Source organism: Mchenga conophoros, linkage group LG18, assembly GCF_057382185.1.
Source record: "Mchenga conophoros isolate Kocher_MC1m ecotype Shallow Benthic linkage group LG18, M_conophoros_male_GT1.1, whole genome shotgun sequence".
NCBI lineage: Eukaryota > Metazoa > Chordata > Actinopteri > Cichliformes > Cichlidae > Mchenga > Mchenga conophoros.
In genome coordinates, this window is record NC_140543.1 from 324,604 (window position 1) to 468,782 (window position 144,179).

The window sequence follows — 144,179 nt, forward strand, 5'->3', positions numbered from 1 at the left end:
CCTGGAGATCGATCAAGTGCATGATGGGAACCAGGAAGTCAGACCAGGCAGAGCACATGGAGCACAGGGAGCAGGTGGCAGACAGACCAGGGAGGAAACCTCATTCGAAGGACAAGGTGCAGGTATGTGAGAATACATGATAACAAATATAGGAAACGACTGAAGGAGAAGCATTTATGAGATGATATTAATACTCTAAACTTGCAGAAGCTAAAAGTCAATAATTATTAGTACTTTAAACCTGCAGAAGCTAAAAGCTAATAATTGTGAGTTGAGCAGGACATATGGATCATGCAATCAATCGGAGACCTCCGCGTCTCCGTGGCTGGGGTAGTCGCAGGCGGCCTTCGGGCACTGCCTTCGTCCCCCCAAGTGCAGACATGCAATCAATCGGAGACCTCCACGTCTCCGCGGCTGGGGCATTCGCAGGCGACCTTTGGACACTGCCTTCGTCCCCCCAAGCGCAGACCGCCCGGGGTGGCTCTTGAGTGAAATTCTCAAAGTCACGGACATACGTTAGATTGCCATGAACCCAAATAGGGCCTAATTAACTCTCTAAAAGGCGATTGAACCTGACAGGGCCCGATTGGCCTCTTGGAAACTTTAAAAATTAAAGCCCAGAAAGGCATTACTTAATTACTATTAGGAAACTTTAAAAATTAAAGCCCAGAAAGGCATTAATTAATGACTATTGTCTTATTTAATTGATGACACACTCCAAGGCGTGATCAACCTTGGCAGGGCCTTCCTTGGAGGAGGATGTCTAGTGATAATGGCCGAAACATCCAATGATTCCAGGGTCCACTACTGATGATGTGTCCTAAATATTACTTTAAAATCAAATTAATGAGACTATAAAAAGATAATACAATAAAAAGCCGTGGGGGACCTTGCCGCCTGGGACGGGAGCAGGCATGGCCAGTGCATTGGAGCCCGGCCCCCTTCGGGGACCGGACTCCCAACTTATTTCTCCCCTATCCAGCCCGTGCCGCCTGTCCACCCACCTGGGTAGCGTGAGGTTCCCTGGGGGCTTTCTTCACTGGGCTGGGGGTGTCCCGACCCCCTCCCAATCCTAAACCTAACCACTTACAAAGAAAACCAAAAAAGGAATGTGAGATGGGGGTGCCATTAAAACAATAAAAACAAAGAAAGCTAGAGTGCTAAGCCAGTGCTAACAAGAAAGCCAAGGTGCTTAGCTGATGCTGGAAAGGAAATATGATGAGGGGGTGCCATTGAAACAATAAAAACAAAGAAAGCTAGAGTGCTAAGCCAGTGCTAACAAGAAAGCCAAGGTGCTTAGCTGATGCTGGAAAGGAAATATGATGAGGGGGTGCCATTAAAACAATAAAAACAAAGAAAACCAAAAAAGGAATGTGAGAAGGGGGTGCCATTAAAACAATAAAAACAAAGAAAACTAAAATGCTAAACTAATGCTAACAAGAAAGCCAAGGTGCTAAGCTAATGCTAACAATTGTATGACAGTGACACATGATAAAGTACAATTTGTACATGGGACTAGTCATCTTTATATTGAGTTTCATGGATGCTAATATGGAAGCTAACATTATGCTATGGCTAAAGCTAATGATGACAGTTCAAGGACACAACAGTGGTTGCCCTGGAGATCGATCAAGTGCATGATGGGAACCAGGAAGTCAGACCAGGCAGAGCACATGGAGCACAGGGAGCAGGTGGCAGACAGACCAGGGAGGAAACCTCATTCGAAGGACAAGGTGCAGGTATGTGAGAATACATGATAACAAATATAGGAAACGACTGAAGGAGAAGCATTTATGAGATGATATTAATACTCTAAACTTGCAGAAGCTAAAAGTCAATAATTATTAGTACTTTAAACCTGCAGAAGCTAAAAGCTAATAATTGTGAGTTGAGCAGGACATATGGATCATGCAATCAATCGGAGACCTCCGCGTCTCCGTGGCTGGGGTAGTCGCAGGCGGCCTTCGGGCACTGCCTTCGTCCCCCCAAGTGCAGACATGCAATCAATCGGAGACCTCCACGTCTCCGCGGCTGGGGCATTCGCAGGCGACCTTTGGACACTGCCTTCGTCCCCCCAAGCGCAGACCGCCCGGGGTGGCTCTTGAGTGAAATTCTCAAAGTCACGGACATACGTTAGATTGCCATGAACCCAAATAGGGCCTAATTAACTCTCTAAAAGGCGATTGAACCTGACAGGGCCCGATTGGCCTCTTGGAAACTTTAAAAATTAAAGCCCAGAAAGGCATTACTTAATTACTATTAGGAAACTTTAAAAATTAAAGCCCAGAAAGGCATTAATTAATGACTATTGTCTTATTTAATTGATGACACACTCCAAGGCGTGATCAACCTTGGCAGGGCCTTCCTTGGAGGAGGATGTCTAGTGATAATGGCCGAAACATCCAATGATTCCAGGGTCCACTACTGATGATGTGTCCTAAATATTACTTTAAAATCAAATTAATGAGACTATAAAAAGATAATACAATAAAAAGCCGTGGGGGACCTTGCCGCCTGGGACGGGAGCAGGCATGGCCAGTGCATTGGAGCCCGGCCCCCTTCGGGGACCGGACTCCCAACTTATTTCTCCCCTATCCAGCCCGTGCCGCCTGTCCACCCACCTGGGTAGCGTGAGGTTCCCTGGGGGCTTTCTTCACTGGGCTGGGGGTGTCCCGACCCCCTCCCAATCCTAAACCTAACCACTTACAAAGAAAACCAAAAAAGGAATGTGAGATGGGGGTGCCATTAAAACAATAAAAACAAAGAAAGCTAGAGTGCTAAGCCAGTGCTAACAAGAAAGCCAAGGTGCTTAGCTGATGCTGGAAAGGAAATATGATGAGGGGGTGCCATTGAAACAATAAAAACAAAGAAAGCTAGAGTGCTAAGCCAGTGCTAACAAGAAAGCCAAGGTGCTTAGCTGATGCTGGAAAGGAAATATGATGAGGGGGTGCCATTAAAACAATAAAAACAAAGAAAACCAAAAAAGGAATGTGAGAAGGGGGTGCCATTAAAACAATAAAAACAAAGAAAACTAAAATGCTAAACTAATGCTAACAAGAAAGCCAAGGTGCTAAGCTAATGCTAACAATTGTATGACAGTGACACATGATAAAGTACAATTTGTACATGGGACTAGTCATCTTTATATTGAGTTTCATGGATGCTAATATGGAAGCTAACATTATGCTATGGCTAAAGCTAATGATGACAGTTCAAGGACACAACAGTGGTTGCCCTGGAGATCGATCAAGTGCATGATGGGAACCAGGAAGTCAGACCAGGCAGAGCACATGGAGCACAGGGAGCAGGTGGCAGACAGACCAGGGAGGAAACCTCATTCGAAGGACAAGGTGCAGGTATGTGAGAATACATGATAACAAATATAGGAAACGACTGAAGGAGAAGCATTTATGAGATGATATTAATACTCTAAACTTGCAGAAGCTAAAAGTCAATAATTATTAGTACTTTAAACCTGCAGAAGCTAAAAGCTAATAATTGTGAGTTGAGCAGGACATATGGATCATGCAATCAATCGGAGACCTCCGCGTCTCCGTGGCTGGGGTAGTCGCAGGCGGCCTTCGGGCACTGCCTTCGTCCCCCCAAGTGCAGACATGCAATCAATCGGAGACCTCCACGTCTCCGCGGCTGGGGCATTCGCAGGCGACCTTTGGACACTGCCTTCGTCCCCCCAAGCGCAGACCGCCCGGGGTGGCTCTTGAGTGAAATTCTCAAAGTCACGGACATACGTTAGATTGCCATGAACCCAAATAGGGCCTAATTAACTCTCTAAAAGGCGATTGAACCTGACAGGGCCCGATTGGCCTCTTGGAAACTTTAAAAATTAAAGCCCAGAAAGGCATTACTTAATTACTATTAGGAAACTTTAAAAATTAAAGCCCAGAAAGGCATTAATTAATGACTATTGTCTTATTTAATTGATGACACACTCCAAGGCGTGATCAACCTTGGCAGGGCCTTCCTTGGAGGAGGATGTCTAGTGATAATGGCCGAAACATCCAATGATTCCAGGGTCCACTACTGATGATGTGTCCTAAATATTACTTTAAAATCAAATTAATGAGACTATAAAAAGATAATACAATAAAAAGCCGTGGGGGACCTTGCCGCCTGGGACGGGAGCAGGCATGGCCAGTGCATTGGAGCCCGGCCCCCTTCGGGGACCGGACTCCCAACTTATTTCTCCCCTATCCAGCCCGTGCCGCCTGTCCACCCACCTGGGTAGCGTGAGGTTCCCTGGGGGCTTTCTTCACTGGGCTGGGGGTGTCCCGACCCCCTCCCAATCCTAAACCTAACCACTTACAAAGAAAACCAAAAAAGGAATGTGAGATGGGGGTGCCATTAAAACAATAAAAACAAAGAAAGCTAGAGTGCTAAGCCAGTGCTAACAAGAAAGCCAAGGTGCTTAGCTGATGCTGGAAAGGAAATATGATGAGGGGGTGCCATTGAAACAATAAAAACAAAGAAAGCTAGAGTGCTAAGCCAGTGCTAACAAGAAAGCCAAGGTGCTTAGCTGATGCTGGAAAGGAAATATGATGAGGGGGTGCCATTAAAACAATAAAAACAAAGAAAACCAAAAAAGGAATGTGAGAAGGGGGTGCCATTAAAACAATAAAAACAAAGAAAACTAAAATGCTAAACTAATGCTAACAAGAAAGCCAAGGTGCTAAGCTAATGCTAACAATTGTATGACAGTGACACATGATAAAGTACAATTTGTACATGGGACTAGTCATCTTTATATTGAGTTTCATGGATGCTAATATGGAAGCTAACATTATGCTATGGCTAAAGCTAATGATGACAGTTCAAGGACACAACAGTGGTTGCCCTGGAGATCGATCAAGTGCATGATGGGAACCAGGAAGTCAGACCAGGCAGAGCACATGGAGCACAGGGAGCAGGTGGCAGACAGACCAGGGAGGAAACCTCATTCGAAGGACAAGGTGCAGGTATGTGAGAATACATGATAACAAATATAGGAAACGACTGAAGGAGAAGCATTTATGAGATGATATTAATACTCTAAACTTGCAGAAGCTAAAAGTCAATAATTATTAGTACTTTAAACCTGCAGAAGCTAAAAGCTAATAATTGTGAGTTGAGCAGGACATATGGATCATGCAATCAATCGGAGACCTCCGCGTCTCCGTGGCTGGGGTAGTCGCAGGCGGCCTTCGGGCACTGCCTTCGTCCCCCCAAGTGCAGACATGCAATCAATCGGAGACCTCCACGTCTCCGCGGCTGGGGCATTCGCAGGCGACCTTTGGACACTGCCTTCGTCCCCCCAAGCGCAGACCGCCCGGGGTGGCTCTTGAGTGAAATTCTCAAAGTCACGGACATACGTTAGATTGCCATGAACCCAAATAGGGCCTAATTAACTCTCTAAAAGGCGATTGAACCTGACAGGGCCCGATTGGCCTCTTGGAAACTTTAAAAATTAAAGCCCAGAAAGGCATTACTTAATTACTATTAGGAAACTTTAAAAATTAAAGCCCAGAAAGGCATTAATTAATGACTATTGTCTTATTTAATTGATGACACACTCCAAGGCGTGATCAACCTTGGCAGGGCCTTCCTTGGAGGAGGATGTCTAGTGATAATGGCCGAAACATCCAATGATTCCAGGGTCCACTACTGATGATGTGTCCTAAATATTACTTTAAAATCAAATTAATGAGACTATAAAAAGATAATACAATAAAAAGCCGTGGGGGACCTTGCCGCCTGGGACGGGAGCAGGCATGGCCAGTGCATTGGAGCCCGGCCCCCTTCGGGGACCGGACTCCCAACTTATTTCTCCCCTATCCAGCCCGTGCCGCCTGTCCACCCACCTGGGTAGCGTGAGGTTCCCTGGGGGCTTTCTTCACTGGGCTGGGGGTGTCCCGACCCCCTCCCAATCCTAAACCTAACCACTTACAAAGAAAACCAAAAAAGGAATGTGAGATGGGGGTGCCATTAAAACAATAAAAACAAAGAAAGCTAGAGTGCTAAGCCAGTGCTAACAAGAAAGCCAAGGTGCTTAGCTGATGCTGGAAAGGAAATATGATGAGGGGGTGCCATTGAAACAATAAAAACAAAGAAAGCTAGAGTGCTAAGCCAGTGCTAACAAGAAAGCCAAGGTGCTTAGCTGATGCTGGAAAGGAAATATGATGAGGGGGTGCCATTAAAACAATAAAAACAAAGAAAACCAAAAAAGGAATGTGAGAAGGGGGTGCCATTAAAACAATAAAAACAAAGAAAACTAAAATGCTAAACTAATGCTAACAAGAAAGCCAAGGTGCTAAGCTAATGCTAACAATTGTATGACAGTGACACATGATAAAGTACAATTTGTACATGGGACTAGTCATCTTTATATTGAGTTTCATGGATGCTAATATGGAAGCTAACATTATGCTATGGCTAAAGCTAATGATGACAGTTCAAGGACACAACAGTGGTTGCCCTGGAGATCGATCAAGTGCATGATGGGAACCAGGAAGTCAGACCAGGCAGAGCACATGGAGCACAGGGAGCAGGTGGCAGACAGACCAGGGAGGAAACCTCATTCGAAGGACAAGGTGCAGGTATGTGAGAATACATGATAACAAATATAGGAAACGACTGAAGGAGAAGCATTTATGAGATGATATTAATACTCTAAACTTGCAGAAGCTAAAAGTCAATAATTATTAGTACTTTAAACCTGCAGAAGCTAAAAGCTAATAATTGTGAGTTGAGCAGGACATATGGATCATGCAATCAATCGGAGACCTCCGCGTCTCCGTGGCTGGGGTAGTCGCAGGCGGCCTTCGGGCACTGCCTTCGTCCCCCCAAGTGCAGACATGCAATCAATCGGAGACCTCCACGTCTCCGCGGCTGGGGCATTCGCAGGCGACCTTTGGACACTGCCTTCGTCCCCCCAAGCGCAGACCGCCCGGGGTGGCTCTTGAGTGAAATTCTCAAAGTCACGGACATACGTTAGATTGCCATGAACCCAAATAGGGCCTAATTAACTCTCTAAAAGGCGATTGAACCTGACAGGGCCCGATTGGCCTCTTGGAAACTTTAAAAATTAAAGCCCAGAAAGGCATTACTTAATTACTATTAGGAAACTTTAAAAATTAAAGCCCAGAAAGGCATTAATTAATGACTATTGTCTTATTTAATTGATGACACACTCCAAGGCGTGATCAACCTTGGCAGGGCCTTCCTTGGAGGAGGATGTCTAGTGATAATGGCCGAAACATCCAATGATTCCAGGGTCCACTACTGATGATGTGTCCTAAATATTACTTTAAAATCAAATTAATGAGACTATAAAAAGATAATACAATAAAAAGCCGTGGGGGACCTTGCCGCCTGGGACGGGAGCAGGCATGGCCAGTGCATTGGAGCCCGGCCCCCTTCGGGGACCGGACTCCCAACTTATTTCTCCCCTATCCAGCCCGTGCCGCCTGTCCACCCACCTGGGTAGCGTGAGGTTCCCTGGGGGCTTTCTTCACTGGGCTGGGGGTGTCCCGACCCCCTCCCAATCCTAAACCTAACCACTTACAAAGAAAACCAAAAAAGGAATGTGAGATGGGGGTGCCATTAAAACAATAAAAACAAAGAAAGCTAGAGTGCTAAGCCAGTGCTAACAAGAAAGCCAAGGTGCTTAGCTGATGCTGGAAAGGAAATATGATGAGGGGGTGCCATTGAAACAATAAAAACAAAGAAAGCTAGAGTGCTAAGCCAGTGCTAACAAGAAAGCCAAGGTGCTTAGCTGATGCTGGAAAGGAAATATGATGAGGGGGTGCCATTAAAACAATAAAAACAAAGAAAACCAAAAAAGGAATGTGAGAAGGGGGTGCCATTAAAACAATAAAAACAAAGAAAACTAAAATGCTAAACTAATGCTAACAAGAAAGCCAAGGTGCTAAGCTAATGCTAACAATTGTATGACAGTGACACATGATAAAGTACAATTTGTACATGGGACTAGTCATCTTTATATTGAGTTTCATGGATGCTAATATGGAAGCTAACATTATGCTATGGCTAAAGCTAATGATGACAGTTCAAGGACACAACAGTGGTTGCCCTGGAGATCGATCAAGTGCATGATGGGAACCAGGAAGTCAGACCAGGCAGAGCACATGGAGCACAGGGAGCAGGTGGCAGACAGACCAGGGAGGAAACCTCATTCGAAGGACAAGGTGCAGGTATGTGAGAATACATGATAACAAATATAGGAAACGACTGAAGGAGAAGCATTTATGAGATGATATTAATACTCTAAACTTGCAGAAGCTAAAAGTCAATAATTATTAGTACTTTAAACCTGCAGAAGCTAAAAGCTAATAATTGTGAGTTGAGCAGGACATATGGATCATGCAATCAATCGGAGACCTCCGCGTCTCCGTGGCTGGGGTAGTCGCAGGCGGCCTTCGGGCACTGCCTTCGTCCCCCCAAGTGCAGACATGCAATCAATCGGAGACCTCCACGTCTCCGCGGCTGGGGCATTCGCAGGCGACCTTTGGACACTGCCTTCGTCCCCCCAAGCGCAGACCGCCCGGGGTGGCTCTTGAGTGAAATTCTCAAAGTCACGGACATACGTTAGATTGCCATGAACCCAAATAGGGCCTAATTAACTCTCTAAAAGGCGATTGAACCTGACAGGGCCCGATTGGCCTCTTGGAAACTTTAAAAATTAAAGCCCAGAAAGGCATTACTTAATTACTATTAGGAAACTTTAAAAATTAAAGCCCAGAAAGGCATTAATTAATGACTATTGTCTTATTTAATTGATGACACACTCCAAGGCGTGATCAACCTTGGCAGGGCCTTCCTTGGAGGAGGATGTCTAGTGATAATGGCCGAAACATCCAATGATTCCAGGGTCCACTACTGATGATGTGTCCTAAATATTACTTTAAAATCAAATTAATGAGACTATAAAAAGATAATACAATAAAAAGCCGTGGGGGACCTTGCCGCCTGGGACGGGAGCAGGCATGGCCAGTGCATTGGAGCCCGGCCCCCTTCGGGGACCGGACTCCCAACTTATTTCTCCCCTATCCAGCCCGTGCCGCCTGTCCACCCACCTGGGTAGCGTGAGGTTCCCTGGGGGCTTTCTTCACTGGGCTGGGGGTGTCCCGACCCCCTCCCAATCCTAAACCTAACCACTTACAAAGAAAACCAAAAAAGGAATGTGAGATGGGGGTGCCATTAAAACAATAAAAACAAAGAAAGCTAGAGTGCTAAGCCAGTGCTAACAAGAAAGCCAAGGTGCTTAGCTGATGCTGGAAAGGAAATATGATGAGGGGGTGCCATTGAAACAATAAAAACAAAGAAAGCTAGAGTGCTAAGCCAGTGCTAACAAGAAAGCCAAGGTGCTTAGCTGATGCTGGAAAGGAAATATGATGAGGGGGTGCCATTAAAACAATAAAAACAAAGAAAACCAAAAAAGGAATGTGAGAAGGGGGTGCCATTAAAACAATAAAAACAAAGAAAACTAAAATGCTAAACTAATGCTAACAAGAAAGCCAAGGTGCTAAGCTAATGCTAACAATTGTATGACAGTGACACATGATAAAGTACAATTTGTACATGGGACTAGTCATCTTTATATTGAGTTTCATGGATGCTAATATGGAAGCTAACATTATGCTATGGCTAAAGCTAATGATGACAGTTCAAGGACACAACAGTGGTTGCCCTGGAGATCGATCAAGTGCATGATGGGAACCAGGAAGTCAGACCAGGCAGAGCACATGGAGCACAGGGAGCAGGTGGCAGACAGACCAGGGAGGAAACCTCATTCGAAGGACAAGGTGCAGGTATGTGAGAATACATGATAACAAATATAGGAAACGACTGAAGGAGAAGCATTTATGAGATGATATTAATACTCTAAACTTGCAGAAGCTAAAAGTCAATAATTATTAGTACTTTAAACCTGCAGAAGCTAAAAGCTAATAATTGTGAGTTGAGCAGGACATATGGATCATGCAATCAATCGGAGACCTCCGCGTCTCCGTGGCTGGGGTAGTCGCAGGCGGCCTTCGGGCACTGCCTTCGTCCCCCCAAGTGCAGACATGCAATCAATCGGAGACCTCCACGTCTCCGCGGCTGGGGCATTCGCAGGCGACCTTTGGACACTGCCTTCGTCCCCCCAAGCGCAGACCGCCCGGGGTGGCTCTTGAGTGAAATTCTCAAAGTCACGGACATACGTTAGATTGCCATGAACCCAAATAGGGCCTAATTAACTCTCTAAAAGGCGATTGAACCTGACAGGGCCCGATTGGCCTCTTGGAAACTTTAAAAATTAAAGCCCAGAAAGGCATTACTTAATTACTATTAGGAAACTTTAAAAATTAAAGCCCAGAAAGGCATTAATTAATGACTATTGTCTTATTTAATTGATGACACACTCCAAGGCGTGATCAACCTTGGCAGGGCCTTCCTTGGAGGAGGATGTCTAGTGATAATGGCCGAAACATCCAATGATTCCAGGGTCCACTACTGATGATGTGTCCTAAATATTACTTTAAAATCAAATTAATGAGACTATAAAAAGATAATACAATAAAAAGCCGTGGGGGACCTTGCCGCCTGGGACGGGAGCAGGCATGGCCAGTGCATTGGAGCCCGGCCCCCTTCGGGGACCGGACTCCCAACTTATTTCTCCCCTATCCAGCCCGTGCCGCCTGTCCACCCACCTGGGTAGCGTGAGGTTCCCTGGGGGCTTTCTTCACTGGGCTGGGGGTGTCCCGACCCCCTCCCAATCCTAAACCTAACCACTTACAAAGAAAACCAAAAAAGGAATGTGAGATGGGGGTGCCATTAAAACAATAAAAACAAAGAAAGCTAGAGTGCTAAGCCAGTGCTAACAAGAAAGCCAAGGTGCTTAGCTGATGCTGGAAAGGAAATATGATGAGGGGGTGCCATTGAAACAATAAAAACAAAGAAAGCTAGAGTGCTAAGCCAGTGCTAACAAGAAAGCCAAGGTGCTTAGCTGATGCTGGAAAGGAAATATGATGAGGGGGTGCCATTAAAACAATAAAAACAAAGAAAACCAAAAAAGGAATGTGAGAAGGGGGTGCCATTAAAACAATAAAAACAAAGAAAACTAAAATGCTAAACTAATGCTAACAAGAAAGCCAAGGTGCTAAGCTAATGCTAACAATTGTATGACAGTGACACATGATAAAGTACAATTTGTACATGGGACTAGTCATCTTTATATTGAGTTTCATGGATGCTAATATGGAAGCTAACATTATGCTATGGCTAAAGCTAATGATGACAGTTCAAGGACACAACAGTGGTTGCCCTGGAGATCGATCAAGTGCATGATGGGAACCAGGAAGTCAGACCAGGCAGAGCACATGGAGCACAGGGAGCAGGTGGCAGACAGACCAGGGAGGAAACCTCATTCGAAGGACAAGGTGCAGGTATGTGAGAATACATGATAACAAATATAGGAAACGACTGAAGGAGAAGCATTTATGAGATGATATTAATACTCTAAACTTGCAGAAGCTAAAAGTCAATAATTATTAGTACTTTAAACCTGCAGAAGCTAAAAGCTAATAATTGTGAGTTGAGCAGGACATATGGATCATGCAATCAATCGGAGACCTCCGCGTCTCCGTGGCTGGGGTAGTCGCAGGCGGCCTTCGGGCACTGCCTTCGTCCCCCCAAGTGCAGACATGCAATCAATCGGAGACCTCCACGTCTCCGCGGCTGGGGCATTCGCAGGCGACCTTTGGACACTGCCTTCGTCCCCCCAAGCGCAGACCGCCCGGGGTGGCTCTTGAGTGAAATTCTCAAAGTCACGGACATACGTTAGATTGCCATGAACCCAAATAGGGCCTAATTAACTCTCTAAAAGGCGATTGAACCTGACAGGGCCCGATTGGCCTCTTGGAAACTTTAAAAATTAAAGCCCAGAAAGGCATTACTTAATTACTATTAGGAAACTTTAAAAATTAAAGCCCAGAAAGGCATTAATTAATGACTATTGTCTTATTTAATTGATGACACACTCCAAGGCGTGATCAACCTTGGCAGGGCCTTCCTTGGAGGAGGATGTCTAGTGATAATGGCCGAAACATCCAATGATTCCAGGGTCCACTACTGATGATGTGTCCTAAATATTACTTTAAAATCAAATTAATGAGACTATAAAAAGATAATACAATAAAAAGCCGTGGGGGACCTTGCCGCCTGGGACGGGAGCAGGCATGGCCAGTGCATTGGAGCCCGGCCCCCTTCGGGGACCGGACTCCCAACTTATTTCTCCCCTATCCAGCCCGTGCCGCCTGTCCACCCACCTGGGTAGCGTGAGGTTCCCTGGGGGCTTTCTTCACTGGGCTGGGGGTGTCCCGACCCCCTCCCAATCCTAAACCTAACCACTTACAAAGAAAACCAAAAAAGGAATGTGAGATGGGGGTGCCATTAAAACAATAAAAACAAAGAAAGCTAGAGTGCTAAGCCAGTGCTAACAAGAAAGCCAAGGTGCTTAGCTGATGCTGGAAAGGAAATATGATGAGGGGGTGCCATTGAAACAATAAAAACAAAGAAAGCTAGAGTGCTAAGCCAGTGCTAACAAGAAAGCCAAGGTGCTTAGCTGATGCTGGAAAGGAAATATGATGAGGGGGTGCCATTAAAACAATAAAAACAAAGAAAACCAAAAAAGGAATGTGAGAAGGGGGTGCCATTAAAACAATAAAAACAAAGAAAACTAAAATGCTAAACTAATGCTAACAAGAAAGCCAAGGTGCTAAGCTAATGCTAACAATTGTATGACAGTGACACATGATAAAGTACAATTTGTACATGGGACTAGTCATCTTTATATTGAGTTTCATGGATGCTAATATGGAAGCTAACATTATGCTATGGCTAAAGCTAATGATGACAGTTCAAGGACACAACAGTGGTTGCCCTGGAGATCGATCAAGTGCATGATGGGAACCAGGAAGTCAGACCAGGCAGAGCACATGGAGCACAGGGAGCAGGTGGCAGACAGACCAGGGAGGAAACCTCATTCGAAGGACAAGGTGCAGGTATGTGAGAATACATGATAACAAATATAGGAAACGACTGAAGGAGAAGCATTTATGAGATGATATTAATACTCTAAACTTGCAGAAGCTAAAAGTCAATAATTATTAGTACTTTAAACCTGCAGAAGCTAAAAGCTAATAATTGTGAGTTGAGCAGGACATATGGATCATGCAATCAATCGGAGACCTCCGCGTCTCCGTGGCTGGGGTAGTCGCAGGCGGCCTTCGGGCACTGCCTTCGTCCCCCCAAGTGCAGACATGCAATCAATCGGAGACCTCCACGTCTCCGCGGCTGGGGCATTCGCAGGCGACCTTTGGACACTGCCTTCGTCCCCCCAAGCGCAGACCGCCCGGGGTGGCTCTTGAGTGAAATTCTCAAAGTCACGGACATACGTTAGATTGCCATGAACCCAAATAGGGCCTAATTAACTCTCTAAAAGGCGATTGAACCTGACAGGGCCCGATTGGCCTCTTGGAAACTTTAAAAATTAAAGCCCAGAAAGGCATTACTTAATTACTATTAGGAAACTTTAAAAATTAAAGCCCAGAAAGGCATTAATTAATGACTATTGTCTTATTTAATTGATGACACACTCCAAGGCGTGATCAACCTTGGCAGGGCCTTCCTTGGAGGAGGATGTCTAGTGATAATGGCCGAAACATCCAATGATTCCAGGGTCCACTACTGATGATGTGTCCTAAATATTACTTTAAAATCAAATTAATGAGACTATAAAAAGATAATACAATAAAAAGCCGTGGGGGACCTTGCCGCCTGGGACGGGAGCAGGCATGGCCAGTGCATTGGAGCCCGGCCCCCTTCGGGGACCGGACTCCCAACTTATTTCCCCCCTAACCCTAACCCCCCCTAACCCTAACCCCCTAACCCTAACCCCTAACCCTAACCCCTAACCCTAACCCCTAACCCTAACCCTAACCCCTAACCCCCTAACCCTAACCCTAACCCTAACCCTAACCCCTAACCCTAACCCCTACTGCCCAGCGGAACCTCCTGAATAGGGGTCTTAATTTCATTCCTGCAATAGGTCCTGACAAAAATTTCAAATTACAATGTAAGCATGATATTCAACAATATCACAGGAGAATCAAATTGGCTATTCATTATGGGGAGAAGTCTGATGCAGAACCCCAGCCTTTCACTCTTAAATCTGAGTGGTCTCCTCCATTAGGTCAGCTTCCACAGGAAGTGTCCACTTTAATGAAAGCTGACTATGAATATTTTAATAACCATTTCCACATCAGCCACGTTAAACCAAATTTAACGGAGGAGGAGCTCAAAGCCCTTAAAGAACTGAAAGAAAATAAATCAATAATCTTAAAACCAGCAGATAAAGGCAGCGCTGTAGTAATCTTGGACAGGGATCAATACCTACAAGAGGGCTACAGACAATTACATGATAAAACCTATTATTCTAAATTAAAGAAACCTATCTATTTGGACACATTACCTATTGTGGAGAAAATTGTTAATAATCTACACCTAAAAAAATTCATTAATTTGAAACAAAAAACCTATTTACTGGGCTCCGCTGAGCCAAGGGGAAGGCTCTTTTATTTATTACCTAAAATTCACAAAGACCCAGCAAAGTGGTCTGTGCCATTTCAGGTGCCTCCCGGGCGTCCCATTGTGTCTGATTGCGGTAGTGAAACTTATCACACTGCAGAATATCTGGACTTCTTCCTTAATCCCTTATCCATAAGACATGACAGTTACATTAAGGATACGTATGACTTTGTGGAAAAGGTTAAGCAGACAGAAGTCCCCATTGAATCATTTCTCTTTTCAATTGACATTGACAGCCTCTATACTAATATTGACATTAAGGAGGGAATAAACTCCATCAGGAATATTTTCCAAAAATACCCAGACAAAAAAAGACCTGAAAAGGAATTATTACAATTATTAGAAATCAACTTAACGAGAAATGACTTTGAATTCAATGGGGACTTCTTCTTGCAGATAAAAGGTACAGCCATGGGCAAAAAATTCGCACCGGCATATGCCAACATTTTCATGGCAGAATGGGAAACTGCAGCCCTGGCAAAATGTGTCAAGAAACCACTGTACTACTATCGGTTTCTTGACGACATCTGGGGCATATGGCCACACTCTGAACAAGATTTTGAAACCTTTCTAAGCACTCTGAACGGCCATAATGATTCGATCAAATTAAAATCTACAATTAATAGAACCACAATTGATTTCTTGGATACAACCACTTTCAAAGGCCCAAATTTTCCACAGACACACAAATTGGATATTAAAGTATTCTTCAAGCCCACAGACACACATGCCCTTTTATTCAAAACAAGTTTCCACCCAAAACACACCTTTGCTGGTTTAATAAAGTCACAACTGTTGAGATTTCACAGAATTTGCACACAACCTACTGACTTCAGAGCAGCGACCAAAATTTTATTCTCAGCTCTCACCAGTAGGGGGTACTGTCGCTCTTTCCTCAGGAAATGCTTCAATTCATTCCTGCAGACAAAACCCATTGATTTGACACCTGTCCTGCCTGTCGTTTTGACCTATGCCCCATCAACGTGCAAACTAATCAGAGTGATTAGAAACAATTTTCAGGATCTTGTCCAGAAAACCCGATTGCTGGGGGATCATAAGGTAATAGCTGCCTTTAGGAGGAATAAAAACCTAAGGGATTTCCTCATTAAGGCAAAAATCTCACCTCTCTCTGAGCCCAAACTCAGAGACCAGGGGCAATTTTTTAAGCACCAGAAATGGTTGCGCAGTTTTTCTAATGGGACTGTATTCTGCTCACAAGCTAATGGGACTCCACGCTCCAAGAACTGTGTATATATGATCACTTGCAGCAAATGTGGAATTCAGTATGTGGGTGAGACAAGTAACACAATTCTGACAAGATTCACCCAGCACAGGTACAATGTGTTAAGGAAGAAGAACACACACACACAACTAGTGAAACACTTCCTGTCACATAGCTGGGAATCTGTCAGAGCCACAGTAATACAGGCAAATCCCAGATGGACTACTCAGCAGAGGAGGAAGGCTGAAAGACTCTGGATTGCAAAACTGGACACTGTACACCCTAAGGGGTTAAATGAAAAAAGTTTTTAAAGGACATAAAGTCCACATAATGTACATACTTGTCTATTATTTATGTCTATTATTACTGTTTTGTTATTACTGTGATTACTATGTTCCTTATCATCATCGTTGTTACCAGTACTCCGCCTGTCTGTATATGTTTACTGGAGCATCCTGACCATGAGACTTATCCTGACCCTAACCAGTCCTAACCCTGTGCTGAGTTTAATTTCATCCTTGAAGCCCAACCCTGATTTCAATTCTAAACCTAACCACATTTAACCCTATATTGGGATAACCCTCAACTCCAAACTCCACCCTCCCTCCCCCTCTCTCTCTCTCTCTCTCTCTCTCTCTCTCTCTCTCTCCCTCTCACACTCTTTCTCTTTCTTACCCCTTTCTCCTGCCGCCCCCCCCTTATCTCGGGTTCATCACAATGGAAGTCTCATGCCCAGGATGCCAACACAATCCTTTTTAGGACACCACATTGGAGACATGGTTCCTTGAGCCGGGAGCAGGGATGGCCAGTGCATTGGTGCTCGATCGCCTGCGGCGACCGAGCCCCCATCTTATGTTTCCCTAACCGGCGAGTGCCCCCTGTCGACCCACTCCTGGGACCCTCTGCCCTTACACGGAATTACTGTGTGTATATATATGTATGGATACTTTCAATTATTGTATATACCATCAACATAATTTTAATTGTGATAATGCCCTTTTAACTCTCATATGGAGAAGGACTTTTGTAAATACTGTATATTTCTATCCACACGTTACTGTCGTCCGGTGTGTATATGTATATATGTTTTTTACTGTATATAATTTTAACTGCATACTTCATCAACACTATTTTGTTCGTGATCTTGTTCTTTTGACTCTCATATGGAGAGTAACAAGTATTGAAAAGTGTATTGTTCATGTGTTTCTGTGATCCAGGATGCTCCTGAATGCAGCAAACGGCCAGCAGCCAATCGTTTTAATTCTTTCGAGAGGGTCCCCTGACTCACGGAGCAGGAGCTCCTCTCATTGGCTGTCTAGGCCCGCAAAGTTTGAATGTTGACATGCGCAGTATACACACCTGTGACACGGATTGTAACGGTATTCTGTTGTACTATTTCTCACTCTTTGAGTAAGCCAGCCTGAAGAAGGTTAATGTTGACCGAAACGTCGCGACTTTGGCTTATTTCTTTGTAAATTTTGTAAATTTGTTTGCTTTTATTTTTTGCATTAAGCGAAAATAAAGCTCTTTTTCATTTTCTGAACAAACGTGAGGACTATTTTTATTATTTTTGGGACACACAGCAATTATTACACTGCTAGCACGGTCCCCAGCGACCATTTGTTTAAGCTGAGACCGCAAGTGTGCCTGCAAACATGCCCACGTTTTATCCAGAAGACGACTGGACCGTCGTCCGCCATCGCAGAGGCCGGAGAGGCGACCGCGGCTTCAGAGACGACCGGAGGTCTCCCAGACGGACCAGCTACCCGTCCCGCGCCGTGCGCCGTACCTACGCATCGGTGGTGAGGGGACATGACCGCCGTGAGGGGAGAGAAATTCCCCACAACGCTCACCCGGCATGGCGTCAACACCGGAGGGCAGAACAGCCAGCTCCAGTCCGCTATGCAGCCCGCTACCGTGATCGGCCGGAACAAGGGCACCGTTTTGAACAGGAGCGAGCCCGGGATCGTAGCTACCCATCCCACACTGAGCACCGGACCTACGCTTCAGTGGTGAGTGGATGGCACCACCGGAGAGAGGAGAGAGAAATCCCCCACACATGGCGGCAGCGCCGGAGCAGAGAGCGACCAACTACGACCCGCTATGCTGCCCGTCACGGGGATCAACACGAGCAGAGGCGCCTGGCTGACCGAGGACAAGCATGGGACAGACGGTATGTGAAGCGTGCCAGATTTTCACGACCTGATCCTCCCAGACACGCCGTGCCATCTGATGACGCAGACTTTTCAGCTAAAGTGCGGATTATTCACAGACTGATCAAATCTGTTCATCACCTTAAAAACGTTTCAAGGGACAAATATCCGCCCTCCCTGAACAAAATTTTACAGACTTTAATGACTGTCATTAAGCCAGCTGCACCGAGCGAACAAACACAGACTCGAATCGAGGGTAATGCGAAGAATTGGGCATACACAACAGCCCTAATTCTCCGCGATCATTATTCTATGGCTATGGAGGTGGAGCTAAAACGCCTCTTTGAGTTTCCTAAACAGGACTGGGAAGGACCCTTTGAGGTGGCGTCATCCTGGGCCAAGCGCAACCTGGGCCGCCGTCTCCGACCGGAGTCACTGGACCAAACCCAGGCGGCCATCATAGCCAGACTGGCAGACCTGAGAGCGGACACCGAATCGAGAGAACAGAGCCGCGGGACCAGCGAGCCGACACGACAACCAGAGGTGAGAGATGATCTCATAACACTCGACTCGACCGAACCTCTGACAGAAGTGTTGCAGCCAGCTCCAACTGCACAGCCTGCCACGCCACAGCCCAGAGCCGGCCGAACCATAACGGTGACTGCACAGGTGCATGCTCCACCCACAGCGCACCCTGTCACCACGGCGACGGCGACCACCATGACCGACACCATCAGCGGTGACTGGTCACCTTTCATAGAGCGCGACGGTGAGGAGGACGACGATCCAAAACCCATCACCCCCACCCCCCATGAAGACCCTCCTGAACCCACACCAATGTCACCAAAAGACCGGAGAGTGGAGAGGGTATTCGCCGCGCTTCGCACGACCTCTGCTGAGGAGGAGCCACCCCCGCCCACTCAGTCCCCGCAACCGGAAGATGACATAATGATCGAGGTAATGGACCTCACTCAGGGGGACGACACCATCCCCACGAGACCCATAAAAGACATTGAAACAGCGCCTGGACCGTCCACGTCCGCACATCTCGGCCTGCCACGCACCACACAGGACAGACTGAAATCCTGCGTGCAGACCCGCCTCCAGACGAGGAGAATGGAGGAATCCTCCCAGTCTCCTCCCCTTGCACCTGCTTCACCTGCTGAACAACCCGTCCTCCCCACGAGACACCCAAACACGCAGAGGAAGCTGCAGGATTGGAGCCTCCACATCAGGAAATCAGCACTCATCATCGGTGACTCAAATGTAAGCACACTCCCATCTTTTTCAGCGGAGAACGTGCAAATTGACAGCTTCCCCGGTGCAAAGTGGTGCCATGCACAGGCCCTGCTGGAAAAAGCCACTTCCAGCGTAGAGGTGGAAACAATAGTTTTATCTTTTGGCCTAAATAACAGATCACAGAGGGACAAGAACACACCAATCACAGAACTGAAAAAGGCACTACTGACGGCCCAGAATGAATTTCCTGAAGCTGACATCTACGTCCCAGTGGTGAACTACTCCTCCGCTCTGCCCCAGAATGAGCAGGACACACTCCTGCACTTAAACACTTTCATTACAGGTCTGGTGAACCACATACCGGCTCTTCCTGATGACAGTTTTGAGACAGGAAGGGACAACATCCACTGGACTGACGTGACGGCTTTGCATATGTTGGAGCACTGGAATGCTTTTGTGGAGTCCCCTTGAGCCCATCTGATAAAAGGGAGGGGGTAAGTTCTGGTGTTATTAACTTGTCTAAGCATTTTAAGCCTTCCACTGCCCAGCGGAACCTCCTGAATAGGGGTCTTAATTTCATTCCTGCAATAGGTCCTGACAAAAATTTCAAATTACAATGTAAGCATGATATTCAACAATATCACAGGAGAATCAAATTGGCTATTCATTATGGGGAGAAGTCTGATGCAGAACCCCAGCCTTTCACTCTTAAATCTGAGTGGTCTCCTCCATTAGGTCAGCTTCCACAGGAAGTGTCCACTTTAATGAAAGCTGACTATGAATATTTTAATAACCATTTCCACATCAGCCACGTTAAACCAAATTTAACGGAGGAGGAGCTCAAAGCCCTTAAAGAACTGAAAGAAAATAAATCAATAATCTTAAAACCAGCAGATAAAGGCAGCGCTGTAGTAATCTTGGACAGGGATCAATACCTACAAGAGGGCTACAGACAATTACATGATAAAACCTATTATTCTAAATTAAAGAAACCTATCTATTTGGACACATTACCTATTGTGGAGAAAATTGTTAATAATCTACACCTAAAAAAATTCATTAATTTGAAACAAAAAACCTATTTACTGGGCTCCGCTGAGCCAAGGGGAAGGCTCTTTTATTTATTACCTAAAATTCACAAAGACCCAGCAAAGTGGTCTGTGCCATTTCAGGTGCCTCCCGGGCGTCCCATTGTGTCTGATTGCGGTAGTGAAACTTATCACACTGCAGAATATCTGGACTTCTTCCTTAATCCCTTATCCATAAGACATGACAGTTACATTAAGGATACGTATGACTTTGTGGAAAAGGTTAAGCAGACAGAAGTCCCCATTGAATCATTTCTCTTTTCAATTGACATTGACAGCCTCTATACTAATATTGACATTAAGGAGGGAATAAACTCCATCAGGAATATTTTCCAAAAATACCCAGACAAAAAAAGACCTGAAAAGGAATTATTACAATTATTAGAAATCAACTTAACGAGAAATGACTTTGAATTCAATGGGGACTTCTTCTTGCAGATAAAAGGTACAGCCATGGGCAAAAAATTCGCACCGGCATATGCCAACATTTTCATGGCAGAATGGGAAACTGCAGCCCTGGCAAAATGTGTCAAGAAACCACTGTACTACTATCGGTTTCTTGACGACATCTGGGGCATATGGCCACACTCTGAACAAGATTTTGAAACCTTTCTAAGCACTCTGAACGGCCATAATGATTCGATCAAATTAAAATCTACAATTAATAGAACCACAATTGATTTCTTGGATACAACCACTTTCAAAGGCCCAAATTTTCCACAGACACACAAATTGGATATTAAAGTATTCTTCAAGCCCACAGACACACATGCCCTTTTATTCAAAACAAGTTTCCACCCAAAACACACCTTTGCTGGTTTAATAAAGTCACAACTGTTGAGATTTCACAGAATTTGCACACAACCTACTGACTTCAGAGCAGCGACCAAAATTTTATTCTCAGCTCTCACCAGTAGGGGGTACTGTCGCTCTTTCCTCAGGAAATGCTTCAATTCATTCCTGCAGACAAAACCCATTGATTTGACACCTGTCCTGCCTGTCGTTTTGACCTATGCCCCATCAACGTGCAAACTAATCAGAGTGATTAGAAACAATTTTCAGGATCTTGTCCAGAAAACCCGATTGCTGGGGGATCATAAGGTAATAGCTGCCTTTAGGAGGAATAAAAACCTAAGGGATTTCCTCATTAAGGCAAAAATCTCACCTCTCTCTGAGCCCAAACTCAGAGACCAGGGGCAATTTTTTAAGCACCAGAAATGGTTGCGCAGTTTTTCTAATGGGACTGTATTCTGCTCACAAGCTAATGGGACTCCACGCTCCAAGAACTGTGTATATATGATCACTTGCAGCAAATGTGGAATTCAGTATGTGGGTGAGACAAGTAACACAATTCTGACAAGATTCACCCAGCACAGGTACAATGTGTTAAGGAAGAAGAACACACACACACAACTAGTGAAACACTTCCTGTCACATAGCTGGGAATCTGTCAGAGCCACAGTAATACAGGCAAATCCCAGATGGACTACTCAGCAGAGGAGGAAGGCTGAAAGACTCTGGATTGCAAAACTGGACACTGTACACCCTAAGGGGTTAAATGAAAAAAGTTTTTAAAGGACATAAAGTCCACATAATGTACATACTTGTCTATTATTTATGTCTATTATTACTGTTTTGTTATTACTGTGATTACTATGTTCCTTATCATCATCGTTGTTACCAGTACTCCGCCTGTCTGTATATGTTTACTGGAGCATCCTGACCATGAGACTTATCCTGACCCTAACCAGTCCTAACCCTGTGCTGAGTTTAATTTCATCCTTGAAGCCCAACCCTGATTTCAATTCTAAACCTAACCACATTTAACCCTATATTGGGATAACCCTCAACTCCAAACTCCACCCTCCCTCCCCCTCTCTCTCTCTCTCTCTCTCTCTCTCTCTCTCTCTCTCCCTCTCACACTCTTTCTCTTTCTTACCCCTTTCTCCTGCCGCCCCCCCCTTATCTCGGGTTCATCACAATGGAAGTCTCATGCCCAGGATGCCAACACAATCCTTTTTAGGACACCACATTGGAGACATGGTTCCTTGAGCCGGGAGCAGGGATGGCCAGTGCATTGGTGCTCGATCGCCTGCGGCGACCGAGCCCCCATCTTATGTTTCCCTAACCGGCGAGTGCCCCCTGTCGACCCACTCCTGGGACCCTCTGCCCTTACACGGAATTACTGTGTGTATATATATGTATGGATACTTTCAATTATTGTATATACCATCAACATAATTTTAATTGTGATAATGCCCTTTTAACTCTCATATGGAGAAGGACTTTTGTAAATACTGTATATTTCTATCCACACGTTACTGTCGTCCGGTGTGTATATGTATATATGTTTTTTACTGTATATAATTTTAACTGCATACTTCATCAACACTATTTTGTTCGTGATCTTGTTCTTTTGACTCTCATATGGAGAGTAACAAGTATTGAAAAGTGTATTGTTCATGTGTTTCTGTGATCCAGGATGCTCCTGAATGCAGCAAACGGCCAGCAGCCAATCGTTTTAATTCTTTCGAGAGGGTCCCCTGACTCACGGAGCAGGAGCTCCTCTCATTGGCTGTCTAGGCCCGCAAAGTTTGAATGTTGACATGCGCAGTATACACACCTGTGACACGGATTGTAACGGTATTCTGTTGTACTATTTCTCACTCTTTGAGTAAGCCAGCCTGAAGAAGGTTAATGTTGACCGAAACGTCGCGACTTTGGCTTATTTCTTTGTAAATTTTGTAAATTTGTTTGCTTTTATTTTTTGCATTAAGCGAAAATAAAGCTCTTTTTCATTTTCTGAACAAACGTGAGGACTATTTTTATTATTTTTGGGACACACAGCAATTATTACACTGCTAGCACGGTCCCCAGCGACCATTTGTTTAAGCTGAGACCGCAAGTGTGCCTGCAAACATGCCCACGTTTTATCCAGAAGACGACTGGACCGTCGTCCGCCATCGCAGAGGCCGGAGAGGCGACCGCGGCTTCAGAGACGACCGGAGGTCTCCCAGACGGACCAGCTACCCGTCCCGCGCCGTGCGCCGTACCTACGCATCGGTGGTGAGGGGACATGACCGCCGTGAGGGGAGAGAAATTCCCCACAACGCTCACCCGGCATGGCGTCAACACCGGAGGGCAGAACAGCCAGCTCCAGTCCGCTATGCAGCCCGCTACCGTGATCGGCCGGAACAAGGGCACCGTTTTGAACAGGAGCGAGCCCGGGATCGTAGCTACCCATCCCACACTGAGCACCGGACCTACGCTTCAGTGGTGAGTGGATGGCACCACCGGAGAGAGGAGAGAGAAATCCCCCACACATGGCGGCAGCGCCGGAGCAGAGAGCGACCAACTACGACCCGCTATGCTGCCCGTCACGGGGATCAACACGAGCAGAGGCGCCTGGCTGACCGAGGACAAGCATGGGACAGACGGTATGTGAAGCGTGCCAGATTTTCACGACCTGATCCTCCCAGACACGCCGTGCCATCTGATGACGCAGACTTTTCAGCTAAAGTGCGGATTATTCACAGACTGATCAAATCTGTTCATCACCTTAAAAACGTTTCAAGGGACAAATATCCGCCCTCCCTGAACAAAATTTTACAGACTTTAATGACTGTCATTAAGCCAGCTGCACCGAGCGAACAAACACAGACTCGAATCGAGGGTAATGCGAAGAATTGGGCATACACAACAGCCCTAATTCTCCGCGATCATTATTCTATGGCTATGGAGGTGGAGCTAAAACGCCTCTTTGAGTTTCCTAAACAGGACTGGGAAGGACCCTTTGAGGTGGCGTCATCCTGGGCCAAGCGCAACCTGGGCCGCCGTCTCCGACCGGAGTCACTGGACCAAACCCAGGCGGCCATCATAGCCAGACTGGCAGACCTGAGAGCGGACACCGAATCGAGAGAACAGAGCCGCGGGACCAGCGAGCCGACACGACAACCAGAGGTGAGAGATGATCTCATAACACTCGACTCGACCGAACCTCTGACAGAAGTGTTGCAGCCAGCTCCAACTGCACAGCCTGCCACGCCACAGCCCAGAGCCGGCCGAACCATAACGGTGACTGCACAGGTGCATGCTCCACCCACAGCGCACCCTGTCACCACGGCGACGGCGACCACCATGACCGACACCATCAGCGGTGACTGGTCACCTTTCATAGAGCGCGACGGTGAGGAGGACGACGATCCAAAACCCATCACCCCCACCCCCCATGAAGACCCTCCTGAACCCACACCAATGTCACCAAAAGACCGGAGAGTGGAGAGGGTATTCGCCGCGCTTCGCACGACCTCTGCTGAGGAGGAGCCACCCCCGCCCACTCAGTCCCCGCAACCGGAAGATGACATAATGATCGAGGTAATGGACCTCACTCAGGGGGACGACACCATCCCCACGAGACCCATAAAAGACATTGAAACAGCGCCTGGACCGTCCACGTCCGCACATCTCGGCCTGCCACGCACCACACAGGACAGACTGAAATCCTGCGTGCAGACCCGCCTCCAGACGAGGAGAATGGAGGAATCCTCCCAGTCTCCTCCCCTTGCACCTGCTTCACCTGCTGAACAACCCGTCCTCCCCACGAGACACCCAAACACGCAGAGGAAGCTGCAGGATTGGAGCCTCCACATCAGGAAATCAGCACTCATCATCGGTGACTCAAATGTAAGCACACTCCCATCTTTTTCAGCGGAGAACGTGCAAATTGACAGCTTCCCCGGTGCAAAGTGGTGCCATGCACAGGCCCTGCTGGAAAAAGCCACTTCCAGCGTAGAGGTGGAAACAATAGTTTTATCTTTTGGCCTAAATAACAGATCACAGAGGGACAAGAACACACCAATCACAGAACTGAAAAAGGCACTACTGACGGCCCAGAATGAATTTCCTGAAGCTGACATCTACGTCCCAGTGGTGAACTACTCCTCCGCTCTGCCCCAGAATGAGCAGGACACACTCCTGCACTTAAACACTTTCATTACAGGTCTGGTGAACCACATACCGGCTCTTCCTGATGACAGTTTTGAGACAGGAAGGGACAACATCCACTGGACTGACGTGACGGCTTTGCATATGTTGGAGCACTGGAATGCTTTTGTGGAGTCCCCTTGAGCCCATCTGATAAAAGGGAGGGGGTAAGTTCTGGTGTTATTAACTTGTCTAAGCATTTTAAGCCTTCCACTGCCCAGCGGAACCTCCTGAATAGGGGTCTTAATTTCATTCCTGCAATAGGTCCTGACAAAAATTTCAAATTACAATGTAAGCATGATATTCAACAATATCACAGGAGAATCAAATTGGCTATTCATTATGGGGAGAAGTCTGATGCAGAACCCCAGCCTTTCACTCTTAAATCTGAGTGGTCTCCTCCATTAGGTCAGCTTCCACAGGAAGTGTCCACTTTAATGAAAGCTGACTATGAATATTTTAATAACCATTTCCACATCAGCCACGTTAAACCAAATTTAACGGAGGAGGAGCTCAAAGCCCTTAAAGAACTGAAAGAAAATAAATCAATAATCTTAAAACCAGCAGATAAAGGCAGCGCTGTAGTAATCTTGGACAGGGATCAATACCTACAAGAGGGCTACAGACAATTACATGATAAAACCTATTATTCTAAATTAAAGAAACCTATCTATTTGGACACATTACCTATTGTGGAGAAAATTGTTAATAATCTACACCTAAAAAAATTCATTAATTTGAAACAAAAAACCTATTTACTGGGCTCCGCTGAGCCAAGGGGAAGGCTCTTTTATTTATTACCTAAAATTCACAAAGACCCAGCAAAGTGGTCTGTGCCATTTCAGGTGCCTCCCGGGCGTCCCATTGTGTCTGATTGCGGTAGTGAAACTTATCACACTGCAGAATATCTGGACTTCTTCCTTAATCCCTTATCCATAAGACATGACAGTTACATTAAGGATACGTATGACTTTGTGGAAAAGGTTAAGCAGACAGAAGTCCCCATTGAATCATTTCTCTTTTCAATTGACATTGACAGCCTCTATACTAATATTGACATTAAGGAGGGAATAAACTCCATCAGGAATATTTTCCAAAAATACCCAGACAAAAAAAGACCTGAAAAGGAATTATTACAATTATTAGAAATCAACTTAACGAGAAATGACTTTGAATTCAATGGGGACTTCTTCTTGCAGATAAAAGGTACAGCCATGGGCAAAAAATTCGCACCGGCATATGCCAACATTTTCATGGCAGAATGGGAAACTGCAGCCCTGGCAAAATGTGTCAAGAAACCACTGTACTACTATCGGTTTCTTGACGACATCTGGGGCATATGGCCACACTCTGAACAAGATTTTGAAACCTTTCTAAGCACTCTGAACGGCCATAATGATTCGATCAAATTAAAATCTACAATTAATAGAACCACAATTGATTTCTTGGATACAACCACTTTCAAAGGCCCAAATTTTCCACAGACACACAAATTGGATATTAAAGTATTCTTCAAGCCCACAGACACACATGCCCTTTTATTCAAAACAAGTTTCCACCCAAAACACACCTTTGCTGGTTTAATAAAGTCACAACTGTTGAGATTTCACAGAATTTGCACACAACCTACTGACTTCAGAGCAGCGACCAAAATTTTATTCTCAGCTCTCACCAGTAGGGGGTACTGTCGCTCTTTCCTCAGGAAATGCTTCAATTCATTCCTGCAGACAAAACCCATTGATTTGACACCTGTCCTGCCTGTCGTTTTGACCTATGCCCCATCAACGTGCAAACTAATCAGAGTGATTAGAAACAATTTTCAGGATCTTGTCCAGAAAACCCGATTGCTGGGGGATCATAAGGTAATAGCTGCCTTTAGGAGGAATAAAAACCTAAGGGATTTCCTCATTAAGGCAAAAATCTCACCTCTCTCTGAGCCCAAACTCAGAGACCAGGGGCAATTTTTTAAGCACCAGAAATGGTTGCGCAGTTTTTCTAATGGGACTGTATTCTGCTCACAAGCTAATGGGACTCCACGCTCCAAGAACTGTGTATATATGATCACTTGCAGCAAATGTGGAATTCAGTATGTGGGTGAGACAAGTAACACAATTCTGACAAGATTCACCCAGCACAGGTACAATGTGTTAAGGAAGAAGAACACACACACACAACTAGTGAAACACTTCCTGTCACATAGCTGGGAATCTGTCAGAGCCACAGTAATACAGGCAAATCCCAGATGGACTACTCAGCAGAGGAGGAAGGCTGAAAGACTCTGGATTGCAAAACTGGACACTGTACACCCTAAGGGGTTAAATGAAAAAAGTTTTTAAAGGACATAAAGTCCACATAATGTACATACTTGTCTATTATTTATGTCTATTATTACTGTTTTGTTATTACTGTGATTACTATGTTCCTTATCATCATCGTTGTTACCAGTACTCCGCCTGTCTGTATATGTTTACTGGAGCATCCTGACCATGAGACTTATCCTGACCCTAACCAGTCCTAACCCTGTGCTGAGTTTAATTTCATCCTTGAAGCCCAACCCTGATTTCAATTCTAAACCTAACCACATTTAACCCTATATTGGGATAACCCTCAACTCCAAACTCCACCCTCCCTCCCCCTCTCTCTCTCTCTCTCTCTCTCTCTCTCTCTCTCTCTCCCTCTCACACTCTTTCTCTTTCTTACCCCTTTCTCCTGCCGCCCCCCCCTTATCTCGGGTTCATCACAATGGAAGTCTCATGCCCAGGATGCCAACACAATCCTTTTTAGGACACCACATTGGAGACATGGTTCCTTGAGCCGGGAGCAGGGATGGCCAGTGCATTGGTGCTCGATCGCCTGCGGCGACCGAGCCCCCATCTTATGTTTCCCTAACCGGCGAGTGCCCCCTGTCGACCCACTCCTGGGACCCTCTGCCCTTACACGGAATTACTGTGTGTATATATATGTATGGATACTTTCAATTATTGTATATACCATCAACATAATTTTAATTGTGATAATGCCCTTTTAACTCTCATATGGAGAAGGACTTTTGTAAATACTGTATATTTCTATCCACACGTTACTGTCGTCCGGTGTGTATATGTATATATGTTTTTTACTGTATATAATTTTAACTGCATACTTCATCAACACTATTTTGTTCGTGATCTTGTTCTTTTGACTCTCATATGGAGAGTAACAAGTATTGAAAAGTGTATTGTTCATGTGTTTCTGTGATCCAGGATGCTCCTGAATGCAGCAAACGGCCAGCAGCCAATCGTTTTAATTCTTTCGAGAGGGTCCCCTGACTCACGGAGCAGGAGCTCCTCTCATTGGCTGTCTAGGCCCGCAAAGTTTGAATGTTGACATGCGCAGTATACACACCTGTGACACGGATTGTAACGGTATTCTGTTGTACTATTTCTCACTCTTTGAGTAAGCCAGCCTGAAGAAGGTTAATGTTGACCGAAACGTCGCGACTTTGGCTTATTTCTTTGTAAATTTTGTAAATTTGTTTGCTTTTATTTTTTGCATTAAGCGAAAATAAAGCTCTTTTTCATTTTCTGAACAAACGTGAGGACTATTTTTATTATTTTTGGGACACACAGCAATTATTACACTGCTAGCACGGTCCCCAGCGACCATTTGTTTAAGCTGAGACCGCAAGTGTGCCTGCAAACATGCCCACGTTTTATCCAGAAGACGACTGGACCGTCGTCCGCCATCGCAGAGGCCGGAGAGGCGACCGCGGCTTCAGAGACGACCGGAGGTCTCCCAGACGGACCAGCTACCCGTCCCGCGCCGTGCGCCGTACCTACGCATCGGTGGTGAGGGGACATGACCGCCGTGAGGGGAGAGAAATTCCCCACAACGCTCACCCGGCATGGCGTCAACACCGGAGGGCAGAACAGCCAGCTCCAGTCCGCTATGCAGCCCGCTACCGTGATCGGCCGGAACAAGGGCACCGTTTTGAACAGGAGCGAGCCCGGGATCGTAGCTACCCATCCCACACTGAGCACCGGACCTACGCTTCAGTGGTGAGTGGATGGCACCACCGGAGAGAGGAGAGAGAAATCCCCCACACATGGCGGCAGCGCCGGAGCAGAGAGCGACCAACTACGACCCGCTATGCTGCCCGTCACGGGGATCAACACGAGCAGAGGCGCCTGGCTGACCGAGGACAAGCATGGGACAGACGGTATGTGAAGCGTGCCAGATTTTCACGACCTGATCCTCCCAGACACGCCGTGCCATCTGATGACGCAGACTTTTCAGCTAAAGTGCGGATTATTCACAGACTGATCAAATCTGTTCATCACCTTAAAAACGTTTCAAGGGACAAATATCCGCCCTCCCTGAACAAAATTTTACAGACTTTAATGACTGTCATTAAGCCAGCTGCACCGAGCGAACAAACACAGACTCGAATCGAGGGTAATGCGAAGAATTGGGCATACACAACAGCCCTAATTCTCCGCGATCATTATTCTATGGCTATGGAGGTGGAGCTAAAACGCCTCTTTGAGTTTCCTAAACAGGACTGGGAAGGACCCTTTGAGGTGGCGTCATCCTGGGCCAAGCGCAACCTGGGCCGCCGTCTCCGACCGGAGTCACTGGACCAAACCCAGGCGGCCATCATAGCCAGACTGGCAGACCTGAGAGCGGACACCGAATCGAGAGAACAGAGCCGCGGGACCAGCGAGCCGACACGACAACCAGAGGTGAGAGATGATCTCATAACACTCGACTCGACCGAACCTCTGACAGAAGTGTTGCAGCCAGCTCCAACTGCACAGCCTGCCACGCCACAGCCCAGAGCCGGCCGAACCATAACGGTGACTGCACAGGTGCATGCTCCACCCACAGCGCACCCTGTCACCACGGCGACGGCGACCACCATGACCGACACCATCAGCGGTGACTGGTCACCTTTCATAGAGCGCGACGGTGAGGAGGACGACGATCCAAAACCCATCACCCCCACCCCCCATGAAGACCCTCCTGAACCCACACCAATGTCACCAAAAGACCGGAGAGTGGAGAGGGTATTCGCCGCGCTTCGCACGACCTCTGCTGAGGAGGAGCCACCCCCGCCCACTCAGTCCCCGCAACCGGAAGATGACATAATGATCGAGGTAATGGACCTCACTCAGGGGGACGACACCATCCCCACGAGACCCATAAAAGACATTGAAACAGCGCCTGGACCGTCCACGTCCGCACATCTCGGCCTGCCACGCACCACACAGGACAGACTGAAATCCTGCGTGCAGACCCGCCTCCAGACGAGGAGAATGGAGGAATCCTCCCAGTCTCCTCCCCTTGCACCTGCTTCACCTGCTGAACAACCCGTCCTCCCCACGAGACACCCAAACACGCAGAGGAAGCTGCAGGATTGGAGCCTCCACATCAGGAAATCAGCACTCATCATCGGTGACTCAAATGTAAGCACACTCCCATCTTTTTCAGCGGAGAACGTGCAAATTGACAGCTTCCCCGGTGCAAAGTGGTGCCATGCACAGGCCCTGCTGGAAAAAGCCACTTCCAGCGTAGAGGTGGAAACAATAGTTTTATCTTTTGGCCTAAATAACAGATCACAGAGGGACAAGAACACACCAATCACAGAACTGAAAAAGGCACTACTGACGGCCCAGAATGAATTTCCTGAAGCTGACATCTACGTCCCAGTGGTGAACTACTCCTCCGCTCTGCCCCAGAATGAGCAGGACACACTCCTGCACTTAAACACTTTCATTACAGGTCTGGTGAACCACATACCGGCTCTTCCTGATGACAGTTTTGAGACAGGAAGGGACAACATCCACTGGACTGACGTGACGGCTTTGCATATGTTGGAGCACTGGAATGCTTTTGTGGAGTCCCCTTGAGCCCATCTGATAAAAGGGAGGGGGTAAGTTCTGGTGTTATTAACTTGTCTAAGCATTTTAAGCCTTCCACTGCCCAGCGGAACCTCCTGAATAGGGGTCTTAATTTCATTCCTGCAATAGGTCCTGACAAAAATTTCAAATTACAATGTAAGCATGATATTCAACAATATCACAGGAGAATCAAATTGGCTATTCATTATGGGGAGAAGTCTGATGCAGAACCCCAGCCTTTCACTCTTAAATCTGAGTGGTCTCCTCCATTAGGTCAGCTTCCACAGGAAGTGTCCACTTTAATGAAAGCTGACTATGAATATTTTAATAACCATTTCCACATCAGCCACGTTAAACCAAATTTAACGGAGGAGGAGCTCAAAGCCCTTAAAGAACTGAAAGAAAATAAATCAATAATCTTAAAACCAGCAGATAAAGGCAGCGCTGTAGTAATCTTGGACAGGGATCAATACCTACAAGAGGGCTACAGACAATTACATGATAAAACCTATTATTCTAAATTAAAGAAACCTATCTATTTGGACACATTACCTATTGTGGAGAAAATTGTTAATAATCTACACCTAAAAAAATTCATTAATTTGAAACAAAAAACCTATTTACTGGGCTCCGCTGAGCCAAGGGGAAGGCTCTTTTATTTATTACCTAAAATTCACAAAGACCCAGCAAAGTGGTCTGTGCCATTTCAGGTGCCTCCCGGGCGTCCCATTGTGTCTGATTGCGGTAGTGAAACTTATCACACTGCAGAATATCTGGACTTCTTCCTTAATCCCTTATCCATAAGACATGACAGTTACATTAAGGATACGTATGACTTTGTGGAAAAGGTTAAGCAGACAGAAGTCCCCATTGAATCATTTCTCTTTTCAATTGACATTGACAGCCTCTATACTAATATTGACATTAAGGAGGGAATAAACTCCATCAGGAATATTTTCCAAAAATACCCAGACAAAAAAAGACCTGAAAAGGAATTATTACAATTATTAGAAATCAACTTAACGAGAAATGACTTTGAATTCAATGGGGACTTCTTCTTGCAGATAAAAGGTACAGCCATGGGCAAAAAATTCGCACCGGCATATGCCAACATTTTCATGGCAGAATGGGAAACTGCAGCCCTGGCAAAATGTGTCAAGAAACCACTGTACTACTATCGGTTTCTTGACGACATCTGGGGCATATGGCCACACTCTGAACAAGATTTTGAAACCTTTCTAAGCACTCTGAACGGCCATAATGATTCGATCAAATTAAAATCTACAATTAATAGAACCACAATTGATTTCTTGGATACAACCACTTTCAAAGGCCCAAATTTTCCACAGACACACAAATTGGATATTAAAGTATTCTTCAAGCCCACAGACACACATGCCCTTTTATTCAAAACAAGTTTCCACCCAAAACACACCTTTGCTGGTTTAATAAAGTCACAACTGTTGAGATTTCACAGAATTTGCACACAACCTACTGACTTCAGAGCAGCGACCAAAATTTTATTCTCAGCTCTCACCAGTAGGGGGTACTGTCGCTCTTTCCTCAGGAAATGCTTCAATTCATTCCTGCAGACAAAACCCATTGATTTGACACCTGTCCTGCCTGTCGTTTTGACCTATGCCCCATCAACGTGCAAACTAATCAGAGTGATTAGAAACAATTTTCAGGATCTTGTCCAGAAAACCCGATTGCTGGGGGATCATAAGGTAATAGCTGCCTTTAGGAGGAATAAAAACCTAAGGGATTTCCTCATTAAGGCAAAAATCTCACCTCTCTCTGAGCCCAAACTCAGAGACCAGGGGCAATTTTTTAAGCACCAGAAATGGTTGCGCAGTTTTTCTAATGGGACTGTATTCTGCTCACAAGCTAATGGGACTCCACGCTCCAAGAACTGTGTATATATGATCACTTGCAGCAAATGTGGAATTCAGTATGTGGGTGAGACAAGTAACACAATTCTGACAAGATTCACCCAGCACAGGTACAATGTGTTAAGGAAGAAGAACACACACACACAACTAGTGAAACACTTCCTGTCACATAGCTGGGAATCTGTCAGAGCCACAGTAATACAGGCAAATCCCAGATGGACTACTCAGCAGAGGAGGAAGGCTGAAAGACTCTGGATTGCAAAACTGGACACTGTACACCCTAAGGGGTTAAATGAAAAAAGTTTTTAAAGGACATAAAGTCCACATAATGTACATACTTGTCTATTATTTATGTCTATTATTACTGTTTTGTTATTACTGTGATTACTATGTTCCTTATCATCATCGTTGTTACCAGTACTCCGCCTGTCTGTATATGTTTACTGGAGCATCCTGACCATGAGACTTATCCTGACCCTAACCAGTCCTAACCCTGTGCTGAGTTTAATTTCATCCTTGAAGCCCAACCCTGATTTCAATTCTAAACCTAACCACATTTAACCCTATATTGGGATAACCCTCAACTCCAAACTCCACCCTCCCTCCCCCTCTCTCTCTCTCTCTCTCTCTCTCTCTCTCTCTCTCTCCCTCTCACACTCTTTCTCTTTCTTACCCCTTTCTCCTGCCGCCCCCCCCTTATCTCGGGTTCATCACAATGGAAGTCTCATGCCCAGGATGCCAACACAATCCTTTTTAGGACACCACATTGGAGACATGGTTCCTTGAGCCGGGAGCAGGGATGGCCAGTGCATTGGTGCTCGATCGCCTGCGGCGACCGAGCCCCCATCTTATGTTTCCCTAACCCTAACCCTAACCCCTAACCCTAACCCCCCCCCCCTAACCCCTAACCCTAACCCTAACCCCCTAACCCTAACCCCTAACCCCCCCCCTAACCCTAACCCTAACCCGAACAGAAAAAGTTTGAAAAAGGGAGAGCTAAAGCAGAAAAAACTGAGAGTAAAGAAAAAACTAAGAAACAGAAAAAGTTAAGAAAAACAGAAAGGAAAAAGAAAAGTATAAAAGGCCAAGAGTGGCGAAACAGAACACAAAAGCGGGTGGGCCAGCCTGAGGAAGGCTCAAGAGAAGCCGAAACGTCGCGAATGGCCCACCACAGTGCACTACACCCGCTTAGGGTAATTTTTTGATCAGGGGGCACCAATACCAGTCCCATGGATGGACCGTGCACCTAGGTTCCGGCATAGCCGGGCCTATTCTTTCCCCACACCCTAACCAGCCTGTGCCTCCTGGGATTGGTGGTGCCCCTGCCCATTGCCTCTCTCCCTCATTGTGGGGAGCCCCCCACCCACTACCCTGTCCTTACCCTAACCCCATTGCCCCCCTCCCCCCTCCCCTTCTAGCCCTAACCCTAAGGGACACTTAAAAGCCTAAATAGAGAGAACAAAAGACAAGAAAGTCGGAAAAAACAGAATACACAAGGAAAGGATTTACAGGAAGGGGGTGCCATAACAGAAAAATACAGAACACAGGACGGGATGTCTAAAAGGAAGGGGGTGCCATTTAAAGAAGTAAGAATAAAGAAAAGAACATCAGAAAAATAAAGAGAAAGAATAAAGAGCAAGAAAAAGAATAAAGAACAAGAGAAAAACTAAAGAACAACAGAAATACAAAGAGAAAGATAAAGAAAAACAGAAAGAATAAAGAACAAAAGAAAGAATAAAGCACAAACAGAAATACAAAGAGAAAGATAAAGAAAAACAGAAAGAACAAAGAAATACAAAGAGAAAGATAAAGAAAAACAGAAAGAACAAAGAACAGAAAAAGTTTGAAAAAGGGAGAGCTAAAGCAGAAAAAACTGAGAGTAAAGAAAAAACTAAGAAACAGAAAAAGTTAAGAAAAACAGAAAGGAAAAAGAAAAGTATAAAAGGCCAAGAGTGGCGAAACAGAACACAAAAGCGGGTGGGCCAGCCTGAGGAAGGCTCAAGAGAAGCCGAAACGTCGCGAATGGCCCACCACAGTGCACTACACCCGCTTAGGGTAATTTTTTGATCAGGGGGCACCAATACCAGTCCCATGGATGGACCGTGCACCTAGGTTCCGGCATAGCCGGGCCTATTCTTTCCCCACACCCTAACCCCCCTTCCCTGGGGGCTTTCTTCACTGGGCTGGGGGTGTCCCGACCCCCTCCCAATCCTAAACCTAACCACTTATAAAGAAAACCAAAAAAGGAATGTGAGATGGGGGTGCCATTAAAACAATAAAAACAAAGAAAGCTAGAGTGCTAAGCCAGTGCTAACAAGAAAGCCAAGGTGCTTAGCTGATGCTGGAAAGGAAATATGATGAGGGGGTGCCATTGAAACAAGAAAAACAAAGAAAGCTAGAGTGCTAAGCCAGTGCTAACAAGAAAGCCAAGGTGCTTAGCTGATGCTGGAAAGGAAATATGATGAGGGGGTGCCATTAAAACAATAAAAACAAAGAAAACCAAAAAAGGAATGTGAGACGGGGGTGCCATTAAAACAATAAAAACAAAGAAAACTAAAGTGCTAAACTAATGCTAACAAGAAAGCCAAGGTGCTAAGCTAATGCTAACAATTGTATGACAGTGACACATGATAAAGTACAATTTGTACATGGGACTAGTCATCTTTATATTGAGTTTCATGGATGCTAATATGGAAGCTAACATTATGCTATGGCTAAAGCTAATGATGACAGTTCAAGGACACAACAGTGGTTGCCCTGGAGATCGATCAAGTGCATGATGGGAACCAGGAAGTCAGACCAGGCAGAGCACATGGAGCACAGGGAGCAGGTGGCAGACAGACCAGGGAGGAAACCTCATTCGAAGGACAAGGTGCAGGTATGTGAGAATACATGATAACAAATATAGGAAACGACTGAAGGAGAAGCATTTATGAGATGATATTAATACTCTAAACTTGCAGAAGCTAAAAGTCAATAATTGTGAGTTAATGAGTGAAATTTTCAAAGTCACGGACATACGTTAAATTTCCATAAACCCAAATAGGGCCTCATTAGCTCTCTAAAATGCGATTGAATCTGATGATATTAGTACTTTAAACTTGCAGAAGCTAAAAGCTAATAATTGTGAGTTAAGCAGGATATATGGATCATGCAATCAATCGGAGACCTCCGCGTCTCCGTGGCTGGGGTAGTCGCAGGCGGCCTTCGGGCACTGCCTTCGTCCCCCCAAGTGCAGACATGCAATCAATCGGAGACCTCCACGTCTCCGCGGCTGGGGCATTCGCAGGCGACCTTTGGACACTGCCTTCGTCCCCCCAAGCGCAGACCGCCCGGGGTGGCTCTTGAGTGAAATTCTCAAAGTCACGGACATACGTTGGATTGCCATGAACCCAAATAGGGCCTAAAACTTTAAAAATTAAAGCCCAGAAAGGCATTAATTAATTACCATTATCTTATTTAATTGATGACACACTCCAAGGCGTGATCAACCTTGGGAGGGCCTTCCTTGGATGAGGATGTCTAGTGATAATGGCCGAAACATCCAATGATTCCAGGGTCCACTACTGATGATGTGTCCTAAATATTACTTTAAAATCAAATTAATAAGACTATAAAAAGATAATACAATAAAAAGCCGTGGGGGACCTTGCCGCCTGGGACGGGAGCAGGCATGGCCAGTGCATTGGAGCCCGGCCCCCTTCGGGGACCGGACTCCCAACTTATTTCTCCCCTATCCAGCCCGTGCCGCCTGTCCACCCACCTGGGTAGCGTGAGGTTCCCTGGGGGCTTTCTTCACTGGGCTGGGGGTGTCCCGACCCCCTCCCAATCCTAAACCTAACCACTTATAAAGAAAACCAAAAAAGGAATGTGAGATGGGGGTGCCATTAAAACAATAAAAACAAAGAAAGCTAGAGTGCTAAGCCAGTGCTAACAAGAAAGCCAAGGTGCTTAGCTGATGCTGGAAAGGAAATATGATGAGGGGGTGCCATTGAAACAAGAAAAACAACCCTAACCCCTTCGGGGACCGGACTCCCAACTTATTTCTCCCCTAACCCTAACCCTAACCCCTAACCCTACGTCGCGAAGAGCTCAGTAGATGCGCATAAACCCAAGATGGGCAATTTTTTGAACTGGGGCAGGGGTACCACTATCCTGTCCCGCGGCGGAGAGTGCATCTCAGGGAACCGGCGATTGCTGGTTCCCTGATCTTTTTTCAACACCCTATCCAGCCAGGTCCTCGTGGGATGGGAGGTGCCCCTGCCCTATCCAACTATCCTAACCCTAACCAGGGGGGAACCTTTAAAAGCCAAAGAAGTGTAAAACAAAAGACAAGAAAGTCACGTAGAAAGAAACAAAGCCAGAAAATAAGAGAAAAACAAAGAATATAACGGAAAGGATTTAAAGGAAGGGGGTGCCATAAACACAAATAGAGTGAACAAAGGACGGGATGTCAAAAAAGACAGGGGGTGCCATTAAGAGAAAAATAGAAAGAAAGCAAAGTGAAAAGACAAGTGAGTCACGTAAAAAGAAAAAGAGAAAACCCAAGAAAGGGAAAACAAATAGAGAAAAAGACCAGTAAGTCACGTAAAAAGAAAAAGAGAGAACCCAAGAAAGGGAAAACAAATAGAGAAAAAGACAAGTAAGTCACGTAAAAAGAAAAAGAGAGAACCCAAGAAAGGGAAAACAATAAAGCAAAGTGAAAAGACAAGTAAGTCACGTAAAAAGAGGAAACCCAAGAAAGGGAAAACAAAGAGAAAAAGAAGTAAAGATAAAGAGAAACAAAGAAAAGAAAGCAAAGTGAAAAGACAAGTAAAGTCATGAAAAAAGAAAAAGAGAAAACCCAAGAAGTGGGAGGAGCAAAGCAACAGTATAAAAGCCAAGACGGCACACAACACAGATACACTGAGCTCAGCCTGAGGAAGGCGAATATACGCCGAAACGTCGCGAAGAGCTCAGTAGATGCGCATAAACCCAAGATGGGCAATTTTTTGAACTGGGGCAGGGGTACCACTATCCTGTCCCGCGGCGGAGAGTGCATCTCAGGGAACCGGCGATTGCTGGTTCCCTGATCTTTTTTCAACACCCTATCCAGCCAGGTCCTCGTGGGATGGGAGGTGCCCCTGCCCTATCCAACTATCCTAACCCTAACCAGGGGGGAACCTTTAAAAGCCAAAGAAGTGTAAAACAAAAGACAAGAAAGTCACGTAGAAAGAAACAAAGCCAGAAAATAAGAGAAAAACAAAGAATATAACGGAAAGGATTTAAAGGAAGGGGGTGCCATAAACACAAATAGAGTGAACAAAGGACGGGATGTCAAAAAAGACAGGGGGTGCCATTAAGAGAAAAATAGAAAGAAAGCAAAGTGAAAAGACAAGTGAGTCACGTAAAAAGAAAAAGAGAAAACCCAAGAAAGGGAAAACAAATAGAGAAAAAGACCAGTAAGTCACGTAAAAAGAAAAAGAGAGAACCCAAGAAAGGGAAAACAAATAGAGAAAAAGACAAGTAAGTCACGTAAAAAGAAAAAGAGAGAACCCAAGAAAGGGAAAACAATAAAGCAAAGTGAAAAGACAAGTAAGTCACGTAAAAAGAGGAAACCCAAGAAAGGGAAAACAAAGAGAAAAAGAAGTAAAGATAAAGAGAAACAAAGAAAAGAAAGCAAAGTGAAAAGACAAGTAAAGTCATGAAAAAAGAAAAAGAGAAAACCCAAGAAGTGGGAGGAGCAAAGCAACAGTATAAAAGCCAAGACGGCACACAACACAGATACACTGAGCTCAGCCTGAGGAAGGCGAATATACGCCGAAACGTCGCGAAGAGCTCAGTAGATGCGCATAAACCCAAGATGGGCAATTTTTTGAACTGGGGCAGGGGTACCACTATCCTGTCCCGCGGCGGAGAGTGCATCTCAGGGAACCGGCGATTGCTGGTTCCCTGATCTTTTTTCAACACCCTATCCAGCCAGGTCCTCGTGGGATGGGAGGTGCCCCTGCCCTATCCAACTATCCTAACCCTAACCAGGGGGGAACCTTTAAAAGCCAAAGAAGTGTAAAACAAAAGACAAGAAAGTCACGTAGAAAGAAACAAAGCCAGAAAATAAGAGAAAAACAAAGAATATAACGGAAAGGATTTAAAGGAAGGGGGTGCCATAAACACAAATAGAGTGAACAAAGGACGGGATGTCAAAAAAGACAGGGGGTGCCATTAAGAGAAAAATAGAAAGAAAGCAAAGTGAAAAGACAAGTGAGTCACGTAAAAAGAAAAAGAGAAAACCCAAGAAAGGGAAAACAAATAGAGAAAAAGACCAGTAAGTCACGTAAAAAGAAAAAGAGAGAACCCAAGAAAGGGAAAACAAATAGAGAAAAAGACAAGTAAGTCACGTAAAAAGAAAAAGAGAGAACCCAAGAAAGGGAAAACAATAAAGCAAAGTGAAAAGACAAGTAAGTCACGTAAAAAGAGGAAACCCAAGAAAGGGAAAACAAAGAGAAAAAGAAGTAAAGATAAAGAGAAACAAAGAAAAGAAAGCAAAGTGAAAAGACAAGTAAAGTCATGAAAAAAGAAAAAGAGAAAACCCAAGAAGTGGGAGGAGCAAAGCAACAGTATAAAAGCCAAGACGGCACACAACACAGATACACTGAGCTCAGCCTGAGGAAGGCGAATATACGCCGAAACGTCGCGAAGAGCTCAGTAGATGCGCATAAACCCAAGATGGGCAATTTTTTGAACTGGGGCAGGGGTACCACTATCCTGTCCCGCGGCGGAGAGTGCATCTCAGGGAACCGGCGATTGCTGGTTCCCTGATCTTTTTTCAACACCCTATCCAGCCAGGTCCTCGTGGGATGGGAGGTGCCCCTGCCCTATCCAACTATCCTAACCCTAACCAGGGGGGAACCTTTAAAAGCCAAAGAAGTGTAAAACAAAAGACAAGAAAGTCACGTAGAAAGAAACAAAGCCAGAAAATAAGAGAAAAACAAAGAATATAACGGAAAGGATTTAAAGGAAGGGGGTGCCATAAACACAAATAGAGTGAACAAAGGACGGGATGTCAAAAAAGACAGGGGGTGCCATTAAGAGAAAAATAGAAAGAAAGCAAAGTGAAAAGACAAGTGAGTCACGTAAAAAGAAAAAGAGAAAACCCAAGAAAGGGAAAACAAATAGAGAAAAAGACCAGTAAGTCACGTAAAAAGAAAAAGAGAGAACCCAAGAAAGGGAAAACAAATAGAGAAAAAGACAAGTAAGTCACGTAAAAAGAAAAAGAGAGAACCCAAGAAAGGGAAAACAATAAAGCAAAGTGAAAAGACAAGTAAGTCACGTAAAAAGAGGAAACCCAAGAAAGGGAAAACAAAGAGAAAAAGAAGTAAAGATAAAGAGAAACAAAGAAAAGAAAGCAAAGTGAAAAGACAAGTAAAGTCATGAAAAAAGAAAAAGAGAAAACCCAAGAAGTGGGAGGAGCAAAGCAACAGTATAAAAGCCAAGACGGCACACAACACAGATACACTGAGCTCAGCCTGAGGAAGGCGAATATACGCCGAAACGTCGCGAAGAGCTCAGTAGATGCGCATAAACCCAAGATGGGCAATTTTTTGAACTGGGGCAGGGGTACCACTATCCTGTCCCGCGGCGGAGAGTGCATCTCAGGGAACCGGCGATTGCTGGTTCCCTGATCTTTTTTCAACACCCTAACCCCCTAACCCTAATTTTTCCAACATCATAGGTTGGTGCGAAGCCACTCCAATGGTCAGGTTTTTCTGTCATTGTGTAAAGGGACCCCGAGGTCCAAAAACTGTATATATTTGATTGCATGCAAGAGATGTGGGATCCAGTATGTGGGAGAAACTGGTAACACACTGCTCACCAGATTCACTCAACACAGGTACAACATCACACGGAAAAAGAACACTCACACTCACCTTGTCAAACACTTTTTATTGCATGGCTGGGATTCTGTCACAGCTACAGCCATTCAAATCAACTCAAGGTGGACAACACAACAGAGATGGAGAGCTGAGAGGATTTGGATAGCTAAACTAAATACAGTTTATCCAAATGGCCTCAACGAAAAGGGTTATAGGAGGTATTAATACAACAACGTGTATATAGTTAACATTCCATTACTTTCATGTGTGTACTTATGGACATTTTGTCACTGCACTGGGGACCTCGCCTTTTTCAGGTCTCACAAGGGAGCATCCTGGCCTTGAAATTGGCCCTAACCCTAACCTCAGTGACCCCCAGAATAATTGGCCTCCTGCCCTAAGCCTAACCATTTGCCAATCTGATTGGACACGAGTTTGAAACCCCACTGGTGGGGTCCTGGACGCCTGAGAAGGGAGCAGGTATGGTCTGTGCATTGGAGCACGGCCCCCTTCGGGGACCATGCTCCCAACTTTGATTTCCCCTAACCCTGCCTTCGGCAATCGAGTCCTCATCTTACCTTCTCCTAACCAGGGGGGGTTAATTAAAAATTAAAAAACCTTAAAAAAAGAGAAAAGAGCGGAGGAAAAACCCTAAAAAAACTTACCTGTTTAAAAAAAAGCCTGTATAAAGGAAAGAAACAAGAGGGGAAAATACTTACCAGAGAAAAAAACCTAAAGAAAGGAAAATACTTACCTGTAAAGAAAAAGCCTGTATAAAGGAAATAAAGAAAAAAATACTTACCTGTAAAAGAAAGCCTGTATAAAGGAAGACCTCATATTTAACTGGGCTCGCCTGAGGAAGGCACTTCTATGCCGAAACGTCGCGACAGCCCACTAGCTCTTACACCCTAGACATGGGTAATTTTTGGAACCGCCGGGCAGAGGCTCCTCGGCCCCCATTGATGGACAGTGCAGTCAGGCCCCTGGTGGCCTGTTATCACCTGAACCCTAGACATGACAATACTTAACCCCTAAAAACTCACATTTTGGCCCAAACTTGGCAGGCAGGTGCATGCTGCTACCAGGATGCCACAGAATTTGTGGATTCTAGGCGTTAGGGTTATTCAGTCATTTCCAGTGAACCCCGTTTTAGAGCTGGCTATAGCCTAATGTAAACCATTTAAATCTTTAAAGAATAATTAAAACATAATTCTAATAGCATACCCTTTTTTATCTTTTGACTGATTTCTAAACATTAAAGATACCATTTGGTCCAATTACTTGATTGAAACATTAATATTTTATTATTTATTTTATTAGCATAGAACCATATACAATATCAAACATGGAATTTACTATTTAATTCATTACACCAATATTATCTCAAGGCTGTGTGCATCACATAAAGGTCTACTGGGAGGCTTCACCTGGCTATCAAAACCAGTTTGATGAAGGTTTACATTTTCTAGAGTATAAGAGTAATTTTTCTGAAGCCTAAAAAAATAATTGCAGACTGGTTTGTTAATACCTTCTATTTGATGAAACACTTAAACCGCTGACAAAAAATTTCCTTATTTGCTTTTTTTTTTTCTTGTAACCAAATTTTCAGATGATATGCCATACACAAATCTATGCGTAACACACAAGAAATTCTTTATTTGTCATCTTTAGTATATGTACTTTGAATATTTAGGATTTTCATGCAGCATTTGCACTACTTTGTGTGCCAAAACCCAGACAATAAACATCAGTATCCCCTTAGCAGAACCAAAGCAACACGGGTCAGTGAGTTAGTTCATCATCACATATTACAAATGAAAGATCAATCACCACACACCCAATAATGATAACACAGAAAACATCAACAGTGATTCAAGAGTTACAGTTACAACGTGTCAGAAAAAAGAAACCCAAGTTTCATGTTGCACTCACAAACAAATCACAGCATTAAAGTTTCTGTAGTCTTTCATAGCAAAACAAAATGATTACCACACAGTGCAAAGACAGTTTTATCTTTTTCCTTTGTTTTCACCTGGTCACTTCAAGCTTTTTGTTGTTGAGTTATTATTGTTTTATATATAATTTCTATTTAAACAAAAGGCATATCTTACTTCCACAGGAGGGTGGAACATACTACCACACCATGCTTAAATCATCAGGGGAACTCGGAAGAGTACTACTCTCTCTCTTCTTTTTTTCCTTTTTTTTTTAACAATAACATTTCATTTTAGTACAGTTTCACCTGCCAGAGAAACTTTATTGTTTGTCCAGCAGACAGCTGCAGCAGGTACAACGTACAAGAAAAGGAATGGCTACATGCTGATTCAATGGCTGGGACACAGATTACTCATGTTTCTACTTATCATTTTGCCATGTCAGGGAACATCTTACTCCAAATGTTGAGTAAAGTTTTCTGGGAAAAGTCCTTTTTGAGCACCAGCTCCAAATGTTAACCAGTCGCTTTCCTTGATCCCTGTGAGCCAGCCAGCATCCTGCAGCAAACACACAAAAACATCAGAACAATCCTGTTAAGATGTTGTTTGTCATGTTGGTGAAGAACTTTTATTTATTACATTTCTGTGTGACCAGCTATTATCACCTGATCTTCCACTGAGGCAGTGGGAACCACCAAAACCACATCGCCTCTCTTCAGGTCAAGTTCATCTGAATTTGCAGCCTCAAAGTCGTGTATGGTCTCCACCTGCAGGTATCCATCATAGTTTACAGACATTAGACTCCACATTTTAACAGTTCATTAGAAAAGTCTTTTTCCTCCTCAATTGATAGCATAAAATATTTGCTTTTACTAAGAAGCCTCACCTTGTAAAGGAAATCATCAGGAAGTCCAGACGCTCCCCCAGAAGGACTGATATGCTTGATGTTCTGGTTTTCAGTTGTCACCCCATTGTCACTGATTGCAGTGGGAGAGATGATGTCAGCATCTCGGTCATCATCACCTTCGTTACTTGAGGCAGGCTCAATCACAACAGAAGGGATTGGCATATTTTCCTGCAGAGGACATTGAGCATTTAGTGATCACATCTAAAAACTTTCATTTCATATTTACAGCATCACAGCAGGTTACTGCTGCAGAGCATCTTGCAAAATGAAATGTCTCACTTAATTTCGCAATATTTTTCTATGGCTGAAAGACTTAGCTGATCTCAGCCCAGCAGGGCACTTTTACAGTTAATAAATTCAAAACAGAAGGCAGAGAGCCACAAACAAGCAGCAGCTGATTGTGCTGCAGTAAAGACCCGCAGAGCATCTCAAAAAGCAAACAACATTCTAGTGTAATGATTCTACAGGCCGTTACCAACTGCAAATGATTTGCTTTCAAGTATTAAAAACAATTCTTATATCTGAAATTATGTCAGTTTTTCAGTTTTGAGCCTTGGTTTAGACCAGGGGTCTGCAACCTTTAACACCCAAAGAGCCACTTGGACCCGGTTTCCAAGCAAAAGAAAACACTGGGAGCTGGGAATACTTTTTGAAATCTAAAGTGAAGATAACACTGTATATGTTGTTATTTTTACCTTTATGCTTTGTGTGAACAACTAAAGTAAGTAAGTAAAGTTTATTCATTAAGCGCTTTTCACAGACAGGCAGTCACAAAGCGCTGCACACAAATATTAAAATAAACAATACAATCAATAGACATTATACACAATGTAAAAGATCAAATGTAAATAATGTAAAGAATATAAAATACGTACAACAAAAGGCTTGTTTGAAAAGAAAAGTTTTTAACTGCTTTTTAAAAGAATCCACGGAGCAACTAAGGTGTGTTGCTTATGAAATCCACGAAGTGCTACAGAGAAAATTACCTTTTATTTATGTAATTAACACATTTTGAACTCTTAAAGAAATATAACCAAAGGAAAGACGCTGAACTAAAATGATCCAGCAGACAAAAGCTGCTGTGAGCCACCCTCATATCGCCTTTGTGCTTTTGGAGCCTTGACCTGACTTTTAAAAAATAACTGGAAAAAAGTACTATGCTGCTAAAAATGAAAAATGGATATTTGCAAAATTCTACCTAAATATGTATTTTACCTGGTTAATGTGTGTGGCGGGGCGTGGTCTGCAGTGCCGCTGCATGGAAGTCGGACGCACCTGAGCGGCACCCGCAATCACGCCTCGCCGCCTTAAAGTCTGTGCTCTCTCTGCTGTTGTGTTGGTGTGTGTCGGGCTGTGAGCTGCAAAGCTACAGCCGGCTGTATGTGTACAGCAACCGTGTGTGAAAAGCGGTCAATAAAGAGATGCTGAAAAGCTTGTTCATGCAAGCATCGTCGGGTCTGCTGTGATATGTTTACAATGAGACTTGTGGTCCTGAACCTCTGCGCACAGCGTCTGCAAAACGAGGCTTTCATCTTCACGCAGGACTGTAAGCTGTCATCTGTGAGGCGTGAGCGGTGTTTGTTTTTAACGTAGTTCACGGTGGAGAACAGCTGCTGACATAATGTGGATCCGAAGATCCATAACTGGCCCACCTGGGGTTGAAAGTCTCGATAAATGCACAGCGTTTCGGCGGCTACACCGGCTTCCGCGAGTGTGACGCTTATTTTGAGCGATGAAAAAATAATACGATATAATTTTATTTTTATATTTCAAAATCACAGTAATCTTCCAATTTAGAACTACAAGTTAAAAAGAACTAAACACAAATAAAATACACTTCAGCTAAATACTTCTAATTTATTTTCCCAAACCACCCGGAGCCGCAAAATAAGGACTAAAGAGCCGCGGGTTGCCGACCCCTGGTTTAGACAAATTCCTCCAGTGAAAATGGGAAGTTGTGTAACAGTTAATGCATTACTTTTGTTAAACCCCTTGAATGAAAGCTGAAAGTCTGCACTTCAATCAGATCTTATTGTCCAATCTAAATTAAGGAACAATTTGTATGTTTGTAGAGCACGCTGATACGACAATTTCAGCCACTCTCTCTCACACACACACACGGGCATTGAGTTAAGTTTCATGATTTCTTCTGAATCTAAAGTGATGATGCTAGACTCACCGATGAAGCTGCTTCACTGGGAGAAGTTTTGGCCTGTTCAGCAGGAGGAATCTGTTTACAGACAGAAATCATTTCCATTTGAGAACATTTGTGTGGCCATTGAATGTTTGAACAAACATTTAATAATAACTTTTGCTCTTGTAAAATTAGAACTTTGACCTCCCTGTTCACATGTGAGAAAAGAGATATGAAACAGTGACCACCACCCTGAATTCAGCATGTGTAAAATCACAGAAAAAAAAGAATTTTGTTTCAAAAAACGACCAACGTAGGGGTCAAACCATTATTCTTCAAGGTCTCTTTCAGAGAGCTGCATTCATTCTCATCATTTCATTTCAACACTTCATCCATCCTCTTCAGGGTCATGGGGGGGCTGGAGCCTATTCCAGCTGTCTTCAAGTGAGAGGCAGGGTACACCCTGCACAGGTCGCCAGTCTGTCCCAGGGCTAACACACAGATGCAGACAAGCATTCGCACTCACATTCACACCTATGTTGTTCAATAATTGTTGCCGATAAACAGTAAAAATGACAGTGAAAGCAAACAAACAGAAGAAGTGGAGTATCCTACCTCACTGACCTCTGCCTGTTCTGAGCCTGGAGATACCACTGTTGACTTTGGGAAAATAAAATAGATTTTGCGTTGATACCTGCTCAATCATCCAGGTAAGAAAATCCAAAAAGTTGATTCTGTTCATCTGGACGTTTTCAGTGGGAGAAACATTTTATTGTCATCCCACTGGAAACGCTATGGACATAGTCAACTTTTTGGGAAAACAGTAGAATATAACGATTTAAACTCAGTGATGCTAATTGAAAAGGCTTTTGTTTTTGTTTTGTTTCAAAAAGCAGCAGTGTTTTATGAGATTGAGTTCATTTTGTGTCATAAAGTGGATGGGGTAGGGTAAAGATTGGGGTATGGGTTTGTTGGCATGAAATGAGAAGGGCAAAGGGTTAAAATCCTTACACAAAAAGACATTTCATGCGCACTGGATACAGGCTGAAAACAGAAGAATGATTTCCACACTGACACATCTCCAGTGTGGAGTTCAATGATTTTCTCATTCAGTGATGATGATGATACGATGAGATGGAGGTCACAGTGATGATATTGATGAGATGATGATTAGGTTATCACAAAAGGCAGCATTTTTACAAGGTTATCCACTCACAGCAGGCTTTTCCTCCTTCAGGCTGTCTGAATGTGTGTCTGTATCGTCCTGACCAGCTGGAGCAGCTCCAGATTCTTCCACCTCACCAGCAGGGGGAGCTGGAGGTTCCTCCATCTCTGCTCCTGCAGTTGAAGATACAGGTTCCTCTCCAGCAAAAAGAGGTGGGCACTCATCTTGCTCTCCTCCAGTAGTGAGAGATGGAGGTTTGTCTTCTGCTGCAGGCTCTCTTGAGCCTGCAGCTTGGGCCTCTGCAGCTTCCAGAGCGTCATTTGATTCACTGTTTCCTTCATTCTTTTTCAGAGAAAGATGGCATTTAACTTTAAATGTCCCACTTCATTTCACAATATTTAGTATGATGTTCATTAAACGCCACAGAATTCATAATATGAGCTCCCAGCATTTAAACAGTTATATGATTACAAGTTAGGCTTTAGGTCAGTCTAACACTTTTCACTGGCAGAAATAAATACATCTCAGGACTGATATCATATATTTACATGATGTAAAAAAAAAAGTATGTAGTTACCTATGTAGGTGATAAGTACATACATATGCAGCTCTGTGAAAAACTAAGTACACCCTTAATTAAGGAATTAGGAGGTTCCATAGCAGCCAGATGCTGAAGAAAATGCACCAGTTATGGTTGCTTATCAAGTGTGAGCACCTCTGTAAGAGCAGATCTTCTGGAAATTTGCTGGTTTGCACCATTCTGGTGTATGTTAACACAATGACACAATCTTCCCTGGCGTGGACATCACAGCAAATTTACCCCACCCCAACGTTAGATCATAGGATGGCTGTGGTTCAGTGGGTTGTCTAGCAGTCTGGAGGTCAATGGACGATTCCACAGCTATTTCAGCCTTAATGTCAAAGTATCCCTGGCCAAGATACTGAATTTTCCTCCAATGCATGCATTACAGTGTTTAACAAGGGATTTTGGCTTTTAAAACAAACAAACAAACAAACAAAAAACCCACTTTAATGAATGTGTGTGTGAGTGGGTGGATAACAGGGCTGGACTGGGACAAAAAAATCAGCCCGAGCATTTTGACTAGAGACCGGCCCACCGGGTATTAAAGCCATAAAGCCTTTGAATGAAAACAAACACTGCTGTGACAGTGATGTACAGTCTTGTTGGTATATGTATGATTTCTATACATTTTAGATCAGATAAAAACTTTGGTCTTTAAGATTCTGATCATTATATATTAAAGTGAGACATTTTAAATGAGAATAAGAAAGTGCTTCTTTGTGTCCTCCTCTCCCTGTTAATGCCCTACCTGGCCCCCTGGCAAAGCTTTGCTAGATCCGCCCCTGCACAGTTACCAGCTGTCAGCTACTTAGAAAAGGATCCTGGTGTTATTTGTCTCTCAGAAACAGCTCATAACTTCCCTTCAACTCATTCATGTCACCTAAAAGGTAAACCTGTTTCTCCATCACCTGTTCATCTCCTGGTTTCATCTTCATGTTTCCCTCTCACCACATATCGAAACCGACATCATGACCAGCAGCTTTACAGCTGTGGCTCCAGCAAACATCAGCTGATACTAGAAACTAATATTAAATAAATTCTAACAACAGCTGATCAAGCTTAAACGTGCTGCTGTTGTTTAGCACGACATCCGCTGGTTTCCTCTTTCTGGCGCAAAGTGGGCGATAAACAAAAAAAGAGACGATCAGCTGATCATTGATCAGTTTCATGATTGAAGTAGCAACAGGAGAGGGAGGGCGAGAGAATGAGAGAAGAAACAGCTGACAGCGTGAAGACACAGAATAACTCCAGCTTTGTGTCATTTTTCCATTCTAGCTGAAGTCCGGGACAAACTGTTCCTTTTCAGCTCAACACGAAACACGTAATATTTTCTCTGAATACGAGATGATTCCGTTTTTACGGGATGGTTGGCAACTCTACTAACTAACCTTATGAGTAAAATACAATTCCTTATCAGTAACATCATAGCACCCACCCAGCTGTATATAAACTCCGTCATGCTAGCTAGTACGCAGTACGAGTTATTGTAACTGACTGTAAAAAGTCAGCACAGCGCAAAAAAACTCCACCTAAACTTGGTTTATATCTGACCCAGATACACTGCAGTGATAACTTCTTACCTGAAGTTCAGTTCACCTGACACTCGGACCGGCAGCCGCCTCGGGTCTCTCCTCCTCCTGCCTCCCCTTTCTCTCATCCACCTGCTGACTCTGTGGAAGCTCCGCCATAGCCACCACCAAACAACCGACTTATTTTTACACATCGGCCAGCATAAAAAAAAACTTTAAAAAAAAACATCGGCCCACCAGGCAAATGCCCGGTATGCCCGATGGCCAGTCCAGCTATGGTGAATACGGCTTGTAAGCAAAAAGCCTGCAGTGGTCAGCTAAAGCACAAAAGCAGTATGCAACTACAAGTCCATTTATCATTTACTGTGGGAAACTCCAAAAAAATACAAGAGCTCCATCTCAGACTCTTCAGTTTGCAGGTTTAAACTTAAACTTCATGACAGTATGACTAAAAAAAAGCCTGAGCATGCAGGACTGCCGGGGAAGGCTTCTTCTGTCTAAAAAGAAAGCCTCCTGGAGCAGTATCCTTCAGACAGACAAGACCAAAGTGGAGATGTTTGTCCATAACGCACAAAATCAAACCCAGCATATCAGCAAAAACACCTGAGAGCAGCTGTCAGCACGGTGGAGGAGGGACGATGATCTTAGTGCACCGTGAACTCTTGTCTAAGTGTTCTAGAGTCAGTGTGAGGCCGTCTGTCCCACAGCTGAAGCTCGGACCATCAGCAGCAGCACAAACATCCAACAGAACGGCTGAAACAGGAACGAATGGAGCAACTACGATGGTTTGGTCAGAGTCCAGAGCTCAACCTGAGTGAGATGCTGTGGTTGGACCTTCAGAAGGCTGTGCATAAGTGAGTGGACATAAACTCCTTCACAGTGACAGAGAAAGTCCCACAGAAAGCATCACAGCAGGTTACTGCTGCTGAAAAATGAGGTGGATTCAGTTTTTCACAGAACTGTAAATAGGTGTGTAGATACTTAGTTAGATGGAAGATGGGGGGGGGGGGGGGGGTTTACACAAATGTTTATAAAACTCACCATCTTATCAAAATCTGCGAAAAATGATGGATCCTTAAGAGTGCATGTGTTTAATAAAAAGAGAAAAACAAGTCACAACTGACTGACTGAGAATTGCATCATTTTTTAGCATTCACAAATAAAAGGGAAATATTTAAGAGATGGGGATGTAGGATAAGATGCAATCAAAGTTCTGCAACTGCACCTTCAAAAATTATGGTCCTATGAGGCCACTTAAAGTGTGAGATCCATGATTTCAACAGAGTTATCATACATAGAGAATTTCCCCCCGTGAAAGTTTTCTCAGATTTCTTCTCTAACATGCTATGGTTAGAATCTTTGGAGAAAGCAACCATCTCCAGATTTAACTCAAATGCAGGTTTAAGGAGCTACGTTTGAAAAATTCAAATGTAGCAGGAGTGCTGTTGCTTTACTTTCAGTACATCTGCAGAACACTCTCATCAAACATTGTTGTGACATAGAACAGAGACACTTGGAGAGGAGACTAACATTACTTGGACAATAAAGGCTTCTTGGCTTTGTGGAAGTAAGCTGTTGGGTTCGCCATCTACTTTCAAAGTCACTAGTCTCTGGCAGTGATCTCTGAACTCTGCATTGACCCCTTCCTGCTTCTAATCTTTTTACGTTGTTCTACTCTAAGTCTGAAAATTGTTTGTAGAAACTAGAGAAAATAGTAAAAATGACAATGAATTAGAGCGAATCATTGGTGAAACCCAAACTTTCAGTTGACTTAGTAAGAACGATCTTCTACCAAAACCCAGACACTAATCACAACAACTCGATTCATTTCAGTGTTTTGGATCCAATTACTTTAAGCTTAGAATAAAATTACCTGTGAAAATCCATTAAATGTATTGGTCACCTAAATTGAATTCCAGAGATATATGTTAGTATTAATAATATTAGAAGCCTTCAAGTAAGACCAATCTAATAACAAGATGGACTCGTTTTGAAATGGGTGTAAACATGGAATGAACAAGCAGAGGATAGTAAGAGATGGAGGCAAGCAAAAGGAGAGGCAGGAGGAGCTCAGGCTGAGGTCCAGGTTTTAGGACTTTCACTGTTTCTCAGTCTCTGGGAGGGTGGTAGACAGGAAAGGTCTGTTTGAAATTTGTTTCTATTCTTTTCTAATCTACCATTCAACTACAAAAGGAAGGGAGTCAAGTACCTCTTCCTTTTCTGTATCTAGCTCTTGGTACAACTTTCCAAATCTCCGGTTTGCCGCCTCATCTTCGGACATGTCTGAATTTTCTGGTTCTTTGTGAATTCGGGGATTGTTTACTTCTTTATTTCCTGCTGCTGCTGTTCCACAGATGGATGCAGAATTTTTGCTGCCACTACCTTCCTGCCAGGAGGTATTGCTGGAAGCAGGAGCCCCGGTCCCTGAAGAGATGGCTGAGAAACTGTTGGAAAAATCCCACCCACTCTTTCTATCCCCAGTTAACACAGCCTCAGCTTTCTTTGAAGTCTCAGCAAATGGATCAAATTCAAAACCACCCATTTTGTCTCCACAATGTGATTGTGCAAAAGGATCTGAATCAAACACACCTCCTCCCTGTTTTTCTTCAGAAGGATCAGAATCAAACGCACCTCCTCCCTGTGTTTCTGCAAAAGGATCAGAATCAAACGCACCTCCTCCCTGTGTTTCTGCAAAAGGATCAGAATCAAACGCACCTCCTCCCAGTTTTTCTTCAAAAGGATCAGAATCAAACGCACCTCCTCCCTGAGTTATTGCAAAAGGATCGGAATCAAACGCACCTCCTCCCTTTGTTTCCGCAATAAGATCTGAATCACACGCACCCCCTCCCTTTGTTTCTGCAAAAGGATCGGAATCAAACGCACCTCCTCCCTTTGTTTCCGCAATAAGATCTGAATCAAACGCACCTCCTCCCTGTGTTTCTGCAAAAGGATCAGAATCAAACGCACCTCCTCCCAGTTTTTCTTCAAAAGGATCAGAATCAAACGCACCTCCTCCCTGAGTTATTGCAAAAGGATCGGAATCAAACGCACCTCCTCCCTTTGTTTCCGCAATAAGATCTGAATCAAACGCACCTCCTCCGTGTGTTTCTGCAAAAGGATCGGAATCAAATGCACCTCCTCCCTGTGTTTCTGCAAAAGGATCGGAATCAAACGCACCTCCTCCACAAGTTTCTGCAAGTAGATCGGAATCAAACGCACCTCCTCCCTGTTTTTCTGAGATAAGATCAAAATCAAACGCACCTCCCTGTGTTTCAGAGAAATAAACTCTTTCATCTGTTTCTCCTTCAGTTTCACAGTGATCTTGATAAACATCTGGTCTCTCTGGCACTGCTTCGGATGAATTATTTCTGTTTCTTTTGGCTGCAATACTAGAACAATCGGAAACAACTTCTCTTGTTTGAGGACAATCTCCTGGGACAGCTCCACCTGCCTGAACCTTCTGGCTCTTCTCTTGGGTTCGATCATCATATGAAAGCTCATCATCAGCACTTGCCCAGCCTCCTCCCTGACCACCATCACCCCACTCCTCAGCAGTTTCATATTCAGATCCTGACCCTTCAGGAGACCTGGACCATTTGTCTCCTCTGTCCTCTGCAATTTCCTCAATTTGTTCACCGTATTCATTGGTGAATATAAGTCCCGGGGTAGACTTTCTGCGATCTTCCTTCCTTAATTCATCTGCCCCTGAATCTGCCTGCCCTGTACTATCATCCTCTCCACAGCACAGGGAGGAATGAAGGTTGGAGTTAGGTTGAGATTCCCAGCAGCTAACCTCATCTTCAGCTGGTGTGATTTCACTGTCCCGGGTGATTGCTGTTGATTCTCCACCTGGCTGAATCCCTTCTCCCTGGGGCCAGCCCCGAGTCTCACCCTGCACCCCTTCTTGTGCCCCTTCCTGCCCCACAGTCGGACCTCCAGGGATAGCAGGTTCCTCAGCTCCTGAAGCATCTTCTCCGTTGGCTGACACTGAACCAAAATCAGCAGACCAGTCAGCGACAAAGCCGGTATCTGCAGCCTGCTTGGACAGGTAGCGAATGATGAATTAAAGTTTGCCCCTCCCCACTCTAACCTCAGTACAAGGTTGTGCAACACAGCATGTTATCAGGCAGACATGTGGTTTCATGGAAGGAAATGAGAATACAGTGTCGTCTGCACAAAGATGACCAGTCACAGCTGATCAAACTGTTTCAGTTTTCTGATTGAAGCACCTGCACTGCTTCAATGTAACTTCAAGGGGAAGTTTTAAAATAAACAATCAAAGAAAAAAAAAACCACTAGATTAGAAACCTTCTAGTCAAACTGTTGGACTTTTGGGGGGCATTTTGCCTTCATTTGACTGTAGTCTATAGAATCGGTCAGGTCCCTGAAGAAGCAACGTGTACAACTCAGCAGTCATCTTAGATGTAAAGTAGATGATTATTTTTTTAATGAATGCAGATATAGCCATAACTTTAATTTCAATGGGACTCTGACCCATAGTCCCATTAGACATTAGCTGCTGCATTTTTATTCTAGTGCCTTGTACCTGACCATTTTCACAGGGTTTGCACATTGAAATATATATCACACTGAGTAACTTAGATTTTGTGTTAGTCCTTATTTAGTTTTTGCCATCAGTCTGACTGTAGTAGGAAAGAAGCAGTTGTGAGAGCGTCTCGTGATCAGCACGTCCACTCTCCTGCATCTCGAGCTGCATGCGATCCATGATTGTTTTGGTCTGAGGACGTGTGACCCCTGATGATAACTGTCTCTGATGATGTTTTGGGCTCTTTTCTTGCAGAGTTGTGTGTATGTTGAGTCAATTGATGGAGGATTAGCTCTTATAATTCTCTCTGTAGCCTTTATGACTCTCTTGAGAGCCTTCTATGCTTGAGTGGTGTTTTTCATAACATACAATGGCGCTAGTAATGACAACGCTCTCCACCAGTCCTCTGTAGGCTTTAGTGATGAAGCAGCCGGTTCCTTCCTAAACACCCTGAAGAAATAATGCCACTGCTTGGCCCATTGTCACTGTGGCATTTACATCCACCTCAGGGGTCCATGACATGTGAATGTCAAGGAATGTGTGGCCATAAGCTCTTTTCACCCCAGTGACATTGATATGGAGAGGCAGGCTGTTTCCTGAAGTCTAGGAGATAGATAGATGTGTGTTATTCAAGTTTTCTTTCAGAAAATATAAGTGTTACAATTGAGTTGAATGCACTTTTGGTCCATAATTATCATTAGCGTAACAAAACAGAGAAGGAAAGACGAAAACAAAACTAATAAACCAGTGGAGAATAGTGACTAGCATTTTACTCGAGATAAGAAAATTATCTGTTCATTTTAATAAATTTATTTATTTATTAAAATTCAAATCTTAGAGGATCTGGTGTAGTGAGTTCAGGGTTTCCAGATGAGTGTGATTTTTTTTCCAACTCCTGTCTCAAAATAAGAGTCAGCTTCTCACATCACATAAATATTGTAAATCACATCAACCCAGACTTCAGTTGAAGGGGAGATTTAATTAGTTACTTCCTGTTGAGTGCTTTCTTACCGGCTACTAACAAATACTTCTTATCACCCTCCAGAGTTGGAAATTTGGAAACTAAGTACAGGGTATCAAATGATAACAGAATTGTTACTTTAAATGTTTTTTTCTAATGTCTTGTGTATGTGCTGATTTGTGGGCAAGACCAGAAAATATGGAAGTGGTTTCTATGCTTTTCACCTCAGGATCTCCAGCAAGTTAGTTCCCCGTGGAGAAACCTACATTGCACTGAAGCTCTGAAAAGTTCTCCCATCCAAACTCTCTGAAGGAAAAAGAGGAGGTACTTTTCCACTGGTATTGATATTTTTTCCCAAGTTTCTGGTTAACTTTAGAATATCCTCCCTTTTCCCATCTTTCCTTTTATATACCTTTTAGAAATGTATCTGATTCCAGGAATTGATTTACATGCCATTAGGAAAAGCTTCAAAACACCCAACATGGCTCTTTCAAGAGCTTTCTTTTTAAATATACTTTCTGATATTATGCCTAATTTGTTTCCCCTCCATGAATCGCTACCTTATCATGGTGGAAGGGTTTGTGTGTCCCAGGGATCCTAGGGGTTATTTTGTCAGGTGGGCTTATGTCCCCTTGCAGGGCCCCAATGGTAGTATACCATTAAGGGAACAGTTTACCCTGCCCTGGATAGGGTTACTGGGGTCTCACCCTGAAGGCAGGCCTTTGGATGGTGCCTGAGGGCAAGGGTCTGGTGGCTGGGCCTTAGTTCATGGGGCCTGGCGGGGCACAACCCGACAAAAGGGACATGGGCCCGTCCTCTTGTAGACCCACCAACTGCAGGAAGTGCCGTAGGAGCTGGGTGTCAGGCTGCAGCCAGTAGCGGAGGCCCTGTCTGACCAATCCTCAGCTACCAAGACTAGCAGTTGGGACATGTCACATCTGTCTTGAAAGAAGCCTGAGTTAGTGCAACTCTGGATAAAGAAATGACTCTAGATCGGGAGGAACGGCCTCCTGGATCTGAACCTGAGTGGTATTTTTGATGTTGAACTTCTGTGCAAATCACAGCTTGTCCATAACAAACAAAGTGAAGGTATCCATAAGTGCACCAGGCACCAGGGCACTCTTGGCTGCAGGTCGATGATCAATTTTGTAATCGTATTATTAGACCTAAGGCCATATGTTCTGGACACTTTGGTAAAGAGAGCTGCTGAGCCATCAACTGATCACCACCTGGTAGTGAGTTCAATCAGGCGGCAGGGGAGGACGCTAGACAAACTCATATAGTGAGTGAACGCCTTGCAGAGGCCCAGGCCCGTGAGATCTTCGACATATACCTCCGGCAGTATTCTGAAGGAGACTGGGGACATTGAGTCTGAATGGACCATGTTCAGCACCTCCATTGCCAAAGCCACTGCACTGAGCTGTGGCCACAACGTGGTTGGTGCCTGTCATGGTGGTAACCCCCAAACCAAATTGTAGACACCAGAGATGAAGGGAGCCACCAGGCTGCAAAAGGAATCCTATCGGGCTCAGTTAGCCTGTGGAATTTGTGGCAGCTGATACGTACCAGGCCAAGCGTAATGCAGCTCAGGCAGTGGAAGAAGCAAAAACTTGTGTAGCAGGAGTTTGGAGAGGCCATGGAAAAAGACTTTCAGAGAGATTCTGGCAAATCGTCAGGTGACTCAGGAGGGGGAAACTGTGTTCTACCTGCACTGTGTATAGTCACTATCAACACATTAATGATCTAACCACAATAACGCGTTGACGCCGTGCAGCCCCACGCACGGGCCGATCCGCGATAACTCGCTAACAGGGATTTGCCACGTTAATGTGGTTATGGCATTAACAACATACAAATTGTCATGACCTTTGGTCAATGGCCATGACATGCCATTCACTTCCTCGATTCAGAGATGGTCTTTCCCTTTTCACGTAAATAGCCTCCTTGACTCCACCCTCAAGCCAGCATTCCTCCCTGTCCAGGATGTTACATCCTCATCATTGAAAGAGTGTCCACTGGCCTGTAGGTGTAAATAGACTGCAGAGTCCTGGCCTGACAAGGTAGCTCTTCTGTGTTGTGCCATCCGCTTCGCCAGAGGTTCTTTGGTTTCCCCGATGTATAAATCCTGGCAATCCTCCTGGTACTTAACAGCGTACACTATGTTACTCTGTTTGTGTCAGGGGACCCAATCCCTGGGGTGGACAAATTTTTGGAGTGGCATATTTTGGGGTCTGAAAGAGACACCATGTCTCAGCTGTTCTGATACAGCAGTCTTCATGTCAAACAGTCTTCATGTGCAAATAAAGAGTGTTGCTTGGCAACCAGGCATGCTGCAACTGTTGTGCATTAATTTCTTTGGGGTCAAAATGAATTAGTCGGTGGTTCTAGGTATGTGTTTGTTTGTGTTGTTTCTTTTTTAATCCACACACCTAAAATTCACAACATGAATGAATCCATTTTAGAGAAAGTTAAATATGAGATGATGGGGTTTTAATTTAAACCAGTTATATGATTTTTTCCCCCAAACTAATTTTAAAAAGGTTATACTACTAGTACCACTACACATGTAAACACTATAAGATTACAGCTTCCGAGAACCTATGCTGTGTTTTGGTGTATAAGTGGTTAATATATTTTTGTCTTAAACTAAACAGGGGTAAGACAACCAGCCTTGGGGAAATCTCCCATAAGTCTTGGTCTTGATAAATGCTCAATTATCTATGTCAGGAAAGCCCAGAAAATGTATTCTGTTCTTCTGGACACGGTATTTTGGAACGATGCATCCAGATGTACAGAATAAATTTTGTGGGGCTTCCTGAATTTAACTAACTGCTCCAGCTCCTCTTTTTGATAATGTTTTTTTAAACTGTGGAAATTGTAAATATGTGGCAACAGCTCTTCAGCGATAACACGACTGAGTAAAATAATGATTTACATTTCCAAAGAAAGAAAAACTGACCCAGAAAGATCCATTTGTTGACCAGCGTTGACTTTGTGCAGACTATACTGGATTAACAAGACCATCTGATGGAGTGAATAACTTTATTAATAAATGTTGTATTACAGAGTGAACTATGCGAGTTTACTTACAGGCTGAGCAGCTTGAGTATTTGCCTTAAAAAGGGGATAAAACTGAATTTACCACTGCAATCTGGATTTATAGATTTACTTGATCGTTTTCTCATTAAATCAAGCTGTAGAATAAGAAGTAGTTGGGTTAGGGTTAGTTACTCACCGACCACATGTCCCATGGTACAGCAGTCTGAAAGGAGCAAAAATACTGAATAACTAACACAGTTTGTGAGGTACTGGCAAGAAGAAAGGAACAATGTTTGGACTGTTTGATTTGTCAAATATATTACAGTTTAAGAAAATCCATATAAAACTGCTTATCTTCAGAAGTAATTTTTACTACAACAAGAAGAAATATAAAAATCTAATCTGAGAATTAAGGACCAGAGAGCTACTAACAGGTGTGTCAGCAGCTGAAACGCCACCTGTCTTCTAGTCTGTTAGCTGATAGCAGGTGAATTATTTATCAGTTTGCTTCCCATTGTCATCATTACAGTAAGTGAAGACTCAGCTCTCAATCGCTCCTGCCGAGATGTCAGAAATAAGACCTGTGCACTGCTATGGTTTTCAGGTGTATGTGTGGATGCTTTCGGGTAATAAAGGGAACCTGTGGTACTGGTGAAACGCTTTCATCTGGTTGAAAAGCATCAAAGTCCAGATCAAGAAGAGATTCGCCGGGCCGTTCATTGGGCTGCAGATGACAGTGCAAAAACAAGTAAGCAAGTCTGTCACCCACACGACATCTGCCGTCATTATTCACATGGACTCATACCTGTGATGGCGAAGGAGCAGGTAAAAATTCTCCACCAAAGAGGTCGATGATCTGTTCCTCTGCCACCTCCTTGGTTGGTGTGACCTTTGGTGGAGGAGGCACCGGTGGCCCCTTTTTAAGCTACAACAAACACAGCGAGCTGTTAACGATCATTGTGAAAAAAATAAATAAATAAAAACATGCTGCCAAAGACAGACACCTTCTGACAAACTGTTTCAATGTCTGCACCAGCATTATGTGTCTAATCACTGCCACTGGACATAAAACACAAGAATCCCACAGAAAATGGATAGAGGCTGAAGCACTAAACCAACCTTTAAAACAGGGCTGGGGAACTTTCCTCCACCATAACATGTTTACTTTTCAGCTAAATTGTAAAAGTATGAAGCCAAATTTACTTCAATAGATGATTAATACTTATTTTAATTTTGATACCGTTTTTGAATTTGTTCATAGGTTAGACAGTGATAGCTGCTACGTGCGTACAGATCACACAGAGTTTATGTCTGAGATCTGAGACCTTTATCACACAAGTACAAAATAAACCAGTCTGAAGAAAACCTTCAACTGTTCTGATGGCAGACGGCAGATTCTACAACACTGGTTCCTGTGACATCTTCAGAACTGTTGTGCTTTCCAGGAATTGGAGACGCACTCTACCATTTGCCTTGGCCCTGATGGAAAGCACGATGAGGTGAAGTGAAAGAGACCTGAGAAGGGCTCGGTCTGGTGTTTAGAAAGTTTGACTGGTGCATCACTGATTAAACATTTGGTGGCAGACGTAGCTGATGTGGCTCTGCTATGGAGAAACAACATCATCCTTTAGATTAACTCGCATACTTCACTCAGTTCTTAGTGAGGGCGGCCTCCTGGAATGTGAATGGGTGCAGGGATGCAAATCAAAGAGCCTTATTAGCTGAGGTGATCAAACAGAAGAGACTAGATATAGTCTTTCTCCAAGAAACACATACTGACAGTTTAAATGAAATAGACTGGGATCTGTGGTGGGGAGGGCAGAAGTTTCTTAGCCATGGGACAAATTTTAGCGCAGGAGTTGCTGTTTTATTTTCTCCTTCTCTAAATGGAAATATTTTCAGCATAGAGATGGTAAAGGGCAGAGTCCTTTTGGTGAAGGCTGAAATTGAAGGTTTTAGTTTTACTTTTGTTATTGTCTATGCACCAACCTTAGGGTCTAAACGTGAGATTTTGTTTAAAACATTAAAAGGAAAATTAAGTGGTGCTGCTTAAGGGGACTGTATTGTGTTGGGTGGGGACTGGAATTGTTGTCTTGACTTTACTTTGGACAGGACTGGGGCGGAGCCGCATCTTCAGTCATCTTCTGCTTTATCAGATGTCCTACGGAAAATTAATTTGGTTGATGCGTGGCGGATGAAGCATCCCTCATCCAGGCAGTATACCTGGGTGAAAGTGACTGATGGCAGGATTAGTGCAGCGAGATTAGACAGGTTTTATGTGTCTGTTTCATTTACTGCTCGAATTTTTAACCATCAGTGTTTTCCTGTTGTTTTTACAGATCATCGCTTAGCTTTAATGGACCCGTTTCTATCTACCACCAGCAATTCCAAATCTTTTTGGCGGTTTAATATAAAAATTTTGCATGATCGATATTCTGTGACAATTTTAGTTTTTTGGGATTACTGGAGATCAAGAAAGGCTGATTTTGATTCCCTTACTCAATGGTGGGAGGTAGAAAAGTCCCAAATTCATGTATTTTGTCAGCGATCTAGTTTTCTTTTTAACAGCCAATATCATGAGAACTGTGCAGGACCTTGAAAAAGAGATAACACATATGGAGAATGTGTCTGGTTGACAGTTAGGTCAGCAGAATAATGATTGTCTACATTCTAAAAGGCAAGAGCTTAACCATTTTTTACATGAGGGAGCTAAAGGAGCTTTGGTTCGAGCACGTTTCGCCAGGCTCCAGGACATGGATGCTCCAACCACATTTTTCTTTAATTTGGGGAAGTCTGTGGTTCACAGAAAGCAAATGGTGTGTCTTCAGCTTTCGGATGGAAAGGTGACCACGGATCTGGCTGAGATGAGAAGGCATGCAGTGGCCTTTTACACGGACTTGCAGATGACACACAAATATATATCACAATGTCACCAGGAGACCGAGGCCCTGTACAGGCTCTTGGTAAATGCATTGAGGAAATCAATGACTGGTTGTGCCACAATTTTCTCCAGCTAAACAAAAACAAAACTGAGGTAATAGTCTTTGGCGCCAAAGAAAAACGATTACAGGTCACCAGAGAACTTCAATCTATACATCTAAAAACCACAAACCAGGCGAGAAATTTGGGTGTAGTGATGGATGCAGACCTAAACTTAGAAAAACACATTAAGACAATAACAAAGTCAGCTTACTATCACCTCAAGAATATATCAAGGATAAAAGATCTGATGTCTCAACAGGACCTGGAAAAACTAGTCCATGCATTCATCTTTAGTAGGCTTGATTACTGTAACAGCATCTTTACAGGTCTACCTAAAAAATCAGTCAGACAACTACAGCTCATTCAGAACTCTGCTGCTCGAGTCCTCACTAAGACCAAAAAAGTGGACCACATCAGTCCAGCTCTGAGGTCCTTACACTGGCTGCCTGTACGTCAGAGGATAGACTTTAAAGTTCTGATGCTGGTCTATAAAGCTCTGAATGGTTTAGGACCAAAATACATCAATGACCTCCTGACCCAGTATGAACCATCCAGATCCCTCAGGTCATCTGGATCCGGTCTTTTATCAGTTCCCAGAGTCAGAACCAGACACGGAGAAGCTGCATTCAGCTTTTATGCTCCTTATATCTGGAACAAACTCCCAGAAAGCCTCAGATCAGCTGAAACACTCAGTTTATTTAAATCCAGGTTGAAGACTCACCTGTTCTCAGCTGCATTTGAATAAAGCACCAAATCCACACTTTAAGCTTAAATTTCAAAACTTACATTTAACTACTGATTTTATCTACTGTTCTGATTTTATCTGTTTTGATTTTATATACTGTTTTGTTTGTTTGTTAATTAGTTAGTTAGTTTATTTGCTTGTTTTAATCAATTTTAAATCATGCTTTTTATTTGTTCTTGTTTCTAATGTCTCTGTAAAGCACTTTGAATCACCTTGTTGTTGAATTGTGCTATACAAATAAACTTGCCTTGCCTTGCCTTGCCTTGTTTAGTGCGGATAGCTGCGATGTGGACTCTGCTTTGGATCTTCTGCAGAGGCTTCCTCAGCTGTGCCCAGGGGATCGGGACGTTTTGAACAGGGATATGACCTTGGATGAGCTGTCTGCGGCGGTGTCTCAGATGGCTTTAGGCAAAGCTCCAGGAATAGATGGTTTACCATCAGACTTTTTTAAGCACTTCTGGAGTCTTCTGGGTCGGGACCTACTGGACGTGTTTAAGGAATGTTTTATAGAAGGGATACTTCCAGCTTCCTGCAGGCATGCAGTTATCTCTCTCATACCAAAGAAGGGAGATTTAACCCTTCTTAAAAACTGGAGACCAGTGGCCCTTTTATGTGCGGACTACAAGATTCTTTCCAGGGTTTTATCGAACAGACTGAAAATGGTCATTGAACTACTGATTGGTTTGGATCAATCTTACTGTATTCTGGATCAGTCTGTGATTGATAACTTATTTTTAATGAGAGATGTGTTTGATATTTGCAAAGTGTACAATGCTAAAGTTGGCATCGTTTCTATTGATCAGGAGAAGGCATTTGACCGTGTGGACCATGATTTTCTTTTTTCCACCTTGAAGACCTTTTGTCACGGTCTGCAGAGACAGGCCGTGCGGTGGTGTGTGTGATGGACCCAGGTGCATACACAAGTTAGTAGACGGGAGTGGACTTAACAGAAAGCGAGCCTTTATTATGGCTGAAGACAAAGTGCACAAACAAAGCAGGGATGGCGTGACTAGACTATAACTAAACTGGGAAAACTAATACTGCGACAAACTAAGAAAACTCAGACTATGATGATCACTGCAAGGACTGACCGTGAAAACATGGAGGTGAGAACACAGACGACGCGACACAGACTGTACGAAACACAGAGACTAAATACACATGAGGGATGATCAGGGGAAGTGGATGCACACGGGGAACACAGGTGACACTGATAATCATAACAAGACACGGCAGGAGTGAACGTAACACTGATGGGAGATGGGCAAAGTAAAGCAGGAAGTACACAGAGGTTCAAACAGGAGGAGAGAGAGCACGGGGAGAACGCAGACATAACGGGCTGGGGAAAACATAGAATAAAGCACAAAGAGAGACGAGGGCTCATAAATACACAGAGGGGCACACAGGGGGTAAGAGTCACGAAGGGAAAACACATAAGGAACAATGTAACAGATCAACCCAGGAAGCATGGCCTAAATAAAGAACAAAATACAAAAATACACGAAAACTAAGAATACTGGGCCCACATGGCCCAGGACCATGACACCTTTGGTGTTGGGTAGGGGTTTCTGACTTGGGTGAAGCTGTTGTATAGCGATGCTTGCTGTGTTGTGAAGGTGGGAGGAGGGTTGAGTTGTCCTGTGCCGGTTCGGAGAGGGATTAGACAAGGTTGCCCTATCTCTGGACAGCTTTATAGCATTGCTATTGAGCCTTTTCTCTGTAGACTGAGAAGCAAGTTGAAGGGTTTCTCTTTGCCAGATCTGGTTCAGAGCCCTCCTGTCGTTATGTCAGCATATGCTGATGATGTTAATGTTTTTATTACAGATCAAAGGGATGTGCAGGAATTGCAGGAATGTCTGGTTTTGTATGGAAACGCTTCCTCAGCTAGGGTTAATTGGGATAAGAGTGAGGCCTGCTTGGTGGGGCAGTGGAACTTCTCGAGTATTCCCAAGCTTCCTGGGAACCTTCGCTGGGGTCAAAGGGGCATTAAAACTCTTGGGGTTTACTTGGGGAGTGATGACTTTGTGCAGCAGAACTGGGAGGGAGTGCGGGAAAAGGTGGAGGCTAAGCTGTCTAAATGGAACCGGTTGCTCCCCTACCTGTCCTACAGGGGTAGAGTTCTAGTAGCTAACAATCTAGTTGCCTCATTTTTATGGCACAGATTGCTTGTTTAAGTGCCACCACGCGGTCTTCTGGAAGAGGTGCAGCGGCTTCTGGTGAAGTTTGTCTGGTCGGGTCAGCATTGGCTTCGTGCGGCGGGCCTGTATCTTCCTGTGGCGGAGGGGGGACAAGGCCTGATAAATGTTTTGTGCAGAACAGCAACCTTTAGACTGCAGACGGCACAGAGGCTGCTGTATGGCTGTGGTCACAGCTGGATGACTTCTGCTCAGTTGCTGCTTAGGAGAGCGGGCCGGCTTGGATTGGATAAACACCTCTTTCTTCTGAAGTTGGATCAGGTGGATCTGTCTGGACTTGTGCCATTTTACAGCTCGGTGATGAACGCCTGGCGGACGCTGAAGGTTGCACGTACTCCTGACCCCAGACCTGGGATGTGGCTTTTCGAGGAGCCACTGTTTATTAATGACTTTTTTCCCAGCACTGTATTTTCTTCTGCTACAATACGGACCAAGTTTGTGGAGGCTGGCGTTGTCAAACTGGGTCATCTTACAAGGATGTCTCTGGGTGCACTTGGTGGTGTCACAGGCATTAAGTCCTACAGAGTGCCGGAGAGAATTATGGAGGAAGTTTGGCAATCTCTGTCGCCATCACTGAGAGACTTTGCTGGTGATCGTGTCCTAGCTGATCAAAGGGCTGATGACAGCGAATATGTTTTCCCTTCATTGATGGTCAGTCCTGCCTTTGAGGAGCAGCCTGAGGGGAGTGGCATGCTTCTCTCCCTGGGGACACCAGTGCTGGATAGTTTCAGCTCTTGTGGCAAGAAGCAGCTTTATTTCTGCTGTGTTAAGGTGCTGAATTTCCACTCTCTGGTTGGAATCTGGGAGTCAAAATGGACTGAGTTTTTTGCTTCGGTTTCTACCCCTAAAGGCAGGTGGAGTGTCCTGTATAAGCCTCCTGTTGAGAAACGGATGGCTGACCTCCAGTGGAGGATTATACATGGAGCAATAGCCACGAACAGACACAGAGCCCACCTGGACCCAAGCACTGGGGAGGGTTGTCCTTTTTGTTCAGAAAGGGAGACGCTGGAGCACTTAGTGGTCTGTTGTCCGCGGCTAGTGGGTTTATTTTCTTTGTTGCAGGAGTGGGTGGAATCTTTAGGGGAGACTTTCTCCGTACCTTTGTTTGTCTTTGGCCCTAAGTATTCAGTGCAGAAAAGACGGACCTTGGTTCTGATTAATTTTTTGTCTGGCACAGCTAAGCTGGCAATATGGAAGACTAGGAAGAACCAGATGCTAGGTCAGGGTTGGACTGATGTTGTGCAAAGTCTAAAGGGCCTGTTGGCATCCCGTCTGAGAGTAGAGCATGCTTTTTATTCTCTGACTGATAGACTGGGCTCCTTTGAAACTATGTGGGGGATTGGACGGGACACTTGTTCTTAACTTTTAAGTGTGTGTGCTGGGTACCTTAGTTAATGGTTAGTGTACAATGAATGTTGCTGATTATGTGGTAGCATTTTTGGGTTAGTTTTTTTAGTTTCACCTTTCAGCCTGTTTAGATTTAACTGTTTGGTATTTTCAGTTAGTTCTGCACCCACCCACAGGGTGAGTGGTAGGGCAGGTCACCTACTTACCGGAAGGTTGGTGGTTTGATCCCAGTCTGCATACCAAATCTTTGGGCAAGATACCACCCCATGTTGCTCTCTGAAGCAGTGTGTGAATGTCAGAACGCACTTAAAACAAAAAACAGTGCTTTACTGAATGGTTGTATATAAGAAACAGTCCATTTACCATGTCTATGACATGATTATAATGTGAACCCCCACCATGTCAGACTGACAAGGAGGATTCAGACCCGACCCTGACTCATGTGTGGATCTTAACCCTCCTTCAAAGTTCTGTAAGTAAGAAAAAACAGCAGAGTGCTCCTTTTCTTTCAGTCATCACTGAGATGTGATGACTTGTTTTCATTCGTTAGTATGGTCAGAGTGTGCTCTAGTCTGCCGTGGCTCTATTTTAAAATTAGACAACAAATGTTTTTTAGAAATGATAAATCTCCTTTCTTTAATTTTGGTTGTATTTCGTTTTTGTAAAAATGTTTTTGATCATTTGTACACCAACAAACTTAATTATTATTGTACATCATACATAAGAATCTGCACATTACACAGCCAGCGTCTTTATTTGAGTCAATGAACCAATGCTCAGATATTCCTGTATTTTGTCTTAAGGTGTCTGATGACATTTCAGTATCAGCAGCAGCTCATATGGGCTGGCTGACAATTGAGATCCTCCGTGTTTTGGTGTTTTTACACTATTTCCTGGTTAAGATATCAGCTCTTGCACTGCACCTTAGCAAACTCAACCAGTGTTGTAGAAACTTGCCATGACATTACAGACACACCAACATACACTGACATGTACAGAACGTTAAATGTTAGGAAAGGTCAGATCTCATGAACATCAGTAGAAACTAGGTGATGTTCTACTCTCGGGCTCTACTGTGTTATATATGATCTGCAGACTGTATATAACACTGCTGTAGTGATCTACAGACAGAGGCACAGACACAGGACAGACAGCTCTTGTTCACTCACCAAATCAACAGACAAAAGTGTGCAGCAAAGAAAAAACAGTCCCAGAAAGTTACCGTGAAGTTCAAACAAACACACCACTATCAGTCATGCATACCCATCGATCACTTGTTATTATTGTTCAGTCTGATCAGGTCGAGTTTTGCAGTTAAAGACAATGGTGAGCTGTGACTTTGACATTATTGATCACTGACAGAAATTCCTATTCGCAGCCTTTGAGGTTGGAACAGCAAAGAGATTTCCGCCGTCAACAGCGGAGGACAAAAGTTGGTTAGCAGCACTGCCACAGAGTTCTGTTTTTAAAGGAAACACCTGAATGCTTTGGTAATGAGGCCATGTGATCGATCACTGCTGTGAGTGAGGTCGGGTGTTTAAAATTATTAAAATTTTCATGTTTTTAAAAACACAATCCAAATCCAGGGCTGTCAAACTCCAGTCACTGAGGGCCGCTGTCCTGAAGCTTGTCCATGGTGCAACACACCTGAATAACGTTAGTGGCTAATTAGCAAGACTCTATAAAGTTTGACTGCAACCCCTAACCCTACTCAAGTAACTTAGAGTGAAGTAAAGGGTTTTGAAAAATGTACTTCTAAAAGTACTTTTATTGCACCATGTTCATTCACTCATGAGCTGCTGTTACACGAATCAAAGGGCTGAACTGCCTCCTCAGCTTGCAGTCAAGTCCTATAAAGTCTTGCTAATGTTATTCAGGTGTGCTGCAGCAGGGACACATGGAAAAGTTTAGGACCACAGCCCTCGAGGACTGGAGTTTGACACTTGCACCTATGAAATTAACTTCGGTCAAATATTCAAGTGCAAAACTAATTACTACATTTACATTTTTACAAACAATGAAAATTATTATTTTGTCCAGATACACAACTAGATCCAGTGACTAACATCTACATGGGACCTGACACTTACCTGCATTGGAGATTTGGGTCGAGGCGGTCCAGGTGAGATGGGACGGAGCATATGATTGGTGCTGAGATCTGGACTATCAGGTGGACTCTCGTCTTCTGGTGGTGATGGGGTTCTCGCGAGTCGTAGAGGTCCTGAATCACTGATGAACAGGACAGAAACTAAGCAAAGACTTCTGTCACACTCACATTCAAACTTAGTGTTGAAAATTTGTTAAATTGTTTATAAAATAATTAAATGAAGCCATTTTATTATGTTAATATATAAACAATGCAAATGTTCTCATAAGTGTGTTGGCGCGTGTTTGAGGGTTGAGAGCTTCATTCAGCGCTGTTGTCTGGATTTGAAAATTTGCACACGTAGAGTGCAGAGGGTTTTTGCAGCATGCTTACATACATGATAATGGTTAGAATAGTCTCTGGGTCAGGAAGTCCGAAAAAGATGTCCTGAACTGAAATCAGCATAACAATAAGAGCAGATAGCCAAGGATACGTAGGGTGTATTTATGTGTCTGTGTCTTCCAGGAATCAGAGCAGATGGGAGGTCGGAAGTGAATGGATGGGAGGAGCACACTGCCGCATTTGTGTTGGGAGAAGATGGCCATAATAATCTTTTGTTATTGTCACAGTATATAAGCTGGACAGCCCGTTTCACCATTATTGTCAGGGCCCTTTGGATCAGCAGGTAGCTGATCAGTAGCACTGTTGTCTCTCTCTCGCCGGGGCGGAACTCAATGTGGGTTCATGCCCTCGGCTACGCACCCGTGAAGAGGAAACAGCTGAACCCTTACGCTGTTAGCATTTAAGCCGAGGGATGGCGGCTATTCATCGCTGGATCATTGTGTGACTCGCGTCAGTGTAGCCGGGCTCTCAAAGTATAAAGCCTTTGTTACTTCTGTGCCTTTGTGCTAACGTGTATGTTCTGTATATAAATTCCCGGACCCGTCCCTGTGTTCCCTGAGAGGATTCCTTGTAGCGAGTGATTGTAGAGTGGCCGGTGGCAAGCAGTGAGTGATCGAAGAGGAGCGAGTGTTTTCCCCCCATCCTCCCCACCTTGGATTCCCTGGAGCCCACACCCCTGTCACCTTTGTATATGGCACTATTCCCTACGCTGTCTGTACATACACTTGGTGGAACGTGTAAAAAATTCCACTGTGTCCTTCTCAAGTTGGAGCGTCCTGCGTGTGAGTCCTCAGTGATTTGTGACAGTCATCCTTTCTGAGTAGCAGACCAGTGGTTCACACAGAGGTTCAATGCTTCAACTTGTAATTTCAACTGCTGAAGCAAATTAAATCTTTTTAACCGACAGAAATTTCTCCTGAATCCCTTCTGAAAAATTTGAACACGACAACAGCTGCAGTCAGAAGTTTTCATCCACTAATCATGGCCATGAATGTTAGGGTAATTTTGTGCTATTCATCATTTCTCTGAACTGTTCTTTTTCCAGGATGTAACCTAAAAAAAAAAAAGAACCAGAAATTTTATTCTCTACAATCCACATAGGAAAAAAGTATACATACACCCGCTTACATTTTTAATAAGTGGTGCTGAATGTCTTTTAACATTAAAAGGTAAGGTATTTTAACTTTACATTACTAAGTAGAAGTTATTTGGATCAGTCAACACTTTGTTAGGTCTGGAAGACCCAAACTGTCCCCCTCAGGTTCAGAGGAAATTGGTTGGTTCAAGAATACCCAGGAACCACCAAGGCTCAAGCTTGCCATGAACTGGAAACATCTCAGGAACTAAGAGGGTGCCATCCAAGAAAGAAGCCCCTGCTCCATAATCAACACCTTTAAACTCAACTTGCAACTGCCCACACTGGACTTCTGTGCAAACTACAGTTTGTCCAAAGTGAACACCACATTCGAACATAAGGATGCCCGTAAGTGCAGGTGGCACTAGGACACCCTAGGTCACAGTTCGATGATCAGTTTTGTAATCATATCATCAGCTATGCAGCCATATGTTCTGGGAACTCGGGTGAAGAGAGGAGCAGATCACCACCTGGTGGCGAGTTGGATCAGGTGGTGGGGGAGTACGCTGGACAGACCGGCTTCACCTAAACATTCAGTGATGGTGCAGTAGCAGTGGGAGATGCCCTGGTACGTCAGAGCTTCAACTCCCACCTGTTGTAGAGCTTGGACAAGCATTCTAAGGGTGGCTGGGGACATTGAGTCTGAATGCACCATGTTTAGTACATTGATAATTTCATTATTAAGTGTGCCTATGCCGAGTGGCACACTTATTACTATTCGTCAGATTTATACTTATTACTATTTGTCAGATTTATTCTTCTTATTAGGGTTAGGGTTAGTGTGCATAAGTGTGCCTATGCCAAGACCCAGTACAAGAGTTATTCTTCTATCCCAACTACTTTTTGAGTTACACGACGTTTTGTAACACCAAAAAAAACGGCGTTTTTCGCCTCTCAGTGCGATCTAATTCTGACTGCTCATCACTCTGGTTTCCAGGCACCCCTTGCTCTTGTCAGTGGCGCAATTGGTAATGACACGGGTCTGCAGACCAAACATTGTGGGTTTGATTCCACCTGGTTCAACCTTATTGTTTTCCATTACGAATTAATACACTACCACAGACCAGCAATTTATATTGCTAATTTATTACAATTCTGTAAAGTTTTATGATTTTAGCAGCTTTTCTAATATGGACCTCAGCTTCTTTTTTAAGCTACCAATTAATAGACTATGACACCGTGTGTGTGTGTGTGTGTGTGTGTGTGTGTGTGTGTGTGAGTAAGAGATAGAGACTATTTTTAGCTTTTGGGGCACAGCATCTTATTGTTGGATTCAAACTGAGCAGATACAGACTAATTGACTAATTTCAGTCATCACCTTTACATCTGGCCCACTTTGCGCCAGAATGGGGAAATCGGCGGGTGTCGCGCTAAACAACAGCAGCACGTTTAAGTTTGATCGGCTGTTGTTAGAATTTTTTTTATATTAATTTCTAGTATCAGCTGATGTTTGCTGGAGCCACAGCTATAAAACCTGCTGGTCATGATATTGGTTTGTATATCTGGTGAGAGGGAAACATGAAGATGAAACCAGGAGATGTCCTTACTGAATCATCAGAGCTGAACAGGTGATGGAGAAACAGGTTTACCTTTTAGGTGACATGAATGAGTTGAAGGGAAGTTATGAGCTGTTTCTGAGAGACAAATAACACCAGGATCCTTTTCTAAGCAGCTGACAGCTGGTAACTGTGCAGGGGCGAATCTAGCAAAGTTTTGCCAGGGGGCCAGGCAGGGCATTAACAGGGAAAGGGGGACACAAAGAAATACTTTTCTTTCTTATTCTCATTTAAAATATCTGGCTTTTATTTAATAATTATCTGAATCTTACGAACAACGTTTTTATCTGACGTAAAATGTATAGAAATCATACATATACCAACAGGAATATGTATGACAGTGATGTAAGCTGACTTAAAGCCTTTTGTTTTCATTCAAAGGCTTTAAGAAAGCGTGTTCATGCAAACATCATCATGTCTGCCGTGGTACAATGGGACTTTTGCTCCTGAACTTCTGCGCACAGCGTCTGCAAATCGGGGCTGTACGAAGTCACTTCATCTTTACGCAAGACTGTAAGCTGTCATCTGTAAGGCGCGAGCAGTGTTTGTTTTTACCGTAGTTCATGGTGGAGAAGGGCTGCTCTGCTGAGTTTTGCTCCCTGTAGCCGGCAATGGCAAACAACACTCATTGGCAGCAGCATAGGCACACTTAAAATTTCTTCTGAAACTTTCTAGTTTTATATTGCTAGTTTATATTCAGAAGACACGTCTTCTCCTGAGGACAGAGCAAAATTCCTGGGGAAAAAAAATATATATATATTTTTGCTGTCTGAGCCACAAAGAAAGGACTTATGCAAGTAAGAAGTGTCAGAAGCCATTCCATCCTTCCCAAAGTGTGGGGCCCGCCCCCTAGGGGGGGGCGCAGCGCCATTACAGCGGGTCGCGGTATGAAAAGGGAAAAAAAAAACCTGAACGCTTGGACACTGCTAGCACGGGGCGCCCACAAACGCAAAGCAGGAAATGAAGCATCGCTGAATATGTTTCCAAACCAACTTCATTCTAAGCCAAAGACTAGAAAATATGGTGAAGCAAATCTTCCCTTTGGCTTCACCTGCACCAGTGTCCTGCAGGATTAATTTTCCGTTCGTCGGGAGCAGCGCTGAGCTCTCCAAATCACGGACAAACAGGATCCCACATTCTTGATTTTTAGTTCACAAACACTTGTTGTAATGACTAACTACTCCTGACATGTTGGAGATGTTTGCTCTTTATACAGTAAAGTTACAGCGGGATACAAATAACATCAGGCTGATCCTGACACGATTTGTTCCCCCAGTTCAAATCACAGGCAAACAGGATTCCACAGCTGTTTATGTTTTTGAACCCATTTTTCACAGAGAGCCTTTTTTTGAAAAATGTATTGACAGCAATGTTGAACATTATTACACAGGAAAAAACAACTACACGTAAAATAATGACACCGTGACGCCTCTGCCTTTGTAAATGGAGGGAAAGTAACTGCGTGTAAAACCTGCAGACAGTCAGATTAACAGTATTTTGTCTCTATCTGCTATTCTGCAATTCATCTCATGTAAACAATAACGTGGCCACAGCGTGACGTGGAAAAAGGCACATACCTTTGACGTTGCGTGACGAACTCTGTATTCCTCGTCCACACGTAAACGCAAAAAAGGAGTTTAAAAAAATTTCAGTTTTCTGTGATTCGAAACGCCGTTTATGTGGACGAAACAGCTGCGTGTTCAAAAATACCCGTGTAGGTGCGGACACAGCGTAAAAGAGTTAGTAGTTTATTTCCTTAATACCTGTAATTTATTGCAGGTTACTTGTATTTGTTTAATTGTTTACTAAATGTTTGAAGTGTGAAATAAACCACGATGGAGCAAAATAAGGGTGTGTGAGGTTGGAGGATGTGTTTGTGCGTGCGTGTGCGAACATTTTTCTTGTAAAACAAAGGGGGGCGTAGCAAAAAAGGTTTGGGAAACACTGTCTTAATCCTAAATAAATTCTGAAGAACTTTCTGGAAAAAGAACAGTTCAAAGAAATCATTAAAAGCCCCAAATTACCATGACATCCATGTCCATGATGAGTGGATTAAAACTCTATGGGTACTTTACAATGACCAGTTAATAAATCTGTGAAGGTTCTCAGTCATCCAGGTTATCGTAGTCCAGATGCTTTTCTTTCCAAGCTCCTTAGATGACCAGTTAAAATGCATGTGTTTGAACTGTGGAAGGAAACTGGACTATTATCTTTAAATCCCAGCCACCCAAACTCTAGTTTGATTGGTTTATGTTGAAAGAATAACTAAAAACAGAATAATAAAATTGATTTTTTCTAAACCCATTGCTGCCATCACATTGTACAATCAGTTTAAGACACTGAAACCAAACGCTGATCTACCTTCGTTTTCCTCAGTTATGGAAAAAGCTTGTACTGACCTCGGAGCCCCTTGGATGGTGAATATCTTGTCAGAGTGCTGCTCTCCCAGTTTGGTCATCACTTCGTACAGTTCTCTGCACACCTGGATGGTTTAAAAGAGACATTTTTCAGTTCAAATGATTTCGAAGAAAAAAAGAAAAGCAACCCTGTTGGTTTAGGAAATGAAAAACTCACCAGTGAGATCTCACGATGAAACTTTGCTTCAAGATTCGTTACACTCTTGAAGGTGCTGATGTAGAAGCCAACTCGGCTGCAGAACACAAAAGTAAAACTTGGTTGTTGTTGTTTTTATAAATACTACAATTTGGGGCTGTGAAGGTTCTCTTCTCTTCTCTTTTTTTTTTTTTTTGCCTGTCCCGTTTGGCTCTTTTGCCATCAGAATTATTGTCTAAAGGCGAGGAAAGATGCCCAACGGATTTACTTTACCAAATGGACCATCCCAGCCTTGCCGTAATGGTCTATTTGATTCACCTTTTATTGTTTATTTTATTTTTTATTTTCACTTGCTAAATACGGGACAGACTTGAATGAGGAAAAGAAAAGGGAGAAAGGAAGAGGGGGAAAAAACAGCGGAGAAGAGGGACGGGGATAAAGGGCAAAAAACAAAAACCAACTAAATAAGCAGACAAAAAATACATCTATCAATCACCTGGATTACCTGTTGAGAAAGAAAAAAGAAAACAAGAAAACGAGAGCAATACTGGTGCGACCAACTGTTCGAGTAACAAAAAAATTAAATAAAAAATACTCCGCAACTCTGAAAGTCTCCGTGTGGTCAACAGCAGACACACATTGTGCCCCTATCATGGTCTAAACCAATCAAAGATAGTCAGGGGCGGGACCTCTCTGATTGGTCGTGGTCCAGATATTCATGTAATCCGTGTATATGTTTGAAAGTCCAGGGCGGGCAGACAGACAGAGGTGAGTAGCTTGAATAAAGCGATATCGATTCATATTCACATCCTGAATCAACTTTTAAATATAAATGGATTTTGCCAGAAATGACAGAATCTCAGGTTAAAGCTCACAAAACTATTTCAACAAACAGCAAATGAGAGCACGTAAACAGATGCCACACAAAGACGTAAACGCGGACCCGACACATCCGAATCAGCTTTCTCTTCCTCGGCTTTCTCACCCAACGGCCCTCACACGGCATCGGGGCTGAAAAGCCGACAGCTCACTGATCCTGATGCGTCGGGTCGGCGCTGTGTTTACGTCTTTTTTTGCGCTCGATTCTGAGTCGCGAACCGGTCGCAGCAGATGGCCCCGCCCCTCCCTGAGCCGGTTCTTCCGGAGGTTTCTTCCTGTTAAAAGGGAGTTTTTCCTTCCTACTGTTGCCAAAGTGCTGCTCATAGGGGGTCATATGATTGTTGGGTTTTTCTCTGTATCCATTATTGTAGGGTCTACCTTACAATATAAAGCACCTTGAGGCGACTGTTGTTGTGGTTTGGTGCTGTGTAAATAAAATTGAATTGAATAGAGGAACTGCAGGAATGAGTCACTGATCCATAGTCTGATCAATTACCAATTCAATTAAACATATTTGTTCAATATGTGCGGTGAAGGACATGTCCTGGTCAAAAATGACTCCAAGGTTCCTCACAGCGTTACTGGAGGCCAAGGTAATGCCATCCAGAGTAAGAATCTGGTTAGATACCATATTTCTAAGATATTCAGGGCCGAGTACAATAACCTCAGTTTGATCTGAATTAAGAAGCAGAAAGTTAGCGGCCATCCAGGTCTTTATGTCTTTAAGACATTCCTGCAGTTTAACTCATTGGTGTGTGTTATCTGGCATCATGGACAGATAGAGCTGGGTGCCATCTGCATAGCAGTGTAAATGTATGCTATGTCTTCTAATGATGCTGCCTAAGGGAAGCATGTATAATGTAAACAGAACTGGTCCTAGCACTGAACCCTGTGGAACTCCATAATTAACCTCAGTGTGTGAAGAGGACTCTCCATTTACATGCACAAACTGGAGTCTATTAGATAGATATGATACAAACCACTGCAGCACAGTAGAATAGAATAGAATAGAATAGAATAGAATAGAATAGAATAGAATAAAATTCAACTTTGTTGTCATTGCACATGCACAGGTACAGGGCAACGAAATGCAGTGTGCATCCATCCAGAAGTGCTTTAGTGATATAGATATATTACAATATATATTAGCAATAATATAGATATGTGAGTATATTACAGAAATGGGTCTATTATGGTATGTTATAATGTACACGGTATGAAGTATGTTGTGAATATTCTATAACTATATGTACAGGCTGTAGTGAGTACAAGCTATGTACAGGCTATGAACAGGATATAAATATGAAAAACTATACAGAAATCTGAGATATACAGCTATACAGAAATGGGAACTATGCAAGTTGTAAACAGTTGTAGAATTAAAATTATCATATTGTACAGAATGATTATTTACACAGAGCTATACAGTAGTGCAGTTAAAATAAGTGAGATATGTGGATAATTTCTACAGAGGTATGTAAAGTGCTAGTGGTTGTGAGTGGTGGTTCAGTCCATGTTATTATTGTGTGTTTGACGGTACAGTTGTCCATTGTGTGTGTAGGTGGTTGTGGGTGTGTGTATATGTCCAGTCCATGAGTTTAACGTGGGTCAGATGTCAGGAGGCAGAGTTCAGGAGTCTGACAGCTGTGGGGAAGAAGCTGTTCTGGTACCTGGTGGTCTTAGTCCGGAGGCTCCTGTAGCGCCTCCCAGAGGGCAGGAGGGTGAAGAGTCCATGTGATGGGTGACTGGGGTCTTTGATGATTTTCCCAGCCCTTTTCAGACACCGCTTCCTGTAGATGTCCTTTAAGGCAGGAAGTGGTGCTCTGGCGATGCGCTGGGCAGTTTTCACGACCTTCTGCAACGCCTTCCGGTCCGAGGCAGAGCAGTTCCCGTACCAGACTGTTATACAGTTGGTCAGGATGCTCTCGATGGTGCAACGATAGAAGTTCACCAGGATGTCTGAGGACAGGTGGTTCTTCCTCAGAGTCCTCAAGAAGAAGAGGCGCTGGTGAGCCAACCAGCTTGGAGCAGTTGGTCGTCCAGGTGAGATCCTCGGAGATGTGGACTCCCAGGAACTTGAAGCTGCTCACACGCTCCACAGCCGTCCCCTTAATGTGGATGGGTGGATGTGGGTCAGCATTCCTCCTGTAGTCCACGATGAGCTCCTTGGTCTTCTCGGTGTTAAGCAGCAGGTTGTTTGTGTTGCACCACTCAGCCAGACGATCCACCTCCTCCCTGTAGGCGCCCTCATCGTTGTCACTGATGAGGCCAATCACCGCGGTGTCATCTGCAAACTTAATGATGGTGTTGGAACCATCAGCAGGTCTGCACAGTCGTGGGTGAAGAGGGAGTAGAGGAAAGGGCTCATCACACAGCCTTGTGGTACACCGGTGTTCATTGTGATGGTAGATGAGCAGTGGTTATCCAGCCGGACATGTTGGGGGCGGTTGGTCAGGAAGTCCAGTAACCATTTGCACATGAGGGAACTGATGCCCAGGTCTGTCAGTTTCCTGATGAGTTGTGAGGGGTGGATTGTATTGAATGCTGAACTGAAGTCTATAGGACTTTGGAGCGTGATGTCACGGGGGTGGGCGTGGAAAGGATTTTGGCCCGATCCGCCATTTTGGGGGTCTAAGTAAGGAGCGAAATCATAGCCATGGTTCGTACTTGCTGTGTGGTCGGCTGCAATGTTCGATCTTACGACCGGCACGGGAATAAGTTTGGATTGTCTTTTTATGCTTTCCCAACCTGGAAGCAACATGAAGGAGCTCATGTATCGGATATTACCAAACGAAGGCATCTAGCCTGGATAGCAGCCGTGAGACGAGCTGATATCATGTTCTGTTACGTCTCCAGATATCAGCTGGTGTGCTCAAGACATTTTCATTCCGGTAAGTTCTAAATATGTTCACATCACACTTTATAGCTGAATAATATCATCGTCTCGGAACTTATAGAAATTGCGATCAAACATAGAATGGAGTGACTTGATTGGTTGATGTAAAGACAATAAATGAAATGAGACAGGAAGGACACAAATTGGCGTTAATAATTTACCCGATTATCAATGTGTTAATTTGCATGTACTTTACAATTATGGGCATATAATATGATAACGATATTTTAGCAGTTAAATGATAAATGTGTAACATTAATTATGGTGGGGGGTGGAAAATGGCTATTTCACTCGATGCACTCCAGCTGACTTACTTTGATGACGTACTCAGAGTTTGGCGGCTTGAAAATAGCCAAATCTTGCACCCAGCCATTTGTAAATTGGATGTGCGCCTCCAGTGACTTGTAATTACGAAACTGGTTCGCTGTGTAAGCGCTTACTCCACAAACAAGATACGTGAAGATATCGGGGTAGGACAGTGGCGGTAAGTCGTCTGGGTCTTTACTCCACTGCCGTATTTCAAATGGGTCCAGATTTGCGATGCACTCTATTTTTTTTCAAGTACCGCTGCTTCGCCTCTGGACGCAATCGGTCTCTATACCGTCCGTTTTCTTTTGAGCTGCTTTTAAGCATGTTTCTTGTCGTCGTCGTTCCAACACAGTGTGTTTGTTTTGATTCGTAGACCCCGAAAATGGAGCTGCGCTCCCACAATGCATTGCGGCGTGACGTCAACTCCAAAGCCCTATAAACAGCATTCTGGCGTAGGTGTTGTTGTTGTCCAGGTGTGAGAGGACAGAGTGCAGTGCGATGGAGACTGCATCCTCTGTGCTCCTGTTCTGGCGGTATGCGAATTGGTGGGGGTCCAGGGTGGGGGGAGACAGGATTTGTAGTGTGCTAGGGCCAGCTGCTCTAAGCACTTAGTGATGATGGGGGTGAGTGCTACTGGGAGGTAGTCATTGAGGCTAGATGGGTTGGAGTTTTTGGGTATCGGGACAATGGAGGTGGATTTGAAGCAGGCCGGTACCACAGCGTGGGCCAAGGACAGGTTGAATATGTCTGTCAGCACTCCTGCAAGCTCCCCAGAACACGCTCTGAGAACACGCCCGAGGATGCCATCAGGACCTGCAGCCTTGTGGACATTACCTGTAATACCTACAGCATGTTCTAATCGCTCTAATAGGATATTATGGTCGACAGTATCGAACGCTGCACTGAGGTCTAGCAGGACAAGCACAGAGACGAGTCCACTGTCAGAGGCCATAAGAAGATCATTTGTAATCTTCACTAAAGCTGTTTCTGTGCTGTGATGAGCTCTGAAACCTGACTGAAACTCTTCAAATAAACCATTCCTCTGCAGATGATCTGTTAGCTGTTTGACAACTACTCTTTCAAGGATGTTTGATATGAAAGGAAGGTTGGAGATTGGCCTATAATTAGCTAAGACTGCTGGGTCTAGAGATGCTTTTTGAGTAAAGGTTTAACTACCCCTTGTGATGTCCACGGGTCATTTTTGTCCTCTAAAGAAATCTTTTGCTATCAAAAATGTGTTTTTTATTCATCAAATGGTCTGAAAATAACAGAAGTTATTCATTACTATACTATGAATGATTGGAATAAGTTTTAAGTAATTTGATTTATTTATGTGGTTTTTATTGAATTTTATAACATTGGTGGTCCTCGTAGGACAAAAATGACCCCAAAGTACAAAGTGTTGCAAAGAGCCGTATTTTCACACCATACTGCTTTCAAACATCTTTGATCTTGGATCACTGATGTGTGGGGTCAAGCACTGGTCATAACAACCACAACAGGCAGCACAATGAGGAGGCAGGTGCTCTATATTCAATGAAATTTTATTTATACAGCGCCAAATCACAACAACAGCCGCATCAAAGTGTTTCGTATTGTAAGGTAGACTCTACAATAATACATACACAGAAAGTATCCTCAAAAGCCTCCATTGCACTGGAGATTTGCATACTTTGATGAGCATACTTTTTTTTACCATGTTGTGCAAAGCAATGACCAGTAGGACAAAGCAGATATTGTCCTCTAGTATAATGAGGAGGGAGAATCAATGTTCAGGAAGATCCAGGGTTAGAAGATATAGAAAATATTTGTCAATATTTAGAGCACATGCTACCCTTTCTCTGAAAAAGCACATCAGCCACCTGCAGAAGTGGAAGAAGGCTATGAAGTGAAGAAAAGTGATGAAGAATCTGAACTATGTTCAAGTAGGTTCTCAGGCATCCAGGACATGGTAGTCTGAGGAGCTTGGAGAGAAAGTGACTGGGCTTCTTGAAGTTTCTTGAATTTTCAGAATGTGAAACTGAAATAGAAGATGTGTCAGAGGACTACACATCATCCATTTCAATTATCAATCAATCAATCAATCAATCAATCAATCAATCTTTATTTATAAAGCACTTTTCATACAAAAAAAATGTAGCACAAAGTGCTTTACATAGTTAAAAGCAGCCCACCCCACCCTCCAACTCACTCCCCACACTCTCATTAACATAAATGATGTGAATACACACATACCCCCCCCCCCCCACACACACACACACACACACACACACACACACACACACGCGCGCACACTTAAAGAGTAAAAATTGGGCTGGGCTCGCATGAGCCAAGTGAGGAAACACTATAACAGGGAGCCGTCTGCACCGGGAGCCGGTCACAGACCGCAGCCTCCAGGCTGGGCACACAGCAGGAGGGAGGCCAAGGAGCCCCCCAGCCAGGCTAAGAGGACCCTCAGAGACCCAGCAGCCAGTCGATCACAGCCCCGGTGCAGAGAGCACCCTCTGAGGAAACACTGGAGATATGACACAATAGGATATATACAGGGTAAAACGATAAAGTAAATAAGAACAGGATACAATATAAATATAAATAGAGTAAGAAGATTAAAAAATGAATAAGAATAAAATCAATAAATATTAGGTAAAGTCTAAATTAATAATAGAATAACAGGATAGAATAAATAAGCATAAAATAAATAAACGCTAAGTAAAAGCTAAATTAAAAAGGTGGGTCTTGAGCCTGTTCTTAAAAACATGTACGTTCTCTGCGGCCCTGAGCTCCTCCGGCAGGCTGTTCCACAGATGAGGACCATACCACTGAAAAGCTGCCTCTCCGTGAGTATGTGTCCTGACTTTAGGGACAATTAAAAGGCCAGCACCAGAGGACCTCAGGGTCCGCGAGGGTTCGTATGGTAAAAGCAGATCTGAGAGATAAGAAGGCCTAAGACCATTAAGACATTTAAAAACCAATAAAAGAACTTTAAAATCGACCCTGAAACACACGGTGAGCCAATGCAGCGATTCTAAAACCGGTGTAATGTGGGCCCGCCCTCTGGTCTTCGTCAGCACACGAGCTGCCGAGTTTTGCAAAAGTTGTAAAGTTGAAATATTCTTCTTAGGAAGACCAGAGAGCAGGGCATTACAGTAATCAATGCGACTGGTAATAAAAGCATGCATCAGCATCTCTGTGTTGGCCCAAGAGAGAATAGGGCGGACTCTGGCTATATTTTTTAGATGATAAAATCCAATTTTGGTCACATGTTTAATATGTGGGATAAAACCAAGCTCAGAGTGAAAAATAACACCCAGGTTTTTCACTTGTAGCGAAGGACATAGTGAAAATGCCTCTAATTTAGACAAGAGTTTCTCTCTCTGAGCCTTGGGACCGACGATTAAAACTTCAGTTTTGTCCTGGTTAAGCTGTAAAAAGTTTTCTGCCATCCAAGATCGTATATCTAAGATACAGTTAAAAAGGGCATCCATTGGTCTGGTGTCATCAGGAGACACGGAGATGTACAGCTGAGTGTCATCAGCGTAACTGTGGAAGTTCACTCCATGCCTCCTGATGACACCGCCGAGAGGGAGCATATACAAATTAAAAAGTACAGGGCCTAAAACCGACCCTTGAGGCACACCACATGTCATTTTATGGATCTTAGAGGAGCATGTATCCATACTCACCATAAAAGATCTGTCAGAGAGATAGGAAGTGAACCAGTTGTGTACAGCACCAGAGAGGCCCACCATGTGTTTCAGTCTGTTTAAAAGAATAGCGTGGTCTACTGTATCAAAGACTGCGCTTAGATCCAGCAGCACCAGGACTGAGAGCTTTTGGGCGTCCCAGTTACATCTAAGATCATTTAAAACCTTTAGGAGAGCCGTCTCTGTGCTGTGGTTCACCCTAAATCCAGACTGGAATATCTCCAGGATCTGTCTATCATTGAGAAAATCAGTAATCTGAGTAAAAACAAGTTTTTCTAAGATTTTACTTAAAAATGGTGAGTTGGATACAGGTCTGTAGTTATTAAAATCATTACAATCCAAATTGCTCTTCTTCAGAAGGGGCCTCACCACCGCCGTTTTAAAGGCAGCAGGGAAGACACCCAACTGAAGAGAGCAATTCATCATGTATAAAAGCTCAGCCTCAAAAAATCCATAAAGTGTTTTAAAGAGTGAAGAAGGGATTGGATCTAAAAGACATGTGGTGGGTCTCACTGTGGAGAAAACCTTCTGAAGGTTCTCAGCATTAACCAGGACAAAGCTGTCCAGTGTCTCCTCAGGTACAATCGAGCCCTCAGATGTGTTTACAATCATATCGCGATTAGATAAAATATCAGATCTGATGGCGCTGATTTTTCCCCTGAAGTGGTCTGCAAACTGCTCACAGAGTGAGTCTGTGGGGGTTCTTTGGGAGCTGTTAAAATCAGGGTTAAATAAATGATCTATGGTGGAAAAGAGGACCTTGGGATTATTTTTGTTATTACTGATTATTTTGGCGAAGTATGAATTTCTTGAATTCCTTAATGTATTATTGTACATTTTAAGTTGCTCGCAAAATATTTGATGGTTGATAGTATTTTTATTTTTCCTCCACCTCCTTTCTGCTGCCCTGCAATTTCTTTTGAGTTTTTTGACTTCTTCGTGATGAAGACAAAGAATCAAGCAGGAAAGAGGAATCAGCTGAGACAGAGGAATATTTGCAGTAACGTGAGGAAACACTGATCTGGTCTTCTAACCTTCCCAGTGACAGACGATGCCTGACTCTCTCATGTGCCTCAGAGAAAGATGATCTACCACAGTCCAAGCACATGTGCCAGGTCCCATACTCCTTCAGTGGCTTTTCTACTCGAGTACTGAAAGCATTATACACAGTGTATTCTGCTTGTATTCTGCTTTTTAACGTTCACGTGCCAATGGATGCATCAGAGACCAAGTTGGGGTTCAGTAACTTGCCCAATGACACCTTGGTAAGAACTCCAGACTAGAGCACACAGAGATTGAACCAACAACCATCCAATTAGCAGATGACCTGCTCTACAGCCAACTCGATGACGAACAAGGAGGGACAACGAGAGAGGAAGAAAAATGGACCGAATGCAGCTGTAGGCATATGTGGGTGTGTTGATTCTTACTGCCGTGCATCCAGTAGAGTCGCTACGGCCAGTTTATGACATCCTGAGTCTGGTAGAGAAGTTTTAAAGGTGACACAAGATTAATCATAGAAGCACAAAAAGGACATAATTTCTTGATAAAGACACAATAGATGATCGTCGTTCATGACACAAACGTGCTCCCATTTGAGGTGTATGGTGTGTGTTGGTGTTGACTTGACTTGAAACACAAGTGGGTGTTCCTCCTGCTGTGATGTAAGATCCTGGTACTGATGTGACTGTATGAGCACCAAGTCCCCTTCAAAGGACTCTGTCCCCTCCAACAGAACATCCAAGTAAACCAGGGAACTTTGAGACAAAAACATGGGCAGCATGTGATGCAGGTCCAGCTGTACATGGAACATGCTCTTGTGCGATGGCAAACCGTCTGTCCTGCAGTCAGGACACGCGAGTTGTCCCTAACATTGCAGGTTTCCAAAAGAAAACAATCACCTGTAACAGCTTGTTTACTGTATATGACCCTTGGCCTGCAACTGCAGAAAGAATGCTGTCCATGATGGGACCAGTGCAGAGGAATAAACCTGAGCTTCCTCCTGCACTTGGGTCAAATATGGACACGCCTTTGTCCTCATGAAAGTTTGCCTTCACTCAGACTCATGCCCTCCTACCATGCCAAAATATAGAAAACTGTCAGGCAATGAGTTGGAATAAAGTTGAATAAAACCTTGAAACACAGAGATGGATGATATTTTATACTTGTTGCTTTATAAACAGTCAAAGCAAACGGGGTCATTTTTGAGCCCTGAGGACCACAGGTGTGATTATGTGCTGCCATTTAAAATTTATAAATGGTTCAAAAAAAGAATTCTCACTAAAGTTCAACATACAGCACTCTGTATGTTGAACTTTAGTGAGAATTCTTTTTTTAATTTTTATTTTTTTTTAAATATTTAATTTAATTAAATATTTAATTTTCTTGTTTTATTTTCGCTAAAAAACAGGGTGTATTTTTTGTAAACAAGGTCTGGTGGCCCTAAAATGTAAAATGTTGGGTAAATTATGTGTTAATGTGTTGGTCTTAAGTAAAACTAAGGTGTAACACTGAATTGATTGTCAATTTATACTTTTTACTTTAAAAAAACAGTCAAATGAAGTGGGGACATTTTTGACCCCTGAGGACCACCAGTGTGATTATTTGCTGCCATTAAAAATTTTTATAAACGCTTGAAAAAAAACTTTCTCACTAAAGTTCAACATACAGCACTCTCTAGTTATTCAGATAGTCAAAATTATCTAAACAATTAAATATTTTATTTTCTCAATTTGTTTTCGCTAAAAAACAGGGTTTATTTTTTGTAAACAAGGTCTGGTGGCCCTAAAATGTAAAATGTTGGGTAAATTATGTGTTAATGTTAGAGATGGACCGATCCGATATTACGTATCGGTATCGGTCCGATACTGACCTAAATTACTGGATCGGATATCGGAGAAAAATAAAAAATGTAATCCGATCCATTAAATATCACGAAAGCACCTCACAAAACTTGCAACACGCCGTAACTCACCTCAGAACGTTAGCACGTCAGAGCAGTATGCATCACGTGATAGAGCGGCTGTGGCATGCGGGACCTGTCGGTGGTCTGGATAGCATTTGGAGCTTCGCTAGCAACCCGGCATTTCATCTCCGACAAAGTTATCCCGAGAGAAGTAAAGCAAGTGTGTAAGTCCATCTCTGAATGTAAAGCATTCCTGCGTTAAGCTTAACAAGCGATATATGGAGCGACTGCCTCTCCTGCTGCTACTTCAATCATGAAACTGCTTAACGATCAGCTGATCGGCTTTTCTGTCGCGAGTCCGTCTCTCTAGTTTGTTTTTGGCCCACTTTGCACCAGAAAGAGTAAACCAGCGGCTGAACAACAGCAGCACGTTTAAGCTTGATCAGCTATTGTTAGAATGTATTTAATATTACTTTCTACACCAGGATCTTTTTCTACGTAGCTGACGCTGGTAACTGTGCAGGGGCGGATCTAGCAAAGTTTAGCCAGGGGGGCCGATAGGGCATGAACAGGGAAAAGGGGGCACAAAGACATACTTTTCTTTCTTATTCTCATTTAAAATGTCGAGCTTTTAATAAATAATTATCTGACACCCAAAGTTTTAATTTGATGTAAAATGAATAGAAGTCAATTACTGTATATAGTAACTATTAAGTCTAATATATATACCCTAGTAAGCTATAGTACTTTTTCCCTTTGGGAAGGTACCATCTGTGCAGTCTGCAATTTTGTTGAAGAAAGATGTTGAATCTATTTAATATTTCTTGAAAAATAATTGATTTCTGTGCATTTTTTTTCACACTGCATCAAATTAAGGTTGATTACGTCGATTAAGCATCATGAGGTGGAGCGTGAGGGGTGGTTCCCTATTTTTTATTTTTTTATTTTTGTTGTTGCTGGGAGTTGGAACCCTATTAGTTAGGTTGCTTAATATTTATGCTAAGTACTCTTTAAAATACCAGAATAGGGAGGATGGTGTAGGTTTAAGTTTATTAGATTGATCAGTATTGCTGAACTATGAAATATTTTTTTTTGCATACAGGTATAACAGAATAGCTTTAGTGTAGTTGTTGTTTTAAACTTGAGTATGAACTTATACAAAATGCAGCAAGATATTTAAAAAACAGTTTTGTTGATTAAAAAACACTATATCGGATTCATATCGGTATCGGCAGATATCCAAATTTATGATATCGGTATCGGTATCGGACATAAAAAAGTGGTATCGTGCCATCTCTAGTTAATGTGTTGGTCTTAAGTAAAACTAAAGTGTAACACTGAATTGATTGACAATTTATACTTTTTACTTTAAAAAAACAGTCAAATGAAGTGGGGACATTTTTGACCCCTGAGGACCACCAGTGTGATTATGTGCTGCCATTAAAAATTTATAAACGCTTGAAAAAAAACTTTCTCACTAAAGTTCAACATACAGCACTCTCTAGTTATTCAGATAGTCAAAATTATCTAAACAATTAAATATTTTATTTTCTCAATTTGTTTTCGCTAAAAAACAGGGTGTATTTTTTGTAAACAAGGTCTGGTGGCCCTAAAATGTAAAATGTTGAGTAAATTTTGTGTTAATGTGTTGGTCTTAAGTAAAACTAAGGTGTAACACTGAATTGATTGTCAATTTATACTTTATACTTTAAAAAACAGTCAAATGAAGTGGGGACATTTTTGACCCCTGATGAACTGCATTGTATGCAAATCGGGAGGACATCACAAGGGCTACAGCCAGCTTGAAGGCCTGTGGTACATAGCTGATTATTAGAGATAGGTTGATCATATTTAAGATCGAAGCATTAATTAATGGCAGGACTTCTTTGAGCAGTTTTTCTAGGAATGGGGTCTAAAAGACACGTTGATGGTTTGGAGGAAGTAATTATTGAAGTTAACTCAGAAAGATCAATTGGAGAAAAAGAGTCTAACTTAACATCAATGGTACTAAGAGTAGCTGTAGAAACCATCGCAGGTTGCTACATATGGCCTGGAACTAATCAGTGTTTTAATAATAACTTGTTCAATCTATCAGGGATCATGTACAAAAGCAGTCTTCTCTAAGATGTCAGTATTAAAATCCAGACTCAAACCAGGAGCTCGTTGTTCAGGAGCTTTAACCTTTTTTCTTATAAGTTACTCACCCTGAAATTTTAGTTGCCCACTCAAACCTAGCATGCTATGTCAAAACTCACCGATCCCAAAGAGTTGGCAGTTCTTCCTGTAGACCAGTATTCAACTCATCAAACACCTTCTGTGCCTTTTTGAGCTCCTCCTCTGCCTACAGACAAAGTTCATGATTAAATCAACTACAAAACACCTGCACAGATACAACAGCTGCACAGGTAACAGGAAACAGCTAATCCTTTATCTTGTGAATGTCCGTCTACACATGAAATGACTCACTTTGATCATCTTGCGGTCATTCTTCATCCCAGACGTCTGCATGGTTTCCATGTGGTGTCGGGCACTGTCATAGTCAATGAGTTTGCGGCTTCTTTTGGCGACACGGGTCTGAAACGAAAAGAAGTTGAGCTTTCATGACATGCATCCATTTCAGAAAATCATTCCCTAACCAAACTGTTGATTGCCTTGAGATCTGGAAACTGCTGCAGGTATGCATCCAGATTTAGCAGTGTCGAGTCCACCAGCTTGTTGTGGAAGTCTTCCCACAATGCATCACAGTCCTGCAGAAAATAGAAACCTAGGTTTATGGTACATATTTCAGGTGGATTTTGGTGTTCTTCTGTACTCTGGGATGTTTTTATGACTCTGACCTTCCCGATGGTCAGGACGTCATCCTTTCCATGCCAGTCGGGTTCATAGACTTCGTGCAGAGACTGAGTCAGGTTGATGGATGCTTGCTGCATCCCTGCCAATGACAGTACAATTTCAGCTGGTGGTCACAATGGCAACATTTAACTTTGCTACTCACTGCGTAAAGAAGATAAGCTTTTCTCTATCGTCCTGTCCGGAAATTTTAAATAGTGAGGTCAGAGCTCTGCCCACCTGCGCCATCTAACTGAAACCTTTTCTGTGAGGCTATGTTAGTTTACTCAGGAGTTGTAGTTCAATTTAATTCAGTTCCATTTTAATTATACAGCACCAAATCATAACAGTCACCAATTATTACTTCCAGGCTGGACGACTGTAATTCATTATTATCAGGAAGTCCTAAAAACTCCCTGAAAAGCCTTCAGTTAATCCAAAATGCTGCAGCAAGCGTCCTGACAGGGACTAGAAAGAGAGAGCAGATTTCTCCTGTTTTGGCTTCCTGTTAAATCCTGAATTGAATTCAAAATCCTGCTCCTCACATACAAGGTCTCAAATAATCAGGCCCCATCTTAGCTTAATGACCTTGTAGTACCATATCACCCTATTAGAGCACTTCGCTCTCGCTCTGCAGGCCTACTTGTTGTTCCTAGAGTATTTAAAAGTAGAATGGGAGGCAGAGCCTTCAGTTTTCAGGCCCCTCTTCTGTGGAACCAGCTTCCAGTTTGGATTCAGGAGACAGACACTATCTCTACTTTCAAGATTAGGCTTCAAACTTTCCTTTTTGCTAAAGCATATAGTTAGGGCTGGACCAGGTGACCCTGGATCCTCCCTTAGTTATGCTGCAATAGACGTAGGCTGCCGGGGATTCCCATGATGCACTGAGTTTTTCCTTTCCAGTCACCTTTCTCACTCACTATGTATTAACAGACCTCTCTGCATTGAATCATATCTGTTATTAACCTCTGTCTCTCTTCCACAGCATGTCTTTATCCTGTCTTCCTTCTCTCACCCCAACCTGTCACAGCAGATGGCCCCGCCCTCCCTGAGCCTGGTTCTGCTGGAGGTTTCTTCCTGTTAAAAGGGAGTTTTTCCTTCCCACTGTCACCAAAGTGCTTGCTCATAGGCGTTATAAATAGGGGTGGGTTTTAATAATCGATTCATCGATTAAAATGGATGCTGGCTTGGATAATGTAATATCGATTCATTAAAATCCTGAATCGATTTTTTTATATAAATGTATTTTGCCCAAAATTCCAGAATCTCAGGTAGAACGTCACAAAATTTCAACAACCACCAAACATTTAAAACAGTAAATGAGAGCAGGAACACGGATTCTGCACAAAGACGTAAACACAAAGCGCGGACCTGCGGATCAGAATCAGTGAGATGTCGCCTTTCTTACCTGACGGCACGGACACGGTCGGGGCTGAAAGCCAACAGCTCGCTGATTCTGATGTGTCGGCGGGTCCGCGCTTTGTGTTTACGCCCTTTTTGCGCTGATTCTAAAGCTGTTAGTTTGATCTCTCTCCAGACAATATTGACTGAACCAGCAGCAAAAGAAGATCCAAACTACGCTTCACATAAACATCGTCATGGACTCCCTCTGACTTTTGCTGTTTTGCTTCCACCACAATAAAATCACACTTCATGCACAGCTCTCTCTCTCTCTCTCTCTGTATACTTCAAGAACAGTTTCCCGTCTATCCCTGAAATCTGTTTTCTGCATTATTCGCTTGCTTGTTACGCACCGTCTACCGTTGTTTACAGCGTTGTCGGCCGCTGTTTTTTTTTTTCTTTTACTTACTTCCAAAAAGAAAACCTAATTTCTGCCGTTCAACAGGCTTCTGAACAAATTTAAACTTTTTAAAATTATGCAAAATGCAAAACGCTCAGCTGTGTCTCTAATAAAACCGCTGTAACTTCAGAGGTGATGTTCATAAGTTGATTAATGATTTTCTTTCGTTTTTGATCTACTGCAGAATATTTTTATAAAATCTCAGGCCAGGAAAATCACCTCCATGTTTTCTGTGTTTTATCTTCAGCTGCTTTGACACAAAGGCCTCTGCTGTGATGCTCACACCTGTGATAAAGTCTCGCAAGTGTCAGCTTCCTTTTTATAGATACAAAAATATGTAAATGTACTGATCTGAATTATAATATTTCTGGCTGTCTGAGGCAAAATTTCCCAGATTCAAATCGAATTGAATCGAATCGTGGATCGAATCGATTCAGGACCTTGTGAATCGGAATCAAATCAATTCTAGAAATCAGTGACGATACCCAGCCCTAGTTATAAAGCACCCTAAAGCGACTGTTGTTGTGATTTGGTGCTGTATAAATAAAACTGAACTGGGCGCCTCCTGGGTGAGGTGTTCCAGGCATGTCCCACCGGGAGGAGGCCCCGGGGCAGACCCAGGACACGCTGGAGAGATTATATCTCTCGGCTGGCCTGGGAACGCCTTGGTGTTCCCCTGGATAAGCTGGAGGAGGTGGCTGGGGAGAGAGAGGTCTGGGCCTCTTTGCTTAGGCTGCTGCCCCCGCGACCCGGTCTCGGATAAAGCGGATGAAGATGGATGGATGGATGGATGGATGGATGGATGGATGGATGAGTTGAATTGAATATTGAATAGAATCCTAGTGAGGGGCAGCCAATCATAACAAAGTAGTCTTGAAGGGGAAGAAACTAAAAAAGCTTTTTTAAGACAGAGGATGAACTGATGCCACATTCCAGGTACCTCGTAATTCAGCAGTGGCATCACTCCTGAGTTCATATGTTTCAGTAAGAAAGTTTGCAATGTGAGAAAACAAAACAGGATTTGTTTTGGTTCTTAGCAAGATAGAGTCCTTCAGTTATTACTGACAATACAGCATAATAATATTTTTTGTACTTAAAAACTCCCCTGCAGCACATTCATGGATAGAGCCTGGTCAGTACTCTCTATGTCTTATTTAGTGAGTCACAAATACACCACAGTGGCAGTACAGATTCAAAGTTGACTGCCGCCATCTTGGACTGTTTACTTCTGTGGCTGCTCTGACTTTCCAAGTAGGTTGCAGCATTAGATAATGAAAGATCATTATAAACTGTGAATCATGCAAAGTGTCACTGAAGACGTTTCTTTCATTTGAGGTTTGTATCACGTAGATAATGAACCATACAGACCTTTAATGGCAGACATGTAGGCCTTCATCTCCCTCTGCAGCCGAGAACCTTCAGTCTGGCAAAGCACACACAAACGTGATATCAGTTATTTTACACTGGAGGAATTTGGTTTCCACATTTTGCAGAGGTTTCCTCCTGTTCAAAGGGAGTTTTTCGTTCCCACTGTCACCAGTTTCTTGTCTGAGTTTTCTCTTTATATTATAGGGTCTTTATCTTACAATATAAAGTGCCTTGAGGCAACCGTTGTTGTGATTATGCACAATATCAATCAAATCAAACATAAACTGAGGTTTTTCACACTAAAGGCATGAACTGAGCTCTCTATGACACAGGATTTGGAATCCAGGTAACTTAAAGTTTAACTCTGTGTTTTCAAGGTTACACAGAGTGTTTACGTCTTACCAGGTTACATTGCCATGGTAAGTGGTGCTGTACTCGCCTCACATATTCTGTTAACTGCCAACTAACGAATCAGATCTCTGGAAAATAAGGCCACTGCAGATCTGTTAGAATGGCTGAGATCTCATCTACAGCACGCCTGGGCATTAAAAACACCTGGTCACGTGGCTGCCTGGCCCCTTTCAGGTCAAAGGGAAATTTGTTAAAGCATATATCATGCAGTTTCTCCCCATCAGAGAATGGCTTACCGTTTACCAGAAAATCACAATGTAATTTTGTTGCTTTTATTTTGAAAGCAACTCTTATGTTACACATTTACATCTGTATAAAATTGAAAGTCTTTGAATTTTTGAAATTAATGTGAATGCTGATTAAACAGTGATCAAACATTGGAGTTTTTACATATACACTGTCTGACTGTGACACCTGCTCCCACCAGCAGTGGTTTATAATGAGGTCAAATATGGAGACAGTCAAGTTCAGCTTATTAACCAATTTGTCAGTAATTATCCAGCCTTTGTCTTCAAGTGTCAGTGAGAGCTGTACATCCAGAGCAGAGCATTGAAGTCTTCGACCTTCCAGCTCTGTATAAAATCTGTAAGTAAACTAAGCCAAGTTGACCTGGTAAATGGCCTGTATTTGTAAAGCACTTCACTTAGTTATCCCAGGTATCGTCTTACCTCCTGCCTCCGGAAGTTGATGACCACCTGTTCAAACTGCTCATCTTTGGTCTCGTCTGCTTTTCCCAACTTCTGCAGAACCTGAAAGAGAAATCACATCAAAGCGCCTGATAAATAAAACTAAGGTAGCACAATGACGTCATCACGTCGTGGACAACATTGTCGACCTTGGACCTGGGAAATACGTCACTAACGTCTTTAATTTTCAAGAGGAAAACGTGCGTGACGCGTTTTACCGCACACGTGACATCACGATCTGCTTCAGCCAATCAGAACGTGCTCTATTTGTTTTTGATGATTTCTCCGTTTCTGATGATTTTTCTCCTCAGCCCGTAGCTAATCACGTGACCTCCGAGCGGCTCAATAGCGGATGATCAGTAATACATCGATCCTCATGTGTGAGCGATCGGATTAGAGAGCGGCGGTGACCGGGCCTCCTGCAGCCTCCAGCACCGCTTCTCCATCCGCCCTCCGCATCACCTCCATCACCTGCTCCTCCTCTCCTCCCCCTCTCACCTTCTCCTGGGCTCGGTTCAGGCGCTTCTGCACGTTCTTAGCGAAGATTCCCGTTTTAATTTCCGCCATGACGACCGCACCGAGAGAGAGCGGAGGATTACCGGAGACACGGGAGGGGGAGGGGTGTGTAAGTGTAGTGGGGCGGGGCCGAGGACTCTTTGCTCCTCTGATTGGACGGTGTGTGTGTGTGTGTGTGTGTGTGTGTGTGTGTGTGTGTGTGTGTGTGTCCGCGAAGCTTTCAGACTGTCACGGGTTAATCTGCAGGTGGAGCAGCTTACTCACGAGCTATTTCAGGTTTTAACTCAAATCTACAGTAAACAGGAAGTGATCTAAAGCCTGTCCTGACGTCATTAAGCAACAAAACGTTCTTTTTCTAGGTGAACAAACGTTAAGGCCTGACAGCGCATATGGGCTAAACTCCTGACCCTCGCATAGAAGCTCCTTCAGCTGTGACAGGTGTGACAGCTAACCCTAACAACCAGGTCTGGACTAATGGGTCATGATCTCTGATCAATAATCAATAAGGAGTGATTGGTTGTGTAGCAGCAGAGTGATCCAGGGGCGTAATTTCCAGGTGGGTTATGACCCCCCCAATAATCCGACCCAGCCAATATAACCCCCACAATAAAATTATGAATGATCTTGCATAAATAGGCTGTTGATTTTCTTTACTCATTTCAGTTATTACCAGGAAAATAGTTGCATGTTTCGTCATCTGGGTATTTACCCACATTAATTATTTATTTAGACAGAGATCTTGACCCCCCCCCCCCCCCACACGCACACACACACACACACACACAATGTTCACCACAAAGTTAATAGAATAATCAAAGCTAAAAAACACCTTTAATGAATATTTTATTTTATTTTATTCAATCCCCTGTGTGTGTGTTTGTGTGTATAATTACATCTGAGTGGCACTCAAACCCTAACCTGTGTGGGGCCGCTTTGTGGTTTTTGTTTTTTGGGGGGGGGTTTTGTGTCCCGTTTGGAACTTTAGCCATCAGAATTGTTGTCTTAAGGCCAAGAAAGATGCCAAGCGGATTTATTTTACCAAGTGGATCATCATGGCCTTGCCATATTGGTCCATTTGATTGACCTTTATTATAATTATGAATTTATTTTATTTTCAGTTGCTACAAACGAGACAGACATGACTGGGGGATAGGACAGGGAGAAAGAATGAAAGAAAGAGAGGGAGAGAAAGAAAAACAGAGGGGAGAAGAGACGGTGAGAAGGGGGGGAAGAAAGAAAAAAACAAACAAACAAACAAAACACCTGGGTCACCTGTATGGAGAAAAAAAACAGAAGAGAAAGCAAACAACAAAGAGCAACATAATAAAAAAAACAGCACCATCACAATAAACTAGCTAGCAGTAGATATCAGTAGATACTAAATAATAAACGATATTGTGCAGCACGCAAGATAGACAGCGCACAGTGTGCTTTGAGGCAGCAGCCAAGAAAGCTGTAGTCCGCGTCTGTGAATACCCGTGTGTACACCCGTGTGCATACCTGTGTGGATCAGCATGCTTGTATTCCAAAGGTTTCTCCATGTAACGATCTGCTAGGGAGTGTGGGGAGCCACAGCCCCGTCCTCCAGGGTATGAAGCAGGTATGGGCCACTTTGTGTTTAAAGGGAGTTCTTCCTTCTGGCTTCGATCCTCAGCCCGTTGGTAGGCAGCTCTGAACACCTGAACATCCAGAGCACATTGGATTTTGTTGAAAAGGTGAGAGATGCTATTGTGGAGGCAGATGAAACAATGGTCTACCACAATTTAGATAGATTTTTTGATTTAATAAGTCAAAAAAAGACAGCATGCTGGGAAATGTATACCTGTATTTGCTGACTTTGATCTCTTTGAGGTAAATGTCTGTGATCCCGCTGACATCATTTCTGCCTCACTTTGTTTTCTGGCTTGTGTTTAAGAGCAGCGGTCCCCAACCCTTTTTTTGCGCCACAGACTGGTTTAATATTCAGACAATATTTTCATGGACCGGCCTTTAAGGTGTGGGAGATAAATACAACAAAATAAAATGATACGACCAAAGCAAAAACTGTGGTATTTTGTAAATATAATAATAAATGTGAATTCACTGTGTAAATGTTTTACTTTATTAGCAGCGTGCTCCTGAAAAAACATTGAGAGTAACATCCTCCTCTCTGCCCCTTAATGCTCTCTGGTTGCTATGGTAACGCGTAAATATTTCTTTCAAGTAAAGACACACAACTACAAAAGAAATATAAAGTTCACTAAATTGTTTAGAAAATTTATTCATAACACACGGGAAAAGACCCAGGGAAGCCGAGTTAACGATAAAACCCCGAAAACCATACATTTCACACCCGAGCCTCAACTCTTGAGGCCCGGTACCAAACGACTCACAGACCAGTACCAGTCCGTGGCCTGGGAGTTGGGGGCCGCTGCTTTATAGACCAGTTTGTCAATGTGTCGCCAACAATGTCTGCCCCTGTCCAGGCCTGTAACACCTGTCAGGGCAGCATGAAGCACCTTGAGGCCCCCTATCGATTGATTATCGCTTGGTGCTGTATTACTAAAGCTGAACTGATTGAATTTAATGTCCAGAAAAAACCAGCAGAGGGCAGCAGAGCCTCAAACTACATGTTGGAGAAGACTATCTTGTCTTTAAGTGATGACGAGATGAATCCTGCTTCCGGGCCCAAACTACTCTACGCTTAATAAGGCTTTTGTGTTTTTAACATGTTTTAATGTTTTGTATCTTGTTCTATTTAATCTCAACAAGCCCCTAAAAACAGTCAGTGATCACTGTCAGCTTTTCTCAGTTTTTATTACCACTGTTCATTTTAAAGCTCAGTTTTTAAAACCTTCCGATGTAACTACAGCCCATGCAGCAGTATATTAATGACTAACCTCGTATTGTGGATGGATTATCTCGGTTGTTCTCCTGACTGAAGTTTGGTCCATTTACAGCATCCTGCCATGCTATTGCATTTGTCCCTAACTATTCTGAACCCTCACGTTAACTTTTATCGAGTGGAAAAAAGTTAGCGTTCATCCTCCAGCTTCACTGTGCTAATGTTATGCTAACATAGCTGTGTCGCTAGCGATCACGTAGCACATCATTATATACCAGCTAGCCCAACTTCAGTAACCCTACAAACGTCACTGCCGTTTAGTTTTCTGTCTTCATTTATGTTGGACGTGATAGCAGAGCTGTACGTTTGAATTGTTTCATAAATCTCTCAGTCAGAACATGCTATATCATGTTTAGATGGAAGCTAGCGAGCTAACTTCCTGCTAACTTCTAACTCTGATAAATTTAATAATTTTTATTTTCATGGAAGCCTGGATGTTAAACTTAATTGTTACACCTGGTAAAGCAGCAACGCTGATCGTTTTATTAAAGATGAAAAATTTAGACAGCTTTTAACTCTCAGTGATGCTGCAGTGTTCATTTGACCTGCAGCGGAGTTTGGGCTCAGGCATGGCTGATGACATCAGACTTAATGACCGGATTGTTTCCATGAGTCTTGCTTTTGTCGCGGTTCTGTTTGTGTGTTGTTGAAGTAAAAGATCGTTTCCAGCTTAGAACATTATTTAAATTTACTCTTGATCATCAGGCTCTGTTTCAGAGCCCCTTCTCTTCAGTTCTGTCTTATAAAGGTTACATTTGTTGTGACACTGTAAGAATACTGAGTACAGTTATGTAGTTCATAGGGTTAGTTAGCTGCTAATTATTCGTTCCACGCCAACCGTGTTCAGACATCAGTGGGTTTCATGTTGCGCTTCTCCACAGTGAACACTCACAGCATGTTAAACCCTGCAGTCTGTATTCGCACATTTACCCTCATTCAGTTTTCATGCAGACGTGTAAATTCGATGGGTGCACCTGGGGCACTTTGACCACTTTCAACATGCAGATTGGATTCTAACCACCAACCTTCCAAACACCACAAAACCCCACTACCTCCTGAGTGCTGTTTTCCACAGGTCAGTGTGTCTGGTGGGGGAAACCTGAAGTTCAGATGTAGAGTGTCAGTGGGGAAATGAGTCACTTACAAAGAAGTCACATGATCATTTCTGTCCAGTAAGATTTATTTTCTGTGCCGTGCGGGTCCTAATGTTTCTGCAGGTGTGCAGCTGATGACTCTGCCAGTCACTCAACAGCCATATTGAACTGGAGATAAAGTATCTGAATTTCTGGAGCGGGACCACATCTCCAAACACGCTCCTTCCAGTTGTTATCTATATACAGTGGGGCAAAAAAGTATTTAGTCAGCCACTGATTGTGCAAGTTCCCCCACTTAAAATGATGACAGAGGTCAGTAATTTGCACCAGAGGTACACTTCAACTGTGAAAGACAGAATGTGAAAAAAAAATCCATGAATCCACATGGTAGGATTTGTAAAGAATTTATTCGTAAATCAGGGTGGAAAATAAGTATTTGGTCACCTCAAACAAGGAAAATCTCTGGCTCTCACAGACCTGTAACGTCTTCTGTAAGAAGCTTTTCTGTCCCCCACTCGTTACCTGTATGAATGGCACCTGTTTGAACTCATCATCTGTATAAAAGACACCTGTCCACAGCCTCAAACAGTCAGACTCCAAACTCTGCCATGGCCAAGACCAAAGAGCTTTCGAAGGACACCAGGAAAAGTATTGTAGACCTGCACCAGACTGGGAAGAGTGAATCTACAATAGGCAAGCAGCTTGGTGTGAAAAAATCAACTGTGGGAGCAATCATCAGAAAATGGAAGACATACAAGACCACTGATAATCTCCCTCGATCTGGGGCTCCACGCAAGATCTCATCCCGTGGGGTCAAAATGATCATGAGAACGGTGAGCAAAGATCCCAGAACCACACGGGGGGACCTGGTGAATGACCTGCAGAGAGCTGGGACCAAAGTAACAAAGGTCACCATCAGTAACACACTACAACGGCAGGGAATCAAATCCCGCAGTGCCAGACGTGTTCCGCTGCTGAAGCCAGTGCATGTCCAGGCCCGTCTGAAGTTTGCCAGAGAGCACATGGATGATACAGCAGAGGATTGGGAGAATGTCATGTGGTCAGATGAAACCAAAGTAGAACTTTTTGGTATAAACTCAACTCGTCGTGTTTGGAGGAAGAAGAATACTGAGTTGCATCCCAAGAACACCATACCTACTGTGAAGCATGGGGGTGGAAACATCATGCTATGGGGCTGTTTTTCTGCCAAGGGGACAGGACGACTGATCCGTGTTAAGGACAGAATGAATGGGGCCATGTATCGTGAGATTTTGAGCCAAAACCTCCTTCCATCAGTGAGAACTTTGAAGATGAAACGAGGCTGGGTCTTCCAACATGACAATGATCCAAAACACACCGCCCGGGCAACAAAGGAGTGGCTCCGTAAGAAGCATTTGAAAGTCCTGGAGTGGCCTAGCCAGTCTCCAGACCTCAACCCCATAGAAAATCTGTGGCGGGAGTTGAAAGTCCGTGTTGCTCGGCGACAGCCCCAAAACATCACTGCTCTCGAGAAGATCTGCATGGAGGAATGGGCCAAAATACCAGCTACTGTGTGTGCAAACCTGGTAAAGACCTATAGTAAACGTTTGACCTCTGTTATTGCCAACAAAGGTTATGTTACAAAGTATTGAGTTGTATTTTTGTTATTGACCAAATACTTATTTTCCACCCTGATTTACGAATAAATTCTTTACAAATCCTACCATGTGGATTCATGGATTTTTTTTTCACATTCTGTCTCTCACAGTTGAAGTGTACCTCTGGTGCAAATTACTGACCTCTGTCATCATTTTAGGTGGGGGAACTTGCACAATCGGTGGCTGACTAAATACTTTTTTGCCCCACTGTATGTTACCTCAATTCTACATGCTTTTCGTTCTCGTCTATGTGCCCCACCCTCCCTTCCCTTTTCTTTAACTTCTTCTCTTCTATTTAGTGCATGGGGAACTGCCAGGCCCGGGAGCCGGCGCCAGTCCCCATCAAGGCCTTCCCCAAACCGCAGCTCAATTCATGTTCAAGCCATTCACCTTTATCGACTAAAACACTGTCAAACCTAAAATGAGGACGTGGGCCAGCAAGTGAAATGAAGCTTATGTGTAAGTTTAATAATCTGTAATCGCTCAACTGCTGCTTCTGTTCTTTTTCATCGCTTTTCCGCACTGTCAGTCTCAGCACTGACATCATTGCTCTAGTCCAGGGGGTGGGGAACTCCAGGCCTCAAGGGCCGGTGTCCTGCAGGTTTTACATGTGTCCATGATCCAACACAGCTGATTTAAACAGTTAAATGACCTCCTCTTGAAGTTCTCCAGAGGCCTAGTGTTGAACTACTCATGTGATTCAGGTGTGTTGACCCAGGGTCAGATCTAGAACCTGCAGGACACCGGCCCTCGAGGCCTGGAGTTCCCCAACCCTGCTTTAGTCCAATCATCTGCTGATCTCATCTTTATACAGGATGCTTCAAACAGCTTCTGCTTTAAATGACGTAACAGCATTACGTCATTTAAAAGTGAGATCAATCAAAAATTCACATCCACTTGAATTTTGTCAAAAAAAAGCACTTCTTGCCAGTTGACATCTTGAATTGATCAAACAAACGAGTGACTGTGTGACATTTTCAGCTGACGCTTGACCTGTGTTATGACGGCGTCACATTTGTAGGCTTTACAGCCGTTCAGGTCAGACATCTGCGGTCAGTTCACTGACATCCACACATGGATATTCCCGATGTTTCTCCTTCCTGCCGCAGAGCTGACAGACCTGTGTGAACTTATAGGAGCCACTGACTCAGAGGGTCCCTCTCAGGTGAAGAGGACGCTGTAGGTCCTGACTCCCACCAGCAGAGGGCGTGCTGATGTCACTGTGTGTGCGTGTGTGGTAGTCTGTTTTGAGCACGCTCCATCTGCTCTGTGCAGGACTGGTCTTTAGAACAAACTCTCTCCATTCTAAAAATTTATTTCACACCGACAGTCTCTCCTCCACGTGAGGTGATGATGACGCTGCGCTGACTCATCTGTGTGTGTGTGTGTGTGTGTGTGTGTGTGTGTGTGTGTGTGTGTGTGTGTGTGTGTGTGTGGTGAATGAATCAGGGACACTACCTCCTCTTTCCTCCTTCCTCCTCCTCTTATGTCGTGACGTTCATTCAGGAGGAAACTCCACAAACAGTCCTGAGGTATTCTGAGAGACTTTGCTCACTGTGTGTGTGTGTGTGTGTGTGTGTGCGTGCGTGTGTGTGTGTGTGTGTGTGTGTGTGTGACTCACAGGGAAATACCTCTGTGGATGGAGGGAGGGATTAAACAGGCTGAGAGGTATAATTACTGTAACAGAGCAGAGAGGAAGAGTAGAGTGACCCTGCACACTGTTCGTTCAGTTCAGGACCACCGGGCCAGCACCAGGAGGACTAACAACACCAGAACATCCCTCACAGCGCATCAGACCTGCAGCAACTTCACGTCAGAGTTTCTAGTTTCCGCCCTGAAGTCTTTTGAATTTCAGAGGATTTCATCTGAAGAATCTCAAACCTGTTTCAAATAAAAACTCTGTCTTTTACTCTGCATCAGACCGCCAACCATTATGTGTTCTCTTTCTGCCGTGGTCTTTTCCATCTCAGCATGGCTTCTCATCGATGCCTCTCCGACCATCTCTCCGGCACCACGGCTGCAGGACTCGGCGGTGTCCTCTGACTGTCCTTCGTGCTCTTTGCCTCAGCTGAGGAGGAACTCGTCTTCGTCCGGAGCTCAGAGTGACATGGTGGAGGCAGTGAAGCGTCACATTCTCAACATGCTGCACCTGAGCGCCCGGCCCAACCTGACACAGCCAGTTCCTCGTGCCGCTCTGCTCAACGCCATCAAGAAACTTCACGTGGCCCATGTGGCTGAAGACGGCAGTGTGGAGATCCAGGAGGAGGGCCAGGGCACAGACAATTCAGCACCACCCGAACCGCCATCTGAAATAATCACCTTTGGAGAGCCAGGTGAGTCCCACGGCACGTCAGGCGTGGTTTATCTTCTTGTCCTGACAGAGAACACATCCAGTTTCTGAGTTCAGGGTCAGTGTTATTAGTGTTATTAGCTCTGGTTAAATACAGCCGTAGAAAGTTTTCAGGCTCACCACTGAGCCCTCTGACTGGTTAAAGCTAATTCTGCGAGGAGGCGTCTGGCAGAAAAAAACCCTTTAATGTAAGAACTGAAGACACGATGAGCCTTTGACATTCAGGATGGATTAAAGAGTGTCTGTAGGGAACATTTTCTCTTGGCTGGGTTAGGGTTCGGTTATTAACGTCAGCAGATCCAGACTCAGTGGAGTCTGTAGAGTCAGACTCTTCAGAGGTTCACTGACCGTCAGTGATGTCAGACTGTCTGTTTGCTCTTTTAGCTCATTCACAATAATCCAAAGAGGTCAAAGTGTGTTTACAGATTTCAGCCACAGGTTTTCATGTTCAGGTCAGAACATTCAGCTCACATTCATGTGTTTGACTGCAGTGCTGAAACTTCCAGTTTGTCTCCGAGTGAAATAAACGTGTTTGTTCTGTTGACAGAAACAAGGAAGGGTTCTCTGATGGAACGACAGCCTTGTTTCTTTCATTTCTGAACCCCAAAATGTAAACTAACAAATCAACTTCTCATCAAAGTTCAAACAGTCACTGACGATGTCCATCAGACAGACTGGTGACCAATTAGCGGACAAACTTTACTTCAAACAGGAATGTTCGAATGATCTGCTGGTTTGGCTCACAAAGACTCAGAGTAACAATCAATATGAGAACATCTTAAATCCACAGAGTATTTTCACTGAGAACAACAGCTGGAGAAAGTCTCAACAGATGAAAGATGAGGGAAACATTGGTCTGAACAGCAGTAGATCTTTGCTGGCAGAACCTTTGCTGCTTGTCATTAACCTGCTCTCAATCCACTGTGACTTACTGAAGATGATGATGGTTGCAAAGCCTTTAAAATCTCCTGTGAATACGGACCCGTTACATTGCTGCTTTGCTTTGTTCTATAAATAGTTGTCTCTATCAAAAGGCCCCTCAAAGGATGCTCGCCCAAATTAGTGCACAGTAATTTGGGCGAGCATACCAAGTGATCTTAGCGCGTAAATAATCTGTTCATTCAGATAAATCTGGGCCTCACTAATTATTCTCTAACAGGAGACAAAGAAGGAAGCGCTGAGACAGGACGGGCCTTTTTTTTGTTGGGGTGGTGTCGGGTGGGTGGGGGCGGGGTTAGTGTCCTATATGACCAGGCTTGTTAACATCATTAACATCATTCCCTGAAATCAGGCCTGGTCTTTTTTTAGTGCCTTTCCTCATATTGAATATATTTAGAGGCTGAAGCTCCATTCAAGCTTTCACTGTTAAGAACATCGACTTTGTTCACTCATTAAAATTTCTATCTGGGGGCGTCAGCGGGGTCATGGTTTCAAGTTCCTCGTTTGTTCCCTTCCCTTCAGGGAAAAACAAACTGCCAGATGAAGTTGGTCTTTCCTAAGGCGTCTTCAGCACGTTTCATTTGATATCTTCCCAAACTCAGACACACCAACCCTAATCCACATTAACCCATCCAGTTTCCACTTAAAATACAATCTGAGAGGTCAAAGGTCAAAGACTATCAGACTGAATTCTGAACGCCCCTCTGTCATTGTCAAGGGTCAGAGATCGCACTGTTTTAGACTGAAATTTTCTGACTCTGTGTAGTAAATGGGACACAGCGCTAATGTCCTAACTATTCTCTTTCACAGGCGACGGGCCAAACGCGGTGACCTTTGACATTTCGAGGGAGGGCAGTGGCTCGTCTGTGGTGGAGCAGGCAAACGTTTGGATCTTCCTGAAAATGTCAAAGATGAACCGCCTGAGAAGCAAAGTGATGCTGCGGCTTTATCGTGACGATGATGACGAGGACTGTGTTTCAGAGAAGATGGCGGACACCCGTCGTAGTGGCTGGCACACCCTCGCCATTCCTCGCACTGTTCAGAATCTACTGGACGGCGGCAACAGTCCTCTTAGGTTACGGGTTTCCTGTCCTCTGTGTCTCGAAGCAGGTGCCGCTCCCGTCCTGACGCCTGCAAACGGTGAACCGGCCACGGGACGAGATCAGTCACACCGGCCGTTCCTCATGGTGGCGCTTCGAGCTCAAGAGGAGGTGGCTAAGCGCCGAGCTAAACGAGCTCTGCAGTGCGATGGGAAAATACGCATCTGCTGCAAGCGAGAGTTTTACGTGAACTTTAAAGACATCGGCTGGAGTGACTGGATCATCGCTCCGGCTGGTTACCACGCCAACTACTGCGAAGGCGACTGTCCAAACCACATGGCAAGCATTGGAAGCTCACCGCTGTCTTTCCATTCAACGGTCATCAACCATTATCGCATGAGAGGCTACAGCCCATTTCAAAACATCAAGTCGTGCTGCGTGCCAACGAGGCTGCGAGCAATGTCAATGCTCTACTACAACGAAGAGCAGAAGATTATCAAGAAGGACATCCAGAATATGATCGTGGAGGAGTGCGGCTGCTCGTGAACAGCTGGCTTTTGCTCTGCTGCTTCTACCAGACGTGGAAAAGACTCTGGAAACTGTCAGAGAACCTCTGAGAAATATTCTATGAAACCTGCAACCTGCAGGAAGAAACATCTGATATGCTCTTTCCCAGGAAAGACAGTCTCCTGTGTTCAGTGAATTTTTGTGTTTCATACTGGGAGAGACTTTTCCACATTGGAATGTGCTGAGGATACTATGCAACGTGGATGTCTCTGTGTGCTTCATCAGTGTTGGTTTTCTGCTGCTCAGAGAACATTTCCACATTATTAGCATGTTCCAGCTGAAAGTAGTTAATCTGGTTGCTGAAGCCAAACGTTATTTTCGTTATTGTTATGAAACACACTGAATGTAGATATTTGCACAGTAATAGGTATTTCTAGATGCATTGCCGCAGTTTGGATTCAGATGAAAGCCAAAGACAAACGTTTGGTTTATTTTCCTGAGAGACAAACGGCTGAAATCCACCTGTGTCAGATTAAACCTTTAATCTGCTGAAACAAAAACAAACTGAAGACATTTCTCTTCACATCAATCTTTAATTGTAATATATGTTGTTTCTGTAATTTATTTCCATTGATTGTTTTCTCATTAAACGGACTACCAATCCACATTTTGTCTCTGTCTTTGGAAAACTCTAAATAACACAAGTCTTTGCATTTCAATGACTCTCTGAGAGTTCGTGCCACCCTCAGGACAAACCTTGCACTGCAAATATGAGAACAGCTCAGCCATTATGAACTCTTTCAAACAGGGGTGGGGAACTCCAGGCCTCGAGGGCCGCTGTCCTGCAGATTTTAGATGTGTCAGCTGATTCCTCAACATGTCCTGAAGTGCTCCAGAGGCCTGGTAATGAACTAATCATGTAATTCAGCTCTGTTGACCCAGGGTGAGATCTAGAACCTGCAGGACATCGGCCCTCGAGGCCTGGAGTTCCCCACCCGTTTTAAAAGGTTTATTAAGGTCAATCATGAGTTAATATCACAGATTTGGGCTGGCTCAAACATCACTAAAGTGTATCCTAACTAAAGCAAAATGAAGATCTGAAAAGCAGGAAGTGATTTCATTTACTGCAGATCAGTCATTTTATTTCAGATTTGGTGTGATTGCTGGCACCCAGCCGCTCGGTTTTCAGGTTTCAAAGTGGGGTTTTTTTTGCAACCAGCCTTTATTTGATTCTCGAACCCTAACTCTTTTCAGAGGAAGACGTGCTTATGGGAAACTTTCAGGCAGCTACTCTCTGATGGTATTCATGCTGTAAATGGTAAACAGACTTGTTCTTAAATAGCTCTTTTCTCCTCTAAGCACATTTCCTCTAAGCTTCATTCATACAGATACTTTTCTTCCATACTCAAGCACCTTTCAAACATCCACAAACACACTGACACCCTGATGGGTTCAGTATCTTGGCCTGGACATGCAGGCTGGACTCCTGACGCATGTGTTCAAAGACACCCAGCCCCTCAGCTCTGAGCTGAACTCTGTTTTCACACATTCACAAAGCCATTCAGAGCGATGGAGAAATCTGAGAGCCAGCTCTTTGTCTTCAGGTAAAAATGGGAGCGATGGCTGGCAGACTGAGAGGCTCCTTCACGTTCACCTCTGTCTGTTCTGCCCCCTGATTGGCTGTTGACAGTGGTAAAGTTAAACCTTTCGCAGGCTGAAAGCAGCGGAGCAGCCAGCTGGCATGGTGGCGCTCTGTTTGTTCACTGACCTACAAACTCATCGCTGAGTTAACAAGTTGGTTTAAGAACCACAAAGACTGTTGAGGCAAACCCAAAGAATTCTGGGTACTGGAGCACAGAAACACTTGATGAAAAGAGCCTGAAACACAACATCAGGAGTCAGTTTCAAACGTGCCCACAGAGCTGCAGGCTGAGAAAAAGGGTTGTAGACAAAAGTACAGAAAAAAACCAAACAGAATGCAGAAACATTTAAGCTAAGATGCCTGTGATTGGCTGGAAACAGGGCCAGTACCCTCACCCATTGAATCCTGGGAGAGACTCCAGCAGTTACTGAGGTTATCAGGCTTATCAGCACTCTGGGCACTGATGAAACTCTTTGGACAATGACCAGCTTCAGCTCAGAGAGGTACTATTTGGAAGGTTTGAACTTGTGGAATTTGTGAGAGTTTAACTTTTAGCTTAAATTGTTTAAATTCACACAAACAGAGATATGGTTTAGATGGCAATTACATGAGAAAACCACCAATAACATCAGTCCATTGTCTTTGTTCTAAACAAAGTGAGATCCTTACAACTGACGGGTTAGATCCCCAATAACACAAACCATCATGAACAGGCAGAACATATACTGTAAAAAAAAACAGGAGTCAACGCCGCTCTGAGCCTTTATATTTCTATTAACACTTGGTTAAAATGTGTGTTCTTGTGAAATGTGTAGCATGTTTCCTCTGTATAAAACAATACATTATTACCATTAGAAATGAGTGGGATACCCTTTGGTTACTAAAGCTGTGCTGTATGAAAGAGTTGACGGGACAGATAACAGATAGATGTATTGCCTGTAAAACAGAAATCATTCCTGAAGGTTTTGTTTATAATTAATGACATTATATATAACGTTAGTGAGAATTCATGTTTGGTTTCCACAGGTCTACATCGGGCATCAGTTCAATTCATTTTTATTGAGCTGAAAAAAGGAATTGAATTTATATCATGACGACAGTTGCCTCACTGTGTTTGATGAGCCTTATTGTAAGGTAAAGACCCTACGATAATACACACTGTAAATGTATTTTACAAGTATTAAAGGCTAAAGGCCACATGTACTCTGGAATATCTGAATGGCAGATCTGATTAATTACACTGTAAACTACTGAAACTCTGTCTGTGACTCAGGGTGTTTCGATTCCGATTCTTTCCCTGATTTCGATGCAATAGTTGTGATCCCTGTTTAATATTTGTATTCTTAGTTTGTTATCATTCCTCCTCTGTTTCCTTGTCATCTTGGGTCTAGTTTCCTGTGTTATTGATGTCTATCTGTGCTCGTGCCCTCTGTATGTGGTCAGTCTGAGCCTCAGTGTGTCTCTCGTACTTCCTGTGTTATCTTTTCAGTTTCCCGTTGTCAGGCGCTGGCTCTGTGCACCAGCAGTTTGAGTTTATTTTGTATTTTTGATTTCTTATGTTATATTAGAAATAGGTTAAGTTGAGGGAGTACTTGAGTCTAGCACATGTCCTGATGTATGAGTCTTTTCTTGTCTTCAGTGTTTTTTCTTTCAGTAATGCATGTCCGTTAGTCTCTCCTCGGTTCCATGTTCTAATTGTCCGGCTTGTGCTGTCATGTTTACGTCGCTCCATGTTTCCTGTTTCATTTTGAAGAGTCTGGTGTTTCCATGTCCAGTGTGTATAGTTTTGGTCCTCCTATGGCGTCATGTTCATTAGTGTCAGCTGTGTCTCCCCAGGTGTTTCCACTTCCATCATTATCCTCATGTGTATTTGAGTCGTCTGTCTCCTTTGTTCTTTGTCTTCACGTCAGGTCACAGAGTTTTTTTCCCTACTGTTCAGGTTCTTGTTCATGCTGTTTTGATTATTGCACAGTTACATTTTTGCATGTTCCCGTTCAGTTTCATATTCATGTCTTTTCCCAGTTTAAGTTGTAGTTTAGGTCCGCCTTTGTTTTCGCCTTCCTTGTCTGTTTTTTTTTTGCATCAGTCACAATAAAGGCTCGCTTTTGTTTAAACTTCAGTTCATTTCTTCCATTTCTGCTTTTGGGTCCACTCTAAAAACACACCGGTGATCCCTGCCATGGCACTCTTCCTGTGTGCATTGTGTTCTGTTCCGCTTCCCATCTCATCAGTCACACTGTGTTCAGCTGTGTTCCTCACATGTTTCTTCTCTGCCCTGATTCTTTCTTGTGTATATATTGTCTGTGACTCCTGTGGTCCGTTGTCACAATGTCCCTGAGCCCTTAATGCTGAGTGTTCTGTCCTGTTAATGTTCCTTTTAGTTGTGGTGTGTGTGTATGTATATATGTGTGTATATATATATATGGGGTAGGGTATATGTATATGTATAGGGTATATGTATATATATATATATATATATATATATATATATATATATATATATATATATATATATCCTCTGGTAGAGGACCCGAGCTTGAAGGATAAACCGCCCGCAGGGGCGTGCTGGGTGTTTTTTGTATGTATAAATGTGTGTGTGTGTGTGTGAGTGTATATGTATATGTGTGTGTATGTATATATATGTATCCTGCTTGACTCACACAGCATTATGATACGTACCACTTTCCTGGTTTGGTCATTTTTCAATACCTACATGGTTAACATTCATTTTAAAAACAATGACTATCAGAATTTCCTTTCCCCAGTTAACATGTGTTTGCTGGCCTATTCACCATCACAGTGATACCCTTCATCTCTGACTGGGCTGTTTTATCGAACCAGCTAACACTGAAAAGGCCCGGCTGTGATGAACGTTCTTCATAGTCACCTGCCTCAGGTTCAGTGACTTTAAGCTGATGACAGCACAGTGAAGTGGATGGATTATGTGTTGGTGGCACAATATAAACAAAAAGTTAGTCAATGATGTTTCTTTATTCCCACATTCATCTTCAGCCCTTGGCACAGTAAACCACACAGTGAAGTACACACTGAGCAGCATCTCCCAGTATCACAGCAAAGCACACAATCTCCACCATCAGCTGTTACATCAGGATGAGCATTAGCGAGGGGAGGCCCTGGGTGACCGGACGTGAACCAAGTACAGATCAGCTGGAGTTCACTGCAGGGCTGACCTCAAACTAGCTCAGTTTGTTCGGAGAGATAAAATCAGTTGGAGAGGAAGAGACTGAGCAAATAGTCAGAGTTCATTCACTGCATCTCTGCAGCCGGAAATGTTAACTGAGCAATGTTTGGACCCACACACTGGTTTCACTGGGTTTACTGGTTTAAGTGGGTGACAGGCAGTCACTGCAGTCAGAAACTGAAGCATCACTACACTGGGTTGACTGGAGGACAGATGGTCACAGAGCCTGTTTCACATGTTTCAGTCATCCCCACCTGGTCTTTCAGTATTGGCTTAGGACACTAAAAAATGAGCTCTGTCATTATTTGTCAGGTAAAAGAAGGCAGATTTATTCACAAAGCAGGGGTTATGATGACATAATACATGGTAAATGTCCCATTACATGAAACTTCATACCACGCAGAGTCTGTTCTACCAAGCAGCCCCACCGATCTCAGCAGGTCCAGGTCCCACACCCAGGAGCCTTAAAGAAAAGGATCACATTGAGAACGAGGGACCCACTGGTAAAGGGAAGTACACGACTGGCAGATATGGTTTTTGCTATGGCACATCTGGTGCATGTTACAAGATGTTTCCAACTGTATAACTGATGCAGAAGAGTGCAAGGAGTGTCTTGCCCCATCTGGCAGATCTATCCTTGCAGCTAGTTTCAGTAAGAAGTTGTTAAGCCCTGCGACCAAATCAAAACGTTGGTCGCAGAGTGACTGCCAGAGGTCATCACAAATGTCTAACATCACATGGTCTGCAGCAACAAAAATAAAAAATCACCACAATGTTTTATCAAAAGCCCAGCAACCAATAACAAATCTAGAATTAATGTATAAGCGCCAACCAAAGTGGCATACCTAAAGGTTCCTCCAGATTCTCTAGTCCAGCAAAACATCCCCAAGATGCCAAGAAAGAAGGAACCAAGCTTCAACAAAGCTCTCATAAAAACTCCGAACACAGCTAAGGTGCCTACAGAGAAGCTGCCAGAATAAAACTTCCTGTCACGGTCTATGGACCTTCTTGTGCCTCCTTGTAATCTCTCCTGTCATGTTAGCCATGTTAACCAAACAAGCATTTCATTATTCCAACCAGGTACTTTGTTAGGCCACAAATCCATAGACATCTGTACCAGAACAAGTGCAGCAGTAACGATAATGCCACAGAGTTTGTGCCAGTATATCCAGAATAAATCTCAATCCTAGTCTAGACAGATACTTGTGGTAGGTACTTGATTAGACTTGCACCAGACGATAAGCAGAAACCGGTTACACCCTATAAATCAGGAAAATGTTCCTGAGGCATCACCCACATTCTCCACTGCACTTAGGAGGAAACCTGGCAGATCAGCCATACCTAAGGGATGCAGAGGTCATGCAAACTTGACCCAAAGGACTTTTTATGTCTTCAATACATGGATTTGGACATCCACTAAAGCTAACCAAACAAAAGTAATGAAACCCACTAATCCAAAGAAAACGCTGTCTTTTGTGGAACTCCTCAAAGTATTCTGCACAATGCTGAAATAATTAAACTCAAACGAAAAGCTCCCCAGTCTCACCCCCAATGAGGTTGACTATTCTGTGTTTGATAAGTCCACAGGAGGTGGACTCCAAAGGTCAAGCCAGTGGAGTATCCGTTGTCCACAACAGGAAATGCTGCACAGGTTTGAAACCTAGATGCAGTGAGCAGGAGGACAATATGAAACCTTAGATCCTCTATGATGCCCTCCAACACAAAACTCTCCTGACCAGGTGTAACGAGCAACTCATCAAGGGTCACTTTTTGGTGAAAGAGCAGCTCCTCAGAGTTTCTGTGCTGCATAAGTTTGCAGTGCCAGTAGTGCGGATGAAGTTAGACCAAAATGACGCAGATGGTGCCCTCATGGGTTTATTCATGATGTAATCTAATGAAGCTTGTTCTGTCCGCGCTGGCTAAATTTATCCCTGCTAAACTCTTGGTGAGGACCTTCTCCTTCCATCAGGACTGTTAGTTTATTTTTACAGGTGAGGTGTTTTTGATCAAACGTGCATACAGTCTGACGGAGGCAGTGACGACATGAACGTGCAGACGGGCTGCGAGGAGGGAAGACGTCCAGAGAAACGTGATGAGAGGTGGAGGATCATCGTGTGAGTCAAACTGAAAGATCTATTTTTTCTGTGTGGGCAGGCTGCAGGACACGTCAGTGTTGTTAGAAGCCCCAATAACCTCGACACCACCTCCACTACAAACTGCTACTCTATCACTGAACGCAGACTCACTGCTGCTATTCAAAGGCATTCACCCCCACAGATTCACTCACTCACACTCCGCTGCAGCTAAATTAAACCTGACTTCATTTGTCATCTGTAACTCATAGCTCAGGGACTCTTCTTTTATTTAGATGTGAGAAAGATGAGTCCTCTGGCGGAAGAGTCGCTTTGTGTCAGCAGGTGAAAAGAATCAGAAAATTTCACTTTTTATTTATTCATGATGATGACAGGATGACCTACATGATCGTATGTGAGACCCAGAGTTCAGGTTTTCCTGTTATCCCCAAGAAGCAGACAGTGTTTTCTGTCTGTGAGGGCTTATTTCAAACATGTTAAAACATAAACTATACAAACAACAATCACAATAAATAACATAATCAAAAAGGAGCTGGAAGAAACCTAAGCCTGTTTAATCCCCATGTATACATGCTCACTGTATACTACAGAAACAGACAGAGAGGAAAAATCTTTTATTAGAATAGAATAGAATAGAATAGAATAGAATAGAATAGAATGCCTTTTTTGTCACTACACACATATGTACAATGAGATTCAGAGCATCTCCTGCTCAGTGCAGACATGAGGCAAAAGTTCTGCAGCACTACATACATATGAACAGTATTCAAACATATAACAAGTACAAATATACAAATATTGGGGGAAAAAATACATAATGTTATGTATTTACAGTGTGGGTTTTTGCACGTAACTCAGTATTGCACAGTGCTGATGGTAGCTGTGTTGTCTGTGTATAGTAGTCCTTGGATTGGGGGCTGGAGCTGTGTTGTCAGTGCATGTGTGAGTTCAGGGTGGTTATGGCTCTTGCAAAGAAACAGTTTTTGAGTCTGTGGGGTTTTGTGTTGATGCACCTGTAGTGCTGCCCTGAGGAAAGCAGGCTGAACATGTTGAAACCAGGGTGGGAGCTGTTCTTGATAATGTTTGCTGCTCTGCTGAGGCAGCGGGAGGAATAAATGTACATCAAGGAGGGGAGAGGGCAGCTGAAGCCTCACTCTGTCCGCCTTAGTGCAGTTGCTGTACCATACTGTGATGCAGTGTGTAAGCAGGCTCTCCACGAATGAGCGGTAAAAGATAGGTCTGAGTCCAGCTTCTACTTCCTGAGGACCCTCAGGAAGTGCAGCCACTGTTGTGCCTTTTTAACGACCACTGAGATGTTGTCTGTCCAGGAGATGTCAGTGGAGATGAGGACACCAAGGAACCGGAAGCTGTGGAGCCTCTCCACACACTCCCTGTTGATGTAAAGGGGGTTAAGTCAGTGCTGTACCTCCTGAAGTTGACAATGACCTCTTTGGTTTTCTTGGTGTTCAGTGCCAGGTTGTTCTCTGAACACCAGGCTGCCAACTTCAGGACTTCTTCTCTGTAGGCTGCCTCATCTCAAAGGGAGATGAGTCTGTGGTGTCATCAGCAAACTTGATGATGAGATTGTACAAATAACAGTGGATTCAGACAATCGCTGTACCTGGTGTCTTTCATTATCCTAGTCATCATGTTGATAATGATGATATTAATATGCATTACTAATTATTTGTAAGTACTTGGCCCCCACCTCCCCCCACTGTCAGCACCGGATCCCCACAGGGCTGCGTTCTCAGCCCCTGATGTACACCCTGTACACCTACCCACCCAACCAACTTCATCGTCAAGTATGCCGATGACACCGCCATGTTTGGGCTCATCTCTGATGGGGATGAGACAGCGTACAGGGTGGAGGTATAGAACTGTGACATCATGAAACCATATTTTTGAGGACTTGTGTGTGCAGATCAAGACTGTTTCCACATTCAGGAATAACAACCCAACCAGGAAGCTGGAAGCCAACCCCAAGGAGAAACTGGGCACAGTGGTTGGCCGAGTATGCAGTTAGTTTGGGACTCCAACACACACAACTGCATCGCCCCAACCAACCTGGGATACTGTTCCTGGACTTCAGCTCGGCCTTCAACACCGTAATCCCAGATATCCTCCATCGAAAGCTCACCCATCTCACTGTGCCCACCTCCACCTTTCCATGGAACACCAGCTTCCTGCTGGACAGGCAACAGCAGGTGAGACTGAGGAGTATCACATCCCACACCAGACCATCAGCTCTTCTCCCTCTACACCAGGGGTGGGCAACTCCAGGCCTCAAGGGCCGGTGTCCCTGCAGGTTTTAGAAGTGTCCTTGAACCAACACAGCTGATTTAAATGGCTAAATTAGCTCCTCAACATGTCCTGAAGTTCTCCAGAGGCCTGGTATGGAACTAATCATGTGATTCAGGTGTGTTGATCCAAGGTGAGATCTAAAACCTGCAGGACACCGGCCCTCGAGGCCTGGAATTGCCCACCCCTGCTCTACACTGACGACTGCACCTCAGAAGAACCATCTGAGAATACCTGAAGTTCGTGAAGGGTTAGGGAGACCACTGTTACTGGTCTGGTCCAGAACGATGCAATCTGCATACAGACAGGAGGTGGAGCAGCTGGTCCACTGGTGCAGTCAGAACCACCTGGAGCTGAACCCACTCAAGACTGTGGAGATGGCGGCTGACTTTAGGAGAACCCCGGCTCACCATCCTCAACAGTACAGTACCAGTACCCACTGTGGATCACTTCTTTTATAATATAAAGCACCTTGAGGCGAGTGCTACATAATTATTATTTATATTATAATTATTATTAGTTATTTATGTAACATAAATAACACTGAATTTGACTGAATATCTATTAAAAATACATCAACAATAAAAGGATGTCTGTCTACATTACATTACTTGTTCATGTGTTTCTTTTGAGCAGTTTAGACCTGATACAAAAACCTGCAACTGGGATTTTACCAAATCAACGAGCATGTTCCTGTACAGAGTAAACTTCCTGAACACCTGAGCTCACCTGAGACTTTCATTTAAATGGAGCGTCAGAACTTTATTAATGGAAGAGGTTTATCCATAAATCATGTTTGTGACCTCTTAACTTTTTAATGTTGCGTGTTCTCACATGGTCTGAAGATGAGTCCTTACAGGGTGGAGTCAAACAGCTGTCACAGGGGACTATTTCCCCACTGCTCTGACGCTGGGTTTGAGGTGACGATCGCATCTGCAGGATTTAAACGAACATGTGTGACGGTCTCGAGCCTGGCCCTCTAAGTCGTGCTACACGAGTCCACTAACGTGACCTGACTTGGCTGTAGAGGTCGGAGGTGTGGTGTGCGGGCTCTCCCGCTCATAGACTCACTGATTGGTCTACCGACTCCGCTCAGATCCGTGTTTTCATTCAGATGGCGAGAATCTTTCTTCTCGCCTCAAATTGGCCTCAGCAGCGAGTCAGTTTGTTCAGACGCCCACAGAACAGAGTGACAGATGACTCACGAGCGTCAGGAGGAGGAGAGAAGCCGTCTGACTTTAGCATTTCAGAGATGTTTGAAATTCTGCAGAAGGAGCCTTTAATTGGCTTGAGCGCATATAAACAGCAGAGCCATGAAAATACTGTGTGTGTGTTTGTATCTGTTAACTGGTTTTCCCTGTCATGGTGGGAACCAAAATCTGAAATGTACTCTACTCACGGGGACCATAACCCAGGTCCCCATGAGAGCTGAAGGCTTTTTCACAATGAAATGTGATTTCAGGGCTACAGCTGGGTTATGACTGTGGTTAGGCTCAGGCTTAAGCATTCATTTTTATGGTTAGGGTAAGCAGCAAAGCAACACCAGACGTACGTACGTACATACATGTGTGGGGGGCTCCAGCTGAGACAAAGAGTACCTTTCTAATTAACTTGAAGCAGAAATACTACTGTTGAAAAATACTCCAGTAAAGGCTGAAGTACTGATTCAACTTCTTTACTCCAGTAAAAATAAAAAGGAACTGGCTCTGAAATGTACTCAGAGTAACAAAGTAAAAAGTAGTTCTCTGGAGGATCTTACTGTGCAAAGCTAACTGAACCTTGTGCTACATTAACATAATTATTAAATGATAGATAGATGGGAATACAAACTTTAGTCTATCTTTGTTTATTCTAATTGTTCTCAGCTTGAATCAGAATAAAAAGCATAGAAATAAAAACAAGTCTCTATTTCCTGTTGCCTACATTGTAGAGGGGGACTTTGTCTCCAAACAGGAATATGTGTACAGTCAGAGGTTAACGTGGATTCAGCAGGTGGAGGAACCTTTAAATCAGCTGTCATGTCTCAGTGTGGGGGAAAGACTGAAAGTCATTTCCACTGAGAGCTCCAGTAGTTTCTTAGTGTGCAGGCTGTGATCAGCTGACCTGCTGATCTCTGTGGATGTACACACCTGGATTCATCCAGATTTGAGCAAATGTAAAATTCATATGAATGAATTCCTATAAAAAGTTTTTTTTAAGTACTTCTAAAAGTACTTTTATTGCACCATACTTTTTACGTTTACTTGAGTACATTTGTGAAGAAGAAACATTACTTTTACTCCACTATATTTGGCAATATTCAACTTGTTAAAATAATTAATTTCACACATTAGATAATGCTACTAATAATAGATCATGCCACCAGTGCAGTTTCACGAATCAGATGTAGCCATGCAGTTACACGACCAGTTATACACTATGGCGGGCAGAGCGACCCAAGAAAGAAGAAACACATAAAAACATGGCAGAGGCAACCGTCTCCACTAGAACTGAAGAGGATGAACACCCTTGGCCTCAAATACAAAGCATGTTTCACTTAAATGTAGAACAAAAGAACAGCTATATAACGCGTCTTCAGTGTGAGCCAAAACAAACCGACATTTCAGCATGAAAAAACTCGTCTAACCGCGTCACGGTAAGTTTACTCTAAATTTCTTTTTAACTGTGGTTAGGTGGATGTCAGTCTAATGTTGTGTTTTCATGTTGCCGTAGTCCAACACACATGAATTAAATGGCTGAATTGCCACCTCAGCATGCAGTCAAGTACTATAGAGTCCCACTAATGACCTAATAATTTTATTCTGGTGTGTTGTGGTGAGGACATTTAATAGTTTCAGGACACTGGGCCTCAAGGATTGGACCCTGTCCACCTCTCTCATGTGGAGAGGTCTGTCACATGACTGTGAGGATATGGAGGCGGTTTTCCTCCTGCAATCAGTTTGATTGAGCTAGAATCACATCATATTTTCGGCGCTACGTTGTGGTGAGATACGTTTCTGGGTGTTGTGTCCGCAGCTTTGGCCGTCCTTTTAACCTCTCACTGGTTAGCTAGCATGAGCTACAAGCTAACAGCTAGCCTGGTTAATGAAGCTAAAGTTCCACACACATGTAAGCACAGCTCGTCTCTACTGCTCTAACTGTTAAAACAGAAGGCAATACTGCGGTTGACAGGGTTTATTATGTCAAACAGCAGCTTATTAGGTTTAAACAGCCTGCGTTAGGAGGCTAGACCAGAGGTGGGCAATCTCAGTCCACAACGGCCGGTGTCCTGCAGGTTTTAGATCTCACCTTGGGTCAACACACCTGAATCACATGATTAGTTCCTTACCAGGCCTCTGGAGAACTTCAGGACATGTTGAGGAGCTAATTTAGCCATTTAAATCAGCTGTGTTGGTTCAAGGACACATCTAAAACCTGCAGGGACACCGGCCCTTGAGGCCTGGAGTTGCCCACCTCTGGTGTAGAGGGAGAAGAGCTGATGGTCTGGTGTGGGATGTGATACTCCTCAGTCTCACCTGCTGTTGCCTGTCCATCAGGAAGCTGGTGTTCCATGGAAAGGTGGAGGTGGGCCAATCGAGAATCTGTGGCAAGATCTGAAAACTGCTGTTCACAAACACTGTCCATCTAATCTGACTGAGCTGGAGCTATTTTGCAAAGAAGAATGTGCAAAGATTTCAGTCTGTAGATGTGCAAAGCTGGTAGAGACAGACCCTAAAAGACTGGCAGCTGGAACTGCAGCAAAAGGTGGTTCTACAAAGTATTGACTCAGGGGGTGAATAATTACGCACACCCCACTTTGCAGTTATTTATTTGTAAAAAAATGTTTGGAATCATGTCTGATTTTCGTTCCACTTCTCACGTGTGCACCACTTTGTGTTGGTCTTTCACGTGGAATTCCAATAACATTGATTCATGTTTGTGGCTGTAATGTGACAACATGTGGAAAAGTTCAAGGGGGCAGAATACTTTTGCAAGCCACTGTATGTCATTTACTGTAGCTATTGGTTATAAAAGCTTTAGGTTGTGAAAAACTTAATCTGGATGTTTTTACGTATGTTCTTTTTGAAAATACTACAATTTGTATTTTTATTTATTTTTGTTTATTTAAAAAAAATAAATCAGACATTACAACCAGTTACTCAGTGCTTGAGTAGTCTTTTCACCAACTACCTGTCACTTTTACTTGAGTAGTAATATTTTAAAGTGACGCTACTCTTGAGTACAATTTTTGGATACTCGACCCACCTCTGGTAAGGAGTAGAAAGTACAGCTACTAGTTTAAAAAAGTAACAAGTAGTCAGGAAAAATTACTGAAGAACAGATACCTGAGAATTCTACTTAAGTACAGTAAGTATTTGTACTTTGTTACTTCCCAGTTCTGGTGAAGAGTGTGTGAAGTGTGCAGGTGGGCTGCAGCGCGTCTCAGATTACACGGTGCCAGCTTTAATCCCTGAGCCTCGGCGAGACCTCTGCACTCCTTTCTAAGCAGACTCAGGCCTGAGAGCTCGGCCGTGCATCAAAGAGTGAATCTCATGTTTGAGGTCAGTGCTGCTGCGCACATGCTCAGTCTGTTAGAACAGATTCAGGTGTCAGCTCTGCCGTCACGGATTCACTGCACATTTGGTTTAAGGCTGCATTGAAAGAGAGGATGACAGATGACACCTGTGAACAGGTGACTGTGGGGACCACATATGGAGCACCAACGTTTGGGAGAAATATCAGGCTCTGTGATATCATCGGGTCTTCATCACCAGACACCTGCTGCAGTCGCTCCTCATCGTCACAGGACTGGAGGATGTTATCAGCAGGCAGGTCTTGGATAGGAACGGGCTTTATGAGCCTGTGCTGTTTCTGAACTCCACACCTGCACCCAAACAACGAGAGCACCACCCAGAGGACAAACCTGCTCATTACAACAGCCTAACATTTTAAAGGTCGCTGAAGCACGTTAGTAAACAGCGAGGACGTGGGTCCCGTGCTTCACTTCATAAAGATCTCACCAACAGAGTGAGCTGTCTGCTTGTATGCTTCTACCCCACTGAAGAGTTCCGGTTAGAAACCAGCGTTTCAACTTTTTAATCCTTTTTTTTTTATTGTTTTAAATGTTTCTGCATTTAAAACCTCCACAGTAAGTAGATCAGATCGAATGATTGATGGGTTGGTGTTATACTGAGTCAGGGCCATTCGTTTTTGGATAACAGAGTCCGAATCAGAGAGACTATCAATCCCAGAGGGAAATTGAGTTGTCATAGCAACAAATATATAACCAACAACAAGCGCTCGTATAAAACGAGCGTAGAAGCAGAGATATTGATAGATAACTATGAGGTGTGACTAATCCCGTTCCACATGTGTGGATCTGACACCAGTGGATGAATGACAGCAGCAGAAGGAACGAGCTCCTGTTCCCTCACACAGCCAGGCTGAAGGAACCTGTTGCTGAAACTGGGAGTCACTGATCACCTCCTCCAGGCTGGGAGCTTCAGAGCTGCACACACTGAAGGATCTGAGCCGGCTCAGACTCTTTCTGTAGGCAGCGTCCGGCCGGCAGACCTCTCCAGCTTCTCATCCAGTTGAACGACACATTATTTGTAGTTTTGCCTCTGTGATCCACCACAGGGGATTTTAAACTGATCAATCAAGCTGAGATTGATGTGCACACTTTCAGTTTTTATCAATAAAACAGTAAATGTCTTAATACTCGTTCAATCAGGTGAGTAAATCCCAACGTTGATTCTGTTCATCTGGATGTTTTCAGTGGGAGAAACGTTTCATCATCATCAGGTGACGTCTTCAGTCTCAGCTGCCTGCAGGTTTCCCCAACCTTAGAAACAGGACATTTGCACAATGACTGCTCCACTGAATGAACAGTGGGCTGGTTGTCCTGTTTATAAGGTTAGAAACCTGCAGTCAGCTGAGACTGAAGGATCCACGACTGTGACAGACAAAGGTTTCTCCCACTGAAAACATCCAGATGAACAGAATCAACCTCCCGGGATCAGTTAATGTTAAATGAACTCTTCAGGAATTACGGCCATTTTATACACACTTCTATAACTGGAGCATCATTTTAAATAATTACTCTTCTTAAATACTCGTGTACATACTGACTTTGTTCATATTTTAAAGTCATCTTTGGTAGTCACTGTTTGTTTGTGCCACAGTCAGATGAATTCCCGAGTCTAATATGAGTTTAATATGTGTAAAGGATTTTATAACCCACCCTGCCTGCACTCTCTTCTTCTCCTCTCTGCTTGACCCGACGTATTTGCCTCTCTTTGCTACCTGTAGCTTCACCTGTCCACCCGTATTCTGTCTTCTTTCTACTGACTTTCAGTCTTCTTCTCTTCAGAGCACACCTCCACCTCTGCAGGCTCTCCTCCACCCGCTCTCACCACAGAGACGCCTTCAGTCTGTCCGTCAGCACTGCAAATGAGAAGGACAGATCCCTGATGTAATCCCACCTTGAAGCCATGTGTCACTCCTCACAGACTTGTTTGCCACTCCTGACTTCCTCATGCAGTACTACGGTTCCTCTCTCAGCAGCCAATCATCTGCTTTCTCTGATCGACAAAGACACAGTAACATTCCTCCTGACCTTCTCCATCAGCTGTCAGAGCAAACATCACACCTGTAGAGCTCTGTCTCTACAGAGAGTCGCTCTGAGGTGATGCAGGCGGTCCCGGGTCTTTGATGCACTGTTTTTCTGAATCATCGTCTTTGACTTCAATATTTGTCTTTTGGTTTTTGTTCCTGTGTTCCTGTGCTCCATGTAACTCACTCCCTCTGTCAACTTCCTGTTTTACTTTGACAGTCTGTGTCCTACGTCGAAGTTTTCTGTTTTGCTTCCTCCCTGTCTCGTCATGTCTGGTAAGTCGCAGCTGTGTCTCCCTCCCGTTTGCTATTTCCTCGTTCCCTGCGTCCCTCGTCGGATCGTCTGTTTGTCGTTCCCGGTGTTTTGTGTCTCTGTCTCTTCATTCCCGCTTGTGAGGTTTTTGGAAACATTTTCCACTGTTCCTCGTGTTCTTTATTTTAAGTTTTGTTAGTTCCTTTCTAGTTATTCCTCACCTTTTGTTTGTGTTTTTTTCAGCCAAACAATAAAGGCTTGCCTTTTGTTTATCCCACCCCCACCTCCATGTGTCTGCACACGGTTTGCCTCACGAACCACGACCACAGTGTCTGTAACAATGACTGTAGAAAACATGGACGACGCGACAGCACCTCCTACCATTGTGCAAAAATGAAGCCAAAATATCCCTCTTGTGGAGGCTGCCATCTTGCAAATTTGGAGCCAGAGTCTGCGCAGTAATGACTTGAGGTGGGGCGACTGTGTAACGCTCCCGCCCACGCACCTGCTGGACGTGACCGCAAACACGCCCCCCTACACTTTTTACGTAGCCTGGCGGCTTGAGTTTTTTGCTGGTTTACCACGACTCGTTTAATTAAGGTAAATACAACCATGTCACTGTTATAAAAAAAGACACACAGCTTATCATCTTATAGCTCTAAAACATCTAAAATCGCTCTGTTGTTAATTCGTTTGCTAGATTAGCCGTGTTAAGGATTCAAATATTGAGGAGGGATACAGGAGGCAATCCAAATAACAACACTGATCCGGCCGGGTGGAGTCAAACGATGATTTTAATGAACACACATGTGGGAGATGTACACTGCAAAACATCAGCTGTAGATCTCTCTTAACAATACACAAAACAGTTATTTTATATCATCAGGGAAATTTATAACGCCCCTTCATGCGTTAAGCAGATACAATATATGCATACGTCAAATCAAAACCACAATGACTTTTAGCACAGTTTGAAAAAGCAACATCGCCTCATCCCAGGTGTCTTCCTGTCGCTGCCGGACACTCGCTTATCGTCTGGAACATCAGGCACACATTCTGCAACAAACTGTTCTTTTGCAGTGTTACGACTGTGATCGTAATCATGTGTGAATTTGAGTGTCCAGGTGCTCCTCCGGGATTGGTGCATCCAGGGTGGATGGCTCACACCGATTGGCTGAGGACTGGGAGGCAGCGGATAAAAAGAGACCGCCAGGGACTGCCAATTCATTCATCCTTGGCCCAACCCAACCGGCAGACCATTCACTGTGTCACTATATTATGTTAATGTAAGAGCATGGCCTCATCAGTGACAACGATGAGGCCTACAGGGAGGAGGTGGATCGTCTGGCTGAGTGGTGCGACACAAACAACCTGCTGCTTAACACCGAGAAGACCAAGGAGCTCATCGTGGACTACAGGAGGAATGCTGACCCACATCCACCCATCCACATTAAGGGGACGGCTGTGGAGCGTGTGAGCAGCTTCAAGTTCCTGGGAGTCCACATCTCCGAGGATCTCACCTGGACGACCAACTGCTCCAAGCTGGTCAAGAAGGCTCACCAGCGCCTCTTCTTCTTGAGGACTCTGAGGAAGAACCACCTGTCCTCAGACATCCTGGTGAACTTCTATCGCTGCACCATCGAGAGCATCCTGACCAACTGTATAACAGTCTGGTACGGGAACTGCTCTGCCTCGGACCGGAAGGCGTTGCAGAGGGTCGTGAAAACTGCCCAGCGCATCGCCGGAGCACCACTTCCTGCCATAAAAGACATCTACAGGAAGCGGTGTCTGAAAAGGGCTGGGAAAATCATCAGAGACCCCAGTCACCCATCACATGGACTCTTCACCCTCCTGCCCTCTGGGAGGCGCTACAGGAGCCTCCGGACTAAGACCACCAGGTACCGGAACAGCTTCTTCCCCACAGCTGTCAGACTCCTGAACTCTGCCTCCTGACATCTGACCCACGTTAAACTCATGGACTAAACATACACACACACACAATGGACAACTGTACCCTCAAACACACAATAATAACATGGACTGAACCACCACTCACAACCACCAGCACTTTATATACCTCTGTAGAAACTATCTACACCCTCACTTATCTTAACTGCACTACTGTATAGCTCTGTGTAAATAATCATTCTGTACATTCGATAATCTTTAATCCTACAACTGTTTACAACTTGCATAGTTCCCATTTCTGTATAACTGTATATCTCAGATTCTGTAAAGTTATTTATTTCATATTCTGTATAGTTTTTCATATTTATATCCTGTTCATAGCCTGTACATAGCTTGTACTCACTACAGCCTGTACATAAGATAAGATAAGATAAGATAAGATAAGATAAGATAAGATACCCTTTATTAGTCCCACACGTGGGAAATTTGTTTTGTCACAGCAGGAAGTGGACAGTGCAAAAGTTATGAGGCAAAAATTAGAATACAATAAGAATAAATACAGTACACAGCTGTACAGAATAGAATAAAATAATATACTATATACAGTAGAATAAAATAGAATAAAAATATACAATAAGATAAAAATAGAATACGAATGCTATATACAACTGAGTAAAAATACAACGATGCCAGAAAAGATTATTGCACTTAGTGTTATTGCATATGTGTGGATGTGTGTGTTTGTTCAGTTAAAGTCTTTGTTGTGGAGTCTGACAGCAGTGGGGAGGAAAGACCTGCGAAATCTCTCCGTCCCACACCGTGGGTGCCGCAGTCTCCCACTGAAGGAGCTGCTCAGTGCTGTCACAGTCTGCTGCATGGGGTGGGAGACGTTGTCCAACAGGGATGACAGCTTAGCCGCCGTTCTCCTGTCACTCACCACCTCCACTGGGTCCAGAGGGCATCCTAGAACAGAGCTGGCCCTTCGGATCACCCTGTTCAGTCTCTTCCTGTCCCCAGCAGAGATGCTGCCGCCCCAGCAGACCACACCATAAAAGATAGCAGAAGCCACAACAGAGTCATAGAAGGTCTTCAGGAGTGGGCCCTCCACCCCAAACGACCTGAGTCTCCGCAGCAGGTACAGCCTGCTCTGCCCTTTCCTGTAGAGGGCGTCTGAGTTATGAGTCCAGTCCAGTCTATTGTTCATACTTATAGTTATAGAATATTCACAACATACTTCATACCGTGTACATTATAACATACCATAATAGACCCATTTCTGTAATATACTCACATATCTATATTATTGCTAATATATATTGTAATATATCTATATCACTAAAGCACTTCTGGATGGATGCACACTGCATTTCGTTGCCCTGTACCTGTGCATGTGCAATGACAATAAAGTTGAATTCTATTCTATTCTATGTAGGGGTGGACCACCTTTTTGTTTGATCGGTTTTCTCCTGTTTTTGTTAGGCAGGGAGGAAAGTGATTGTGGTTTGGTTTAGTTCTTTTGAGTAGGTAAGTTGTGTTTATTCCTGAGATAGGTTACCTTTTGTTTGTTGTTTTGGCCTTGGGTTCACCCTGAAGTTATGATGCTCCCTTCCTTTGTTTAACTGCACTTGTGGTAAATAAATCACTGTCACAAAATGTTAAGTGTGTGACGTGCTGCTTGGGGTTGGACGGGGATGGATCACCCTTTATGTTGTGGTCTGGCCGCACCTAGACGGGCCATAACATGCAGGGACAATTTTTCAGTCACAAGCAAAATATGATTACACTTTCACCTATGAGTCTATCTACAGTGTGTGTATGTGTCAACCTGAGAGAGATACTCCCATACAGCTTATGACAAAATTTGATCCGATTTGATTGATGACCCAAATCATGACCTTTTGACCTCCCCCCTCCCCCCCGGAAGTGTATAATTTAATCCCCTAAGCGTGACGAATTGCATCCGGAGAAGGGAGGGGGAACCCCGGAAGCGCGCCACCTGTCCCTAAGCATTCAAAAATATAATTTTTAAATCAGTAACTTTGCAATTAAAAAATTATATTTTTGAATTTTTAATTGCATGACAAACATACAATAGACTCTTGAGCATATTTATATAGCTAAATACACAATGGTATAACCGTGCTAAATAAAAGAGGCCCAAGTACCAAAGCACTCTAATGCAAGCCTCTAAACTGCATGTTGATAAGTACATGAAGCGTACCTCTACAGCTGAAAACAGATTGTATCCAATCTGTTTTCAGATTGGATACAATCATAACAACAATTCATAATAATAATTCGATATTAATAATAATTCATAATAATAATTCGATACAATTCATAACAACCTTTCAGGTTGTTATGAACGGCTTATATTTCTAACATTTTGTGATATAAAAGTGAACCATGTTTTTTTTTTTTTGTTTTTTTTTAATTTTCTGTTTGATGGAAGGACTTAAGACACGAGTTATTTAAACAATTCTAAATGACCGTGTGATGGCCATAGTACTTTATGTGGGCCAAATGTGTTAAGGATAATGTTTATCAATGTAAAATTGCAAAGAACCTTTGAATAGATTATAACATTTTGTAAACAGTTACCTCAGAAGCTGTACTGGTAGATCTATGTATGTAAGGTAAAACTTTCCACAGTACTTCCACTTAAGTAGCTAAACACATAAAGTCACCCTTACCAATAATCCACTGCTCCTTGAAAAAAAGTAGCACAAACAAACGACTGACTGAGCAATGATAAGTAGAGCTACCCGAGGCCGATACTCAAGCAGAAGAAAATTAAAAGTTGTTGTTTTTGTGGCTCGAAAAATTAAAGAAAGTATGTTTAATAATTCAACAAGACCCGCACCTTCAACACATGTATATTCAAATTTTGGAACAGGCTCAACATTGCTGCTGTTCAATAGTTTTTATCCGTTTGAAAAAGTCATTTTACGGCTTTAATGTTTCCAGCTGATAAGGAGAATGAGTGCATTTCAAATGTGCGTCCAAAGGCTTTAAACATCTGCTTTGTCTGTAACGACAGTATCAAACTACAGAGCATTGTTTTTACTAAAATTCAACATTTTCCGATGAAAATTTGGCTACTTTTTTTTTTTTCTTTACTGTAACACGCACCTCAATGCCATTTTTAGGATATTCTTGGTGATCACATTTTTTCATATTTATGCTTTTGGCACTGAGGGTATCTAATACGCATGTTGTCGCTGTGTTTGTACTACCAGCTGTGAGGGCTCTGCTTTTGCTTTGAGCAGTCTGTTTTTATTTTGTCTCGTGAGTGTGTGTGTTTTTCAAACGAGATCCTCGTCAGTTTGATTTTGTTACCACAAACTTTGTGTGAAGTTCACAACAGAGGTAAAGAGATTTAAACACCCCAGTTTAAGGAGGCAGGCAGGGGTTGGACCACCTGCACAGGGCTGGTGAAGCAGAGAGTGTCGGGGGGAGATGTGCAACAGAAGCAGAGGGAACATTTTACAAGATGATAAATGGCAGATTTAGATGATTAAGGATTTGTTGACAAGATTAAAAGACACGTCCGTCAGAGTTCAACAACATTACAGTTTGATTAAATAAAAAAGTTTTTAGACTACACAAGGTTCATTTTCTCCTCTGATAGTAATCATATTAAACATGTCAAGAAAGAAAGAGTATAAAGAAAAATAGTAAATGTGTGTCTAATTAAACTCTTCCTGTGAGCCTTACATCATCCTTTAATATGTTTGGTGTTACAAACTTGAAGAAGCACGGAAAAGATCATCAGACATTAATCTAATCAGTTTTCAGCAATGGCGTGTCCAGCGGGGTGGCCTGGGGGGGCACAGGGCACCCCCCCAACCAGACTGGCCACCCCAGGTGCCACCCCAAAGGCAAAACAATAAAATTCAATCAAATATCAAATGTACGATTATGTTTTCACGGTGAAGCTCAGATATCCGAGTGTAAATGAATGCAGCATCGGCTTCTGCGCTATGTGCATCACGTTAGCAAAGGTAGGAGAGCCAAGCCGAAAGACGGCACTGCAGGAAACAATTTTTCGGTGAAAGAAAATGAGGACAGAATAAATGTCCCGGTAAGTAATATCAAGTTTGTTGAGTTTAGTAAACTTCGGTGAAATTAGAATCCCAAGGAAAAAATAACACTTAAAGAATTATTGCAGCCGTGGAATATTTCAGACAGTATGCTACTGAGGGCAGCTAACATAAGAGTTATGAGTTATAAGATATAATCTAAGTCGTAACATTGCTGTATGGAGCTGCAGATTTGGTTGCAGGTTAACATAGCTGGACTGGCCATCGGGCATACCGGGCATGTGCCCGGTGACTTATTATTATTATTTTTTTGTAATGGCATGAACAATGAGAGGTGGTGGATTGGCCAGATGCAGGTCGATGTGTAAAAATGACTCAGTTGTTTGGTGGTGGCTATGGCGGGGCTTCCACAGAGGCCAGCAGGTGGATGTAGGGTTGCCAACCGTCCCTTAAAATACGGAATCGTCCCGTATTTCGAAACAAAAGTACACGTCCTGTATTGAGCTAATAAGGGACGCACTTTGTCCCGTAATACAGTGAGACTCAAAAGTAGTCTATAACTTTTAATGGAATTAACACTTTGTTTGAAAACATAATTCCCAGCCCCTCTCCTGCTTTGTGACCAATGAGCTGACAGCACACTTATCGCACACTGTTTGCCCAGCTTTATGCTGGGCAAACAGTGTGCGATTTTTTTTTTCAGTCACGTTATTCAGCTCCTGCTCAAACTGCACGATTGACTCGCAGGGGTTAGAAGTTCATAGGTCACGATGCAGGTCTCACACTATACGGCCCGATGCTCTGATGCGACCTGAGTGCTCACACTGTGCCTCCATAAAATGAAGGTTATAGCAGAAAATCTGTCGCTCTCTGTCTTTCACTCACACAGACACACCACCACCATCAACTTTGCTAAATTGCTAATGAAAAACACTCATCAGGCAGCTGTGATTGAGCAGCAGTGTAGATCCAACTATTTTCACGGTTGTTGTGGTCGTGATAATTTTGTGAGGCCACATCGAAAAGGCTCGGATGAGCTTTCCAAAGTTCTCCAAGTTGTGCCTCCATCGCTTGTGTCCAGATCACACGCTGCACAGCCGTGCTGCTCCGTCTTTTTCACCGACGTTTACGTGTTTGCGCGTGAGCAGTGTGAGCGGCTCACGAGCGATTGATGATCGGGAGCTGCTCGAGGTATTAATCGCTTCTCGTTACCCCGCGTATACTACACGACGCACGACGAAGGCCAAAAAACGGACCGATCACCAAAACGGTCGCACGACTCAAAAATCGGCTCAAAATGGGCCTAAAACCGCACAGTGTGAGCCCAGCATCAGAGCAGCAATGTTTGTTCGCTCAGAGAAAGGGAAGAATGGGAAAAGGAAAACACCTGGCTGGAAAAAGTTAATATGGGCATGTGCAGTGAATATCAGGGCTATGTGGCCAGAAGTGTGATAATATAACTTATTTTGTGTAATAAACAACTGCAAGGATAGATGATTACAACAAATAGATGACTAATACATAAAAGTAATACATAGATGAATAATGATGATGAGTTAAGATGCGTAATCATGGGAACAAGTGGTGTAAGCGCCAGACGTCTGCTTTATATTTTTATTTACGATTGAGTTCATGTTTGTTTATAATTCATAGATTCATTACATAAGTCATCTTTTCAGGATTAATAAATGTGAAAATATATGTGTTTACATAAAGTAATTTTAAGTCACTGTTTTGGGATTGGAACCTAAAAGGGGGTACCTCTCACTTTAATTATGTAAGTGCAATAGTAGCATGAAACCCTGTGTGAGAGGGAAGGGGAGGAGCATGGACAGAGAGGTTAGGAGTCTCACGGTTTTCTGACCGTGTGCACAGCTAGTTCTGGATAACTGCTATTTTTTGGAACTTTCATGCTTTTTAGGAAGGAGTTCATTGTTACATCTTCCGTTTGTAATAAATAAACAGTCTTCAAATCATAATGCAACTGGAAGCATTTATTTTGGAAACCAGGAACACGCGTCAGCCATAGACTCTTCTTTTTTGAACTTGGTTTATTGGAAATTACCCTACAAGCGGGTTTACAAACAGGAGCAGCTGATTAGCATTAGAAAAGCTGAAATAATACCTCAACTGAAGCCAATTGTACTAAATGCACTAAATGTGCACTGTTACAAGAATATTTTTGTTCTATTGTTTTCTATTAATTTATATAATTTTAAGTTAAGCAGGACAGAGTTATTTTAAAGAAAGATTTACTTATATTCTCAAAAGTTAAGCATGACAGGCTTCTGTTTAAGAAAGAGACCTGTTTTACTGTGTTAATGTTGTCATTTTGAGCTAAAAATAAATGGCTAAATTATCATTTGTTTCACATGTGTTCATATCACAAAGAATAGAATAGGATTTAAGTAGAACATATCTACTTAAATCAACTTCAAGTCAAATGGTTAAAAAAAAGAGCTAGAAAATTCACCACACTGGGAAGGGTGAAGACAACTGGGTCGCCTGGCCCTGGCCACGAGGTGTCCCTTATTTATTTTTCAGGAAGTTGGCAACCCTAGGTGGATGAGGGAAGGGGAGGCAGGAGGAGAGCCCCGAGGCAGCCGCCAGTCCGAGTGTCAGGTGAACTGAACTTCAGGTAAGAAGTTATGAGCTGCAGTCTATCTGGGTCAGATATGAACCAAGTTTAGGTGGAGTTTATTTTCGTTGTGCTGACTTTTTACCCTCAGTTGCAATAACTCGTACTGCGTTCTAGCCAGCTTGATGGAGTTTTTAGGTGGGTGGGTGCTATGATGTTACTGATAGTGAACTTTATTTTATTCATAAGGTTAGTTAGTAGAGTTGCCAACGGCTCCTTAAAAAAATGGAATGGTCCCTCATTCAGAGAAAATATTACGCGTTTCGTATTGAGCTGAGAAGAGACGCAGTTTGTCCCGGACTTTAGCTAGAATGGAAAAAGACACAAAGCTGGATTTATTCTGTGTGTTTATGCTGCACAGCTGCCTCTTCTTCTCTCATTCTCCCCCCTCCCTCTCCTGTTGCTACTTCAATCATGAAACTGATCAATGATCAGCTGATCGTCTTTCTTGTTTGTTTATCGCCCACTTTGCACCAGAAAGAGGAAACCAGCAGATGTCGCGCTAAACAACAGCAGCACGTTTAAGCTTGATCAGCTGTTGTTAGAATTTATTTAATATTAATTTCTAGTATCAGCTGATGTTTGCTGGAGCCACAGCTGTAAAGCTGCTGGTCATGATGTCGGTTTGGATATGTGGTGAGAGGGAAACATGAAGATGAAACCAGGAGATGTCCTTACTGAACCATCAGAGCTGAACAGGTGATGGAGAAACAGGTTTACCTTTTAGGTGACATGAATGAGTTGAAGTTATGAACTGTTTCTGAGAGACAAATAACACCAGGATCCTTTTCTAAGTAGCTGACAGCTGGTAACTGTGCAGGGGCGGATCTAGCAAAGTGTTGCCAGGGGGCAGGTAGGGCATTAACAGGGAAAGGTGGGGCACAAAGAAATACTTTTCTTTCTTATTCTCATTTAAAATATCTCGCTTTTATTAAATAATTATCTAAATCTTACAACCAAAGTTTTTATCTGATGTAAAATGTATAGAAATCATACATATACCAACAAGACTGTACATCACTGTCACAACAGCATTTGTTTTCAGTCAAAGGCTTTATGGCTTTAATACCTGGTGGGTCGGTCTGTAGTCAAAATGCCCGATTTTCTGTCCCAGTCCAGCCCTGCAGGTTAATACTGGCAGTGTCACCATGCCAGCTGACTGTATTTCATCATCAGCCAGTGTTGTTCTTGATCAATATTACCAAAGTTTACCATAAGGCAGCATAGAAAGTATTTACTTGCTTTCAGGTTTTATTCAAATGTTAGTCTTTTCAGTTGTTTCTCCACTTTTTTCCTGTTTCACAATCAAACACCAGTTTGTGAGAAGATTATCTTCTTTTTTTAACAGGCAGAGAAAGTTTTGCATTGGCTAATTTGTCAATTGTTTGTTACAAATGTTCATATTTTAATATTAAAAAATGTTTTTGCCCAAAACATATGTGCACTACATGTCAGTAAAAATACTATGCAAATATTGCTGTCCTTGAATGCTGAGTAAACACTGACAAAACACTGATTGTATCTCTTGTCCTTTAGCAACGCAGTATCTAAAAACTTTGCACAGTAGTGGTTAAAATCTCATTCTAATAAGAGTTAAAAGCGCATTCGGTTATTAGGTTTACAGGGTTATTGAATTATGGTTAATAGAATTGTTTTTAACATTATCTGCCAATTACATCTGCCACCCTTCTCCAAATCTGTGCCCCTACCTGGCCCCCCCAACAAAAATTTTCTAGACACGCCACTGGTTTTCAGCCTTCATTCATATTGAAAAGTTGAAATCTTCCCTGCTAGACCCAAGTGCAGCGTTTAACACCGTCGGCCATAACATTTTATTACAGCTATTATTAAATGGAGAGTCCTCTTCACACACTGAGGTTAATTATGAAGCTCCACAGGCTTCTGTGCAAAGACCAGTTCTGTTTACATTATACGTGCTTTAGAAGACATAGCATACCACAGGTCAGCTCAGCAACATTTCGACTTTGGCTTGTTTTTTCTGGTTAACGTTAATTACGTAATTTAGAATTAAAGTTTAGTGTTTTTAGCATTTAGGATGGCCGTGGCGAGTAACTCAAGTGCTGTAAACATTTCATGAAACCTCATCAAAAGTTATCTGAGTTGGAAGGGTGGCTGTTAATAAGCCATTCTTAAGGAAGGAGAACAGAGAAAAATAAGGCTGAGGTGTGCCAAATTACACAAGAAATTGACTGGAAAAAGAAATCAGCTGTAATATGTCTTATGGAGTAATGAATCCAAATTTGAAATATGCACGGAAGAGGTCCGAAGAGAGATACAACAGTGAATGTCTATAGCCGTCTTTAACACAGCGTGGATACTCTACCGTGCTTTGAGGCTGGATTTCAGCCAGTGTTGTTGGAGCTCTTATCCAAATTAATCAAATTATGAATGTAGAAAAGTTCCACCAGATTTTGATCGACCATGTATTACCACGTAGTGTCTGATTGGCTTCAACTTCATTTTTCAGTACGACAATGATCGCAAACATACTGCCAATGTAGTCAAAGTATGCCTGGATGAAACAACGCATCAGTCATGGATTGATCTCTCCAGGGTTCGAACCTCAAGATAATCGAAGCAGTGTGGGATCATCTTGACAGAAAACAAAACAAAAGGCAGCCAGCATCCAAAGAAGAGTCTCGGATGTCTTTCAAGAAGCCTGCAGAACTAAGAAATTACAAGAAAGCTTACCTATTAGAGTTTAAGCTGTGTTGAAGAATGAAAGGCAGCTTTAACTGGACAAAAGGGGAAAAAAATCCCACATTGACAGCTAACTCAAGAGACAAAAAGCATTAGAACTCAAGTCATTACCTTACTTAAGGATAAATAAGTTAATTAATTACATTAATGCATAAGCAGAAAATAACCTACAGTAACTGCTTTGCGATATGGAAGTGCAAAAGACAACTGAAAGGGAGGATAGTTTCTATATATGTGGTTTCTATTAAGGGACAGAGGAACGATAAGAAACGATAAGAAATCAAGGACAAGGAGTGTGGTGTAGATAAGTGAGGAAATCCGATCATTACTACAAATTTAGTTGAAATTTAAATATTTTAACTATGGTGCCTCCTGTGAGGGCTGTCTGTTTTCCACATTCTGCAACGGTAAAATACGACTTAGAGGCGGATATTTGTTTTACTTTATGGGCAACAGTTGTTCTTGCTGTTGACAAAACTCGCCTCATGGTTGACTCTGAGAAAAAAAACTCTTTCCCACAGAGGGGAATAAACTTATTCGAATATGAGCTTTTTTCCACTAAGGCTTATTTTATGGGGAGATGTACTAAATTATTTACCGGGTTACAAGCAACGATAATATCGACTGTTGACTCCTCAGCGTCATCATTTTCTGTCTATTGAGAAAACCCATTGTAAAAGTATTGAAGAAAAAAACTCTACCGCTGTCTCATTCCTCCTTGACCCGCTGTGTGTGTGTGTGTGTGTGTGTGTGAAACAAGATCGCCTGTCACGGTAATTATGGTTTGTTTTTCAGTCCCTTGTAAAAGGGACTCTCAAAAGGAAAAGTAGTATTCAAAGAAAAGTATTCACTAAGGGATATTTATTCATTTTTACACATACGGGGTAGGCAGCCTGTAGGTTACAAGTGGATAGAAAGTTCTTCTTTTCATCACAAGCTATGGTGTAGCCTAAAAATGCAATTTGTTGCTAGGCTGATCATCTTAAAGGTTTTTTACTGCGTCTGTATTATAGGAAAATAAAATACTATTGAAAGAAACGGTTCTCTACAGGAAGTCACTCTTTATTCCCATTACAAGCGCCGGTGCAGCTTAAGAAAGTAAAATTACATCCGCTATTGTAAAAAAAAAAAAAAAAATACAGAGAAAATTGTCATAATATTGAAACAGAATTCAAACTATGAGTTTGCGGAAAACTAACTGCCGCTCTGTCTCTCTATACAGCACAGAGTCAACTGCTGCTGGGCTGCAGAATGAAAGAATCCATCTTGCGTCTCTGCCTTAGAAAATGTGACGGCCTCCTCTCTGCTTTTATTCTCCTCCCTCTAAAAACGTTTTTCTTTTTTTCCAACAACAGGTGGCGCGCTTCTGGGGATTTCCCCCTCCCTTCTCCGGATGCAATTCGCCACGCTTAGGGACAGGTGGCGCGCTTCCGGGGTTCCCCCTCCCTTCTCCGGATGCTGGGGGTTTCCCACCCCTCCCTTCTCCGGATGCAATTCGTCACGCTTAGGGGATTAAATTATACACTTCTGGGGGGAGGGGGGAGGTCAAAAGGTCATGATTTGGGTCATCAATCAAATCGGATCAAATTTTGTCATAAGCTGTATGGGAGTATCTCTCTAACCTGAAATGCACTCAGTTTCACCTCTCACCTCACCAGCTAAACCTTGTAACCTTTCCACCAGACCAGAGGCTCATCCTTATGTGTAACAACCTAACTGAAACTATATGTGTAATATACTGAATAAATGTTTTAATCAAGAATCTCTACTAAAAGCTTAATCAAAAGATATAAATGAATAAAAGACAATAATGAATAACCTGGTTATTCAAATAGCATGCTCCCAACAGCTCCTCAAAGTAACTTACACTTAGACTCTGCGTTAGTTTCACTTTCACAAGCACGCTCTGCAAAAGCCTGCGCTTCCTGTCTACTGTGGCACAGAGTGTACTCAGAGTTAGGCCTTTCTTTTATAATGCAATATAATCTGCATATAAACATTTAAGATTATAGATTTAACTCAACAGTTTAAAGTGGTTATAACTGCACCTGTAATAAAGGCTAATTGGGTACCAATATGTTTAAACATCTGAATGCAATATCAATATTAATTATTAATGCAATGGTAATGATGATGATTATAAACAATAGCAGCAAAATATTTCTCTAATCCCCACGCTCCCTCTCTTGGTGACCCTCTTTCCTTGAAAAGAGGACTGTGTCATTGTGAAACTTTATGAGCAGCGTCCTCCTGAAATGCGCTAAAAACATTGTGAGTAACGTCCTCCTCTCTGCTTCTTGATGCTCTCTGGTCGCTATGGTAACGCGTAAATAGTTCTTTCAAAATTAGACACTCGACCACAACACGGGAAAAGACCCAGGGAAACCGACTCAACGGTGTACAGGAGACACTGTACTAGGTTGGTCTACAGCAATCAGAACGTACAACACAATGTACTGTAAAAAAATAAAATAAAATAAATCAGTGAAACAGTCCGCAAAAGGTGAACCGGGTTATAGTGAGGGACCACTGTACAATAATTTCTAGTAGCACTGCTGATATATGAAATGGTGAGTTTTGAGGTTGTTTTCAAACACGTGCATTGTACTAGAAAAAAGTGTTTGAAGGATTAAAAATGTAAAAAGTAATGACTAGTTTATATTTATGAAAAAACCTTTATGCAGAAAAAGTAGCAAACAAACAAAAACATAACACATGGACACTTTTGCCACAAACAAGCTGAAGGGATGGTGATTTTTTTTTTTAATAAACCCAGAGTGTTAAAAAAAAACACTTAGAAACAAATTTATTTATCAGCAGCATGAATAGTAAAAAATACACAATTTCATTTTAGCTGTCAAAGTCGATTTAACTGAATTACGTGTTTCCGGTTAGTGTGGAGGTCGCAATATGGCGCTCCCCAGTGGCTGCAGCCAGATGCTCTTGAAACGAACCCTGACAGCCGAGTGCTCATCTTAGCTAGCTAGGTCTGAGGACCAAGCTAAGGACGGTAGTTACGGATTAGCTTACAAACATGTTTAACTTACCGAAAAAGTGCAGCGAGGTCTCGGGTCCTTCTGTCAGGTAGTCCAGTTTACTGAAGAACACCTCAGGCTGTCAGGTAAAAACACTCGGTCGTGTTTTCGTAAAGTAAACGCTGACCCCAATTTAACATCACGGCGGTAGGAATTAGAATCAAACTTATGGGAAAGGAGACCTCTTGGACATAAATCAGCGTGATGAGAACTATTGAAAACAAAAGAAAGAAACTTTTGAAAAAAATTATCTGAGGAGAATAAATTAATTTTAGTCTGACCCCAGTCCCATCCGCTAACATGGAGAAGGCGGGGTTTATGACCTATACTGCAGCCAGACACCAGGGGGCGATAGAGACGTTTTGGCTTCATTTTTGGGGCGCTGTCGCGTCGTCCATGTTTTCTACAGTCATTGGTCTGTAAGCCTGGAGGCCATTTGTTGAGTTTGCCATGGTCAGGCTGGAGTCATTTTCGAATTCTCTAAACATGAAGAAACAGTTTCATGCAGTGTGTTTGCAGCAGCTTCCTCGTGGTGTGACTGCAGTTAAATTTATTTTTCACCTTTATAGAGGTGACACATTTTAAAACTCGAGTCATCAGTCAGGAATTGATTGTTGTTTATAATTAACCTGCCGAGTGTGGCCTCATTAAATCAGTTTTCAGCAGGGCCGTGCAGAGATGTTTGAGGGGTGGGTGCTCGACCCAGGCTGAAGAACAACAACACACATTCATCAAGACTCTAACATGAATCAGATCACACTGTATCACTGTCATCAGGTGTGTTTTACCTGGTTGGTACACTGTTGGAGGGCAGGCTGTGTTGATCTGAGGCCGAGTCCACAGGAGAGACGCGAGCTGTCAGACAATAACATGCAAAGGTTGGTGACAGCGCTCGGAAACATAAAGATTAGAAAACTGTGGGAAATAAACTGAAACTGGAATATTAGTAGGGATGGTCATAGTATACACACACACACACACAATCCAGTATACTGTATATACTGTAGCCACAAGTTTGCATCATGGTGCTGATCCAGAATCCTTCCCTTTATTCCTACTGCTGTAATAATAAAGTCATAAGAATAAAACAACTAAAGTGTTAAATATAAAATAGTTGAACATAGGCAGAAAGCTGATTAAATGTTTAAACTGTAGCGATCATGTGGCTGCTGTAAAATCAGCATTTTGTCATATTTGAAATATAAATCTAATATAAATCGTAATGTATTTTCTTTAAAAATAGTGTTTTTTTAATAGTTCATAATTATATTGATGAGGATATTAGATAGTTTTTAGTGTAATATAAGCCCCCCCCCAGAAAGTCAGGGAAAGCCCTGTAACTTACTTTAAAACTAAATATGTTCCTGAGACATGACAGGCTTACCCAGTTAGCTAGCAGCTAATGACCCAGACACCTGTGCAGCTAATAAAAGGTAACAGGTAATGTTTGTCGCGCTGTTGCACACACAGCACGCTCATTTGAGTCAATTCGTCAGTCTACACAACACAACGTGGCCATAATAAGCTGATACTGCTGTGTGCTATAGGCTACAGTGTTGACTGGTTTGTGTCGCACCAGTCTCCCAGTTTTTTTTTTTTTTGGGGGTTTTTTGGGTTTTTTTTTAAATATTAAACTTTATTAAGAAACAGTATACAGAACATGTATACAATCAGAACAAAATTAACATATGCCAGGGGGTGTAATACAAAGAATTACATACATTCAATAATTTGTAATTACTACAAACAGTAATAGTTTTCACAGCCTTTTCGTTAATTGATCCACGAATCAATTTTATGTAACATAAAACATCATTATAGTAATGTTTAAAATTAGGTTTTTTGTTACTGTATTTGCATTTGTGAAAATAAAATTTAGCTAAGATAACTAACAAGTGTATTATAAAGTAAACATCTTCTTTTTTTTGCCTTCAAAAGAAACAAAATACAACATTTTCCCGTTTCACAGTAAAGTCTTTGTAGAGATGTCCAGCAATGAATCTACTGAAGTCTTTCCAAAATGTTCTAGCGTATGAACAGATCCAGAAGAGGTGCTGCACAGTCTCAGGATGGCTTCCACAAAATCCACAGTTCACATTTATGTCCCTTTTGAACTTCGTCATGTAATGATTAGCAGGATAAAATTTGTGCAGTATTTTAAATGGGACTTCCTTCACTTTATTCGTTACCAGATACTTGTTAGGAATTGTCCATACTCTTTTCCAGTTAATGTCACTGACAAAGGAATCCCAGTAAGAGACCACATGTGGGACAGTTAGAGATTCTGTCTGGAACAAAGCACGAATATTCTTATTACTTTTACTGTGGTTTGTTAGACAGATTCTTCCTATGTGTGAATCTAAAGGGTTGGGGAGAGAAACAATGATATGCAAGGTTGAATACCTTTAAAAAGCATTATAATACGCGGAGGTATTGCATCAAATAATATGGCATATTCTTTGGGTGTGGCTGGAAATTTATAGGTGTTTAAAAATTCTGAATAAGACATAAGCTGCTCATTAGGATTAAACAGCTGATTCACTAAAACAATCCGTTTCTCAACCCACCTAGAAAAAAATAATGATTTATTTTTATGCACTATGTTCCTGTTATTCCAAATTGGACACGTATGGGGAGTAAAGTTGTGTTTATATATAAGGGACCAAGCTAATAGAAGTTGTTTGTGAAACATCGAGAGCTTTTCTGGAAGCTTATCTATATTACAATCACAACCTAAGACAAAACTTAGACCCCCAAACTTAGAGAAAATGTAGTGAGGAATACAATTCCAAATGGATACCGGATTTTTAAGAAAATGTTTAGCCCAATTAATCTTAAATGTATTGTTTAGAGTAGTAAAATCCAAAACATTGAGACCACCGTGTTCATAGTCATTCATCAATACACTTTTTCTGATGTAATGTGTCCCGTTTTTCCAAAGGAAGTTGAAGAGCATTCGGTCGATATCCTTACAAGTTTTGCCGTCCACATGCAGAGAAATTGCTGCATAAGTCAGTCGAGACAGACCTTCTGCTTTTGAGAGCAATACCCTTCCTCTTAAACTTAAATGTCTCTGCAACCATTGATTTAATTTGGTTTGAGATTTTTTAATAATTGGGGGAAAATTTAGTAAAATTCTGTCTTTTGGATCTTTGCAGATAATCAGACCTAAATATGTTGCTTCATTTTTAACTGTTATATTACAAATACTCTGAACATTACACTCTTTGACAGGTAGTAACTGACATTTATTTAAGTTTAGGACCAATCCAGACCCTTTTGAGAAATCCTCTATTACACGTAAAGCAATTGGCACTTGGCTGGCATTTTTAAGAAAAATTGTGGTATCATCTGCCAATTGACTGATGACAATCTCTCTGTCTGCTATGTTTATACCTTTCACAGGGCTATTCGAAATATGAGAGGCAAGAATTTGGGTGCAAAGTAAAAAAAGATAAGGGCTAATCGGACCAGTCTCCCAGTTCACAGCTCTACACCAATCAGGCAGTATGGAAATGCGCATGCTCTTTGTGAGCGCGTTCCCAGTTAACCAGTGTGCGCTGACGTCAAGGGTGATCATTGGTTAATGTTAGTCATGTGACTGATGCAAGCCAGATCCTTTTATTTAGTAACACTGTGATTAATAGTGAAATACTAATAGTATAATAATATAATAATAGAGGACACACTGTTGACCTACTGATCTCCAAGGGCCTGAGCATTTCAAAGGTTACTGTGTCTGATGTGGGCCTGTCTGACCATTAGGCTACTGTGTTTTTGTTGAAAGTAAAATTTCAGCCCACACAAATATGTCAGCAGCAGTGATCACAAAACGGTGTATAACTGAATACAGTAGTGAGATCTTTAACCAGGTCTTCCCATTAGCATCTGGCCTGCCCAAAGGTTCAGTCAATGAGCTTGTCAATAGCTCCCCCTAACAAACTCCCAGAAAGCCTCAGATCAGCTGAAACACTCAGTTTATTTAAATCCAGGTTGAAGACTCACCTGTTCTCAGCTACATTTGAATAAAGCACCAAATCTGCACTGTTCTACTTTTAAGCTTAAATTTCAAAACTTACATTTTAACTACTGATTCTATCTACTGCTCCTTTCTTCTTCTTTTATCCCATTTTAAATGCTTTTTATTTGTTTTTGTTTTTTAATGTCTCTGTAAAGTACTTTGAATCACCTTGCTGTGTTGTGCTATATTAATAAACTTGCTTTGCTTTACACCAGGGGTCGGAAACCCGCGGCTCTTTAGTCCTTATTTTGCGGCTCCGGGTGGTTTGGGAAAATAAATTAGAAGTATTTAGCTGAAGTGTATTTTATTTGTGTTTAGTTCTTTTTAACTTGTAGTTCTAAATTGGGAGATTACTGTGATTTTGAAATATAAAAATAAAATTATATCGTATTATTTTTTTCATCGCTCAAAATAAGCGTCACACTCGCGGAAGCCGGTGTAGCCGCCGAAACGCTGTGCATTTATCGAGACTTTCAACCCCAGGTGGGCCAGTTATGGATCTTCGGATCCACATTATGTCAGCAGCTGTTCTCCACCGTGAACTACGTTAAAAACAAACACCGCTCACGCCTCACAGATGACAGCTTACAGTCCTGCGTGAAGATGAAAGCCTCGTTTTGCAGATGCTGTGCGCAGAGGTTCAGGACCACAAGTCTCATTGTAAACATATCACAGCAGACCCGACGATGCTTGCATGAACAAGCTTTTCAGCATCTCTTTATTGACCGCTTTTCACACACGGTTGCTGTACACATACAGCCGGCTGTAGCTTTGCAGCTCACAGCCCGACACACACCAACACAACAGCAGAGAGAGCACAGACTTTAAGGCGGCGAGGCGTGATTGCGGGTGCCGCTCAGGTGCGTCCGACTTCCATGCAGCGGCACTGCAGACCACGCCCCGCCACACACATTAACCAGGTAAAATACATATTTAGGCAGAATTTTGCAAATATCCATTTTTCATTTTTAGCAGCATAGTACTTTTTTCCAGTTATTTTTTAAAAGTCAGGTCAAGGCTCCAAAAGCACAAAGGCGATATGAGGGTGGCTCACAGCAGTTTTTGTCTGCTGGATCATTTTAGTTCAGCGTCTTTCCTTTGGTTATATTTCTTTAAGAGTTCAAAATGTGTTAATTACATAAATAAAAGGTAATTTTCTCTGTAGCACTTCGTGGATTTCATAAGCAACACACCTTAGTTGCTCCGTGGATTCTTTTAAAAAGCAGTTAAAAACTTTTCTTTTCAAACAAGCCTTTTGTTGTACGTATTTTATATTCTTTACATTATTTATTATTTACATTTGATCTTTTACATTGTGTATAATGTCTATTGATTGTATTGTTTATTTTAATATTTGTGTGCAGCGCTTTGTGACTGCCTGTCTGTGAAAAGCGCTTAATGAATAAACTTTACTTACTTACTTTAGTTGTTCACACAAAGCATAAAGGTAAAAATAACAACATATACAGTGTTATTTTCACTTAATCAGCTCTGTAGTTAAGGGATCTTTTTATCATTTACGGATTTTAGCCAAAGTCAAGTCTTACCTTTGCAGGAACGATCTAGAAAGAGTGGTCCATGCTTTTATTACTTCACGGCTGGACTACTGTAATTCCCTCTATGCTGGCCTAGATCGTTCCTGTCTACATCACCTTCAACTGGTGCAGAACGCTGCCGCTCGCCTGTTGACCGGTTCAAAAAAAAGAGACCACATCACTCCGGTTCTCTGCTCTCTCCACTGGCTCCCAGTTGCTTTTAGGATTGATTTTAAAATCTTACTGCTGGCTTTTAAGGTTTTAAATGGCACTGCACCTTCTTACCTGTCAGAACTCCTTAGTACTTATCGCCCCAGGAGATCTTTGAGGTCAGCCGATCTGATGCTTTTAGATGTTCCCAGGTACACTCAAAAAAATCTGTTGTTGGATGAACACAATTTAATCATGGCACCCTTTTTGCACACAATTTAACCAAGTACAATAAACCCTTTTCGATCATGTCAAACCAACACATTTAGCATTTGGTGGTTTAATGTAATCAGATTACGTTGGATCAACATACTATACTTACATTGATTTGAAGTGATTTATTTAAGTATGTAGAGTGAAATTTGTTTTAATTCATTCTACACAATTTAAAAAGTTTAGGAAAACAGAATTAAATCTTGTTGTTTCAACAACTACTTTGTTAATCAAGGCAATGATTTCACTCATTTCAACCAAATTATTTCAATTAGATTTGTTTACATTTGTTACACATTTAGAAACCCACTACTTTACAAAAAAAGTCACAATCAGATTATGATAACATTATCTTTATTAACTGGATTTAGTGGACAATATAAAAGCTTACCATTTTTGTACACCTGCAAGCATTATGCCACTTCAAAAGGTAAAATGTTAGAATACTTATTTACATAGGTAATATGTTGGAACCAAAGCTTCCACAACTAAAAACAGATGCAAAATTTGCTCAATATATCGACTGCATTTTAAAAAATTAAACTAAAAGATAAAAATACATCTCCCACTTGGCAAGTTAAAACATGTGACAAAATCGAATTGTGTGAATTTGGAAAAATAAAATAAAATAATTAGAAATATTTTGGGGGCAATACAACAACAACAAAAAATTCCATAGGTGATGAAAATCTATATTTGTTTGGTGTATCTCATTGGTCAAACTAATAATTATTTCAATTTTTATATTTCTGTATTTATTTTTTTAATTTTGGTTGCAGTCCTCCACAGCTAGCAATATAGTTTTGCTGTGTTTTAAAACATGCTAGCAAGCAAAATGGAAACAATAATACAGTGAACTTAACAGGTGGCAGTGGTCTTAAACTTTACAGGACCTTGATACATAAACACAACATAGTACTTCTGTCAGTACTTCTGATCCATTTTGAGCCATCTATATAAGGACAAACAAAAATCATCTGCAGTGCTGTATAAAAGGTGAATTGCCCAACAGAGAGAATCCAAAAACTTAAAAAACAATGTTTTAAATGAAAGAAAAAAAATATAAACAACTCAAATATTAACATTATATATTGGAAATCACCATTGCACCAATGAACCATTCAAGACCTATCAGTCATTTTCAAGTGCTCTCACCCCATAAGCTTGTTTTTCAGAAACTGTACCTTTGAAGACAGCTTTTGTCCATCAAGATTTAAAAGTATCTTCTGGAGGACTTCAAAGGTGCATTTAAGTTCTGGTGGGTAGCTCAGGTTCAAACGGTATATGAGTCCAAACAACAGAGCACATGCTTGTGCAATGTTACCCAAATCAGTGTTAGCCTCCACACCCTCAATCACGACACCAACGTCCTCTGGGTCATCTTCAGGTTCAGCACCCTCCTTCTGGATGACGTACACCCCCATCACAGTTTGCTCCATGCAGCTTTTTGCCTCGCTGTCCGTATCCTACATGAAAAAGTATAAGACAACAAAGTAAAATTTAAGAGATTGTTTAAACAACTGTTTCTATGCTGTTCATAAAATCCAAGTAGTCAAAGTAATAAACAGAAAATTACACCACTAAAGTAGTTGTTAGTAATTACTCCAATACATAAATTATAAAATACACCTCTCATGTCAAAAGAGGTGGCATAATTGACCTCTCACCGGCCCCTCCCCCGAAAGGGCCATTGTCCAATTACACATTATAGCAACCGTTACTGTGTCTGACAAACATTAACCTCAAGCAAGATGGAGAAGCGGTGTGCCCACCGATACGCCGAGAGATTGTGTCTGGAGGAGTTGTGTTCTTTCCATTCACAAAGTCAAAAACAACGTGAATGGATTAAACAGTGTGTATGGCCCCATTCCCAGGTAAATGTACCGAACATTATGAAGCATGTCTGCTCGCACATTCGGGTACCCATTGGTGCGCAGAGGAAACCATTTGTTTGTCGGACGTAGCAAGAGTAACTTAGGGGGACAGGACTCGAGAAAAGGCTAACTCAGCTGCTAAAATAAAACAGGTATAGAAGTGTTAGTACTAAACAGCTCAAAGTTCATAGACATTTCTATTTACAAATACTGATGACCATAACAATGAAAAAACAACAGGACTTGTTTTAATCCAAGTACAGATTCAAAAGCAATATAGTCTTGATGCATGTTAAATGCATTGTATGTTTGTGTATCAAGTTTAAGTAGGCATAAATTTCTTTCCTTCCAATACCAAATTCCAGAAATTCTTTATTGCAATGCTTAATACTGTTTGGTATTCAAGACATCCTTTCCCCAATACCAGGTGTCTTGTTGCTAATCTCAAAATTTTAATTTTAATGATTTGCATTTGAGGCAACATCACAATTTGTATGAGAATGTTACAGACAACATGCTGTCACAATGGCTCACCAAGTACTCCTTTATTAACTTCTCATAGTCTTCGTTTAGGTGGATGCACAAAGACTTCAAGATGCATGCTCGTCTGGTATGGATGTTGTCATGCTGGAGAGGAGGAGGAGATAATATGAGCCAAAACCAGTCTGTTTTTCTTAAAGCTAGGGTAATCAGTTAACTTGCATAATTATTCTTTAGGTTAGAACCTGGCATGTACCACTTGTTAAGCCGAAACAAAATTGACAACTTCATCTCCAAATAAAAGTTATTTTTGCTGCCTATGACAAAGTCTACTCAATCCTAATACAAACCTTGGAGATGGCAAGCATGAGACCTCTTATTTTCTTTCCACGTGTCCCTCCTTTGGTCAGAAAGATTTCCATTAAGCGTGGCGCGTATTGGTCAAGCTCGGCAAAGAAAGTAGATAGCAGAGGCTTTGTGGTGATTCGCAGAAACTCCTTCTCAATCTGCAATAGAGAACAAATACATTGATTAAAAACGCAACTGTATATTTCACTCACTTCACATCTAAGCTGACTAAAGCTGCTTTTAGAAGACCATGCAGACATCAGTGCTGTCTGTGTAGGACATGAATCAGTCTGTGTCAGATACTGAATTTGAAATTTCCACTAAAGTCACAAGTAAGAGGCAAGTGGAACCAAGATCTAGGCCATTTGCTTTTTGAAGTTTGCAAAGACTGCTAAATTGCACCAGTGGTAGTTCACTCTTTGCAACACAGTATGCTGTTCTAAACAGATTTTTCAGGTTTATTTTTAGTATATTATTTGCAATTGGTGTTTGTTCTGGGAAAGATATTGCAGACTGAGCAATAATCCATTTCTAATGGGGGCCTTTCTTAAAATGACTGGTCCCAGTAACAAAGGCGCTTGTCGACTCAGAAATCGAGGGAAAACCAACAACACACCCGGCAGAACGTCATGTTATTTACACGGGTGCACATAAGTGGTCCGCATGTGCGCATTCGCTGTCAAAATAAAAGACGCGCACCAGATAAGAAGTTGCAACGCACGTTTGCATCCATATAAAAGGCACTGTTTTTGTCCGCTAGAGTGGGATTTTCACGGCACATTCTGCACCACATCTGTGTGTTCATCATTTGTTTGAAGCCAGCTCACCTCCTGCAACCACTTTTGCGAGAATACGCGCTTCTTTTGTGGTTCGGACTCCTTCTGACATTTCTTTGGAGGTGGAGGAAAACCAAAGTAATTGCTTAAAGGAGCTTCTTCGACATATTTAAGAGTTCTAAACAAATATGTCCTCCTCCAGAAAATCTTATGTATGCAAACACGCGTTGCAACTTCTTATCTTGTGCGCGTTTTTTATTTTGACAGCAAATACGCACTTGCGGACCACTTATGTGCAGCCCCGGTTATATAGCTCGTCATGTTGCAGCCACAGAAATTCTTTTGTCCATGAAACCATAAAGCTGCACTTTCTTTTTGCCTTATAGTCTGATTTGTCATAACTTTTCCGTTTTGTGGTAAGCTTTTCTTTGGCTGTCACTTCTTCACCCTGACCTGTCTTATTTGGCTAAGCAGAACTACAATTAATATCCTGCTGCTTTTACACACGCATTCACATAACACTCAGCGATTGTCTGCGCGATCAACCTCTCACATGTTTAAGCTGCGGGAGATTTCACTTGTCATGTTTGCATAGTAAGCTAACGATTAATAAGACGATGTCAGAGGAATTGGTGCACAAATTATCATCACTCACAGATCAGTGCTGTCGCTCTCTATACACAGGTCGCGCGATTGCAAAGTGAAAGCAAAAAACAAGCGCAAATTCAAACGCGATTTCAATATGTCACATATTGACAGTGGCTCACCGATGCCAATGACATAATTATCCAGCTACATTTCCGAAAGAATGCAGAAGCATTGACATATATTTTTCCTTCTTATGACAGCCCGACGGGCAGGGCAGAGATAGATTTTGGTAGCCCGACTGGAAAAATCGCTAGCCCTGGGACGTCGGGCTAGCCATTTTGCGAGCCCTGTACAGTGTTTCAATAATTGTACCTACTACTCTCCCTGATGGAACAACGCTTGCACTGCCACATACAAGTCACTGAAAGAAAAAAAGAAAAGCAGTTTTAAGGATAGTTTTATTGGCACCTTTTTTTCACTTTGATTAAATCATAAAACTATCATAAAAAATATATGATGGTAAAAGGCTTACCATGTATTAAAGAGGAGGCACAAACAATCAGAAAAAGGGGTCAGCTTTCTTTGTGGTGTTACTATGGTAAAGAAAACAGAAAAAATTATTTTATAAAAATTCCACAGTGGATTTTTTTTTTACTTTGTTGCAAATGTATAAAAAAAATACAAATACATATAAATACCTCTTGCAATAAAAAATTCACAGATAAATATCCAATCTGTTGCCAAATGTAATAGCAGTGTTTCACACTATGCAATAAAGATGCTGGTAGTTGCGGTATAGGTCCGACAGGCAATTTTCATAACTATCCGCCATTGCCTTTTCCTCTGACCTCGTGTTTATGCTCTTTTTCCCATGCACTAGCATCAAGTCAATTCGAAGGATGCAGCCCCTGAATTTGGACACAGCTAATATTTAGCAAATCGCGCATGCTAGTTTAACTTGCATTACTGTGAGAGGCCGAATGCTTAAAATAAAAGGAGAGAGAAAGAAAGAAAGAAAGAAAGAAAGAAAGAAAAAATGCAAATGATAATAAAAAAAGTGAACAAAGACCATGTCTTGCTATAACCGTCATTTAAAACCAAAGTGAATGCTAACAGAGCTAGGTAGAAGTTCAATGAGACAACCATACTAGCTTTAGCTAACTTCATTTACTTTGAAAGTGAATTACAAACGTGTTAAATATTGAATTAAACATATCAATAACCGCTAAAAACACTGTAAGACTAACTGCAAAAACGGGTAAAAAAAAAAAAAAAAGAAAAACAATGAAGTGGAAATGCTAATAATAGTATAAATATACCCAGAGCGGATTATAAATCAGGTATTAGACGGTACCGATTGGCACCGTCTAATACCAGATTTTCACTGTATTTGCTCCACTCCCGCTGTCTAATGACAACTTACACATTTGGAATTAAAAACATTGTTAAACAATTAATGGACAAAACAACTTTGTTTGACTAAGATATTTTGAGTTATTTATTACTTACCTGTATTGTGGAAGATTCCGCAGAGGGAAATGGCAGTCCACTGAACACATATAACTTCTCCGCGTTCCCGCCTCTTCACTTTTGGGAAGTTTGAGCATGCGCACTAGGCATCGGTTTTAGAGTTGTTGATTTAAAATAATTACATTTAATTGAACTGAAGAATGCAAATCTAGTTCATTAAACTTTTTGTTATTTTATGTTAAACCAACAACTGATAATGATTTAAAAACCTAAACTCAATATGTTCATGTTAAATAGACAAATGTCTATTGAATTAATCAAACAACTGCCTTAGTTGACTTTTTTGAGTGTATAAATTAAAGACAAAGGGAGAGAGGGCGTTTGCTGTGGCTGCACCCAGACTGTGGAACAGTTTACCTCCTCACGTCAGATTCTCCAAAAGCCTAGAAACTTTTAAAACTGCTCTTAAAACTCACCTCTTTTCATTGGCTTTTAGAAAGGTTTAATTTATTTGTTTATTTATTTTTTATTTGATCAGCGAGGTGTTTTACGAAATTGTGTTCTATTGTATTTTTATCTGTATTTACTGTACAGCACTTTGGTCAGCCTTGGTTGTTTTTAAATGTGCTCTATAAATAAACTTGACTTGACTTTAGATTTCAAAAAGTATTTGCGGCTCCCAGTTTTCTTTTCCGTGGAAACCGGGTCCAAGTGGCTCTTTGGGTGTT

The 144,179-nt window shown here is 42.9% G+C and overlaps 3 protein-coding genes across 15 annotated transcripts in view; 1 reads left to right on the forward strand and 2 right to left on the reverse strand.

Annotated features, from left to right (window-relative positions):
- Positions 1 to 42,251: 42,251 nt before the first annotated feature.
- Positions 42,252 to 91,163, reverse strand: amph (amphiphysin). 10 transcript variants are annotated; one of them, XM_085254136.1, is made up of 22 exons: positions 91,038 to 91,163; positions 90,522 to 90,602; positions 89,443 to 89,497; positions 86,282 to 86,376; positions 86,096 to 86,191; positions 85,911 to 86,018; positions 85,700 to 85,785; positions 72,773 to 72,848; positions 72,598 to 72,680; positions 67,110 to 67,248; positions 58,556 to 58,666; positions 58,391 to 58,474; positions 57,947 to 57,973; positions 57,802 to 57,825; positions 51,414 to 53,240; positions 50,246 to 50,278; positions 47,144 to 47,434; positions 46,543 to 46,587; positions 45,973 to 46,023; positions 43,773 to 43,961; positions 43,552 to 43,653; positions 42,252 to 43,444 (listed from the first exon to the last, which is right to left on the reverse strand). In XM_085254136.1, exons 1-22 carry the CDS (start codon positions 91,104 to 91,106, stop codon positions 43,340 to 43,342), a joined length of 3,777 nt encoding a protein of 1,258 aa, XP_085110262.1. In that variant the 5' UTR covers positions 91,107 to 91,163; the 3' UTR covers positions 42,252 to 43,339. The 10 variants fall into 10 exon arrangements, with proteins under 10 accessions (XP_085110262.1, XP_085110267.1, XP_085110261.1 ...); XM_085254141.1 differs by having other exon boundaries at positions 52,998 to 53,240; positions 58,556 to 58,675; XM_085254135.1 differs by having other exon boundaries at positions 58,556 to 58,675.
- Positions 91,164 to 92,015: 852 nt separating this feature from the next.
- Positions 92,016 to 102,171, forward strand: inhbab (inhibin subunit beta Ab). Of its 2 annotated transcripts, XM_085254338.1 has the most exons (4): positions 92,016 to 92,770; positions 96,970 to 97,129; positions 98,641 to 99,003; positions 100,770 to 102,171. In XM_085254338.1, exons 2-4 carry the CDS (start codon positions 97,117 to 97,119, stop codon positions 101,543 to 101,545), a joined length of 1,152 nt encoding a protein of 383 aa, XP_085110464.1. In that variant the 5' UTR covers positions 92,016 to 92,770; positions 96,970 to 97,116; the 3' UTR covers positions 101,546 to 102,171. The 2 variants fall into 2 exon arrangements, with proteins under 2 accessions (XP_085110464.1, XP_085110463.1); XM_085254337.1 differs by lacking the exons at positions 92,016 to 92,770; positions 96,970 to 97,129 and having other exon boundaries at positions 98,031 to 99,003.
- Positions 102,172 to 138,252: 36,081 nt separating this feature from the next.
- Positions 138,253 to 144,179, reverse strand: part of LOC146552746 (uncharacterized) — a 6,033-nt gene continuing 106 nt past the window's right edge. The window contains exons 1-6 of one of the 3 annotated variants that reach the window (XM_085254415.1): positions 143,491 to 144,179; positions 142,514 to 142,574; positions 142,358 to 142,402; positions 140,620 to 140,775; positions 140,324 to 140,416; positions 138,253 to 139,381 (exon numbers count right to left, since the gene is read on the reverse strand). The exon at positions 143,491 to 144,179 is cut by the window's right edge and continues 106 nt beyond it. In XM_085254415.1, coding sequence (XP_085110541.1) covers positions 139,067 to 139,381; positions 140,324 to 140,416; positions 140,620 to 140,691 — 480 coding nt within the window. In that variant the 5' untranslated portion in view covers positions 140,692 to 140,775; positions 142,358 to 142,402; positions 142,514 to 142,574; positions 143,491 to 144,179 and the 3' untranslated portion in view covers positions 138,253 to 139,066. Of the gene's footprint in view, positions 139,382 to 140,323; positions 140,417 to 140,619; positions 141,976 to 142,353; positions 142,403 to 142,513; positions 142,575 to 143,490 lie in introns of those variants that run through there. The other 2 variants (XM_085254414.1, XM_085254413.1) reach the window with 2 other exon arrangements.

Bases quoted from the DNA above. Each gene is read 5' to 3' on its own strand.
- inhbab (XM_085254337.1), top strand. From the start codon at position 98,604: ATGTGTTCTCTTTCTGCCGTGGTCTTTTCCATCTCAGCATGGCTTCTC. The intron at 99,004-100,769 runs GTGAGTCCCACG...TCTCTTTCACAG, and splicing joins AATCACCTTTGGAGAGCCAG to GCGACGGGCCAAACGCGGTG.
- amph (XM_085254135.1), bottom strand. From the start codon at position 91,106: ATGGCGGAAATTAAAACGGGAATCTTCGCTAAGAACGTGCAGAAGCGC. The intron at 90,603-91,037 runs GTGAGAGGGGGA...TTTCTCTTTCAG, and splicing joins TGAACCGAGCCCAGGAGAAG to GTTCTGCAGAAGTTGGGAAA. The intron at 85,786-85,910 runs GTGAGTCATTTC...CTTTGTCTGTAG, and splicing joins ATGACCGCAAGATGATCAAA to GCAGAGGAGGAGCTCAAAAA.